We start from the raw sequence: 115,760 nt of genomic DNA on the forward strand, positions 1-115,760 counted from the left end.
TGATGTTGATCATTGAAATGGAAATATTTGTATTAGATTGAGATACTGAGTGAATATGTTTGCATAATACTGCTGTAAATAAACAAAATACAGATCTAAGTAAAAAAGAAAAAACATTACCACAAGATGGAGACCCATGATATACAAATGCAATCCGAGCAATGCACCAACATGCAAAGCACTCACTGTGAAACCACCGTGTTATTTTTCTGATGGTGGAACATTATCCCAAACAAGGACAAAAAACAACACATCCCTGTTGTACTCTCCTACATCATTGTATAAATGTTGATGTTGCTAATCCGCCCCTAGAGGCCCCAATTTCCACCCCTTTTGCAGGAAGGTGTGACAGTCTGTTCCGATTTATGTATGTGCATGAACTCACCCGGTCAAAAGCAGCACATTCCCACGTATTGTCGTCCATCCTTTTCCTCACTCAAGGTACTTGTGTAGATGCATTAACCCACCCCCTAATAGTGCTTTAAATATTTTGAGGTATGTAGCCTTTGCTCGGTGTAGGCAGTATGGGTGTAGCCAACAGGAGAGATTAGGGTGGCTGTCAAGTTGAGGCTAGCTAGCAGGTCGACAGCAGAAATAACACAGAGGAAAAGATGCATGAACACAAAAACAAACATAGAAACCCACTGAACATCAGTGTCATCGTTGTTAAACATTGCTTCTACGCCTGTTAAGTTACGCTACGCTAAGCTACGTCAGGTTACGTTACTTTAGGTTAGCTACGTTACGTCACGTCATGTTACGCTACGCTATGTTACATGACGTTACGTGAGGAGGCATGCTCAGAAGATGCTAGTTCTCTTTGGATCTACCTACATATGTGAACAAGTTCAACAAATCCAGAGACAGATCTGCTCTCACTGATGATCACCTGTCAGCTGTTCTTCACATATCCACCTCAGACATTCAACCAGAATTCAATGCACTTGTTCAAGCCAAAGACAAGGTTTAAATGTATGTTAAAATAATAAAATTATATTTTTGAATTAGTTTCTTCTTATTGTAACATGGATTCTTACCAGTAGCAGCTCAAAACCATATAATTCACAGTTTTGTTATAATGTAATAAAATTCATATTCAACGTGTTGTGGCCTACATGATCCACAACACGTGTGGGTGGTGAGCCTCTCCGGAGAGGAGAACGACACCGGTGCTAAAACCCGAAACAGCAACGGGGAAGGAGTCTTTCCGTGAGATCCTTAATAAAATTCCCTATGATGCGGAACATGGAGGGAATAGTGTGTAACAGAAGAAGAAAAAACTATTTGCTAGCTACCTTGATATAATAAAGAGCTGTAAAGAGGATATTGCGTCTGTCATCCTGCCTCAGGTAGATGTATAAACAACTTTCACAAGGAATCCCAAAGAGATTTCCATTGTTGGGGCAACGGAAAGGTGCTCTTAAGAGTTACTTTTCAAAAATCTAAAATAATCAGAATATATATATATATTTATTTATTATTATTGGGTTTTTTTTACCCGGCCCTAAACAGGAGAGTGTGTTGCTCAACACTGACCTGTTCCCAGGAGCGTCAGCAGTCGACTCTGCTCCTGAAGGACCTCATGGATCTGCTCAATTTGCCGCTGAACCAGCTCATGTGGACGCTCTGGAGCCTGCCAACAGACAATACAACATGTTACAGAGGCACAATAATCTGACGTTCCACTGCTATCTAGTGGCAAGACGAACAACTGAAAACTAAAAGTGGACATGCTTGGTTGCATGGCACAGTTGTTTGTAGAATAAATCATATTCCCTATTTCTAGTTCACTCCCTCATCGTTGACCCCGAGATTTCCTTCTCACCAAACAACTATTTGCAATGTAAAGATATCGTAGTAAGGAGTAATGTCTACGTGAGCAGAGAATGAGGGCACTTTCCCTCTGTGTGTGTTGTAATTTGAGTTTCTCTGTGCATTGTTTGTGTAGCCTGGCAGGTGTGCATGCTTTTAAGTACATGTTAGAGCGTGCCCTGCTATAGCTTGCTCGCGGAGGCCAGGGTCCAACTTCTGGTTCCCCCTCAGGTCATCGCTGTTAGCTCTGGGAACACTGTTTTGCCGTCGTCAGCACCGTTAGCTGCGAGACAGCGGCTCAACCGTCGCTATGTTGAGAGCCGTGCGGAGGCAACAGCTGTGCTACAAATTTCTAATTTAGCGCCTTAAACTCACAGGCGAAACGAAAACGTGTGCTCTGGCTGGGTTGCGTTCTAGTTCACTGAAGACAAAGTTAAAAAATATTTCTTCTGCAAATTATTTCGATTCTGAAGAAACTGACACCGCAACCCAGCGTTTAAAACTATTTTTGTACTGTAAATATAGAACATAGAAAATGGCAACTTAAACTTAAATGTGCTCGGCGCGTCATCAATAGCTGTTTACAATGTGGAAGTATTTTGTAATGGACCTTTCCTTTAATCTGGGAGCTTTTGTGTAATATTGTGACACAGTGTAAATCACACTTACTTGTTGCGCAGTCTGATTTACGTTCTGAAAGGCAGTAGGCTGGTATTGTCCACAGGTGGAAGCATAGTCAGGGCTCGGCAGAGAGGATAGGTCAGGGTGTGGCTTTCCCAGCATTGGTTCGCCCTGAAGGGCCAGCAGGCCCTGGCCGTCCCCTTGGTACTCCACTCCACTGATTCCAGGAGCAGGTGAGACAGGTGCAAGGGTCTGAACTGACCGATTTGAGTCTGTCCTCTGGTACGTTCTCTCCATGGGTATTTCAGCAGACATCGTTCAGCGATACTCACTTGGCTTGCTTTACACTGAGCTTTTCTTCATCGGAATTTCAGCAGCTGCAAGGTATATAACACAAATTAGTGGATTATAAAAATGTAAAAGTTCACGATGAGAATGAAGTAAAAAAAACATATTTTATATTAACAGAGAAAAATGACTTCACCCTGCACTTAAATTAGATGTATTTGCATTGCAGACTCACTACAAAAGTTAAATGAGTAACATCACAGCAATACAACAACTACTGCACCCATGAGGTTTTAACAAAATGCCAATTACTCGGACTGTGAACTGTGTTGTTGAAACGCTAACAAAATAACTCATATTTTATTTTAGTTTAGATGATTATGTATGACATTTTAAAACATTTTTGAAACTGCAGTTTCAGTAACAAGGAATAAGACTTCTCAAAGAGGTGCCGACCAGCGACATCAGATTTTGAATGAAGAGCTTAAATCTGTTTTCCACGAACTAAAATGGCCGCCAGCGATTTCTTCCTCCTGTCCCTTCTGGGGACACCTGTTTCCTACCCAACATGATATATCCCCATCTTCTCGAATATGTGTGCAAAAAAAAAGATATATAGCACGTAATTGATATAAAAGAATGAACAATTAACTACGTTATTACCGGAAGTGAGTTACAATTAGCAAGTTAACATTAGAATGCTAACGCTAACCAAGTATCAGCCATTGAACCCCTGAACAAATGGGTAGCAGCTAGGTAGCTACTAGCTAGGTTAAAGAGTTGAAAAACTCTTAATTGATGAACCCACTGAATTTAACCAAGCTAAAATAAAATAAATAATAAAGACGTCTTTGAGGAAAAAAATTAAAGAAACAAATGCTTTGTGACTTGAATATTTGTGTTAATTAGTGTTGTTGCGAGATGTGCCGACGCTCCGAAGCGTGTGTCGAGTAATGGAGAGGGCGTTTCCTCGAAGCGCGTATCGAGGCTTGCTTCATTTAGGGGAGGAGCCAAAAATGATAACGTCAGAAGCCTCGCTGCCCGGCTGTACCACGTGACTGCTTCGGGAAGTGGTTCAGATTTTGCCGGGAGGTTTGACAGCAATATAAATTCCTCAGGCTCCATTCAAAATGTGGGTTGTTTGTTGAGAGTTTGGATAGTTTGGATAGCGTTTATGTAGTTTGGAGAGTTTAGAGAGAGAGAGAGAGAGAGAGAGAGAGAGAGAGAGAGAGAGAGAGGATAGTTTAGAGAGAGAGAGAGTTAGGAGAGTGAGGAGAGAAGGATGCCCATGCCATTTTCCTAAAGTGACATAATAGCATTACACAACCTGCCATATCATATGATACTAGCATTTTGGGAAAACTTACACACACAGAATATATTAAAAAAATATTTTATTATGCACATATGTGATAATTTATGTACATAAATTATTTGGTCATACATTTTTGTAATTCATAGTCATTCCCAACAGCCATAACAGACACAAAAATGCAATGCATCACATTATGTGGTTCAGATACAGCTGCCTGTGATTATACACTTGGCCAGTAGGTGGTTTCGTGTGCACATGAAGCTTCGAGAAATGAACCCTTTCTCGAACCAATTGGCTGAAGTGGTTCGATGCCTCATGAGGCTTCATCTCACCATCACTAGTGTTAATTATCAATTATCAAATGTATAAATTATGACTACCTACAGTTGCATAAAAAAACTCCACCCAGTTGCATAAAAATCACCACAACACCAGACTACATTCACACATCTATACAGTATGTGTACACTAGTTTAAATTATAATACAGATCAAATCAAGCATTCTGATTGGTTGAGAGTGAGTCACGAGGTGTAGTTTATTCAGCCATAAAGTACTGTACAGCCTGTTTACATTTAGAGCGTTCCATATCAGTGCGCACTTAAAAATAACAGGTAGATTTAAATTGCGCGACCGTTAGTTGTCATTTCAAGCTTGACAGTTACCAAACATGTTCGTGTAAACTTTGATATTGTAACGTCCGCAGTAACGACTCGCATACGTTGGTTTCCTTAACTTGCAGGTGTATTGCTTGAGCGTTCACAGTATTGCAACGGGGCTCTAACAGTAACGTTAGCTTAAACGGAACAGCTAACAAGCTCACGTAGCATCCCCCACAACTGCGGTCAAGTGAGCCCACATCCGCCGAGTGAGCCGCAGTTGCAATTCTAAATGCACCTCTATTCAAGGTGTTACGGTACGGGGGCCAGCTCAATGTCACAATATTTAAACGGCTATAAAAACAGTTCCATAGACTTGTATATAAATATCCCACTGCAGTCTTGTTCAGGGGGACCTCTGCTATGCCCATGTGCATGGCCTCAAAATATTACTGTACAGTTTTTGAGAAAATTGAATTCAAAGTCAGCTTGAATTTCATAATGATATTCATAATTTCACAATATTCAAACAGCTATGAAATCAGATCCATAGACGTGTACATAAATATCCCACTGCAGGCTTGTTCAGAGGGACCTCTGCTATGTCCATGTACATGGCCTCAAAACTGTGAATATCATTATGAAATTCAAGCAGACTTTGAATTCACTTTTCTCCAAAACTGTACAGTAATATTTTGAGGCCATGTACATGGACATAGCATAGGTCATCCTGAACAAGACTGCAGTGGAATATTTATGTACAAGTCTATGGATCTGTTTTTATAGCTGTTTGAATATTGTGACATTGAGCTGGCCCCCGTACCGTAACACCTTGAATAGAGGTGCATTTAGAATTGCAACTGCGGCTCACTCGGCGGATGTGGGCTCACTTGACCGCAGTCCCCCACACTAGCATAACGAACGACAACACACACGTCACTTGAGATGAGGAATCAAATGAGATGAGGAATGAAAAGGGTTGGACCACAAAATCATGATAATTTCTAGTGAGAGATAATTACGTCGGTAATTTCCCTTTACATCGGTGGCTGCGTGTCATCCTCCACCCTGTCCCGTATGTGCGTCCCGGGACTATTTTCTCTGTCGCTGAAATGCGATACACAACGTTTGGTGGCTACAACTATTTTGTGCTGAAAGGGAGCTTACTATTACTATTTATAAAGTCGCAGGTACCCGTATTATGAAAGCAATAAGGTACTCGAGGCAGTACTGTGTCTACAATAATGTACAGTTCAAGGGTTTGCCTAACAACTCCCTTGAACAGTACATTATTGTAGACACAGTACTGCCTTTCGTACCTTATTGCTTAAATGAATAAACCCTAGAGTTCATAATGAATAACGAAACTAACTGAACACTCTCCCCTCGGATGAGTTAGGATTTCAAGAAACAGTGACAGGTGACATTTAGGGTCAGTTGAAACCTAGCTTTAGTTAGTGAGTGAGTCAGTTACCTTCCGTCTTGGGTCGAGCAGAGTTAAGGGATGTTTACTGTTGCTACAGATACCTGGCATCATCATCTCACGTGTCACAATCAAACAGCTGACAGCTAAATGTATGAAATACAGACAGTAATGCTGGCTGTGTGCTTTACATGTGTAGTACGAGCATGTATCAAGATAAACAACTACTTCCTCTACAATTCGGTTCACCGGACACAAATTCCGACTATTGGTTTGACTCTCCCCCTCAAACCAAAGATTACATTCATACACATGTTAATGCCTCGACGTGGTATTATAGCGCACACATTGACTTTTGTGATCCAGCCCACTTCGGGTAAGACTCTTCAAAATAACGCGCGCGAGAAACGCTTAATGCGTTATAGACCGTTAACACTTCACACTGCAGTCTATTATTTCATACTGTACATACAAATCATAAATTCTGTTGGATATCTATTGTGTTACTGATTGCATATTGTGTTACATCTATGTCTAATTTGTCATCTTTTTATACTATGCTCCTTTGCACTAATAAAGGGAGTGGAATAAAGTACCCTTGTTTAGATAATGAACACTGGTCCATTTCTCCTTCTTTGAGTTTTTACACGTGTTTGTGCAAGAACATTATCTTTTTTGTGTGATTTAATTAATTTTGTGTGTGTAATATTTAAAAAAAAATATGAGCAATAAGATACAAAATATGCTCAAGGAATAATTCAGCCAGAAACAAAGGGAGAATGGATAGAAATCATTCAAATATAGTTCAATCGATGGCCCAATGTCTATAAGAAGTACATTTGTAGTATGTCATTTTTTATGGTATGATTTCTTTCCTTTTTCTCTGAAGTGAAAGCCTCAAATCCTGCGTTGGTTTTTGTTACCTGTGGGTTTGAGCCATGTGCTCATACCTTAAACATACCACATGATGGCAGCATAAGCATGCTTTCTAGCCAGTGACATGTTCAGGGAAGTGATTGAGTCTGTGTGAAATTAAATACATACAGTAATGTTGGCTGTGTGCTCTTCATGTGTAGTACAAGGTTTATAAAAATAGCATGTATACAAATAAACAACTACTTCCTCTACAATTCTGTTCACCAGACACAAATTCCGATGACATTTGTGTCCTTTTGGATTTAGTCCAGTTGGCCAGAGATGTACCAAAATTAGCCTGATTCTTCTGGTCTTTTCAGGACATGCAACACATGTATTTTCACATGGCCTTGATGAATTCTGGGAGCAGATAAAGCCTTCTACAATACCACCGTGTTAGCAAGGACACACCACAATACATTAACAAAGACCCCCTTGAAAACAAAATTGTACACCTCACAGGGTTATTTCTGATGACTTCTCCAATATTAGATGTGTAAATTGAACAAGAAGGATTTGGCAGCATGTAGCAGCGACGTTACAGATTGCAACCAACTGAAACTTCACCTGTGTGCCATGCATGTAGGAGGTCTATGGTGGCCGAAAAAAGAAAAAAAAAGCGAAACCATTGGTTCGTCCTTTCTAGGCTACTGTGGGAACATGGCAGCTGGCTCTGTGAAGAGGAACCCCCTCCTGATGTGGTTAAAAACTGTTCATTCTAAGGCAGGGGTGGGCAATTCATTTTCCCAAGGGGCCACATGAGAAAGTAGCACTGTTGTGGAGGGCCGAACCAATAGTCTGTACTTAATTCTACTCACAAAAATACATAAGATGTATGTTAAAGACCAGCACTTGATTAACTTTATACAAAAGCAAGAAGTGCTTTTGATGTTTTCCAGTTCAGTCCAGTCTGTCTTGGGCTTGAAGGAGTGCATTGAAGTCTGGTTGAATGTCTGAGGTGGAGGACAGCTTACAGGTGATCATGAGTGAGAGAGGATCTGTATCTGAATTTGTTGAACTTCATCACTGAGCATGTTTGTTCACATGTGTAGGTAGATCCAAAGAGAACTAACATCTTCTGAGCATGTGACTTGGCGTGATGTGTTGCGATGCGACGTGATGTGACGTATTGTGACATGAAGTATTGTGACATGATGTGACGTAACGTAGCGTAGTGTAGAGGCAACGTTTACCTGATGTATACGTAGCTAAGCTACGCTACAATAAGCTATGCTATGATAAGTTATGCTATGCTAAACTAAGCTATGATATGCTAAGCTAAACTAAGCTTAACTAAGCTACGTTACATCACGTCAGGTAAACGCTGATGTTAGATCTCTTTGGATCTACCTATACATGTGAACAAACATTCTCAGTAATGAAGTTCAACAAATCCAGATCCTCTCTCACTGATCTCACTGATCTCAAATCCACTCCCGTAGCATAGCATAGCTTAGTCTATGCTATGCTAAACTAAGTTACACTAAAATAAGCTACGCAACGCTAAGCTATGCTACACTAAGCTTAACTATGCTACTCTAAGCTTAACTAAGGTATGCTAAGCTTAACAAAGGTACTCTATGATAAGCTAAACTATGCTACTCTAAGCTTAACTAAGGTATGCTAAGCTTAACAAAGGTACTCTATGATAAGCTATGCTAAGCTAAACTATGCTACGTCACGTCAGGTAAACGTTGCCTCTTTGCTATGCTACGTCACGCTACGTTACGTAAGGAAGATGTTAGTTCTCTTTGGATCTACCTACACATGGTAACAAACATTCTCAGTCATGAAGTTCAACAAATCCAGATCCAGATCCTCTCTCACTGATCTCACTGATCTTAAATCCAGACCTCATCTCAATCTCTCACTGATCCTGTCAGCTGTCCTTTGCATATCCACCTCAGACATTCAACCAGACTTCAATGCACTTGTTCAAGCCCGAGACAGACTGGACTGAACTGGAAAACATCAAAAGCACTCATTGCTTTTGTATAAAGTTAATCAATTGCTGATCTTTAACATACATCTTGTGTATTTTTGTGAAGGTTTAAAGGTATGTTAAATAAAATGAAAATTACATTTTGTTCATATTTTCATAGCCTTATTGTAACATGCATTCTTAACAGTAGTAGCTCAAAAATATATAATTTACAGTTTTTTTTATAATGTATAAAATGAATATTGAGCAGAATTAAGTTCAGCCTTCTGGTTCGGCCCTCCACAATGGTGCCAATTTCTCATGTGGCCCCTTGGGAAAATGAATTGCTAAACCGATTCTGACAAAAATGAAACAAAGGGCGTTCTTTTGACAAAAATAAATGGTTCAGAAAATGTGACTTACTTTCATAAAATAAAGCTGGCAGGTGTTTCAGGAAGTAATTTGAAAGCACATTGTTTGAACTTGAACCAACTTCTATTCTAACCAATCACAGGACTCCGTGAAATGATCATCGTCCCGTTAATAACCACAAACCCAACCAACAAACCTGGAAAGAACGAAGGGTGTGTGGGTTCCCGCTGATGTATATTGAGCCAACATGACCCTTTTATTAAAACTGGGATCCAGTCCAGCTGGTGTCATTCTCTAGTATGATATGATGGGGACACTGCATAGCGCTCACATTCCTCATAGAATTGATCCATGCTGTACTGACAATTTAGTGAAGGATGTTTTTTCGTTATTAAAAAGAGTAGTTTTAGTGCTTCGTGGTCTAAACTGAGGCTTTCTCTCATCCTGTTAAGGATTTTTCTTTTTACATTTTTACTCAAATGGACAAACTTAATGAACACTGAATATTCGCACAACAGTTCAGCTTTCGTCAGCTTCATTCCAAAAATAGCAGTCAGATTTGGCTTGGAAAAGGCAGTCAGGTCCCGCAGTCTGCATCATGGAGACGATCCAAAAGGAGCCCAGATCCAAGGTGGCGCTCTGCCATTTTCTAAAGAGACCGATCCTTTCCTTCTCTTGCCTTTTTTTTTCTCCACTCTGTGTCGGTGATGCCAAGCTTTTGAGGGGCCTGGCACCAAACGCACTCTCCTCCTGCTGGTGCGCCGGTGTGTTTGTGTGCCGCACCAACCGAACACATATAGCCCACTGTACCAAACACAAATGCACGCAGATGAACCGCGACGACAGATGAGTCGAGGACTGGAACGCTACTCCAGGCAAAGATCAAAGGAAGGACTGGAGGTCTTCCAAAATCAAAACCACCAAAGAGCAAATACATACAGTTTTGATCAAAAACAAGTCTGCCGTTCACCGGGTCTGCTGCAAATTCAGTGGGGGAATAAATATATATATATATTATAATAAATCTTAAAGCGTACACTTTGCCCTATTCCTCTTGTATGGTTAGATTTAAACAGCCCTCGGGAAACAGAAAAAGACACTGTAGACTTCTGATTTCGGAAGCTTTTAATGTTTTATTCCTCTACAAACTTAACAAAAAGCAAGTCAATAATCAGCATTTATAAGCAACCTGAGCATAATATATAGATATATTTAGCTTACTGCAATTCCAAAAAGTCACTAAAACAAAATCTTGAATTTATGTACATATGTGAAAAAGGAAATTGTGGACTCACACTATATCAGATGCCTTCCTGAATGCATTTTGTGACACTGTCAATTTGATAATGTCAGTATCTCCCACGTGTCTCATGAACTGCAGCGTAGACGCCGATAATGGCCGCCCGTCTTCTGGGCTCTTTAGCTGTTCTTGAATGTATCAGTGCCTCAAAATGTGCAGATACAGAAATACTTTTTGTAATTAACTGTAGTGTTAACTAGTGATGCAATGATGTTTTTTGGTCGAGGAACACAGATTTTCTTGTGTTTTCTTCCACTACATTTCATTGGATAACATAACTTTTGATTTATCTAACATATGAGATGGCCCTGTAAGTGTCAGGGAGCGTACTTTGTGTGTAGCCTCAAATAAAGTGACGCACGGCAGTTGCGAATATTTTGAGGCACTGATACATTCAAGAACAGCTAAAGAGCCCAGAAGACGGGCGGCCATTATCGGCGTCTACGCTGCAGTTCATGAGACACGTGGGAGATACTGACATTATCAAATTGACAGGTGCAAATAAGCCAGTTCAAACAATTTAACTGATGTTCCTAAATTTATAAATTATAAAAAAATCAAAAATCCTACATATATCGGAAACACCACGCTTTTTGATTCTGGAAGCACTTTGAAATCCCTCCGTCGTTGCATCCTTGCAGACGCCAATGGCGATCTAGGCCTTGGTTTTGATTCCTATTGGACAGGAGACTCCTGTCCCTCCCAGACCGCAGTATCCACCGGGGTTCTTACTCAGGTACTGCTGGTGGTAGTCCTCGGCGTAGTAGAAAGGCCTGGCTTCGGCTATTTCGGTTGTGATCGCACCAAAACCGTTCTCGGTTAGCACCTGAAAGAAGCAACAACAACGAATCAACATTTGTAGATTCACAGGGACGTAAACTGCGTTAAACAAATAGGAGTGGTGGTTGTAGAAGCAATGGAAAGACAGACAAGATGGACAGATAAGATGGAAATGTCAGTGACAATACAACAAGAATAGTGTATGATGGGAAATTAAGTTCTATTCAATCTCCTCAATGTTGAAAACCTAAAAAGCTGTTGCCTTTCTGTGACCTGTCCCTACATTTCAGATTAAAAATGGTGTTTTTAATAAATTTGTTTATGTTCATATCCTCCCCCCCTCCCCCCCCCCTCTCCCCCTCCTTTTCCTGGATCCTGTTGTTTCCTTCTCCTCCTCCTCCAATTTCTCTCTTCAAGGCCTCACACTGCAAAGTACTTACTGTCATCTTGGGAATAAAAAAGAGGAAATGTGTTCATGACAAGCTACAAAAAAAACAGACAATGCACGCGCACACATTCAGTCGTGGATGACACCTTCTCCTCCTCGTGATAAAATAACTCCACCAGATGGCATGTGGCTGAATCAAAAGACAAAGAGAAAGCATGAAAAGACACACACACACACACACACACACACACACACACACACACACACACACACACACACACACACACACACACACACACACACACACACACACACACACACACACACACACACAAAACTTAAATTCTGGACGGTTGGGGTGTTGCTTTGTTTTTTGGAATGTGTGCAGGCATGTTTACAACACAGCTTGATCATACCACGGGTGGCGGGAGAGCTTAATTTGGCTCAACATTTACATGTTTTGTGTTTTATCTGCAAAGCTGCTGTTCTTCCGCCCGACGCGACAGCTAGCGAGAACCAAATCCTCTGACGCGGCTGCGCCAGGTTTATGGTAATTGTAATGCTGGTGAACCTAAATAATAATAATACAACTGAACCGTGCTTCGTGCACTTTAAGAACTTTTGCGGCTCAAACTGGGATCCGAGCATTGGTGGGGAAGACGCGATGAGTCAAAAAAAGGTTGTTTCTATGTTTATTTGGTTAGAATTATAGGTGAATTCTTCGTTTAATGGCTAAATATTCAGGTTAAATATTTAATAACTGTGCCTTTCACTTAATTTTGCGTATTCATCGGTATTACAATCACATAATCACAATAATTCACCGCCTAATTATATGTTCCATTTCTTGTGATTATGAAGCCGTTCCCACTCGCTAATTAACAGAAATGGTTTATATTCTGCAAAAAAAAAATCAGAAGAAACGGATGTACAACTGAAGCAACATTATCTTGATACGAACGCTGGGATCTGCGTGGCTTTATGGTTATTGCCAGCTGTTAAAAATGAGAAATAGTGTTATGTGAAATGATCTCACCTTAGAATCGGGTTTTCACAATGACTTAGCATTCAACTGACAGCACGCGTTGGAACCAACAAATAAAGGTCTTACTTTGAATTCCAACATCAAATTAAAAAGACATTTTCTTATCACCGCAGGTATCCAGCACACCTAATCGCATTGTTTACATCAGCCAACATTCCTCCAGCCAGTAAATGATAAATGGACTTGACTCAAGGCTTCAACACTACATCATCATTCACCCATTCATACACTGATGGCAGGCGCTACCATGCAAGGTGCCTCCTGTCCCACCAGGACTCTAACTAACCATGCACACCTTGGGCACAACCTTCGGGAGCGATCTGGGGTTAACTGTTTTGCCCAAGGAATATGGACTGGAAGGGAATCAAACTGCCCATCTTCCGCTCTGAGCCCAGTACGGTTTTCACCATAGAACCAGAGGTCAAGTAGGCCCTGGGGAGCTGGCCTAGACCTGAAGGGAGCCCCTCATCTGGGCTGGACAAGCCTCGACAAGTATCTCGGTTTAAATTAATCTTGTAAAAGCATTAAAAAATACAACATTTTGACCTAATTTCAGTCACGGTCAGTTTTACTGTCATGTTTCCATCCAAATGTTTCGCAAAGGTTAACCAAATTTCAAGAAATAGGCAAAATAAAATACGAATGAATGCTCGTTCCATCCACGACTGGAACGGAACGATTAGAAGTGGGTTCAGGTGGCGCTAATTCAGCAGAAAACCACGACAGTGTTGCAGAGAAAAAGAGGGCGTGCCAAGATGACGGAGTCAAAGGAGCGCCAGCCAGACCTCCAATGGTTAAAAACTATGTGGAGACATTGTGCTTTTTTCGATACATACATTGTTCAACCTCAGCCAAGCAAACTATTTCAAGATTGCACTTTTTGGAATTTTCTGTTTCCAATCGGCACATTGTTACATCCACCATTTTGTCCGCTGCAACCAAGGGAATATTTGCGGACATAATTTCTATCTATCTATCTTTTCCTTACAACAGTGTTCGGGCTGCTTATTCGGAACAGTTGACAGACTGTTGACATCCGAGTCAAATCCTGAATTTATTTCAGAAATGTTATGACTTTATTCTCAATGTGTTCCTAATATCCATTTGATGGATTGTTATCTTTACAGTGTGTACTCATTTTACTCTTTTTCTTACAGCTGTGTTGTGATTGTCAAGTTATCCAATTTTTCTAGCTCGTCGTGTGAGCTTGTGGTTTGTATTTAACCGCTTCCACGTTCACACTCTCTGACTTCATGTATACATTTACTGGATTATTTATTGTGTTGTACTTTAGAACAGGGGTTGGAAATGAACTTTTTTGTACCGACCACTGAATAGATTACCATTGTTTGTTCTGGCTGGTGAGTAAAGCTTGAGCAAATCTAGCACTCACTTGCATATTGTACCAGCATTTAGCTTTTGTTGATCCCCAATCCCGCTTTAGGATTTCCTTAGGGGCCCTTATGTTGATAATACATTTTTAGGGTTGATCTGTCCATCCACCATTTTGGTATCGGATGGATTGCCATGAAATGTTTCCCAGATGGTGAATCCTACTGACTTTTAGCATTGTCCTTGTGTGCATGTGGAATTAGCATTTAGGTCAAAGTAAGGCTTGTGTTTAAGGAGAGCCTCATGATATATTTGGTCTAACTCTTGTTTGTGGTATGTTTATCTTTATCGAATCTGTTATCACTCTAACGTATTGTTGTGGTCATACATTGCTCTTTTCAGTATTTCACAAATCCTTCCAGAGCAAACCTCAAAAGGTCAGCTCCTGTTTTCAACCGTTACTGGAAGTGTGTTTATCGCCACATACATTTATCTTTTATCACATCTGAGAAAAGATTAAGTTCATACAATTATACAAATCTATAAATTCAGCGCAAAACAGGCAAGCGGCATGTAAATGTTTTTGCAGATAGTTTTAAAGTTAAATGCTACAAATCCTGTTTGAGAGGATTAAACTCCCGGGGGAAATACTGGAAAGTTCTCTGTTTATTTTTAGTACAGAGAGACAATCAGACGGTGCTGGGTAATTTCACACATTGGTGCCCCTAATAGTCACTGAGAGGTAATTGTTTGAAAACCTTTCTAACTTCATTGACGTCAGAGCTCGGAGGTTGATAAAGAGGACGTCAGCAAACAACCCCGGAGGGTCTGCGATGCTGCTATAACAGAAAACACCAAAGAGACAAAAGATCTAACGTTGGCGGGTTTAGCTTTTAATGGACAGCGTTCGCTCCCTGCTGTTTGAGTTATCACTTCCTGTGACACCACAATTTAATTTGAGTGAGTGGGGTGGAGGTACGACACAGCAGTTGGTCAGAACGGGACTCTCCTCTCTGTTGCAGCTGCACTTTATGATTACATCTACATACAGTAAGCAGATATATTCATACAGAACCTTTCAAACACAAAGGGTGAATGAAGAATGAAAAAAAAAAACTTTCACAGGTAAAAAGAGAAAAAATGTATTCAAATAGAACCAAATCAAATACAAGTAGTAATGCACAATGACATTGAGTTACACTAATGAGCAGAAATAAATGGATGCACTATTTTTATATTGCATATATCTAAAGATCCAGCCGGCCTACGTCACATGAATTATAAAAGCAACAAAAGCAACATTTTGTTGACTGATTTTCTACTTTAAAGGCAAAAGCAACGCCGGCTGTTTTTTTCAAGTGGGAGTCGATGATGGTTGCGGCGATGACTTGACTTCTGCAATGAGTTTTTCTCAGCACAAACATGAATACTTTGAGCCAATAAATTGTACATCAATGAATTTAAAACCCATTTTTTGAACCCATCCATCCTTATGAGCCTATCCACACCAACTTTAAAACGTGTGTATTTTCACAGTCCAGGTGTTTTTTGTAGCTGTTTCGATTTCAGCGAATTTAAGGTGGTCAATAAAAAGAAGACTACCGAAAAAATAATGACTTTTGCTCTCGTGATCAACAGATTCGGACGTCTTCAAAGGAGGCAAATTACATAAATGTCGTTAGACATGGATATTGATCCATTGGTCAATTTTGTCTTGCAACTTTGTGCCCTTTTTGGCAAACAAAGTAGAGATTATAACGACAACGGATATAAAGAGAACATCTGGGGAAGTACAGCAGTTGAACTTGCTTGTGACGGTGAGCGGCTGACAAAAGAGGGGAAAACATACATTGTTGTCAAAAGAACATATAGAGAACATTTTTCCCCAAGTTTGATAGCCAACATTATGCGATGGACATTATACGTGTCAGAATGTACATGCAGTCGTTGTAAAAGGTGACTATAAACACAATGGCGTTACATCAATTATATCTGTTGTATATGCACACGGTCAATTGATTAGTGAGAGACAGCGCAAACCTTACATTTTTGGTGGAATGCACGAAATGTGGACATTTGTGTCGGTCTGAAGTGTGAAAGGTTTGAACGAATATTCTGTATTTTTCATCATTTAGTTTTTCCCATTTCGTCCTTGAAGTGTAAAGGCCCAAAGTCCGGAATCATGGTTCTCTGATGATACTCTTTGAGGTCTCTGCAGGTCTTCACAGAAAAATGTGTTTTTAACATTTCCACCATTGATGTGAATGTTCACAACTCAGATCCTCCATTGGGAGTAGCGTACACTGTAGTGAGCTATTCACAAAAACATTTACATAATACTAAACTCAAAGATCAATGTCAGGGAGGTGAATTATGCGGCGATGGTGATTTGACAAATTTAAAATCAATGTTTTGATGTGTTTTGACGCACACTTTTTCAGAGTCACCTTTCAAGTCTACACGGGTGAGTACTTAATACTAAAAAGATTGTGGTGGACTATTCCTCTTAGACAATGAACATCAGCGCAAAATATTGGCTATATTTGGCTTTAAGCGTGAAATGATGGACACTGACATCAATCCGACACCACCTGCGTTACCCCAAAATGGCTCCATTTTCCATGATATGTCTAATGGCATCCTCAACCTTTCTCCCTTGTGTTTCAGTGTGTGTGTTGGGGCAGCTCCTGCCGCTGTGTTAGCAGCCTGCTATAGATGCATAATTCACATCCATTAATTTGCATGTCAGAGAAGTAGATTTCTCATTTGAAATGCAAATACCTTGACTGCTCTGGTAAAGCACGGGAAAACGTGAGTAGTGCTGATAAGCCCCCGAGAGGCAGGAACTAAAAAAAAAAGGTGAAGCTGGCATGTTAAAAGTGCTGAAGAGGGATTTCATAGACAAAGAGGAAAAGAGAAAGAAAGGGAAGAAAAAGCATCTGTTTTGTGTTTAGAAGAAGATATACGAGTGTTCATGAAAAGAAAATGAAGCCGGAGAGGTGCATCAAGAGGGAAAGAGATGCCAGAACAATGAGTACACGCTGCTTCAGCACCCACCGAGCGAGCACACATTATTACATAAAGCAAGCATGCAAGTACACACACACACACACACACACATGCACTGTTACCACTTCCACCTGCCATTTTAGACGCAGTGCACACCCTAATGATGGGTAGGAGGCAAGAGAAGAAAAGGGAGGCTCCTTTCATGCTGCAGACAAACGCCAGCCGCCTGCAAGGTAATTTTCTGCAGTGCTGTTGTACTTTACACACACACACACACACACACATACACACACACATACACACACACATATACACACCAAATTCCCCAATCACTCCGTGTGAACAATACAATCAAGCTGGGGCGGCGCAGAGAACATAGTCAATACCCTGACACCAAATTAACCGGACTATTCTCTCTCTTTATCACCACTCCCGGCCTCACATTTCTCTCTCTCCTTCCATCTGCACATCAATTTTACACCCTTCCATCTTTTATGTTTCGATGTGTGAAATGTGGCTTGGGAGAAGAAGAAGAAGAAGAAGAAGAAGAAGAAGAAGAAGAAGAAGAAGAAGAAGAAGAAGAAGAAGAAGAAGAAGAAGAACAAGAAGAAGAACAAGAAGAAGAAGAAGAAGAAGAAGAAGGCATTATTTGGCTCGGGGGATCAGAGTGGATCCTGATTAAAAATTCTGCAAGTGTCTGGGACGGCGTGTCCTGGGAAAGTCTCTCTGCGCCGTGACGCATTTTACATGTTCAGTTTGTTCGGAGTGAGGAGAGCGTGGTGGTCGGTGGCCGCGGGGACAAAGAGAAAGAGAGCCACCTACAAAGACTTCATCAGCAGGAGGGAGGGGGACTCCGCCCAAGATGTTTTTTGGGGAGCAAAGATGCATTAATATTTTAAAGGTGCCGCTGTGCGAATGCGCGCAAAGTCAGTGCGTGGAGGTGAACCCTGCATCCGCTCTCGTCAGTGAGGGGGAAAAGAAACACTGAATTATTGAAATGGTCTTTTTTTGGCAAGAAAATGTAGAGGCTTTGTGTAAAACATCAGATATAGAGGGCTTGATCGAATGTAGAACTATAAGCATAAAAAAAACAAAAAAAGATACGAACAAAATGTAGAAGTCAGTGTATGCATATATGCGTGTGCTTGTGTATGTGCACGTCAGTTTTGCAACTAAAGCGTTTTTTTTTTGTGGAGGACAGATTTAAGGCCCAGATGGTTTGGCATGGAGTGTGTTTGCTGTAGGCCAACTGCTCACACACACACACACACACGCACACACACACACACACACACACACACACACACACACACACACAGATGGGAGAGAGTGGGGGATGCAATCTGGTGAGAAAAAATGAGAGGAAACAAAATCTCCAATGACTGATAGAAGGATGGAGTGATTACATGAAGGGAATCTATCGAAGACCATTATAGATAAAACCATTACAGATAAGAGCTTTGTTCATGAAACCTCAGAAAATTCAATAAATACACACAAAAAAGTATATATTTAGAGCCTTTCTGACTGCTAAAAATGGAAATGTTGCACACAGGATGACACAAGTATCTCACCATGTCAACACATTAAAAATGGTTATCCTCTGAGAAGCATGAATGGGCTCAAGAAATGTCTGTTACAGTATTATATTATCTTTTGTGCACTTGTGAAAGCCAATGCAGAAGTGCCTTAAGCCTAGTTTATGGTTCTGCGTACGCCGTCGACGTGACGCCGTCGTTGAGCATTCGAAGTTTTGCGTCGAGGGACCGCGTTGCTCTGCAATTACCGCCATGCCGCCAGGGGGGTGTGCCTGTGTGGCAGTGTGGTTTCAGGGGTTATAGCCGAATTCCGGTCACAGTAAACAATGGCGACCAAGTTGGAGCGGCTGCATTAAAGTTGGAGCTCATCAATATTGAAGAGCAAATGCTTATATTGCAAATGTTGAAGCGCAGGCGACAGAGAAGACGTTTGCGGAGGTGGTCTGTACGACCACTAAACCGGTCGAGGCTGGGAAAAAGCAACTGCCGGAAATTACGTTCTGAGCGGACCAATCACAGCGCTTGCGGTCCGCGTCAACGCGACGCGTAGTTAGGATTTTTTGGAGGTGCGTGTCAGGCTACGGCGTAGGGGTCTGCGTCAACGGCGTAGCTACGGCGTAGGTACGCCGTCGACCTGACGGAGAACCATAAATTAGGCTTTAAACTTGCATTCTTTCTTATGACCATTAGGGGGCGATCCCTCTGTTTGCAAAAAGAGGTCAGATTGTATAGAAGTCTATGAGAAAATTATCCTACTTCTCACTTGATTTACTACCTCAGTAAACATTGTAAACATGAGTTTATGGTCTTAATCTCTAGTTTCAAGTCTTCTTCAATACAGCATGATGTTCATTTAGTAAATTATGGTTCCATTTAGATTCAAATAGACCATAAAGCAGGGTATGCTTTAGGGCGTGGCTACTTTGTGGTTAACAGGCTGCTACCAGGTCTGGGGGTTGTCTGTGCTTTCGTCTTACAACTTGAATTCTTTAACATTGTGTTTTCAGTTCACGAAAGTGAACTGTAACAGTTTGTTTGCCTACAAATGTCTTGGTCACCGTTCCATTGTACTTCGCTCCACCATTTAGCTCTGATGTCACAAGAAAACACAAGATGTTGACGGCCAGAGGCTCCAAAGCGATGGTACACACACCAATGGGTGACGTCAAAGTGACGATATCACCTTCTTATTGTCCACTCTGTTGTGTTCAAACAGGGGAGCAAATTTTTCCTCTTGCATCATGCGTGCATCGTTGGACCATTTTTGTTAAGTAGGTCTTGTACTAGATATAGATTAGCTGAAAGCTATCTTGCAAATGGACCGACCGTCGCTTTGTGTTTGTGTTCACCTCAGCAGTCCATTTCACAGGAACTAAATCCATACGTCAAGGAAGATCTAGACATACATTTGTGATATCTTGCTTGTGCTAGTAAAGGTCAATCCTCCAGGGAGCATGAATGTGGTCAGTAAAATGTTAAACTGTTTGGATTTTTGACATATCTTGTGTCTACTTGTGTCTCTGCCTTAGTCCTAATTTTCGTTCCGCATTGTGTTTTGTCGTATCGCTGCTTTGTTTCTCAACGATATCCTCTTTGGACAGAGCACAGCTAACGTGACACGAGACATTTCATCACAGTTCAACTCTACACAAGAGGGAACAAAAGCAAACTTGCACACGTCAGCTACTTCTCCAGTTTATGTCCACTAAATGGGCTTTCTGGGCCCTGAAACATCCTGCACATTTAACAAGCTGCATGATATTAACATTAAGATACTTCTGGGAAACACGCTGCTGGTCTTTCAAGCCTTGGGAAATAAGTGCAAAGATACTTAGACATAAAGGCTGTTAAACTTTAAAACTGTGTTTAAGAAGAGAATTTTAAGCCCCTCATGTCTGAATAAGCACCCTGGTCACGTTTAGGTCAACGTCACAACTACAATCCTGTTCGGTCAGACACGGAACATTTAAGGATCACTTCCAACCCGACACAAGTCTGAATTGAATGCCATCAGATTAACATAAAGACTACAGCAGCAGATGCAGAGAGAGACAAAGATGTATGCTTTCTAAGATCACGGTATTAAATGCAATATGTCAATCGGCGGGCGGCGTTTGCAGCAGCGTTTTGCACCCCTATTGAGCGGAGATATGAAGGCGCGGTTTGTGGCTTTGAGATGGGTAATGGATAAAACAGAGGACGTTCCTTTTGTTATCTATGCTTATTTTGTCCTGCACAACTACAGTGACGTTCACAAAGAAACTGGAAACAAACAAAAGCATACATGCTCCTCTCGAAAGGGATTTCCAGCCACCCGATAGCTACGAGTGAGAACAGACAAAAACCAAGAGGAAACGAGCGAGAGACATGTGCTGAACACATTTCTTGACCCAAAATGTAGCCAAACTTTGATATGTAACTCTTAATTTTTTTATGTTTGTGCGAGAGAGAACCTTGTAACGTTTGGAAAAAGAAAAAGAAAAACTACATTTGTCTCTATTTGAGTGTCTTTGTGGGAAAGATAGAGAAAGATGTTGAGTATCAAACAAGACCTTCTATTATAAGAAGACTAGAGAAGGGCTTTCCTCAAGTACAATTGTGATATTAGTAACAGCACTGATTTGGATATAGTATTGTAAAAGTAAGCAATGCTTGCACCCAACACATCAGCTCGTGTTTCCATTAGATCACAAACACAGAGTTCGATGTGTTCAGTGAGTAAAACCAAACAAAAGACGAGTAAAACAAAGACGCACTTTGAGAGACAAATCCTGCTAAAAGACACAAGGCTTGAGACAGAAAAGCAGCAATGAAAAGAGGGACAAATTGGAAAGAGAAAAAGGGGACGCTCATAAAGAGCAGACTACACTAGAATAGAAAAGAATAGAGTAACAACCTCTCCGTCAGTTTCCATGGCAACAAGCCCTGTTGGTGGGATAGTGGTGCAGAAGTCTCAGCAGGAGAGAGTTCAACAGAGGGAGTGTGTGAACATCTGTTGTGTGTGTGTGTGTGTGTGTGTGTGTGTGTGTGTGTGTGTGGACGTTAAAAGCATATGGACATCCTGTACATGGCGAATGCTACATGCACAGACACATCCATTATACATCGGTGTTCATCTGCTGACGCCAAAAACATCTGTGCGAGTGTTTCTGAGACACAGTGAAAGAAAGAGGGATGGGCAGCAGAGAGGGGGATGCTGGGAAATGGAGTCAGAGAAAAACAAAAGGAGTGACAAGGAATTGATGGTGAGTTAAAGGCCGATCGGTGAATAGGTGTGCGTACCTTCTGGTATTGATCTTTGGAGGCCAACACTTCCTCCAGCTGCTGCTTTGTGTTGGGGTAGATGGCGGAGCGGTATTCCGTCCCAGCATCATTCCCCTGTCGCATCCCTGAACACACACACATACACAGACACACACAAAGAGGAATATCAAGACTTTCGCATTTCAGCTGACGTTGAGTTGCCTTCATCCTCCTCCGTTCTCGGCTGAGGCGACGTCGTCTGAAAACAACAGCTGACAGCATTTTCCCAAAATATAACTTGTCTGTCTTGGCAGAACTGAAAGCAGATTTCTTTTGTTTTTTATGTTGTTGTTTATTTTTTTACTGTGAACTGATCATTTCATCACGTAATCCTTTCACCGCTTCAACGCCAGCCTTGTCAACCACGACGTCTGGTTTCGCTCAAAGGTTTCAATCACTCTGTCAATCCCTCACTTTGGTCAAAAGGGAAAACTTTTTGTGACACAGGATGAATCCTCATGACTTCAGTGACCCCCTGATTTTTTATCTTGTTGCAACCCACGGGTCAGAATCTTACATCCGAGTTCTCGGCAGGATACTTCTGTCACATTAGCACGCTAACGAGTTGTAACGTTCTAAATTAGCGTGTGACGTAAAAGCATCTGAAGCGAGTCCAGCTCAGTGTTGCCGCTTGCGGAGCACTTCTAGTAACGCTTTTCACGCGTTTAGCATACAGCATTTTAACAAGTTAAATTGCAAACAAACAGCTGCTAACATGGTAACATATGGATGCTTTTAAAGGAGCCTTTAGCGCGATAACATTTTCGTTGAGCGAGAGAGCTACAGTTTCCCCACAGGGATCGAAAAACATTATTTTTAGGCACATTTTCATACTGTTCATCTCTAAAAACAAACTCTTTATTCTCCTCAAAAGGGTTCAGTCACGAGAGCGTCTGTGGCTGGGAGGTCGTACCTTGAGTCGGGTTGTGGCTTTCCCAGAAAACTTTGAGCAGGCTGGCGAAGCTGATCTGCTCCGGATGGAAGACGACTCTCACCACCTCGGCGTGGCCTGTCATACCTGCAGAGCACAACTTGTGTGAGTTCATGAGACACGCAGAGGTCAAACCTAGGGTTCAACAAATAGATCTCTTCACTCGGATCACTGGGGGGTCCTACCAATTCATAGCTTCTGAACATCTTTCAACTGTGGGATGTTTTCATGCAGAAAGTAAAAGGTGCAATATGTAGAATTTGTACTGCCCCATTGTATGAAAATGGCTATGAAACCTCTCTTTAGGTTAAATATGAAGGAGATTGGTTGTGAAGCATCATCTTTGGTACATCTGATCGACAATGGGATATTTGGGTTAAACATAATAGCATTGGGGTAGTTGTTTAGTAGTTATATATGATACATTGGGGTAATTGTTTGAGTTGTGGAGAAGCGGTAGCACACTATAAGGGCCCTACTCCTTTTTGGACATGTAATCTGTATTAATGTTATCGAGAGTTTGCTCTATATATTGTTATTCTTGTTTTGTCTCTTTTTGACTTATTTATTTCATGAATCTAAACCAATCTTGCGGTTGACATAAAACACTCAACTCAAGATCAACTTACTTGCTTCTTCCGGCCTTTAACCGGTCATGCAGGCTCTGACTGAGGAGGACTCAGATAGAGCCTGTTAAATTGTCATTAAACTGTAAATGTTTAAACTTTTGATTTGCACTTGGGACTTCAAAGTTAAAGATGTCCTAAAACAGACCTGAAGCCCTACTGGTCGAAATATCCAGAACAAGCAAGTAAGTGAACCTTGAGTTCTGTCAACTGCAGGAGGGTCCAAACGTCACAATCGATCTTGAAATACTTGTACATACAGGAAAAGACCACAGCAGTACAAAGCTGATTAGAATGTTCCACCCAACAAGCGATCGCTCCTGCAGACAGACAGACGGCAGCTGGTGTCGGTAATGCACTGTGACCCATTACGCTGCACCTCATCTTCCTCCTGCCTCTCATTCTACTTCCACTCCCATCTCTCTCTGTCTCTTATTACTTTTTTAATATCAGGAGTTATGGATTGCTACGGTAGATATTGGCGAACAGAGACAACGCAGGCGGTCGATATTAAATTAATGCCTCACCAGGACGATCTCGCAGGAATATATCCATTTCGGAATAGACGGGAAATAAAGCAGTGGCTTGAATCGGATCAGATAGTTGTTGTCCACACTATGCATGTTTTAACTGTAAAGATAATTGTCCCACATTCTCATTATATCCCTACTTCAACATGAGTCTTGACTTTAGAGCATTTCAGCACACAGCTATAAATCACAAGTATCCATCCTTAATTTTACTTTCTGCTGAATGACACTGCTGGTCCAGAAGTTATAAAAACTCTTCCCTGCAGGCCTTACATTGTATTTATAAAAGATTTTGTTGTTTGGTAGCTATTAGCAGCCAGAAGTTAACATAAACTATTCTGACTGTAGAGGAAGATAGCTTTGAGAGAGGAACATTTTAAATTTAGAAAAATAATGAATGAATGAGTGGGAGCGTTGTTTTTGTTTTTTTATCTAGTAAATACAGGTAAATTTAATGAGCACATTTCAAACCTCACACTAATCCGAGTGTAAATATTTAACCAAACATGAATATTTCCGTTCTCTCCTGAAGATGGAAAGGTGTGAGGAGCACTTCATTTCGCCAAGTGTTATCATGCACCGCTCCGCCAAGATACTGTGCTGATCACAGAAACACACGCCTGCTTCTCTTCCGCAGAATAAAGTCTAGAGAATCATGGAGGCAGGGAGTATGATGAAAAACAAATGTGTATTACAACAATTCCCACTCAAAGAATATTCATGTGTTAGAAATATACACATTATAAAATGCATGCAGTTTACAGATGTATTGTGAAATGTAGTCCGACAGACTGTTGGTCTTATTATGAAGTAGACGGAACTATGAAAGTTAGAGCGGGGGTTGGAAAGTGCACAACACACTCAACCATGACTCCAAAACTCAGCCGAACAATTGACCTGTGAGTTTTGTGAACTGCTCCCGCTCGGCTAAAAATACTGCCTGACAGATAAGTCACGCACTCAACCGGTGTTCTCGAGCGACTCCGATGGATTTACGTGCTATTTTAACCAGATTTTACGAATCGGCAGGCGAGAGAAATGCAAGAGAAGCGGCTCACCGGATGCTTCCTGGATGTGATTGGTTTCCTATATTGGGCTGCAACTAACAAGTCATTTTATGACCACCATCTTAAAAATATTTGTCAATTATTAAGTTCATCACTTAGCCTTTAAATACATCTATAAATGGCACAATTGTTTTAGTCACAGGTTACAATTGTTAGCTTCAATAGTGAACCTATACCGTACGGTAACGCCCAGAAATAAAGTAATTTTTTCGTTCCGTTAAGGTTTTTGTGGGTCACTATATCACTGATACATTTTACCTACTCAGTTAAAATGTCGGATAGTAACTAAGTGTGGTGCCCTATATAGCTAATAACAATTGATTTCGGACACAGCCTTTGTTTATCGTTATCTTCGCTGTACTAACACGTGCGGCGACATCTTTTCAGCTCTGCGTTGATGTAGCCGTCTGACAGCTGTTTGCTTATGTTTGAGTTTCCACAAGAATAAAAATGAAGTCCCCAAAGAAAAAGAGCCAAGTGGGCGAGGCATGGTCTGGGGATGGATTCACTCTGCACTGGCTGGCTGGAGGAAATCACTGTTCGGGCTGGACATGCATCACACAGAAATATACACACACACACACACACACACACACACACACACACACACACACACACACACACACACACACACACACACACACACACACACACACAATCAGCTCAGAGTGGTCAGGCTTCAGTAGCAGCCTTATCCATGCCCCAGTATAATAGGGCCTGGGGGAAATGGTTCACTACTCTGTTTATGTCGGTCTTGTTTTCCACAGTCCATTGATTCTCAGTAGACAACGCGCTGCCCAGTGCACTGTGTGTGTGTGTGTGTGTGTGTGTGTGTGTGTGTAAGCTACCTGTGCAGGTTTCCTTGTAGGTGGGGTTAGGTGTATATCCTCCCGCGTAGCCCACTTGGGTGGAATAAACCCCTTTTTGTTTCCAAAACTTCCTCTCGGCTCCCCAGAAGCAGCCCATGCCTACGAGAGAAACTTTTTTGTCAGACAGCGGAACTTCAACATCCCAATCCGTTTCAGCGGACAACAAGACAGACAAGACCTCTCGCTTCAGAGCTGCAACGGTCAGTTGACCAATCAGCACCTCTTTTGGTTCCTTTTATTATTTTGTCATATATGATAGCAAATTGAAAATCTTAAGGTTTGCATGGCCTATGAGAAATATTTCCTTGACTAAAACCGGGGTTTCCCAAACTGTAGGCCTTATCTATAAATAATGAGAGGAGCCTAATTGTGCGTAAATGAATGTTCCCGACCATCAACGACGCCATTCCGCATCGCCGTAAACCATCTAGAAGAGGTAAGCCGGCCATTTTGTTTGATGCACGGGTTATTGAAAACATATGCACATGTTAAATACTTCATAACTGAGGCCAAATTCATGCATTCAGCTGGCATCAACGGACTAAACAACAGAACAATACAAACAATCAGGCTCCATCATATGGCTTGAAGGTGTGTTGCTCAAATAAATGTTAAATAAAAGACTATAGAAGGAATTCTGGCCGTAATGAAAACTCCTGTGGTCTTTGGGAATAACTGGAAAAGATGGAATCAATAAAACAATAATAATAACAATAATAATCCAAAATGAAATAAATCTGCAGCTTAGCCTGTAGTAACAGGTATATTAACACTGTCTAATATGCTAAATAAACCATTAAGTACATTTTAGGTCATACAGTGCCAGGATGACCAAAACTGCCTGCATTTTTTATTTCTTTTTGACAAGAAGACACTCACCAAATACAACCATCTCGGTCCCCTCCGGAAAAGGTGGAACAGTCCTGCTGCCGCTCACATGGTGTTTGCCTGCATGAGAAACATACAGAGACATAATGACAACAATAAAATGGCTTTGCACATGTCAAACATAAGCACCTGAGCCTCACTCCAAAGAGAACGATAGAGGGAGAACATGAGAGACGTGTCTTTTTGATTACGCCGTACTCAACCTGCAAGGGATTGCTCATCAATTTCTGCAATGCAATCGCAATAAGACACGAGTAACACAGTGGCGTCCGCGGATCCTTTGCTTCAGCAAAAGAAGAAGAAGAAGAACACCTCATTAAGTGTTACTTAGACTACTGAGAGTTCAGAAAGTACTCATTATGCAGGCTCCATTCTGTTTTTTTACCACTAATGAATGCATGGAAGAGCATTTTTAATGTTGCTGCTAACTTTTCAGTGGACGTGTCTTTTGGTTACAATGTATTCTGAAGTGATTTCCCCTGTCCTTTAAAAAGAAAAAGAAAAAAGCTCGCCGTATGTACAATACATATTTTAAATGAAAACCTAAATTTTTCATAACACTCTACCACCACCATAATACAGTGCTGAATTCAACTGAGACACACACATGCACGCACACGCACACGCACACGCACACACACACACACACACACACACACAGTGACCCACTTAAACAGTGCCGAGCAGCTCTGCAGAACTTCATAGCAGCTGCATTCACTCCAATCAACACACAGCCAGAGGTGCACCAGGACCCATTTGAGGTCACCCAGCCACCTGGCTGAGCTAACGCGCATTAGCGTTAGCATGCCGGAGGCTGCGCGTAAGTACGTGTGTGTGTGTGTGTGTGTGTGTGTGTGTGTGTGTATACAGATGGCTTTCTGTAAAATGCTGTGGGGGGAGGGAGATGGATTAAAATAAATGGGATGGAGTAGAATGAGAATGAACCCAACATCTGGATCGCCCCTCCTCCTCCTCACACACTCCCCCTTATCCACACACACACACGCGCACACACGCACACTGTTCATGCATGGAAGCATAATTGTTGTGTGGAGCAGCATGCCTATAGACAAAAGCAGCCAGATGGATACTGCCAACCAATCAGCAGTCCTCCAAACAAACAAACAAACACACACACACACACACATCAAAGCACGATTTGTGAGCAGACTTGCACCAGCAGCCTTTCATCCAGATGTCAGTCCGACTGTCTGACAGACTGACAGACAGACTGACAGACATCTTCAGAGACACATTCTCCTCTCCCTCTGTATTGTGAGGAGGAGGAAGGATTTGTCCATCCTGATTGGTTGGTTGGGTGCAGCAGCTCCTCACTTCGATTCCCTTTACGGTCCCTGCTGTGAATTTAGCTTCCCGTCACAAAGTATTCCTGTTGTAGGTTCCATCAGCTTGTGCACAACATTTGCTTCGGATCCAAACGCAAGAAAAAAGAAAAAAATGCCATAATCATCCAGTCAATTTATATTAAATGAGCCTAAACTTAAAATAAAACGAATTGAAACATGTTTGATAGATATAGACGTAATAATATAAAGAGATGATGACGTGCAGTATACATTAAAGACAGAACTGAATTATTGTAAGTTAGACGTTACAGTCAAAGAGAGGAAATACATATAATAACAATAAATCACATACGCTGAAAGCAACATGAAAGCAATAGCATTGCTTTATGAACTATGCCGTTTTCATTTTTGATGCTTGTTGACCGTATATTGTCTGTGTCTTATTTGATGGGTTTATCTGAATGGTTTTCCTTGATTGGCTGAACATAACTTCAATATGATCACACACAGCGCGTCGCCCTTCATTGCCTGTTCGGTAGAGTAAAAGTCTGCGAGACACATTATATCTTCCAATGCTGATAGCGGTGAACAATCAAAAAGAGTCAACTGGTCGCCTTTTAAAGCTCCGGAGGAATCGGCCCCAACTCCAAAGGAGCATCAGCCGTCAAGAACTTGTCCATCTCTGTTATGATGTTGGTTTGTTTGGTGTCCTGTCTTATTGTGAAGTCCTTGTCTTGTGTGTCCTCTGTGTTTCTGCACTTCCTGTCCCCGTGATTGTCTGTCCGCCCTGTTCCCTGATTGTGTATTCCTTTCACCTGTGCTGCCCTCATTGTTTCCACCTGTTCCTCGTTACCCTCCTCTTGTATTTAAACCCTGTTTGTCGCCTGTCCCCTGGTCGGATTGTACTGGTTTTTCCCCTGTCTGTTCGTGAGTAGTTCGGTCTTGTTCCTGTCTTTTGGATTCCTGGTTATGTTTTTGTTCGTTCCACGTCCCGTTTTGAAGCCTGTCCTAAGTTTTGTTTTACGGAATAAATTTACTTTCAACTGTTGCAATGGCGTTTGGGTCCTCTCCTTACCCCACACCTGACACATCTCCACGATTTCAAAATGAAAATGTGAGATCCTACTACTTTATAAGGGTAAAGATACTCTTCCTCCTCATCCCCCTCCTCCTCTCACATTATCTTCTGTGTGTGTTAGTAATGGCTGCCTTTGGGGAGCAGCGAAGGCATGTTCATTACTGGCTACAGACACGTGCACTTACACTCACATGGACAAGCACACGCACACACTACTCATTAGTATTCTGTCTGGACATATTGTCTTTTCCCACTGACATTTACATTTAAATTGTTTATTTCGCTGTGTGTGTGTGTGCGTGTGTGTGTGTGTGTGTGTGCGTGTGTATATATAATGCATACATACACACGCACGCGCACATTGAGCGTGATTACAAATAAAACAAAAGCTGGAGGCAGAGGATGCAGATGTCTGTCTACCATCTTTTTTCTACAGTACCTCTATAATCGCAGACATGCTCCGAGATGTCCACACTTTTCTTCACTAATAAGTCTCCTCGACACCACACACGCACACACCCCAGTACAGTTATTTCTGGAATCATCAAAAAAGACTGTGCGGGGAAAAGGTTCCCGTTATCAAAGTTGTCAACCGGCTCTGTGGCTTTCCTGCACAAGACTTGATGTCTGGCTTTGGTTCAGCAAAGACACCGGAACGCGTGTGAGCTCATTACATTTCTGAGTTTTCTGCACCATGGAATCAGGCTCACGCTGCCATTTGAACTGCTTCTGCAAGCATGTTTGTTTTTTCTTTCTTTGTTTTAACAATGTCTGTGCAGGATTTGCAGGTTTGACTTGAAAACTGCCGACCTGGTGCTGCACAGGGGAAAAAATTGTCATCCTATTTGTGGCTGGCGAGAAAATCTCACCGGGCTTTGATCCAACATGCGAGCACGAGAGTTCTTCCCCAGAGTTAAATGAGAAGATCGATAGCTCTCTCAAATTAGGGTATTTCTGTGGCCGTGTTTAAACTGACTGCCTGACCCGTTAGGACACCTTCTTCATTCTTATTGGTAGATGAAGATGTGTGACCTCGTTAGAGCTCAGGTCAATCTTCAACCTGAGCAGAGGTCTTAGCAGCAGCATCTTACGGAACCATTAATTAATTAATGGAGTGAGAGCCTTGGGAGAATATTAGCTTAGTTTAGCACAAAGCCTGGAAGCAGAGGGAAACGGGTAGCCTGGCTCTGTAAAACATTATTTTATTTTTTGTAATCAACACAAGCAGGAATGTGAAAGTCATGTCTCCTCTCTCTCCATTTTGCCAGACACTGAGCAGAGCGGCAACTAGTGAATACACTGTCACCTAAAAATAACCACACAGGGATTAGACGAGGAATAAATCATTTCCCAACCACAGCAAAAGAAAGTGATATAGAAAATAAATACCTTTTCAAATACATTCATTTATATTCTCCAGTTATCTTAACCTTCACACACACACACACACACACACACACACAGTAAATACAGAGGCATTTTTCTGGAAAGTAATTACTCCGTGCTGCACTCCTTTGAAACGTCTGCTCTCGTCGTTGCCTTTATCTCACTGGATTTGATAACAACACCTTTTGTTGATTAATTGAATAATTTTTGTGTGAGGTCGGATGCAAACAATACGTGTGTGCGTGTGTGAGAGAGAGACTGTTCTGTTCTGCGCAGCATCGTTCAACCTTGAATTAACACAAACATATTAAGGATGTGCATCAAGAAGTACACAAAATATCTTGTTTGCAGGTTGTGTCCGTGAGCAGAATGACGTTTATTTCAACTATATTAAAAGGGTGGTTTCTGACTGGTTTATACTGGCGACTAATTTTCTGTTACTCTGCGGTAGAGAGCAGCGAACGAGGTTAGGAGGCACTTCAGGACACTTCACATCAAACGTTTTTTTTGGGTACAAATGTGTGCGTGTGAGCAGCCAGCCTGCCTCCCAGCCTCTTCCGCGGCCCAAAATCCTGTCACAATGATAAGCCTGATCACAGAACAGGCCTATATCCATGGTGACATCTGCGGTGCGCACACACATGCACACGCGCACGCACACACACACACACACACACACACACACACACAAACACACACACACACACACACACCATTAGTGCTGCTCTATTTCAGCTCAGGCCTACACGCTTGGGTGAAGGCAGGCAGAGCCGCTTCAGAATCAGCTTCATCGCGTCCATCACTTTTTAATGTACCATATAAAAAGATAAAAATAAATAGGTCGCCGTTTAAGTCATTCCTGTATATTGACTATATATATATATATATATATATATGATACACTGTACGCTTACATTAACGTATGAATGCTGGATAAATTATTATGCAGAGAACGTTTTACTACATTTTGCCAATCCAGGATAAAGCAGAAGACAAAGTATCTTCACGTCACCCGGCACACAGAGCTGACTGAGATGCTGAGTCAGGCTCCTGCGTCACAGTCAACTTACTGCGCTTCTTTCTTAACTTGTTGTCCTTCCATTGTGCACTAGAAGCATAATGAAGGAGCGTATATACGGGAGGCGTTCAGGCACGGTATTGAGTGTGGGTCACCTGTGGTTTAGCAGCTCTTGGAGCCAAATACACAATCACAGTAGCGCGTACTATTACGTGGGGACAAAAAGAAGAAAAAAAACGACTTAAATTGTAAAAAAAAAACGCTCCAAAGCGTGTGCTGAGGAAATACGACCTTGTATACATTCAATTTTGATTCATAACCTTTTTTATCTGATTTATTTGGGAAGGCGGTTAACACTGAGAAGAGGGCCTCAAAAGGTGCTAACACGCACTAAAAGGCCCGCCATGTAAACTAAAGCACTTTTTTCTTTTCTGGTCGACAATACGTCACTATTTCTTTTCATAGACAGCAGCTGTTTGCTGCAATATTAATGCTCTGAATATTGTATAGTGCACCTTTAAGTAACTAAAGGTTCAGAAGCCCTGCCCAAAAGCTCCAGGACGCACATAAAGATTGTTTTTTTCCTACATCACGTTATCAATCAATCTGTCTGCAAATGTTTCCAAAGAATAAATCAATTATTTTGTCTGTAAATTGCCAGGAAATGGTCAAAAGAACTCCCTGATTAACATCGACATGGGTCACTATGACAGAGTGATTAAATTCAGACCAGTTTTGTCCTGATCAGGCATCTGACACATTGTTACATTTGTTTGAGGACGTGATTGAATCCAAAAATAAACAAAACATGAATCAGAATATTTATTTTGGGTAAATGAATTGTTATACAACTACTAATCAAATGAAAAACTGAATAAGATGAATCGATAAAAAGATTATAATTTTAGGACTGATAATCTACATAGACCAAATGATACGATGTATGTTCAGTGCTAATCTTTTATTTATCTGAAACAGCTATATATTGAGAAAGTATTATATATATATATCTGCTGCTCTGAGGCTCTAACAAATGCTAACGCTAGCATGCTAACATTCTCACAATAGCCGTTAGTTTGGCAGGCATTCCCACCTCTGCTACCCGTTTCCCTCTTCCTACAGGCTGGACACCAGACCCGGCCTCCCGATGCTGCCCCCCTCCCCACCAGCCTGGAGAGGGGCTTCGGCCTGGACGTCCAGGGCTCCCCCTTTCCCTCCCCCCTGGAGCTCCAGACCTGACAGTGATGAATGAAACACTGCAGCTAATGTCTAGCTAGTGGATATTGGATACGCACGCACACGCACGCACGCGCACACACACACACACACACACACACACACACACACACACACACACACACACACACACACACACACACACACACACACACACACACACACAGAAAAGATTGCCTTAACTGCACTGCAATTAAATCTACAAAGTACCCCTCCCTCCCTCCCTCCTCCACCCGTGTCTCTCTCGCTCTCTCTGATTGCCTGGTTTCTTCCTCTTCCTCCTGCTCCCTCCTTTCTTATCAGCCTCCCTTTTCACGTCTCCCTCCTCCACCCATCTCTCCTTCTCCACTTCTTTCTTCCCGCTACAGCAGAACCTCCCTCCCTCTACGCGAGCCTCTAAATCAGCTACTCTGATTGCCATCATCGTTTTTATTACTGCCCATCATCACGACCATCAGTGTTGATCCTCATTGTCCTGCCGCTGACAGCCTCGGAAAGACGTGTCCTCTTTTCAGGATATATATAAAAAAAATGTTAAGGGTTTTATGTTGGGGAAAAAACTGCTTTTGTGGGCTTCAATGGGCTTCGGACACAATGGCCAAGGCTGTTGTTAAGGAGATGCTTCCACTTGTGTGTGAAATGTGGTGGAAACAATAAACGCCAGCCTTTAAAAATGATGAACGTGCAGAGCTTCCCCCAGGAAGTTGTGTCTGCGTCGCGCAGACGTTAAAATGCGAGTTCTTTCTCTATTTGGGTCCGTTTGGATCTGGTCTTTTTAGACGGGGTCTCCTTTCTGAACATCAATTCCATCGTCTTTAGGTTCTCCACAGGTCCATTCTAGGTCCAGTTCCACATTGTGGCTCCCTGAAGACCTCGGTCTCAAACCGACAACATTGCAATAAGCTTCCTAATTACAAAAATAAAAAAAACATCTTGAGTCAGATCCTGAAGCATCTAGTCAGGAGAAAACAACCTCTCAATAACGGTAAAAGGCATTTTCTGTCAAATAACAGGATTTCAGAATAAATCATTTCCAAGAAGTTTCCTGGAAAGAAAGATAATAATGGCTTTAAGAAACACGAAGACCCAACGATTTTTAAATACATTTACATTTGTGTTTGTGGGAAACCTGGGAAGTGATTTAATAAAAGTGGAACCACAGATCCCCTTTTCCCTGAAGGACCGATGTCGGAGGATGTGAAGATGACGTAGTGCGAAACCCCCGATACGAGGTCTCTATTGTTCCGGGCACCGAGTGCACATGCCGCGGAAACAACATTGAATCATGTCCAGCGAACCTTCTCCACCTTTTAAATGCGTGCTTCCTGTTTTGTTCTCCTTTCGGTCATCGTCTCGAAACCTTTGAAACACTTGATTGACAGGTGTGTGTGCTAGAGTGGTGGTCGGGGTAAATGTGTGTGTGTGTGTGTGTCTGTGATCGATCAGTCAGAGCCATTAGCAGTGTGTGTGTGTGTGTGTGTGTGTAGGAAATGCACTTAGAAGACGGTGGGCTGACTGGACCCTTTCAGACGGGGAAACTGTAATACTGCTTTGCTGTGTACATCTACAGTGTTCATTCAAGTAATGTGTTTTTGCACTCGCACATAATTGCGCTGTACGCCTGGACAACGTCGACGTCGACTCGAAAACGCTCGGGAGATATTCGGCATTTGGCACACAGGTTTAGTTATATCTAATAAGTGATGGGAGAGGGTGTTTATTGCAGCATGTATACAGGCTTTTATTAACTCCGATACACATTTATGATACGGCATATGAGGGCTGCTCTTCATCATGCTGTGTACATTATTATATTTGGGTGACCTGTGTAGAGCACACGTTATTGTTGCTATGTTTAGCAGAAAAAGTACTTTGATCTTTTACTTAAATTAAAGTAGTAATACCGCTGTGTGAACATACTCAGTGAAAGCACATATACTAAAAGTACCAACAACAAAAAAAAGCACTCATTATGAATCGGAGAAAACACAGACGTTGGATTTCTGAGCGACAGCACAGTTCAACTCTCAGCCTCCGTCTCGTTTCTCTTCCCCTCCATCTTTTCTTCTCCGCCGATCTAATAGGTCCCTCATCCGTTATGTCGCTCGCGTTCTCCTCCTTAAACGCCCGTCGTTATGCCCTTCAAGGTTATCGGGCCACCTGCTGATGGAGCCGCGCACGCACACACAGAAACGCACTTTCGTTCGCTGCTTTCCCTCCTGCGTTGTCGTGGTAACTGCCGTGACAACGGCAAGATGGATTGAGGAGCGGCTGAACCTTGATCACGCTGCGCAGCCGCTGAACGCGTTCAAGAGACGTGACGGACGGACCGATGCGGCGTCACCTGGATTCACCCGGTCCCCTGAGTGTCTGATAAACCAGACGAGGACACCAGGAGGACATTCCACCCAGAGGTGATGGGTGGAAGTATTGGGATCCTTTACTGAAGTAAAAGTACAATTACCAAACAAACATCCCAAGACTGCTGTACTATTATAGTGTATATTATAACATTAGAGTATTATCACTCATGCATTAATATAAAAGCAGGATCCATCTGTTGTAGTAATGTACTAATGATTATTTTTGTTACACAGTAATCTGCGGATTATTTTTTGCATTAAATTGATTGCTTGTTTTGTAAAAATTCAGAAAATAGGGAGAACCGTCGTCGCAATTACCCAGAACCACAAGTGACCGCTTCACAATGTTCCTTGTGTCCCACCAACAATAACACTGGCACTAGATAGGGACATGTGGCACTTTTAACGTTACCTGAAGGCCACCGTGAGTCTTCTACAAGCATGGAAAGGGAGGAGTGAGCGGAGGGGTGTATTATTGGACCTCACCACTCCTACACAATGGTTCTTGAGGAATTGAACAGACAATGGAGGAAAGATCGTCCAAAGTCACATCTTTAAATTGCTTATTTTGTCTGAGCGATCAAAACCCACAAGCATTTAATAAACATAAAGATGTATCAAGGGGGGAAATACATGTTTGATATTTATTCCTAAATACGTTCTCAAAATGATAAAGGTCAATTGTTTTCCCATTTCACCACTGGACCATTGATGGTTCATCGCAGTCCACTTTTACTGCAGCTTGACTGAGACTGAAAACATGAACACAGTTATTCTATCTCTCGGCTAAAGCTAAGTGAGCTAACTGTTAGTTGGACTGCTAGAGATGTCCATATGGAGGGAATCAAAACAGCTGACAAAGGGATTTTTTTGGCTTCAACTCGCAGAAACAACCTTACGTTTTTTGTTTTTACTTGAAATCTTGAACTCACGGTCTTACTAACATAAAACCAAAAGCTGCAATAATAATGATTTACACCCTAGTACAAGTATACCTGCCAATTAAAAGACCCGATGCCGGATGTCTGAATGCATCTGCATTAAGCTGTAATGAGGATGACATTGATTCCTTAATTAGGCTTTTGTTTTACGTGTTTCACCCCTCTGAGTGTCTGTGTGGCCCTCCACACACAGGGAGTAGTAAAATGTCAACTAGTGGTATCAATGTCCAGGTAACATCAGAATACAAGTAGCATGTATTAGATTTATCAATGAGATGTCGGAAACCACTGAGAAAGTGATTAATTCCACCGGGTTAAGACACTTTTGATACCATTCAGCTTTCATTATTTCATAATTCTGAAGTTATTACACTGTTAGAGGTAACTGGGGCTTGTAAATGGTCATCTACTCTTTATTTCCATTAATTTTCCATTTAAACTTACTTTCATTACTGAATCTGCCATAAGAAACAGCACCAACAGTGTAGAAATGTCTCCAGTTTGAAGAATATGACAATATGAAGGTGTTTAAAAGTAGAGCTGAAGCATAAAAGAACTGCTGCCCAGTTTCAAAGCATTATTTTTCTTTAAACTCACAGGATTTCAAATAAAATACACACGTCAAACCCATTATTTATGATCCATAAACAATCTCTCATCTACAGTCGAAAGCACCAGAAGAAACAGACCTTGTGGAGAGATTATATTGTCAACTGCTGGTTCCAAGATCAAGAAAAACACTTTAAATTCATCTCCTAAGCAAGCATGGGAGAACTTAATAAAGATAACTTAACGCTCACTAAAGATCTCGTTGTTGTTGGCCTCCAGCGGCTTCACTTTTCCCCTCGCTGCAGTGATGTACAGGTGTACTCTCGGACCCGGTGACATCACTGATGGGTGTGGTTACAGCTGCACTTCTGACACCACCGAGAGCAGCAAAACCCTGTTTTTCAGCCTCTCATGCCGTGTTCACACCAAAAGAGTTGTGAATTTTCGCAACGCTTTTTCGCCTGAGTTTACTCGCTCGACTTTATGTGGTTAATTTGCTGTTTCGTAACCATTCGCTGCGGAAAGGGGGCGGGGCTTATCTCTGTGGCTTTACTCTGTGAAAACATTTACCATTTCCGCCATTCACCATTGAAATAACCACTAGTTCTGCTTTATACTGGTTGAGGAAGTCGCACAAACGTCGGAACATCAAACGCCCCATGTCTGGGTTCATAATATTATCCGTAGGCGCACACAGCAGCAGTTTGATTCAGCAACGGCAAGACGGTGGTGATGCCGGGCAGAGCTTTTCAACTCTGATTGGCTTTCGCAACTCAGCGTTGCAATATTTCAACTCTGGCGAAAAAGCGAATATTTGCAACACCTTTTCGCCTCTATCGCGCCACCCGGCGAAAAAGCGAATTTTCGCCGTCTGTGCATTGATTTAACATGTAATCTACTCACGCGAATATTTCGCAAATCTTTTGGGGTGAAAACGGCATCAATAAGTTATTCTTTCAAGTGGAAATCTGACCATCTAAAATCCAATCACAACTAAGGGCACTGCACCTGCTGATAAAGACCATGGGATATGATTAAACGCTCTGGAAATCTACTAAATGGATCCATTTGTTTGGTCAAACCACTGTTTTGGTGAATGAAAGTTCTGAATCGAAAATCCAAACGCGCCGATTCAACGTCAACCAACTCAACGTCAACCAACTCAACTGGCTAAAGATACTCAACAGGTTAAACACTATGGAAACACCGGCTTTGGTCTTCAAGTTAAAGATGTCTGGCCTGACTTGGCCTACTTCCTAACCCTCCGGGTCAGTTTTCAGAAAAAGAAAATTTGACCAAAAAATACCTTGTTTTAACTCGAATATCAAGATCTTGTGCTTAAATTAAAGAAACCATCTTTCCTAAAGACTTCAACTGTCGTCCAGTTCATTTGGTCAAACACATCCAACAAGCATTCATCCACAAACCTCTTGCTTGGCCTTCCTCTGCTTGGACCCTGTGAGGTCAAACACACGCTCTTGTCCGATTCAGAGACGTTGATTGGCCCTTCAAAATCTTACTTTGTTGCCATTAAAATCACAGGTCGGCTTATCCGATGGTGTGGTCACGCCGTCTCCAAAAACTCGTTGGGGTCTGGAGGCTCCAATGCGGGAATATCGATCAAAAAGACAAAATCGCTCGTTTCGTTTTTTTGGTGCAGGTTTCCATAGCCCTTTCAGAAGCTAAGTTTTCAGACGTTTGAAAGAACTTTTTCTCTCTCGTCTTTTTCCGAGGCGAGGCAGAGATTGTCCCCATCCGCCGCCGCCGCCACCACCACGCCTGGACATTTCTTGATTTCCTCTGGCGCTGCAGCCCTGAGCCAGACAGACAAAGGAGGGGAAGCCCTGCCAAGTCTCTCCACTGCAGGCATGGCTTTTCCGTTCCTCTCTGCTCCCTCGCTCTTTCTTCGTCGCTCACGATTGTGGCAGCGTTCCCGAGAAGCTTTGGCGACGCTCCAGCATGTCTGCCACTCCGTCTGAACCATTCCATCCATCCCAATCGTCATTTTCGTGGCGGACCCCCCTCCCCGCCCTCCTAACCCACATCCTCCTTCCCGTGTCCGACCCCCTCCTATCCGAAAAATACTGAGCACACTTTGAGTAAATCGATCCCAACTAAATTTGAAATACTCAAGCCTTAGACTTCCTACTCCTCCCAACCTTCCGTTGCTCTCCGTCTCTTGAACACTGAACCCCAATAACACAGAGTCAATATCTCCTCCACGCAACCTTTACACTTCCTACTCATTACGTCATCTTTTTCTTTTTAATGTCAGAGGGTGGTGTGTGTGTGTGTGTGTGTGTGTGTGTGTGTGTGTGTGTGTGTGTGTGTGTGTGTCTTGGGTCTTTTGTTCAGTGCCAGTGCAGATCTATTCATCATGTGCCAAGACTCGGCGTCCTCACTTGTAGTGAAGAGGGGGCAGGTTGGTGCCAAATGCCCCAACTGCCAACTTGGTGCTGCCGTTGGTCTGTTAGCAAAAAAAAAAGTCCCTTATCTCACACAGCACACACACTTCTGTTTCAACCATTTACACATTAAAGTGACAATTATGATTTAGAATGATTAAGTAATGCACGGATTATCAAAATACTGATATTCATAAAGCTGCTTACATCTCTTATGTTATGCTTCATATCCTCATTCAACGTCTTCAGTGTTGTGATCTTTATCTTTATAGACTTTCAGTGAAAATTATAAGTATTGTGGCGATATGATTAGGTCTACATGTGTTCGATCCAAATTGAATTGAAATGAAAAACTAATAAAATAAGATGAAGTACAGTTTTCATTTTACATGGGTTGAGAGTTTTCTGATTCAAACACAGATTTCCATTTTTACAACTAGCGGTTCACATCGGACTACTCAGGACGGCTGCATCGAGTTGGTCATGTGAGTGTTAAAGATACTGTGCATTGAGAATATGCATTAGAACCATTTCATTTGGATTTATTTACATTGAACTACGTACTTTGGCTGACATCGGGTGTCCGTATTCTCTTGCATATGAATATAAAGGATCTCTCAGAAACATTTGAGTATATATATATATATATATATATATATATATATATATATATATATATATATATATATGTCTGTTAGTTATCAATAAGGGTTCATAAAGGCTTCTCAATGTAGCCTCAAAAACAGGCAATATGCACTGACAAATGACATGGATATAAGAAGTGCACGGCACAAAAATACCACAAGCGAGTCGGTCAAAACAAGTGTAGCTCTTAGACAGGCTTCAGAGGCAATTATGTGCCCCTGTGGACAACTATCTGCTGAGGGAGACTGTGTGACACGATCAACAGCAATAAATGCAATAAATCATGATGTATTTATAGTCATCTTAAAATGAACCTTTAATAGTGTTAATTGGGTGAATGCATTAGTTACAGAGCAGTATATAAAGTAACTAAATTACCTCCAAAATTGTAACATAAAAAAAGGAAATAATTCTGCTCAAATTCTGAAATGGGACATTTTGCTTCATTAGTATTTTTACCTGACGTATGTTTGGATGGTAATACTTTTGTACTTTTACTTGAATAACATTTTGAATGGAAGACACTGTGGTGTAACTACTTTCCGAGTAATTCTGTGCACCACTGTTTAATAACACTGTAATAGCTGCACAGAGTTTTTAACAAAGCGTGTCAATATCCATGCAGCGTTCAAGATGCGCACGCGCAGTAGCACCAGCAGGTGCTAACCTAACACATGGCTATATTTAAAGTTTATGCTACTTGCCTCAACTACGTCTTTATTAAGGAATTCAGTTCCCATCGCGTAAGGAAGACAACACCGCAAACGGTACACCCGAAACAACCAGGACACCAAAATAAACCGGCAAAACAATGCGTTTTGGTTCGCTACGTGACGTCAGTGTGTGATAAAGTTACACCATTCTCGCTAAAGAAGCTAACGTACAAACAGGACAACTAGCTAGCTTACCGGAGACTTTGATAACGTCGGTCCGGCCCGGGAGCGCCGCCTCTGAAGTCGGCATCTGGGCTTTGGAGCCCATCTCTCCCATGCTACTGTTGACGAAATGACGCCAAACTAGACGGAGCCTGGAGGAGGAGACCATCCGCACCGACACACTCCTGCTGCACACCGAAAGCTAGCTCAGTTAGCTCAGTTAGCTCAGCTGCATGACAGCGGTCTCTTACCTAACGTCAACACAAGGCTTGTGTAACGTCAAGCACGTGTTACACAACGGTGACAATTAACAAAACGACATGGCTAAATGGATCATATTCGTGATGTAAACATTTGTCTCTCAAGAACCAATCGGATTGTTTTTTTTTTATCACAAGCACCGACTCTAAGCAGTAATTACTTCTGTGAAGTTCTTAACTTCTTGCTCCTTTTCTTCTTCTTTAACTCATCTAATTTACATCACGTGCGCGCCGAATTCACCAGACGACTTCGCAATTTGATCAGTTAGTTGAGACGTACACATTGGGTATGTGTGACGTTTCCAATAAGTACAATAACGCTACATTTGGTAGAATTATGAATGGACTTTAGTGCTGTTGCAAAACACTACCAACTGTTGTGCTGCAAAAACATATAATAAACATTTTACAACTGTATTGCAGAAAACACAGTCCTTCTGTTTTGTATATTATATAGAATATTGTATTGTATTGTAATGATTGACTGAATAAAACACACAAAACAAACATCCATCCAGATTATTTTTTACTTCCTTAAAAAAACTCAGGGGAAGAAACAATAAGAAAAACAGTTGTGGATATGGGACAAAGTATGGAAATGATATCAATAGGAGGCCATAGAACCAAAGCTACCTATCTACCTTGTTTTAATGCAGACTATTGACTTTTTTATTTACTATTGACAATAGTAAATAATTAATAAGCTATTTTCCCCGGTGTATCAGAGGTAGTTCGTTTGACCCACAATCTCACAGTAATTTGGGTTTGAGGCCACTGCTCTGGCCTTCAATACCTTTAAGATTAGACAAGCAGAACTTTAACAGACAAAGGATATTGCACAGTTGTACAAAGTGGTGTGAACTGTAAAGACGTGCTGGCGTGTCTTAACTTGTGATTTTGTCATCACATTTGACCCAATCAACACCATGTTCCTCCTATTTCCTTCTTCCTTCTTGTTGTGGTGATGTTATAAGTCCCATACACACCCTTATATCATCCATCGCCATGATTATCAAACAAAGCCTAGGTTATTGGGGAACTCAGTTGACTTACTTATCTTAACGTGCTTATGCACGATGCTGAAATTAATCATGTAGATGTAAACGCGGCAGAAATAAGCTTTAATCAGGGAATTTATATGCACAAATGTTTCCATGTAATACTGTCACACAAATATTAAAATGTCTGGAAAAACTACACTCACTTTCCAGTTGTATTCTTAGTATAGCAAAGCTGGAATTCATGCTTGGCTGAAGAGAACGAGGCTCCGTCAGATGGACGCTGCTGATTATTTCATGGTTTGCGGCTGTAATGGTGCAGTCAAATGAGTGCACGACAGCCCCCCAGCAGCCCACTGGTTTCCAGTATGTGTGTACGCATGGAGGGGAACGGCTAAGGGGGACAGATGACGAGCTGGAGGAAACACTGCTCATGTTGGGGGGGAACATATATGTCAGCATCTGTGACGGTGAGCGTCCTCCATAATTCAGAAGGATTGTGCACAATTTCACATCCTGGTGAAGAGAATAGAGAGTAAAGACAGAGTTTAGTATCTGATATGTGAAGTGGTGGAATGCACATTTACATTCCCTCAAGTACTATCATGAAGCACAATTTGGACATACATGCACGCCACTTGAGTATTTGTATTCTCTGCAACATTAACCACATTTATTTGACACTTTGACGCACTGAAATTAAAGCCAATCTTCCAAGAAAGAAGACAAAAAAATGTATTATCCTATGTTGACCTGTGTTTTATTCAGATCTAGTTGCTCCATATAATATGTTGTTTCCTGAAACCATTTAAATGAAACCACCGCATTAACAACGGTTAAGTACAGAGTCGGATGTTTCAATTGGTTGGCAGAATGGGGCAGATGCTCTCCCTCTTTCTTTTCCTCTCTCCATCCTCAGGAGAGGATGACAAGCAGAGGGAGGACAGAGCTGGCGGCTCCATCTGACTCCCTCTCTTTCAGAGGACCAGCCCCTCCCCTTCCTCCTCTCTCCTCTCTCCCTATGACTGCGCCCAACTTCTCTCCCTCCATCCTTCCAGACGGCTACTGTATCCACCTCCTGACTGCACCCAGCGCACACAAAACCTGATTTCTGATGGCTTGGGATATCGCTTGGCTCCGGTGCTCTTCTGGGTTTGGACTATTTGGTGCTTGAAGAGTTCTTCTGCAGACCAAACAAACAAAAAACAATCGTTTTATTTTTATTTTTTTCCAATTCAGCTGCAGAAGAAGGACGGTCCGACCTCCGCATCCCCCGCATCATCTCTCCGCATCCTCAGCATCCCTGCATGGACCTCCAGAGGAGAGCACCGCGGACCGGGCGGCGCACGCAAAGTACGCCGCTTTAAAAGCGTTCTATCCCCGGACGAACGGAAGCTCCTGTATCGGTGTGTTTGTGGAGGTCTTAGCTACATCAAAAATCGGTAAATGTCCGCTGACGGTTTAAAAAAAAAAAAAAAAAAAAAAAAAGATTAGAAAGCTGCGCCATTAATCCTGCACCCTGCCGCTGAAAAGGTATTGTTGTCCAGTTTTCCACAAAATAGTCTCTCTGCAACGTTTAGTCATTTAAATCCAAGATTTTTTTTTTCAGGCCTTGTGGTTTTTAAACCCCCACCGACTCCTTTCATCTGCGCTAAATCTGCAGCAGCCGCAGTGTGCTGTCGTGCTCTGCGGAACTTATTATTGATATGATTGAAATATGAGCAAAAGGCTGCATGCACACCAATGATACACACCAAATACATAGAATGCATCTGTAATATAATATATACATATATATATGTTTATAACACATTACAGTAGGAGTATTGTGTTAGTTTTGATTGTATAAAACGCTACAGCCTTAATATTTATAACGATGTGATGGGCCCACATAAATATCCATTATGGTATAATTTGAGTTATTGAAAATATTCTGTGTACTCAAGTGTTGTAGATTTTTTTTTAACACAGGCTCTGACACACGCCCGACCCCCACAAAGGCAACCTCCCTCCCCCTCCCTCTTCCCCTCCCCTACTCTCTCCTGCCCTCCCTCCCCTCTGCATTTTAGCCGACATGAGCTATTTGGGTCATTAGCATTTCAGCGGTTAATGAGGCTGCAGATGGGTCCTCTCCTCTGCCGGAGAGCCGTTGAGCAGCACAGATGCCGCTGCTGCTGCTGCTGCTGCTGCTCCATCTGCAGCGACCACATTGAAATAATAGAATAATAAAAAATAAAAATAAAAAGGCTACATGGCGTGATGCTGTTGGTGCTGTGGGCTCATAGGATGAGGAGTAGAAATCGCAGCAGCAGCAGCTTCCTCCCCTGCAGCTGTGTCATTAATGCAGTGGTGTAAGAACGTGCATTACGGCTGCTGCTGCTGGATAATGGAGGGTTACGCTTTAATGCTGCGCAGTGCTGCTCAAAGGAACATCCATACCGGTGTTTATTTGGTTTTTATTTATTTCGTTTTTAATCATGCATATCACTTGCCGCATTATTTCAGATTATTTAATCTGTAGGTGAGAAGTAGACATTATTTTTACTTTTCAGGGTAACCCTCCCCCCTAAAAAAGGGTCGAGAACCGTGGCCTCCAGTCTCTGCAAATTGATTTTCATAACCGGACTGGGAAATTAATGGAACCGGAGGGTCCGTGGTTTGCAGAAACCCATTCATATGCATATTTTTACACATGCATTGCCCTTTTAGGTCACTGTAGTCCGCGTGCATATAGTTTATTCTCTATATATAGTCAATATATTGATATCGGCAATTCCATCGTCTAGATTAGAAGCCGTCCCAGCAATGCAGCTGTTGGAGGTCAGCAGGACATCCCTGACGGTGGACGACATCACTCACACTTATCCACACCTATGCGGATATAGTTGGTGTAATTCTGCCCTGCAGTCAGAATGCATGACGTTAATATCCGGTATGGTTGGTCTGTGTGCACTTTATGAGTGTGCGTCGTCATGGTGAATAATCGGTGTGATATTCATCACTTTAGCAAACGTTCACGCAATTATATAACCGATATAATACACTCAACGCCAGTGAGCGCAGCAGGCTGTATATGAGCCCACAAGAATGGAAATGAGGGAGAGAAAAAAGTGGGATTGAGTGGAATTGGTTGAAAGGAAAAAAAAGAATAAATCAAACAGCAGAAGAAGAAAATTGTAAAAAAAAATTGAATAATACAAAAATAATTTTAAAAAAGCAGAAGAAAATGTATGAAAACGAAACGGAGGATTATGGGTCGTCTCTCCTCGTGTTCACAGCGGACCTTGATTTAAATGTCCATACAATTAAGGCACGCGGTGAATGCCAAGAGAGTGGCCTGAACATCAACATGGACTCACTGAGCAGAGAGAGGTGAGGCGGCCTCTCCAGACACATCGAAGACCCACAAGTCTCAGCTGAAGTAGAGATTTAAAACCCGGGAGCTTTTCCAAAGGCACAACATGGCTTTTTTTAAGAAATATTTTGTAAATGGGAAGAGATTGGTGCAGTACCGCTAATGGTCACTAGATGGTGGTCCAAAAAAGTCCCAGCTCTTAAAAAACATAGCGTTTTTATTTTATTTAACACCACATACATAATTTGAGATTTTACTTTTGGACCTTTTACTTACTTTTACCCTAAACATTTTGAATCGGGGTCCTTTTTCCAAATTTAAGTAAAAAGTCTAAATTCGGATACTGCGGATACTGAGTTTAAACCCAAAAGAAAATTGCAAAATAAATTTCAGTAGAAACAGCATACATATATATATATATATATATATATATATATATATATATATATATATATATATATATATATATATATATATACAGCTGATGTCACATCTAATACGTCCACGAATATAGAACAAAAACCTGCTGTAGTATTTGTTTGTGATGCAGTGATCTTTAAGGTTGTACATTATTCTTATTGCAGTATAGACTGCCTTTTACAATGGGGCAATCCAGTCATCATACATGAATGTGGATGTAGGAACACAAAGCTACTTTTATCCACCAAGAAACTCCAAAATATAACCAAAAAACACTATTTAAAAAAAAAGTATCTCTCATTCCCTGTCAAAGCACACCATGTTGCTTCTCACTTGCATCACCCTCCCTGGATCATCCCCCCAAATCACAAGAAGCCCTCTGTTTGTACTTCAAGAGGGGCCAGACCCTCAGGACGGCCTGACATGCGGGTCGAGTGGACGTCCTCGCTCTGATTCGTTTGCGCTCTGAGATGTGAGACGGTAGATCAGAGGGAACGCTGGAGTACAACAAAAAAGAAACGGTATGAGCGCAGAGAGAGCTTTCAGGGTTGTATAAACATCTTCACCATAAATCAATCGCATAAATTTTATCTTTTTGAAAATATGGGCAAAACTAAATGATTCAAAAAAGTAAGGATTATAGGATTATGTACCAAAAAAAGTACAGGCGTACAAATGGGGCCTTCTACTGAGTGTGTGTGCGGTCTTGATCAGACCTGTAGAATAATGCACGTACAATGTTGAAATAATGCATTCTTCTTCATTGCTTCAGTGCCATGGAGATGATAATTTCAGTAAATTAACATGAATCATTACGCAGACGAACACTCAAAATGAAAATAAAAAAACTAGATCTACAAGCATAATTGGGTTCAGAGGGAATATTCTTTCTGAATCATTCTCCTCTTTAGCTTTTTTTTAGTCATGAGTCCCGACGCCTCCTGAGATTATCTCCATTACCTTCGTCCTAATACAATAACTGTACTTTAATACGTTCTCCTGTGACAGATGTCTCAGCATGTCTGCAGTAATGTGAATGTGGATATAAAACACTCGTATGTGGGCTGAGTTCAGTAAACGGTCTATTCTCAGCTGGAGCAGTGTAGGTGAGTATGAGACATGGAGCCAGCAGCAGAGCAAATATTCAGAGTTATCACTTACTAATAATGCATTTCCCCAAACACATAGTTCTTCTATTGATTGCGGATGTACAGTACCTCTGCTGGGAAAGGAGGCTGCTGTATATTATATAGATATGTCTCTCTATATGTATATGTATGTGTGAATTTTATAAATAAAGTAATGTTGTTCCTGTTTTTCTGTATGACTCAGATGCAATATTTCTTAATTTCTGTAGTATTTTGTATACCTCTGTATATACGTATTTCAGTGTATTTGTACTGTACAAATAAACACAAATTACAAATTAAATTTGAGCCTGAATCTTAATAAATATATATTTGTTTACTGCAAACTCATTTAAACATCTGCAAAATGTATTCTTAACATTGATTGATATTCTTAACAAGACAGTGTGGCCATTTAGTCGATTAACTTTGTCCAATGCTTTGGTTTATGACTAAATAAACTAACGACCTTTACGTCAGCCTCAGCAATGCTTTTCCTTCTCGTGCCACTGAGCAGATGTTAGCATCCATAGATTAACGTCAGGACACGATTTGTCATTTGAGGGAACACTTTATCATTACCTTTCTTACTGGGCTTGATGTAAACAAATTAGACTTAAAATATCGCTTAAGGTCACAATTTGGAAAAGCTTTATTCGAACAAAATTCAAATTTATTTGTCTATTTATTTGTCTATTCCCGAATGAGGTAACACAAAAGAGATTGAGCCTATGGCCCACTGAAAGCCGTGGCGTTTGCAGGATTATGAACTGGCCGTCTGTGGCGACACTCTCTGGGAAGTGAGCTCTGGAAACACACCTGCAATACCATTTATCGCCATGGGCGTCGCCAAGGAAAACTAAACCTACAGCGTCGAGATTGTAGCTTTAAGTTTCTTGACCTACAAACCACTGCGTTACCATCTGAACAAACTTCCCAAAATGAGCGAACACAATGAAGAGGGATTAAAACCTGCACTGGGAAAATGCTTGAAAACTCTCTTTTATTTAACTTCATTAAACAAAATACATTCCATATCAAAGACACAATAAAGGCATTGCCAGAGATACCGGCTTCATAAGTACACAGAGAAAAAACAGCTAATTTCAGACATTGAATAGTCCCTCTCACTGTCAGTTCGGTACCGTTTCAAAGCACCCGCTCGCCTAGAAACTATTTTGTTCAAATCTGACAGAAACTTTTGGCCTTTTATTCAGCGATGCCATCCTGAGAGAAAACGAGAGGAAAAGACAGCGGAGTGGAGGAATGTGTTGTCATGGTGACGGCTCAGGATGGAGTGATCTGGCGGACGCCAAAAATAAAGTGTGAGCGCAGGAAGTGAGTGGGTTTGTGTGTCTTGTCCTCATAACGATGACAGTGGAGGGGGAAGAGCTCCATTGTTGTCGAAAAACTATTAAAAACGCACGTAGCATGTTCCTTTATCACCATGGGCACACACTGTAGTTTATTGACTCAGCCCAACATACACCGTCCGGCTGCCCCAAATACGGATTAATTCGCCGCTGAAAATAGTCCCCAACAGATGCACTATTTCCTCTAGTTTGAAACCATTTTCCTCTTTAGCAGGAACCGATGGGCTTGGAGCTGAGAGCCACAGACCGGAAGCATGAAGGGATGGAGGTCATGTTCAGAGAAATACCTCAGCTCATTCGTTCATCGTCCGAAGCCAGAGTTTACGTTAACAGTTACAACCCATTTCTCATATTAGAACATGTGGCTGATGTTAGAGCGGATTCAGGTCTTTTTTTTCAGATTGAATTGCTTCATCGGACTAAAATTCAAAATAAAACAAAGTGATTCTGTTTTTTCCATGAGACTGCATACATGGAAATGCCGAGAAGTTTTTTGAGACGGCATTTTAACCGCCATATTTACAGAACATATACATTACAGTTGAATAAATAAATATATAGAGGGTGGCTAGTCATTTTTTTTGGAAGAATGTAACAAAAAGATGAATAGCAGTGTGTGTGTGTGTGTGTGTGTGTGTGTGTGTCAGTGTGTGTGTGTCAGTGGAAGGAGAATCCAGACGCCGGCAGGCTGCCACACCACTTGCTGATGAACTTGAGGACGTCCTGACACTCTGAACTGTGGGTTGTCTGCAAGTGGATGAGAGACAAAAAAAAAAATGACAAATCAGATTCAACATATTCTGTAGACGTAACATTTGTAGATAACGATTACAGATTATAGAGTAAAATTATTACTCATGCGTTAATGTGAAAGCAAGAATTTACTGTTGTAGTTACTGTTGAACTATTAACCAATGATTATTATAGATTAATCTGCTGATTATTTCCTCCATTTACCGTTTGCTTTGTTGGAGACATGTCGTCACAATGACCTGCCTAACCGTTTCAGTTGCACTACTGTACATGTAGTTTAATTCATAACAAAACACATCATAAGCGCTTTCTGTGTTTTTTTAAATGAACTAAAGCTGTTAAATAATCAGTCGAGAGTCGCATGAAAATAAAAGTTCAGTACAAGTACCTCACATTTAAGTACAGTACTCGAGTCAGTGTACATTCCACGACGGGACCGGTGTGTCTCACCTTTGTGGCCACCAGGAATTTGTTCCAGTCTTTCTGGTTGGCTACATTCCCCGCGGATGAGAACTCGATCTTATCTCTCAGCACCGGGTAGCCTGGAGGAAGGAACAGCACACAGTGAGGGCCTGTGTGTGTGTGTGTGTGTGTGTGTGTGTGTGTGTGTGTGTGTGTGTGTGTGTGTGTGTGTGTGTGTGTGTGTGTCTCTGTGTGTGTGTGGACGGAGGTATTTAGTACCACGGTGCAGAAAAAAGCGTTATAAAAACAGCTTTGTTCCAGCAGCCATCACGCAGGTGAACAAATTATAATTGTAACAGCACTGATCTGGAGCTTTGAGTACTTTTATCATGTTTGTCTGGTTGTGTGTGTTTGTTGTAATGTATGTCGAGACGGATGCCTCGTTTTCTAGTGTTTTCTACTGCAAACCAAGTCTACCTACGGGTACTAATAAAGTAACCAACCAACCATGTGTCCATGTGTCCGTGTCCGTGTGTGTGTGTGTCCGTGTCCGTGTGTGTGTGTGTGTGTGTGTACAGTCAAACTGGGTACTATAAGACCTCGGGAAGTCTCAATGTCTTGACATATGTTCATTTAGAGAAGACAACAAGATATCTAAGCAGAGTCATGCATGCCCATCTTTGTGTGTTTTTTTTAATAGAATATTTAGCCTATAGGAAGAGTTTCTATGCAACCACTGTTTCACTGTGTCCACAGACACTGACCTGAGACTGCTTTTTTATTCATCAACTCGTCAACAATGCAACATCAAGAAGATAACGCTGCATCATCCCAAGATGACAAGATTAAGTTTGATAGCTTTGCAGTTTTTAATTTAGTATTTCAGTTTAGAACAGATGAGTGTGTGTTTGTGTGTCCGTGTGTGTGTGTGTTACCTGTGAGGACACAGGGCAGAGAGCGGAGGCCGGTGTTTGCGGCCACCAGCGAGGCTTCGTACGAGTTCCTCTCGTCACGCGGCAGAACCTGCTCCAACCGGTTGTCCATGGACACCATCAGCACCCAGTCACGGATCTGCTCCCGCTGGGCGTCCTGTAACACACACACACACACACACGCACACACACACACACACACACACACACACACACACTAATTACATACCTAGTTTTCTTCCGGAGCTGATGATTGAAGTAGCTAAGGAGTGAAGCTGTTGAATGCTGCACTGATGGCAACGGGCGAAGACACAACGTATGAGCTGAAGCAAAGCCAATTTATCCTGGAAAACAGGAGCTAAGTGCGTGTCACTCAAACTATGTACTGAGCAGTTTGCTGCCATTTTGAGATCAAGGCGGATACGACTTTATTGTTATACACAGCGTCCGGCATCATTTATACAGTAGCTGCCCAACCAGGTCATATTTATTGGAATTTACACAACCCTTACATTCATGTTACATGGGCCGCTATTTAGCTGCCACTATTGAATATAATGCCTATTATTCTCTACTTTATATATGTTATTGTTCCTGATTACGCTCCATTGATCGTAACCTTTCCCCAGATCTGATTCCTAACGCAGCACCATTCATCAGTCTGACCACAGCGTGTCCAGTGGGACGTCTCGCCGTGTGTTTGGTGGACGGGTGTCTTACGGTCACACAGAGTTTGGTGGGAACCGGAACCTCAAAGGGGATGTCGGTGTCCAGGAAGTCGGAGTGGTCCACAGCGTCCAGGGTGCCCTCGTCGACCGCCTGGAGACAGAAATCGTCGTGATTAACACGACATCGGATCCACGGTCAAACCGTCTCATAACGTCGGGGAAGCATTTGTCCTCCAGTTGAGCGACCGTGTACTCACATCACACAGATCCAGGAAGTGGTTGAGGAAGATGAAGGCCATGTTCTCCCAGCCGACAGCCTTTCAGATTATAAAAATTAATGTATATAAAGTTAATCTGGTGCACAGGTTCATGCATCAGTCAGAGCAATAGGGAGGGTCTTCTAGAACAAATGTTTCTCGGCGTATATCACGTTTTACCCCAAAATCCCCAACCCTTCCTACACTATCCTGAGAGAAATGAAATGAAGAGGCAGAACACATTTCATATAATTCTCGGGTTGTCAAAATCGATCAGTCAGGTGTTGAATATATATTGTGCCATTCATTTTTTCGGGAATTTGCACGATATCTGGGAATTGGACCAGTGAGTTCATTTATAGGAGCGCATTTTTTAATTTTTTAGTAGGCAAGTAAAAAAAAAAAATACTAATACCACACTGCAAAATACTCTACTAGAAATCAAAAGTCCTGCATTCAAAAGTATGCAAGCATTATGAGCACAATATTCACTGTGTAGTGAAATGTCAGTGTTTTACAATCATATCTGATGTTTCTGGATTCATGTTCCCGCTTTATTCATGTGTATGTTGCACTTTACTGCTGTAGATGATTCATGTCCTTTAGATATTGCCTAGTTTAATCAGCATCACATGTTTAGCGTAGCATTTGAGAACCACGTATCTCTAAAAAAATTTAATAAAAGATCAAATTCTCATGAGCTCAGAGAAACAGCCCCGTATTCAGCTTTGTGACGATGCAAATTCCAGCTGATCCAAGAAAGAGTTTATTTAGTTTAAGAAGTAGGAAGTATGTTTTCAGAAAAAGGAACACTCCATCCTCCAATCAACACACCTGGTGATACATGGTTTTCACTGAACAGGAAGCTGTCAGATGAATGGAGTGAGTAAAAAGTATAATATTTGTCTTGTCGTGGAGTAAAAGTATAAAGTGGCATAAAATGATAATACTCAAGTACAAATTCCTCAACATTGTGCATGAATACAGTACTTGAGTAAATGTACTCTATTACATTCGAACACTCAGACAGGAATGACAAACCAGGTGGGAGGAACATTTTCAGGCTGTGACCAACACTTCAAACTGAACAGAGGCTTTATCAGAAAGTAGAAGAACTAGCGTTCCTCTCTCATCGGTGGACTCACTCTGCAGGCCAGGCCGGCCTCGTAGAAAGCCTTGTCTACAGGAACGAGCTCAGTGTGACGCAGCAGAGACACGGACAGCTTGGCTGGAACACTGAGCTGCAGAGGGAGAGAATAAGCACGAATCCATGTCAAACTGCGCTTAGAGAGTTAAGCTCTATAAAGCATCTTTCAGAGGTTTGGGTTTGTTTTGGAACAATACAACATATTGGAATTGGAATGTAGGCCCCAAATCTATTATGTAATATCAAAAAATAAAAAGCCTTCTGTGGATTCTGTGAGTGTTTCTGTGTTTCGCGTACCAGCTGCGCGACTCCTTTGGAGGCGCACCTTGTGGCGTAGTAGTGAGCGATCAGCAGCATCTGCTCAAAGTTTTCATGAGCTGGAGAGTTGGCCTCGGCCGACCGGGACATGTTCTCACACTGAAATCACACGCGCACACACACACACGCACACAAACAACACAGGCATCACAAACAGTGGAACCATAGTAAAAAGGAAAAGTTGTAAAATATCAGTAAATTCACATCATGGAAATTAGCAGGAAGACAATTTTCTGTTGTCATTTACCAGCTGCAGCAAGAAGTTGCGGAGGTCGGCCCACATCCGGAAAGATTCCAGTCCATCAGTGTCGGGGAGGTTAATCAGGTCCAGGAACAGTCGCTTGTAGATGTTAAAGTTCTGGGAGTAGCAGAGGGGTTGAGTTATTGGTGTGACCTTCCATTAAAGCTTTCTGTTTGTATCATAAGATAAGTATACAGGAAACGAGCGATGGTGAGGTTGTAACTTTAATAAAAAAGTCAAAGTCTGAAAAGGAGGACACCAATTTTTATTTTATTGTATTATACTAATTACAGAAGGCAACACATGTTACTGTCTGCTGAACATGATGTGGCATTCATGAAGGCAGGCTGACATTGATTGAGGCTCAAGGTGTGTTTCCAGAACACCACTGAATCCAGGTGTTAAGATATTCAGGCTGCTCTGGCGGCAAAACAGGAAGCACGAGGAAAAACATACCTAATGAGGTGGCGCTGTGTGTGCGTGTGCGTGTGTGTGTGTGTGTGTGTGTGTGCATGCTGTACCTGAGGGTTGGGTGGCGCTCCATGCTGAACGTAGAGCTGCAGAGCCTTCGGCGCCTCTCCCTCCTTGATGAGGTGTGTAGCGTACAGAGCGACGTACTTTTGGAGGATCTTAAAGTTCTGACAAAACACAACAGGGATGATGAGGAACTCTCACAACCACTGCTGTGTGTGTTTTTATTTTATTGCAAGGACAACTTGACATACATATGGTTACACTACTAATGGAAGGTTTGTTTACAGTGAGCATTGCTCTGTTTTAACTCAATAATACGTCCGTTGGCAGATTTTGCATCCAGTACCTGTTTAGATGCCGTCTCCAGACATTTCTCCCACTGGCCTCTGTCTGCATACATGTCCAGAGCTGCCATGACATCCACGCCCACCAGCTATGGACATACAAATTTAAATAAAGACCAAATTAACAATTTCAAATAATCAAGCTACATTATCTATCTGGCTTTGTTCAAAGAAGTACAGTGTCAAATACTGATTAATTGAAATTATTTTTGCTTGAGCAATCAGAAACAATGGAACAACAAACTCTTGTTCGACAGGGATGAAATGGGCGAAAGAGTCATGTTTTCTGTTTCTTTTAAACATATCTCAGATCAGTTCACTTCCCGTGCTAAAGGAGGTCTATTTAGCATTTTGTCCCAGTCAGGCCCAAACCTTGGGCATTAGACTGATAATATGGCGATATTTCCTCAACAAAAGCGCACTCATTGGATCCAGTGTGTAACAGAGTGTGTAGTCGTACGTACAGAGTCCACTTTGCCTTGGTCCTTCAGGTGCTCTTTGTATTTCTGGTCCACATAGTCCTCGTACCTACCGAAGATATCAGAGAAATGAGAAACAGAGGAGAACTCCAGTATTCTTATGTATATTTGAGAGGTAATGTTTTGTGGTATCCCATTGAAAATACACGCTAGTGTGCTTGTGAAAAACATATGCAATATAGTAAATGTATTTGGTCAAATTCCACCATAGATGCACTGTTTGTGTGTGTGTCTTTAGACCTGGGCTCCAGCTCCTTGGCGACTCTCTTGGCTTTGTTCCATTCCTCGCCCTCAATGAAGACATCGATCGCCTCTTTGATGAGGTTCATGTTCAGGTAAAGCTCAGCAGCCTTGAACACGAGGACACCAACAGGAGAGAAAATGAGCAAAATTGAAAACACTACAACCTGAAACGGACTCACACGAGCACGTATCGTAGCAACGGAGGTCCAAACTAGTTGTCTGGCATGGCGTGCTGTAACTCGCTCACTCACAGCGTTGTACTTCTTCAGCTGCGTGAGACGAGGCCCGACCACATGGATCACCTCCACCGCTCGGTCTCCGCTGAGGAACTTGATGGACAACTCTGCTGCCTGGACACACATACACACAAACACACACTTGTAGGACACAAAAAGTATAGTATGTCTGGTTTTGTCTAGACTTCATACACACAGGTATATCGAAAAGTCTCATTCCAAACGCAAGAAAATGTTCATTCTAACCTGAGGTACTCTGTCTCTCTGCATCTGCTTAATATTATAGGGTTATAAGATGTCAAGACGACTATGAATATAATAAAATGTAAAATGGGCATCATGTATCATCTCTAAAAACTACTACATTAACACTATCATTTGTCAGTAAGTAGTACAATTACCACAAGAAAAGACCTCAAACTATGATTCTGAAGGCAGTTGGGGATAAAAGTATTAATTTCTCAGCACATGTCTTAAAATGTTTTGCAGTACGATGGTAAAAAAATTAAAGTAAAATGACAAGAAGGCGTTATTGTAATATATCTGATCGGGCTGATATTTGTATTCACGATTAATCACTCATTTGTGTTTTTAGATTCATCAACCCATTGTACATTTGTGTCAGTAGCGAAAGACAATTTTAATTTTGAGGTGAATTAATCTTTTGAAGCTCGAGTTAATCCTTTTTTAATTTGTTTTTCTGAAAATGGTGACCAGAGGGCGACTTATTCAAAAAGGTCTTCATTTATCCAATCAACAGTCCAAAAACACAAACATTTGAAATTAAAAACAATAAAAATAACAAAAACAAATGGAAAAGATGGAAAAGATGGAACTGGAGAATGTTTGTAATGTTCCTTTTGTTGAACAACGTTAAAGCGACTGGATAAAAATCGAATGTGCGTATTCAGTCTTTCCACAGGAAGCCACATATTGATTGTGTTGACCCGAACCTCGAACACCACCAGGACTCCAAACGTTCTTTTCTTTCTTTTTCTCGCACTGGTTAATCAAACAAAACAAAAAAACAGCTATTGATCTATGCGTGACCTTCTTTTCAATATTCTGATCTCCATAGCACAATAACAAGGGAATCTATTGATGTCGGTGACACGTGACCTTTTCACCTTCCACCACCCCCATGCTGGCTGCCATAATGCATCTGTTCCATCCTCCAACCGCTCCACTGTTTTGAAAGAAAGCAGCTAATTGGTCAAATTAAAATGCTTTTATGCTTCTGTTGTGGACAATTTCTTTATTTTTTTTATTGTGCTCCTCGTTTTATTGAGGCAACCAAAAATGTAATAATACAAGATACATTTCAATTGAGATGTAGCAACGCCATGTCAGTAGAGACTTATTATTTTCTTTTTTCTATGGGTTTTCTACGAAACTGTAGGAACATTTTCAATATTGTTAAATCTGAGCTGCAGGTAAATAATATTTTTTATATATATATATATATATATATATATATACATATATATATATATATAAATAAAATAAAATAAAAAGTTCAATCAATGAATTATTGAGACAATAAAATGTGAAAGAATTATAAAAAAATGTCCATCACAAATTCTCATTTTCAGAATTACTGTTTTTGTCCGACTAGCAATCCAAAGATATGCAGTTCACTAAATAAAAATTAAAACCAAGGAAATTAAACAATCCCAGTGGAAAAAGGTGGAGAGAGAATGGTTGATAAATAACTTAAACCGATGCTGCACAACATTTATGGCCTGTGACCCCTTAAATTGAAGCCATTTGTCTCTCGATAATATACATTTCTGTCGTATATACGTTTTTTTTATCTTGTGCTGTGAATTATTGGACGACCCCTCAGATGGAAACCGGCGTCTCAAACCATTAACCGACTATCAAATTACTTAGTGATGAATGCTCAGCCCCATATGGCAGTAAAGGGAACTGTATTTGTGCTGAATGGATCTTTTACCTTCAGCCAGCACTTCTCCATCAGGGCAGCGTTGGCGTCGTCCTTCACCTTCAGGTAACACTCCACGGCCCGGGAGTGCTCGCCGGACTGCTCCCACTCCTTGGCCTGTTCCAGCAGACCCTCCACTCCCCTGAACCAACAAACAAACACACACACACACACACGGACTCACAAACCAACGCATCTCATTTGAGGTTCATTTTCACATTAGTGCAACGTCAAATACACAACAAGGCCCTATTAAAACACATCAGGCTCTTGATATACGAGCCAATTAGCAACATAGTCGACATGAAGTAATAATAACGGCCACCGGCGCCTCCATAGAGAGATCTTTGAGATTGTAAAATCTCACTGCCATCATATTTAGACACAGTCTATCAAAGAGGGCAGACTCGCAGAAAACACATCCACAATTCACCCTTTTTTTTTTTTTTAATCACAAAGGATATCTATCCCCGCCTTCATTTCTTGTACGTCGCCGTGCTCTTCATTACGTTTCTTTAAAAAAGGCGTCAATCTACAATTTGATCATGGTTTGCAGATGCCTATGAAGCCTTTCACTTATCTGGAGCCTGAGCTGGAAGCTCTGCAGCAATAATTCAGTGTTTTCTCACTTCAACCCTCACTTCCTCGCCCGTTTCCATTGGTAACTTTTGATGTTTCCTCCCACAAGTCATTAAAGAGGGAGACGCGACGGGAGGAGGACGAGAGCTGCGTGCTGCCGGTCCTCTGGCTAACGAGCTATTCCTTGTTGGTCGTCTCAATGTGGGATAATACATGAGCTGTGGTTTAATAAAGCATCAAACTGACTCTTTGTGCATAGATTATACTGGGGGTGGGGGGCTGTGAAATGTTCATAGTGGGGTTTGTGGTTTCCCTCTGGCTTTTAAGAGGTCTCTTAATAACATAATATGAAAGGTCAACAAAATCTAATAGAAGCTTTTGAATGTCCGTCAAATACCAAACCGCCTACCCATAATTACAAGTTCTGTTAATAAGGCTTTTGGGATCTGCTGTTGCTACTGTTGTAATTACAGACATAGCGACAGTGATTTCTAGCATTGAAAATGATTAGCATTGTTTCTTACAGTTTCAGGTTCATGAGTCAATGACAAGAAATGAAGTCCATTGATTTCTTATATTTTTTGCTCTTAGTCTCACCGGATTCCCTTCTTTGAGTTCTCCTTCTCGTACTCCTCTTGGAGAATGGAGAGCTTGTTGGGGAGATACTCCTTACAGATCCGCATGGCATCGCTCCACAAGTCTGCATCCTGATAAAACCAAATGACAAATATGGAATGAATAAAATAAATCACTGACCAAAGGCTGGATGGTTAAAGTCCACAACAAGTCTTCCAACATTTTGCAACTCTTTTCACATTTTTCTTCTTCTTTTCTGAAGCCAGTTTGGCTCTTCTCGCTTACCTTGTAATATTTAACAGCGAGTTCGGGTCTCTGGGCTCGGAGCAGGAAGGCTTCAGCCTTCTGGAATTCTTTCTGTTCAACGCAGAACTTGGCTTGGCCGACCAGGATCTCAGCAACGGTCTCTGGATCGTGGCCCTCAGCCACCCGCTGCGCATTGGCCCAGTCCTTGTTGTGGACATACCTGGAGCAGTTCACACACACACACACACACACACACACACACACACACACACACACACACACACACGGCCCCAAAAAAGTTACTTGAAGAAGTTAAAATCCTGAGTGTAGAAATGGAGCATGAAAAGTGATGAATTCCCCTCTAAAATGGAGTTAATGTAACAGAAGGTGAAAAAAAAAGTGCAACTAAATGTACTTAATTACATTGCACCACTGATCTGTAAGTAGATTTAAGTCCGTGGCTAATTGGTACAGCTCCTGATCAGCTGACAGTAAGACAGAGACACATGAACTCACATGAGAACGGCTTCTTTGGGTTTTCCTGCTTTGATGAACTCGACCTCGGCCTCCGGAAACTTGCCCTGAAGATGATCAGAAATATCAGAAGTAAGCACTATTTACTGTTCTTGACCTGCAGTCTACACTCTCAGAGACAGGGAGTATGACTTGACTTTATTAATTTGAAGTGGACATCACAGTGGCATTAGAATTCATAGCATACATCTACGCACACAAAAACCCAGATGCACTGTGTTAAGTGTGTATATAGCGAAATGCTAATGCCACAGGAGCGTGTGAGCCGAAATTACATTTACAATGATTAGCAGTCCAATGACTTATAACAAGAGAAGGTCGTTAGACTGCTTTTTTAGGATGTTCTGAAAATGTATCTTACTGAACTTGGTTGAAAGATACCTTCTGATAGGAAGATAAGAATGTATGCAGACGAAAGAGAAATTCACATGTTTGTTTTGCGTTGGGAATGATGGACAGAATCATGGATGGATTCCTGATCAGGCCAATTGGCACTGGCTTTACTGTGAGCGTCAGGGGCCCTAAGGGCCTTCACCGACAAAATGTCACTCCAAGAAGCACATGCAAACCATGAGGAGGAAAGCAATTACCACAAACAAACATAAAGCGACTACAAAGAGACACAAAATTACCACAAAGAAACACAAAGCAACTAAAAAAAAGACTCCAATCGAAAACAAAAGGGAAAAGAAAATGTAAGAAATACAGACAAAAAATAACTACAGGGAGACAGAACACCTACAAAGAGACACAAAATGACCAGGGAGAGATACAAAACCATGGAGAGATGGGTAACGACCACAACAACAAAGAGAGGCTGAACAATTATTAAGTCTGTGTGAGCCATTTGCATGTCTCATCATCCGCCTGTGGACGCAACTATAAAGGCAACAAAGAGTCTCACTGCAGCAGCCAGCCTGTTTTGCAGCAGGAGGTAATAGGCTTTTTGAGATAATGTGGGGTGTGGAGGTGAGAGTTAAAACAAACACTGGTTTTGGTAATGCGTATCATATGGAGGAGCAGTATGGACAGCAGATAGGCTATGCAGCAGGACCGAGGCAGATTTACCTCATCTTCCAGGTATATGGCGTGTTTGAGGTGGATCTCAGGAAGCTTTTCCTTACTGGACAGACGAGCCAAATCAAAGGCAAAGTCAAATGAGCTAGGGAGTAAATAAAGAGCAAGAAATCAAGTCAGGTTTCACAATACCATCACTTTGGATCTTTTTTTAATTTTTTAAGCAGGTCACATAAGTATGGAAGCCCAGTCCTGCCAATGTAATGGAAAACATATATTCTGAAAGTCAGTTGAAATATCTCAAATTAATGAGATAGCATCTTAAAATAATGAGTAAAAGTAATTATATTTCAGATAATAACATTTTTATTTTGCGACACTAAGTAATTATTTTTAGATACCGACTCATTATTTTGAGAAAAAATCTCATTACAATGCCTTACAGCCTCTTTTTTTTTCTTTCATTTTCTCACTTGGCTGGAACAGGCTTCAACTCGTCTGACTCTGAATGCTCAGTAAATTAAAATTAACCACAGTGCAAGTTGCGTCCATGTGTCGTGGTGGAGCTCACAAGTTATTTGAAGCAAACTCGATGGCGTATTCCAGGAGGCCGAACTTGTTGAGCAGCTTGACGGCCGCCTCTCCTCCCAGGCTCCGAGCCCACAGGTAGGCCACCTGCTTCTGGGCTTCGGCCCCTCCATGGCTCTTCGCCACCTGACACACGCACAGATATATGTGGCACATATACATCACTATAGGGGTCCTGCGGCAGTGAGGCTCCCTCACACCCACACCACAGATAAGCCCAGAGAAAAACATTTGATGGAAGCTGTAAAGTTGCGCTGTGCTCCCAAAGCAGCAGCAGCAATAAACACTGTCGACGGGGAAGCACACGCCTGTAATGATGCCGTGCCCGTGAAGTCTAATCGCAATTTACTTTAAGTCCTCCTACTGAGCATTCATAAGCTAAACATACGTATTGAATAAATGGCTCATGACACAACATAATATCGCTATACACAGAGATGAGAACATTTAAAGTGTTTATTAATGTACGGTATTTGTCAGCAGTTATGATTTCTCTATCAAAATTGACCGCCACACAGAAGGACACGTTAAATACAATTTAGACTTAGAATTTGACCATTGACATGACATTCATTAGAATCTTTTTTTATATTATAGCAATATCAAAAAGCCATATTTTTTAAAGCTCTTTATTAAAGCCAGTAAGTGTTATATATGATTATTGCATCTTCCGAATTTACTTTGGTGATTTAAGTACATTAAATTCGTACTTTCAACCTATCAAAATCAAAAGATTGCATAAAACATATTTTATGTCACTGACACGTCTAACCTCACTTTTAATGTTCATGTTTTTTTTACTTAAAAACATAAATTGAGCACCGGGGTCTCTTGTGTTGCGTGTATACAGAGGGACGAGCTACGGATACTGTAAGCATTAGTTGTGTGGAACAAGGTTCTAGGCTTTGAAAGATCCAATTGTGAGTTCAAACATTGCGAGTGCAAAACTCTGCATAGCTTTGGAAATGTAAAGCGACTAACAGCCATCAAGCCAACAAAACAAATGTGGCAGTGCCTACCCTGTATGCATCCTCCCACATGTCGTTGACTCTGTACATGTGGACAGCAGCTTTCCACTCTTCAGCCTCGATGAAGTGGTACTCTGCCTCCGAGAACCTGGGTTCAGCCTCCAACTCCTACAAAAGAACATGCACATCAACATGCATCAGGGACAGTTATACATAGAAAACGGATAAAAGTACATATGTAAGTACTAATCTGATACATAAATGCTGATTAGCCATTTAATTAACCATTTAATATTCTTAAAAAAGACCTACTGACAAAAGCAATAAAACCTAACTAAACAACTTAATGATGAAACTCTATTGGATTTCTTTGAAATCTTCTTTGGTGCAACTATCAGGAGCTTAAAAAAGGACTTGAAGTCTCAGAGCGTATCTGGACACAACGAAAAGGTCTGTGGTGGAAGGTGACTAGATAGATTTACTCATGTACTTAAAGTTACTACGAGGAACTTTCATTTTGTGTGGATTTTGACGGTCCCCGTGTTCCAGAGCAGCAGAGTCTCTCAGGAAACATCTCTTTTTAGTCTTGTTTGCTTATGTAGGGCATCAGCATTACATTGAGACTGTTTCATAACCGGTTAAAAGCTCCTTGTAGTAACTTTCAGTAAAAGGTTTGAGTACTTCCTCCACCACTGCATATGAGGTTGTACAATTACTTAGACATGCATGTGGTCTGAATGTGTGCATGAAAAAAAAAGGAAAGAAAAAGTTTTACTTCATGAACTCCTTCTGAATTCACAGCGGAATTCAGAGTTAGACATTTCTAATCATTAGAATAGTTTAAAGCCCTGCAGGGCAATTCTCACATGAGAATTGGACAACCACAAAACTGTGAACATTTGTCTGCTGTTACATAAGAAATAGAGAACGGTAAAAAAGAAAAAAAAGGTGTCAGAACTGGAGCTTGTGAGAGCTTTTCACATAAGAAACCTCATCCATTTCTGATGAGGGTGCTGAGCAGCGCAATAATGACACCAACCAAGGGAAAAGCAGTGCTTCGGACACTGAGAATAACACCATGGGACGCTCGTTCATTACTGAGCAAGAGGAGAGAAACCACAATTAAAGCTGCAAGTGTGATGAACGGCCCTCGCCCCTTCCCGTGCCCATCGGACATGTTTCCTGCTTGCAGTGCGTGGCGCGGAAAATTATGTATTGCAAAAATGTTCATCTCTCAACTACGTGGTACTAGAGAACCCACACTGGTTATAAATCATGTCGTAATCTCAGAGAACATCAGAGTTTTTTTTACTCGTAAATGTTTGCGTTTTTGTCTCGCAAATGTACAACTTTAAACTCAGAGAATTCTCATACATTTGTATTTATTATGTATTATTTTTACCTAACCTGACCAACACCAGATGGATTGTTACACAGAACCATCTGAGAAGCCGTGAAGCGTGAAAACAGACATGGCAGGTGATTGGATGAACCATCTGTCAATCAAACTATTGCCGAAGCCAGAAAAAAACATCTTTTCCATCGAGAAAAGCTTTCAGTGATGTTATTCTTCCTTCAATGAGGAATTACTCTCCAGTTCTCATCAAACTGATGCTATTTCAGCCTCTACGCTAACTTCTTCAGGAGCCGCTATTGTTGTTTAGAATGAAATGTGATGTGACATGTGATCCCGCAATTCCCACGTGATCTTGTGACATCGCAAGAATATCCAGGTGCCCTGCAAGGTAAAATATTTACCCATTTCCCAAAGTCTGTAATTATATTTTTCTTGTCCCTACAATGACCCGTATTGAGTGAATAACTCCATTACATGACGATGACGTACCTTGGCCAGGTGCAGGTGGGTCTCTGAGAGCAGGTCAGGGTGATGTTTGGCTACCAGGCGAATGACATCATCAAACATCCGGTTCTTCTTGTACATGGTTATGGCGAGGTCAGGCTGCTTCACTGTGGCAAATAGCCTGCGCACACGCACACGCACACACACGCTTTAAATAACGGAACTAATGGAAATAATAAAGAGTCAGTCAGTGTGGCCTGTCCAACGTCAAACACTGTTTCCCTTATTTTTTGTAATTACTTAAAACATGTTCACCTCTCTTTGCCTCGTTCCAGTTCTCCATGCACCCAGCGGCTGATGATGCAACAAATCACTATAAATAAATCTCCATTTACCTCTCAGCCTCCTTGAATTTTCCATCTCTCTCCAGCTCCTGAGCTCTGCTGATGTACAGAGCCATGACTTCCTCCTCTGTCATACACTCCACGGCCAACTGCAGGCAAAATGCACCAAAACATGACCATGGCTTTGTTGTTTCAAAGCTACACTGACATCAGGGGCCAAAACATCCTCTTCAAAGAATTATCTTGTCAGAGTTATCCATATGATCATCGTCATGTGATCTATTTGGGATCAAATATGAATTACTATCCTGTAAAATCGGCTTCTTAGGTCTCTCTTGTGCACACTCGTCTGCGTAGTCAGTGTCCATACTAACCTTATGAGCCTCCTCCCAGCGCCCTGCTGTAGTGTACATGTCTATAGCATCCTTGATGTGACCTCCTTTCACAAACAGTTGCTCTGCCACCTACAGGCCGTGAACACACAAAATGCAGTCAGAACATACCGTATACAAAATGCAGGCTGAATATCATAAGATCTCTGTGTAGGCGTTCATATTTCACATTAGTTTGGCACCTGGAAATAATAATAAAAAAAGTTTAACCTCCTGACGCATCCACAACACATCACTACATTATAATGTCATTCCTGGAGGGTGAACAGAGTACACAAAACATCCATAAAGCTAATTTAAGAGCAGCTATCTGTACTCTGTTAATGGGGAAAATGTAGGAAAGATTGGGCAGAAGGGAAAGGAAAACAATCCACCACGACCAGATTTTTGCCGCGTAAAGGAAAGAGGTATTTTCCATTGAACCTTTTCCAACACGGGCATCAATGAAGCAAATGTATGTGCGGGCTCGCTCTGATAATTACAAAAAAAGTTTAGCCATTGTTTTCTTTTTCGCGATAATTTCTGCGTTGGCATCACAGGTGTGAGCTTCCGCCATTGTTTTAGTTTGCACTGAATTCTACTCCCCTGCAACTTCCACAAGTTGGAAAGCAAAGAGCCTGTAATCTTAATTACTTTCTGTGAATGTGCCCATAGAGCAAACATAGCGAAATGGCCGGCTATTTTCAGAGGCTGACAGTCTGTGGAGGCTGTTTGGCTCAGCTGAGCTCATCAGAATGAGCAGAGCACGCTGCGCTTCGCCGCCGCCGCCATCATCATCATCATCATTATCATCAGGATCGTCGTGTCTCTTCCTTTTCTCTTTTCTTTGTATATATACCAGATTGTGTCTTTCTCCTCTTCTTTTAAACTGTATTTCTGGCAACTACTAAAACAATTCAACGTGTCCCTACTGCCAAAGCCCCGTCGAGCAAACACAGCCCACTCTGTCCATGGAGACCGAGCTAAAGCTGATCCTGGGCCTCTGACTTTATGCTTGAAATGTGTGCAAGGTGGGGTGTGTGTGTGTGTGTGTGTGTGTGTGTGTGTGTACGGAAATGAATTGCTGGTGCCTACTCCATCCCTCTGGTTTCCTCCATCTCACTGTCCGGTGTTGTGTTCAGGGAGCAAAACGAAGCCCCAAAAAGTAGCTCACGCCTCGTCCCTCCTCTCTCACCTCATAGTCCTGCGTGGAGGCGTAGTGCTGAGCTATCTTCACGTAGTATTTCCCGGCTGAAGAATCCTCCTGCAATTCCAGGATGTGGACGGCTTTCTTCCACTGACGAGCCGCGATGGCCGCCTCGATGGCCTTCAGCGAGCAGCTACGGAAAACGTAAATGTTGTGTGAAGCCATACGTTCACTTACCTCAGCTTCTAGAATTGTCTCGCTGTGCGGTTTGTATGTATGTATGTATGTATGTATGTATGTATGTATGTATGTATGTATGTATGTATGTATGTATGTATATATATATATATATTTTATACTATACACCATATTATACTTGATATTCCATTCAATTATATGTTATATTGCTGTGCTATACTACATATTATAAACATTAATTACACTACTACTATTAGTGCTGTACTAAACAATACATTATGTTTTACTATATTACTACACCGTATACCATGTCTCTTATACTATATGTCATAAACCACCATAATGTATAATATTATACTATATTATGTTACCATGTAGATAACATTGATTATTGCACCACATTCTATTCTACCAATACAGACAAACACTGTCATTACTTAATCATACGATATATTAGCCTGGTGTACACTGCTCACTAACTCTGCTCTGCTTAATCGCAGTACTGGGACTTTATGCTGTCATTTTGTCTTCAAATGCTCTTGTATAGTTCATTTTCTTTATTAACTTTTTCCAGGCTGAGATTCGGTCACATCGTGTGCGTCTGTCTATCTGTCCACAGCTCATCTTACATACTGGAGCCATCATCCATATAAAAGGTTTGGTCTCATCTTCACCTCGACTGTGTGCACTTCTCTAGTTTGATTTATATTTATACTTGTTATTTATTTCTGTGACTTTCTATACACACCTGCATTTATTTATGTCCTTGTGCTGCTGCAACAAGGATCAATATATGTTTATCTTATCTGATTGGGTTGCTCCAACAACACAGACAAATTGAATTGTGAAAAGTGAATTAAGTTTGGTTAGGATTTAAGTAAAACCAAATCTTTTAATTAAGAGAGGCACGGATTGAAACTTTTTCTGGCAGGAGAAATTAGCAGCGGAAGAAGTGTATTTTAAACCTTTGCACAGTCAAATTCAGTTACTCAGATGCTTTTTCAACTTCAAAAGAATAACAATCTGGGCGCTGTCTTTATTTGGTATTTTTGGGGAGTATAATCATGTTTAAATACATCTATTATGGTCCTGGTGATCATTTAAAGAACTATTGGCCGTCTCTGATGTGTTTTTTTATTATTTTTTTTAATGTGTCATCTTTCCTTCTCTCCATCTGCCCAAATATGTGTCCCTTCACTCCTCTACACTACATACCCTGCTTCAATGAAATGGTTGATAGCGGCGTCCATCTGTTTCTGCTGGACGAGGTAGTCTCCCCAGGCCTCCTCCAGTTTCACCACCTCAGCAGGGAAGGCGAGGCGTGCCAGCTCCACCGCTACAGGAAGCACAAACTTTGTTAAATATACTGTACATCTACTGTAATGGACACACACACACACACACACAACACCTGTTGGTGTCCAAAATCTTGTCACATGATATTGCTTGGCCCTTTTTGTACTTGAAAAGTATGCTTGTATACTTACAACACATACTGTACTTGTGTGATGTACAACCAGCCACGCCAGCTGCACTGTGAGGCTGTGCTTCCAGCTAAATGCTAACGTCAGCATGCTAACATGCTCACAATGGCAATTTTAACTACTGGCTAACTACTGCATGGCTACTGCCATGTTCACAACCTTAGTTTAGCATGTTAGTGTGCTAACATTTTCTAATAACACAAAGTGCAGCTGATGCTGATGGGAACGTCATTAGTTTTGCAGGTACTTGGTCATAAATCAAATTAGAATTTTCACCTGGTGCTAGCGCAAGAGGAAAAGTCAGAGGGTCATTAGGATTCCTCCACTTGGGACTCATGAATGTCTGTACCAAATAGAGTGGCAATCCATCCAATAGTTATTGAGATATTCAGTCTGGACCAACATTGCCCTCCCTGAAGCTGCTAGCATAACATCACCAAACAAACACGTTTTGGTGGTTGTTCAAAATATAGGCTCAGCATACATATTCATGCATATTTACATGTCATTGATGTCATGATTTACCTTTCCTGAAGGCGCCTCCTTTGCAGTAGCATTCCAAAGCTCTCTGGTTGTTTCGGATCTTCTCATACAGATCTCCTGCCTGGTCAGAAGATAGAGATTTGCTGGGTCAGGGTTGTTGTATGTGGAAACTGTGACACATACTTTTGTGCACTTTTGGTCTGGGCTGCTTTTCAAGAAAAGTGCACAAAGCCAGGTCCATAAAGAAAATGGTTTAGCCAGTTTCCCCCGATCTCAACCCCCATCCAACACCTTTGGAATTAACTGGAACACCGACTGTGAGCCAGACCTGATCACCCAACATCAGTGTCTGACTGAGGTTGCTATAGCAACAACAACAAAACCATGACTTTGGAAAGAGATGTTCGACTATCACATATGGGTGCACTGGCTGGCTGTCCACATACTTAATTCACTTATGACATTTCTTCAACAACAGAATGCACGACATGTGATCTTTGCAAGATATGGAAAATATACAGAATCTCGATCCTCAGACACCTGCAGGGATGAAACCCCACGCCATCAAAACGCAGCAACACATTTTGTTCTAAAGTTTCATTCTCTCCTTCCCACCTGTTACATAAACACAGATGGCTCCAGGAGGAGAGCCGAGTTCTCAGACAAACGGCTTCAGATAGAGACATCAAGAAATAACAGACAGCCGGAGGGAGATGGAGTGTAAAACTGAAAATAAAAAAAAGAAAGAAAGATAAAAAAAATTCCTCTGTTGATACCTCTCCTCTCCTGGCATTTTTTAGGAGAGGAGAGGATGATAAGGTAAAAAGGAGGAGAAAGGATAATACCGGTATAGGATACCAGCTGGGATACATTTCTGCAATAAACAAGGCAGACAGATAGTTAGGAGAGAGAGAGAGTCCACGCACCCTCTCGTAAAACTCTCCCTTGATGAGACTGGCGGCGATGCGGCCGACGGTGTCGCTGTTGTTGGTGATCTCCGGATGGCTGATGGCCAGTCGGGCGGCTTTAGCCGGCAGTCCGGCCTTCAGGTAGAGGTTGATGGCGCCCTGGAAGTCTCCCTCGCTCTCCTTCACCTCTCCGGCCTTCTCGTCCTGACCCGTCTCCATCAGCCACTGGTAATGGTTCCCGCGCAGGCTGTCCAGCTCCGGGTGGCCCTAGGAGAGACATTTTGTGTTGAGGGAGGGGTTCGTTTCTACGTTAGACACGGGTTCAAATCTAGTGCTGAAACACTGCGTCGACTGAGACAGAACTAATTGACAACAATGTCCTCTTTAAGCCATCTAACAAGCAACCATTTTGAATATTGATTGATTTGCTTCTTTTCACTGTTAAAAATAAGATTGTTCATTTATTATCTTTAGCTTTTTGTTAATTGGAAATAAGCCATTTGAAAATGTTGGCTTGGGCTCTGAGAAGATACATTTTCTGATGTAATTAACAGATTAATTTAATCGTTAGTTTGAGCCATATTTAAATCAGTTGCAGTTAAAGGCCCAGTGTGTAGCATTTTGCGGGATCTATCGGCAGAAATGGAATAATAATAAGTACGTTTTAATCACCTGAAAAGAAGAATCGCTGCGTTTTTCCATACCATAGAATGAGCCGTTTATATCTCCATACAAAGTGAGCTTTCACGCTTCACTATGTACCACCGTAGTTCTCCTAATCGCTTCGCACATGGGAGAACTATCAGTTGGTTGCAATCTTCAACCTCGCCGCTAGGTGCCACCAAATCATACACACTACACCTTTAAAAGGTTCCCTGTGTAGTTTCAGACCTCTAGTATCATGTCGGAATTAAAATTAAAATGGTGCACAGATCCAGGAGCACAGAAATTTGACTCACGCCTAATCTTGAACAGAGGTGGAATAAAAGCGTCAACCAGAAACCTTAATTCACTTTGAGCCTCTGCTTCTCGTTGCTTATCTAAAGTGTGACCCAGAAAACACACTGGCTAAATGACTGCACCACAGAAAAGGTAACAGTATATAGTGGATGGATGGATGGATGCCTTCACCCGTGGAAGTTATCGGTATGTTTTGTTGAGCGATGAAATGGCAGAGGGGACAAAACAAAGCAAAGTGTGCCCGTCTCCAGGCCAGGATGTGTAGCTCCGACCAGATTGAGGCCATGTAAAGGATGGGTTGAGGGGCCACCGGAGGTCCTGTGCTCTACGAGTAATGGCTTTTCTCTTTAAGATCTGAGAGGTTGTAGGTGGGGAGGTCAATCATCTTGGAGGTGCTGTGTGTGCGATGCATATATTTGTTCCTATACGAGGTCATTATAATGGGGATGAAACAGGTGGAACAATAGAGGAGAATGGGCTGAATTAGAAAGTGCTCTGAGTTCGCGGACGGCAGACAGTCAGCGGTGTGTTGTTGAAAGCTCAGTTTATGGTCCATGCGGTTCATGCCAGTGTGCCACAACAGAATCTCCCTCAGGTAAAACGCAAAGCATACATTTGTACGCGTGTGATTACCTTTGCTTCAGCCACGGCGATGCAGTCGTCCCACATGTGGAGCTCCTGGTACATCTCTATCGCTTCATCTATGGAATTCTGCGGAAAACGAGATCATGACATTTGAGTGCACAGTCTTGACTAAAGAACACAACTTGCAGAATTTTGTGTTGGGTTTGTTACAAATGCGTCGGCAATTCAATCTACATATTATATACATATTGGAAGTGTGTACGGGTCGTGTCGCCAACCTGCTCCATGTAGTGCATCTGAGCCAGTTTAAAGTTCTTATCAAGCATCGCCACGTGGGCTTGGACTTGGAAAAACGCTGTCCCATCCCCTCCCTGGTCAAAAGACACACACACACACACACACACACACACACACACACTCCTGAGATCAATTTCATTTGTTCAGTTTTATGACATTTCAAAAATATTTTCATACCACCTATATGTGTTGTATACATGGTCAGTTTTGTTGTGTATGAAAACCCACCATTTCCTCTGAGACTTTGTCGGCGATCTGGTTTGTTTGGTGGAGGAAACGCAGGGTCGAGACGTCCCCCAATGCAGCAAAACACCTTATGGAAGAAGAAGGAAAAACACAGAGAGAGAGAGAGAGAGAGAGAGAGAGAGAGAGAGAGAGAGAGAGAGAGAGAGAGAGAGAAATAAAAAACAGAAGGAGGAAGAAGAAACATTCGGTGAAGGTGGAAGGAAATGCCATCCGGTCAAAGCTCTCAATGAACTGAGATAAATTAGAGCTTTTGTCTAATTAGCCTTTAGAAATACGCCGCAGTCGGAGGGGCTGCAAGATGAAAAGGCTCGTTTTAGCATTTGGCCACTTTATTACCAACTCTCTCTGAACAGTTGCATCAGATTAATGAACAAGTCATGAAAGAAAGAAAGAAAAAAAGTAGTTTAAAAACTCCTTCTGTCTGACTCTTTCTCTTCCCTCCCTCCCTCATTAACATCCTTTCCCTCCCTCATTAACATTACACACTCCAGACAAAAACGTTTCTTCCCCCAATTTCATGATTTATGCAAATCGGGCCGATGCCTAACGAACAGCATATGCATTATTAATGACAGAGAATTCCATTTTTTGTATGTTCCTCAAAACAGAGAGAAATATGGAGATATAGAGAGAGGATGCTTATTATTAAAAAAAAAAAAAAAAAAAAAGTTTAATGTCTTTGATGATTAATGAAGTTAGAGAGGGAGTTCAGGAAGGGACACAGTCATCTGCTGTGTGTGTGTGTGTGTGTGTGTGTGTGTGTGTGTGTGTGTGTGTGTGTGTGTGTGTGTGTGTGTGTGTGTGTGTGTGTGTGTGTCAAAAAGCTTTTTCATTCCAGGTGACCAAGGTGCCCTTGTTGTCTCCATTCTCTGCAGTCACAGAGATAAGTCTCACGTACAATGAAGACTGATAAAGAATGTAATCAGCTCAGAGACATGGACATTAGCTTGCAAGGTTGTGTGTGTGTGCGTGTGTGTGTGTGCGCGTGCGTGCGTGCGTGCGTGTGTGCGTGTGTGTGTTCTTGCACAGCTAACTTTGAGAGGACCAATCACTCACTTTGGGACAGGCCTGTTTGAGGGTCTTGGTTTAAAGGAATACAAATTAGGGTAAGGCTTGGGGTCAGGCGTTTAGTTGTGATGGTTATGGTAAGGGTAAGGAGCTAGGGAATGCAAGGAGCTAGGGAATGCAAGGAGCTAGGGAATGCATAAAGTAATTGAGAGTCCTCACAAAGATAAAAGTACAAGGTTAAGGTCGTCTGTGTGTCTCGCTGACCTTTCGGCGATGTGCAGCTGGTGAGCCTCCAGAGTCAGCTTGCTGAGCGTCTTCCACATGGCTTCAGTCTCTGGTGACATCTCCAGAGTCTCAAGAAATGCTGTGGCTCTGTACACACACACACACACACACACACACACACACACACACACACACACACACACACACACACACACACACACACACACACACACACACACACACACACACACACACACACACACACACATAAAGCCGAGTCAGGCCGAGATACAGCAATATTGTATGTTGTATGTTGTGTGTTTGTAGATGTTTATACTCTGACCACAAACGTGAACATATGGTTGTGAGGCTCGGGTTGTTAAAAACACAATATGGCCTTGTAATATTATATCACATTTGTGGTAATACATCCCAGCAATAATAACTCTTATGATATTATCAAGCATGCCACGATAACTATGCTATCGGCTCACTGCACGATATATGGACAAGGCCTCGATAATTTTTACGTTAGCGTACGTTTCTGACCGGCCAGAAGATGTGAAGAAGTCCAAATGGACTCTACATGTTGTTACTTTTTGTTCAGGCTGATAGAAACTGGATTGCCAGTATATATTTCACTTATTGGAAAAATTACTATCTATAGCACTGTGGCAAATGTTTATCATCTATGTAAAATGTCTGTTCACAGAGCTCTACAGTCCATTGTATTTATTGTTTTGGTTGTGGAATTTTATTTTACTTTTTTTCACATTCCAATTACAATGAAAAAATTAAGTTCATTGCTATATGAATATGATATTTTATCATTGAATCAGTAGCATAAAAGGATCTTAAAATGACAACAATATTGTTTACTGAAATTATCTCTGGGAGGATATATCGTCCAACAAAAGTAGTTTATTTAGTAGTTTTATAATTCATTAAATGAATGCAACCTGGAACCGGATGAATTAATCAACTGAAAATGATGAATTCATTTTTTTTTAATCTAAATCAATACTTGGCCCTTCTGAGCTGAGGAGCTACTGTATCTAGCAGGAGAGACAAGCCCAAATCACCAAAGTCCCCTTAAAGGTTGGCTGGCCTCACGTTGTTTGGAGTTCAGAGCTCCAGTGAAGAGTTCAGCAGCTGCTCCTCCAAACTCAGAGAGGTCAGTTGCAACGATCACTTTGGAGGTGTTTGAATCACGACACACTGAGGAGGCCACGCCTCCCGGCCGCCCTGCCAGCTCCGAGGAAACCCTCAAGAAGAGCTGGAGGAAGCTGCTGGATAAAAGGACATCTGGCCTGTTCTGCTCGCTGTGACTCGGCAAGTAGTCGGAAGGCCGGACGGATGTTCAACTCGACAATTATGACAGCGATGGGGTTGCTTTTTGTGTGTAAGTCTAATATCTGTCACAGCAGTCCAATCGTACCTGTCATAGTCCCCGTCGTCGATGGCCGTACCAAACTCAATGAGGCCTTCCTCCAGGGTGTACGTCACCGTGTTCACGCCCTCCGTCACGATCACATCCGTCTTCCCATCCAGTCTTTCTAGGTCCACAATGTCTCCCTGACAAAGCAAAGTGAAGCCAGTTTAAAGAGGGTGAGGGGTGTTGCAGTGGTGGAATGTAACCAAGTGCATTTACTCAAGTACTGCGCTCAAGGATACATTATACGCTTAAAAACATAGATGCACTGTTACAGATTAAAGTACCCAACGGAATATCAAATACTTTAGGTCCGCCTCTTCCAACTACAAGAGCAAAATTCTACGTAAACATGAATGCATCAGTAATAAGAATCAAATGATACAACACAAAACTCAGGAGACATTTGATGTACTCAAGTACTCTGATTGTTTAAGTATATTTTGCTGATCATACATAGAAAATTATACTTAAGTAACATTTTTAATTATCTATCATGCAGTATCCTTAGTCACGACAAAAAAACAACAACAAAAGCTTACTCTGCCTGTTTTATATCATAAATTAGCACACAAAAAGAAAACATTTGAAGTGGAAAATAACTTTTATTATTGTTACTACCATTATATTGGCATGTTGCCTTTATTCAAAGGGAAACTCTGCTGATTCTGCACCTACAGGTCAGTTCATTCATCACAAGGAGGACTACTACCGCTGGCAAAATAACCCTGATGATGTCACAGTGATGTCATTTGGTTTATTTTCACGTGGGCTTGGAGACGACACATCTTTTACGTAACACGTGCTTTACAAAACTGGTGTTATTGTTGTTCTTGGAGAAAGACAGACATTGGAAAAATACCAGGCAGGGAGGGTCGAATGAAAATATGAAAAAGGCCAATATGGCGTTTTGTTGTGACCTGAAGGAGACCCCACAGATACACACTTCCAAAGAGAACAAGGCCTCACCTTGATGGGGAACATGGTGATGCTCTCCGGGCTGTCGATACTGTACCAGATGCAGAGGTTCCCCCTGTTTTGAGCCACCACCACGTCGCTGCCAGGCACCCACTGGACGTAGGAGCAGAAACTCAACAGCGTGGTCTTCGAGCCGGCCTCTATGTCATAGAGATGGAGCTGAGGAGCAATGGGAGAGAGGTGCTGATAGCAAATTTCATTATCGACGATGGAATTGGTTTTCTTGCTGCGAGCATGCTCATTGATGGACATGGTGTATCTTGTTTGTTTAATCAGAGAAGAAGAAAAAAGATAATGCTAAATATAAAAGCATGATGGAAAATCAGTAGGGGCAATATGGAACTTTTTTTTCCAGTATTCCCTTTCCTTGCACGGCAAGCGGGATTCTCACGATGTCTCGAGATCACGCAAGAATTTCCGCGGGTCAATGAAACAAATAATTGCATAAAATGTGACTTAGACCTGGATAACCAATTCAATGTTTTTGTGCTAAAATCAACACTTGAGACGATGAGTGGCTTCTAGCAGCTGCTCGTAGCTCCTGAAGCTAGCGGTCGTGTCGGTGCTCACTCCGGGTCTCGTGATTCTGACAGAAACAACAAAAAAAGGATTGAACAGCCTCTTGCAGCACTAAGCACCGTCACGACAATCCTAATTTGTAATTGGTAGGTGTAGAACGTCTCCCGGCAGACAGCAATCACGTACAAAAACACTTTCAACCGTAGTAAACACAGTGATTATCCTCATTTTCCGATTGTGTTGAAGTTAAAGTTTACACCGCATAGTTGAACTCCTATTGCGTGAGCATAGTTGATTGCCTTCCAGCGGCTCCATGTGAATACTCTCACCGCAATCTATTCTACTGCACTCTTGATGAGTTGAGATTATGGAGATTCTATAAGCTACAGTGGCTCCCTGGGCACCTAATATGTACGTGTGTGTATGACAGACCACCTGCTGTCATAATCAGCTGCCTTAGTATCTCCCCCCTACCACCATTTTTAATAACGTCTATAGTTTTACCCTGGAGCTCAGCTGGCCACGTTTTAATGCAGTGAGGCCTGTTGATTAGCTCACATGAAAGCAAGTTTCAATTAAAGAAACTTTTGTTGTACAACTTGGCTTTCTTACCGTTGAAGAGAGCACAGATCACAGCTCCAGTTGCCTGTCGGAGAGAGCTGTGTAAAGCTATGAGAAGCTGTGAAAAGTAAAGCTGTGAAAATGTTCTAAGTATAGCCTACACGTAAATTGATTTTTTTACATGTCTGAAATATGTTTTGCTGCTGTTCAGCATCTATGCCAGTACTCTGGTCTGTTTCTCTAAACTAAGGGCGTACTGACTGCCATCTACTGATACACCGACTATCAGTGGCGGGCCATGCGTTTTCGACTTCGGCCTTCAGTGAGTTTAGTCCACATCACAAGCGGACTGGGGGAAAAAAGTGTCCCTGGAGTTACTGTCACAGACCGACCCACCCGATACACGGCGCGTTCATACAGTCCACCATGTGTGGACAGCAGACACCCACTCTGCCACACGGCACCCATGAAGCTTCAACCACCAGCGGACTCCCCCGCCGAGCAACGCACAATTACGCAGCGCCTCTCGGTCGGACGCCTCGAGGTTGGAGGCGTCGCTACACATGAAAACACATGAAGCTCTAGCGTAAATTCAGACCGGAGATCACCGTCAGAAGAGCCATAGCACCCAGCTGTTAAACAGCCGCACCTCCCCAATCAAAATTGAAGGTATTCACGTCAATATTCTGACGAGAAACTGTTCAAAGTTAGGATTTCTGTCTCCAAATCAACCACAAAACTTTTGAGTGAAGAGAGAGAGAGTGATTACTGTCTGATTATTATCTTCATGGTTGAAATTACCCTCAAACTTCCAATATTTCTTCTTAAGTTATTTCTTACGTCACTTGTGCACATACATAACTATGTCACAGTCTGTGCCCGTTCTTTTTGGACAAAATCTGAAAAAAAAAATGAATGGTGCAACCAAAAGTTCGTAGCCACTGAGGGATTCCCAATTACCAGAGTGCTCCATGTCATTGCCCCGGGGCTTCGACACCAAACTGTTCTATTACCCCGGGGCAACAACTGACAGCGGCTCTCTGCCGCTCTCATCGTGCACACAGCTTCTCAGCGCTGCCAAATCTGAGACCTTCTCTACACGACGGTTGTTTTTGGTGTTGAAGTGGAAAATGGTGAAACGTGTGTTTCTCCACTCAAACCAGTGGGATAGGACATAAGGAACTGAAAAACAAAGGAACTCTAGGATTAGGCAATGCTGTACTTTATTCAGTGTTATTACACTGTGCTGTGTGATCACACCTCAAATGTTGTTTCGGGGTAAAGCGTCCAGCAGGAAGACCTTTACTGTGAGACCAATTGATGGATGTTCAAACCGCTTGAAATGTATGCTCGACAAAATTCTAATTATATTTGAATGATTGGTAATTGGTCGCCTTATTTCAAACATGCTTATCTTGCTGCGTCCTGTGCACCTTATGTTGTCCACCCTGTTTGCACTTCGTTAATGTTAAAAGTAGCACCATTGGCGCCACATAAATGAATTTCATCCCTTCGGCGTGACAATAAAGTTCTCTTGAGACTTTCGACCCCCCCGTGGCATCCTCATTTATTCTGAAATTGTATTGCCTGGATGAGCAAAAATGGCCCCACAAAAAGCCACAAGACATTATTTGGGTGATGGACGTGGCTTTAACTTTAGACAAGCCACAACCAAGGTGGGGATTTTTCTCCTTGACTCACTACTTCACTAATCAGCATCCTATCTGTCATCTGCCCTGTCTGCCTTAAGAGCCTCTCTCCCATCATTTCCTCTCCCACGACCCCTCAGGGCGCCAAGGGTTTTTTTTATTCTCACCCGCAGCTTCTTGTCCCTGAACAGCAGTTTGCGTCCCGTCTCATTGAGCTCCAGCCAGTCAATCTTGGAGTTTTGGCTGATGGTTCCCAGATTGCAGCCCCCGGCCAAGTCCACTGAGGAGGGAGAAGGAAAGGACAGGTTTTTACTGAGCAGCATCCACACTGCCAGCATGACAGGGTCTCCGGCTAAAATTGGCTTTTTTAATCAAGTTATCACCCAATCATCTTGTAGTAATTATCTATGATTCTATCAGGCAGTGTCTCTACTTTAAAAAAGGTACCCGCCTTGGGAACGAGTTGATATTAGAGGTCCGCTGATACATCAAATGTTTTTAATTAAAATGCAATATGATCCAGGCAGTGTGGTCCACTCAATGGGAATGATTCAGTTCAACGATGATACACTTCAGCTATTGTAGTAGTTTAATATTACGGCGAGTACTCGTGTGTGAAAACTAACTGTGTGGCTCAATGTGTAAAACAGGACATACTGAATGATTTATGGAGGGAGAAATACAACAACGGCAGCATCATCAGCATCTGGAAGCGTTCAAAAGCTGCAGATTGAAGCTGTTCTCCAATCAAAAAGACACTTCACAAAACCAACAGCGCATGTTTATCTGCAAGAGTTGACAGGGTTGAAGATGAAAACTGATGACTCACTATTACTCAGTCAGGTACGGAGAAGTCACTCGCCAAGCTGTTCTTGCCTTGGAACTAAACTAAACTTTTTAGCATCAAAGGATAAGGCTGGAAATATTCAGCATTTCCTATTGTTTCCAAATCCCACAGAGAGACCAAAACCAACAATCAATGGATGCTACAAACACGTACTGTCAGCGTGTCCAAAGCCGGATACTCCTCGGTGCCATAGAGCTTCATTGTTGTGCAAGAACTATTAGAAACACATCAGTGAGCCTCACTGTTCCTTCATTACCATGAACACACACACTGTCCTTTACGTGAGTCAACCTTCCTGCTGCTCAAAAGACTCACCAGAACACCAAATGTGGATTAATCCGCCGGTGAAAATAGTCCCAGACAAATATACTAATTCGTCATGTATGAGTTGATTTAAAAACTATAGTGAGCCTTTAAAAAAAGAAGAAGAAACTATGTATTTGTGGGGGTAAAAGACACAGACAGGGCGACAAACAGACGGACATTTTAGTTTTTGGTCTTTCGATAAGATTTGTAGATAATAAGAACGACAACACTATCATTATCATTTTATGTTAGACACGTGATTTAAAGATGGAAACCCACCAGGATGGCCAGCACTATTGACCTCTAAGATATTGAAGTGTAATGAGTGATCAGTGCAACATATTCAAAATCTACAGAGCATCCGAAGGGACATGGAGGGGAAACAAATCAAAGGTTCTTAAAAAGAAATGTAGGTAATTTAGCAAGATCTTGCTATCATGTTTCATTGAGGATCCTTACAGCGACAGTAACTTGAAAAATAGCCATGTCTGGCACTGAATTTGACGAATGCCATAGTGTAAAAAAAAAAAAGAGTAATGTATTCAAAATTCTAGATAAAAGCATTCATTATGCAGAATGGCATACAGTATTTCACAATAATGTATAGTGCTGTATATTATGCAAATATCGTTACTGATGTGTTCATCGCTTTAATGTTCCAAATGGGGCTAATTTTAATTACTTTATATACAGCTGGGCTTTGTGAATTTACCCCCGCCGATAAATATCTGGTCTTAACCTATTACATCATAATTCTTTTGTCGAAATTCTCCCTACATGCCGACAGCAATCAATAAATCAAATGCACTGACAAACAAAATAAAAAAACATCTGGTGTGTGTGGCGAGTGCAGGACTGTAATAAACCCATCCCATCATTTTATTCGGCGGCCTGCCTGTCTGAGCGCACTCGTCGGTGCACAGAAATGGAAATACTCGAGTAAAGTACCTGAAAATTGCAATGGAGTACCGTACTTGAGTAGATGTACTTTCCACCACTGGAAAGTACACCACAGTGACAAACACACGTTCTTACCAATGCAAATGGTCTTTATATCAATTAGATATGCAAGCTTCTTGTTGCCTTCCACTCCTCTCTGCTTCCTCTCATTCAGTCGGACGCTGCACAGACAAACACACACAAACACACCTTTAGTTTAAAAAAAAAAGAAGCATTGGTCAATGAAACGTGACTGACTTTACACCGACTCAACATGGAAGTATACAATCCAGCATCCGCTCAGTGTAATTGGCTTCAGTTGCTGTTCAAATTCCAGGATGCCTCCTGATCACAATGATGTTGTCACGCCACCGCGTCCAGCCTGAGGCGAGGAGCAGTCAGAGCATGCTGGAATCTGCTGGCATCACCTGCTGTCGGCCATTAGTCAGTCACCCGGGGACTGTCAGTCATGGCACCTTTGACAGGGCTGCATATTTTAACGTGGACGTGTGCTGACGAGCAGGCGAAGGCTGAGCGACTCTTCGGATGCCGGGTATCTGGAATTCATGTGCAGCTCAATACCCCCATCTGATGGGCAGAGCTGGAAATGCTAGGAATGCTCAGGCACTGTGATCCCAGTGTTAGCAGCAAGAGTATTTTTGGGGGTTTGAATAAAGATTAAAACACACTTTCCACATAATTTCTTTCCTATGCTCTTCGAGTTGCAAACAGACACCATCTTGAACTGCTGTCTTATGTTTGACTCATAATTGGACAATACATGTATAGGAAGGGCTACTTTTACAATGGGACACTGCAAAAATGGCATTCATTTCAATTTGGGAGGCAACTATGTACAGCGGCATAATAGTGAACTGTCTGCAATAATAATAATAATAATAATAATAATAATAATAATAATAATAATAATGATGGAGCCAGGGTAGGGAGGTTATATTCAGAGAAATAAATTGTTCATGCTCAGACCAGTAATAACGATCTGAGTATTCTCCTTTTTGTTTTTTTGGAAGCGGACAAACCTGTTCAGGCATTTCTTTCTTGTTTTGTGTAACTGCACCTACCTGATGAGGTGAGGGTTCATAAATTCGGTCCGGACTGATCCCAGGATCTCGTTGTTACTGTATTCCACCAGGCTCAGCTCCCCGGCGTTAAAGATCATGCACACCTGAAACATCAAATGCAGTCCAATAAAACACAGTAGCGCGTGTCCTTGAGTGTCTTTTACACTCAAGGAGAAGAGCCTCCATTATAATCTTCCTTTGTGTGCACTTACTGATTCGTTTTCAAAGAAGAACTTCTCATTTCCCCCTGAACCGGGCCATGGCACCTGGAAGGGAGGCGGCAGAGTTCAAGTGCGAAGGAAACAAGGAATAATGTGCGTACGATACGGCAGGACAGGTGGGGACACAAACTTGAGGAGGTGAATTGATTTTATTCAAGCTGCTCTAAAGCTGTGAAGAAGGACAGTTTTGAATGAAAACACTACTGAATAGGAACAACCTACTCTCCAAATGTAAATTTTCAAGGCTTTTATCACCAGATTCATCTCTATTTTATTAGCGAGAAGATAAAATTGAACATGTGCAAGAGAATAAAAGTGTTTTGATAATGCTTTATAATAAATGATTGTAATAAGCATTAGTTAATTAAGTTAGTTAGGTATTAAGGCCCTTATAAGTCCATGTACAATTCTTGTAAAGAGTATTATGCATTAATAAGACTATACAAGTATAAATAATAACATCATAAACATGTTTATTGTTATATTATAAAGACATTTATAAGCACAGTTCAGACTGCTTAAAAATGTGCATAAAAGCCTTATGAGCTTCTTACAATCATTTATAATAGGATCAGAAACACAAATTGAGTTTCATAACTTAACTACTATGTCATTGCTTTTTTGTTGCTTTATTAAGAATAATACGTACTTAATTATGCACTTGTTAACAGTTAACTATGCTTTTCACAGCTCCCCCAACTGGAATCAGTGCTATGTGTGGTCACGGTTGATCAAATGTGAATAAAGAATGACATTTTAATACAATAATTGTCTTATCGTGTAATGATACATATGGCAATGATGCTATTATTAACACTTGTATAGTCTTATTAATATAATAATGTTAATAAGCTTCTTATAGGGACTCATAAGGGCCTTATTACCTATTAATTCACGCTTATTACAGGGACCTTAACAAAACGTTATTTGTTTGTTTTTTTGGTGTGATTGAGGTGAAGTCCTACCTCACTCAGTTTATTTGTCAGCAGGTCTCCCAGAAGAAGAGTATCGGAGGTGTGAGCCACCAGGTAGCGATCTTTGCCCATGATTTTGACGTCTTCTATCTCATAACCATAATGGGACTTCAGGACCACCCGCGTTCCTGACGAGAGGTTCCTCACTATCACCTAGAGAAGAAAAAGGTGATTAATACAGTAACATAGGGGAGACAAAAATGCAAATCAGGAAAGAAATTAGACTTTTCATTTGTATTTTATGAACGACTTGATGTATTAGCCCAATAAAGCTGTACTGGCCAAGGCCTATATACAAGTGTATTTAGCTAATATGCAGAATCACTCACAACAGGAAAGAAAAATAAAAACTACTGATTGTTTAGTCAATCCTCAAATTTGATACAAATACAATAGGTTTGTAAAATTTAAAAAATCCCTTCACAGGTCCATGAAACGCATCAATTAATTAGAATATCCGAAGACACTGTGATTGTTTTCAAAACCTTCTTTTCTGTTCTCCTCTTTCTTAATTACGAAATTAAGATACTGGACTGTTTCTTTGCATTCTAATTAATTAAATGAGAATTATTGCAATTGCAGAATCAGCTGGCTATTTTCAATTTCAAATCCTATTAATTGGCGAGTGGCACAGACCAAAGTGAGGGTGTGAATTGCCTATTTGGTCCAGAGTCCTACTCATCGTTTGTGGAATGAAAGATACTTCAGCTTTGTTGGTTCAGACAAATATTTCCGTTTTCTTCTTCCTTGTCTCTACCTGGCTCAGGCCAACGTAGATCATCTCAAACTTGTTCTTATAGATGGCTCTCCGCAAGCAGCAGTCAAACAGCTCCACTCCCCCACAAAGTGTTCCCTGTCGAAACACACAGACATACACACACAATAAATCAACATGTAACCGCCGCTGCAAATCTCCACTGAAGACGTAAAGAGCGACAGGCTGTAAAGGTCACACTCTGGGTTCAAACAACATGCGACAGACAAAGCACGCACAGCGCAGAGGCGCGATCCGTCTTTCTTCCAGGCCAAGCTGGTAATGGTGTAGAGGTTGAGTATCTCTTTAGGCTTGGCTTCGTCCCACACGCTTCTCCTGGGAGCCCAGTTAAACACCCGCAACCTGAGGTGAAATGCGAAGACTTATCTGAGTATTTGGGCTGATAGATATCGCACAGGAATGTCTGTATACCGCCTGAGAGAGCGTAATACTGACCGGTCATAGCTGCCGAACACAACCGACTGCCCGCTGGGGCTGGTGGCGGCCACGGTGAACTCCCTCTCTGTCCGGTCGCGGCCGTAGTCAAAGGTCTGCAGAATGTGACCCTCCCTGCCGTAGGCCACCACCTTCTTGTCACAGCCGCCCACCATGATGCTGTTTGAGGCCCAGGCCAGGGCGTAAGGTGGACAGGGGTGAGTCAACAGCTTGCCCTGTGTCAGAGTAGGAGCGTGGGTTTGTTAGTCGGACGTATGGCATAAATGTGTAAGCAACAGTGCGGAGAAACGGAGGGGTGAGGAAAGTCAAGGCGGGTACCTGAGACTCCCCTGAGCCTTCGTCGTCAAAGAAGTAACGCACGACTGTCCCGTCGGCGTGGCCGGACACGATGCCTTTACCAGAAACGCTGACACAACAGAAGAAGAACACGGACTGAGTGCACCGCAGAACAAGACGATACACACGTATGTCATTTGTGGACGTTTTGAGGAACTGGCCAGTCAGCATGCCATTTTTCTTTCCCGCAGCATATGTTTTTTGGGAGTTGCCAACCATCTTATGCTAACTGATCATAATTGTGTATGCTTATACTCACTTGGATGCCAGTGAGACGACACAGGACTCGGTGCTGTAGATGGTTGATGACTTGTTTGTCTGAGTGTTGGCGAGGCGAACCTATGGAAAAGTCAGGAAAAAAGTGTTTAATTTGTACAAAATTGTATTTATCATTTACCTAAAACAGATGTTTAATGCTGATAAAAATCCATTAAAAGTTAGAAGGACACTACTACTACTACTACTACAAGCCCTCTTTCTTTCTGCTATCCTGCTGACACGTCTGTCATACCACCAATCAGAATACACAAAGATTATACAGAATACACAAAGGTAATACAGAAGACACAAAGGTTATACAGACTGCAGCTGAAGAGGAGAACGTGTCGCTGGCTTACCTTTCCGTCCACTAATCCATAAACAACTACATGCTCTTCGGGCCAAAGCAAGCATGCCACAGCGTTCTGCAACACAGGGGATAAAATGTTACATTACAAAGTCGTCAGAGTCACATTTCTGACCAAGAAAAATCAGCTTTTGTGAGACTCGTCACCAGCGATTAAAGTCAGAATTCTAGGTCGGAAAGCCACAACTTCTCAAGCTAAAATATGACATGACACACTGATACGGCAGCCAGAGCAAAGTGTCGGCTCATGTTTACTCACGGTCTGAACAAATTTGTGACAAATGGCTTTCTTGTCCCCCCTAGGATAGAAAGATATGAATTAAAAAATATGTTTATAGATTTTGTATGCAGAGATATCAAAAAAATGAAGATGGATATTGGAGACGAAATCATTCACAGGGGACATTACCAATCTTCCCCAATTCTGTAGACAAAGATGATGTTGTCGGACTGGCCGATGGCGATTTTGGTGGAGTCCGGCGAGAATGCCATGTCTTTGACAACGTAGCTCTCTTTTCCGTACTGACAAAAAGATTTCATTGGATTATTATTGACACACAATGCAGATTAATTCATAATGCACGACAGAAACAAGTCAAACGTGCCGAGTAAAGGAAGCATTTTCTTTATCTTTAGTCATTTTTTCCATTGTTTGTTTGGTTTTCCCCTTGAATTGACCTCTTGACCTCTCCTGTCACGTTACTTTTTTCTCATCATCTGGATTTTCATACAGTCTTCTGTACGTGTCAATAAAATACATTACAATAAAACAATGTTAATGTCCTCGGTGGCGTCACGACAGGAATATAAAACCAGACACTCCTGTTCGAGGAACATCTTGACAGGATACTTGAAGATGCAATGGTCGAGTACCTACAATAAAAAAAATGGCACTGATTGTCTATTCATTTTAAAGGCCTCATCTTCTTTTTTTCTTGTGCCTTGCCTTTGGTGTTGTTTCCTTTTATGTTTGTCCAACCTTAACCATAAGGGGTTTGAACTGTTTATAATACGTGAAGCTGTATGTATTAGACAACATCAGACTGACGGCCCTTCTGACCCACCTTGGAGTCATGGGGTTTGGTGGAGAATTTGTCCCTCCTCTCTCCCTGCTCGTCATAGAGTAGCACCACTCTATCGACCGTGCAAACGGCAAACTTAGTGTTATTCGGTGCCCAGGCCATGCACGTCACTTTGGCAGCAGCCTCCTGCGAAAGGAAGGCAGAGAAAACAGACAGTCACACGTGATCGCTAGATGTATTGGGCTGGTTTTAGCAGGAGGGTGGGTCGTGCCAGACTCCATAGAAGATCCACCTGTTTTAACTTTTAACACTGATGTAGTTTGTTCAAGGGCTGACACGTGACTTTAGAGTGCGCCCGACTCATTAAGACGCCATCTCCGGTTGATTTGGGGCACATTAGCCGTAGCTTACGTGTTTAACCTGACTTTCGGTAGTCGTTAGTGAGCAAAGTCAGATAAGTTAAGTTCACTGTGCAAAAAAAAAAATCTGTATTTCGCGTTTAGCACCAATTAGACACAGATCGGTAAAATCACTTGAATGCCGAATTGACGGGAGAAGCAGTGTGTTCCGTTACAGCTTCGTTTCTGTCGTGGTGTAAGATCGCGAAGGGTAACAGTCACACTCTCCATCTGGCGCTGCTCTCCAGCATCATTAGCTAGCATTGGCTAACTCGCCACTGAACTTACCTGGGGTGTCAATAGGGTTTTGAGATACTTTAGTTGCATTTTTCCCGAATTCTTTAGGAAGCTCGTTCAGGGAAGAACGGTGTTGGTGTTGAAATAAAGTGAGATATTTAGATGGTGGGCATTTTGTTGACCAGCTCCGAGATAGCAGCTAGCATGGAGGACATCTTTGTAGTAAACATAACTGTGATCTCCTTAGTTACCGCTGGGGCGGGGGCTTGTGGTGCGTTTATGACTGTGGGGAATATCACGTGTTCTAAAATAGTTTCGTATTATTAGTTTATTTTAATGATTAGGTTATTTACTATCATAGAACGGAGATCAATGCATGTCTGTCAATTCACTGTGTCAGAAATATCTGAAATAAGTGTTACTTTTCATAGGCTCAGTGTTTCCAAAGCCATGTCACCGTCACAATTATGCAGCTAGCTAACTATATAACACCAGACACAGAAGTATAATTGTACGTATGTAAAGTCATGGCTTTTCAAGAATCAGTAAGCTAGTAAGGTTCTCATTAAACGTCCCTGTGGCCACGATTTCGACTCGACGTAGACAAAAAGATGTGGAGATGCCGGGGATTGAACCCGGGGCCTCATACATGCAAAGCATGCGCTCTACCACTGAGCTACATCCCCTCACATAAAGTAGACAGTCAAAAGTAATATATTTATAGCTACATATACAACTACGCAATAATATAAGATAAAATAAAATAGAAAAAAGTTATTTTTTTCCACAATAAGGAAGCACACATCCCTGGGGGGCGCCAGTCCTTATGGTCCGGGTGCTGGAGGTGATTTTCCCAGCCTCACCTGCTGCGCCCTGTCTGTCAGGAAGCTTGTGGGTGCTGTCAGGGTGAGCTGGAAGAGTTTAGGTTGAAGTACCTCCGAGATGATACTGTTGAATGTCGAGCTGAAGTCCACAAACAGAACCGTTGCATATGTCCCTGGGGAGTCAAGGTGTTGCATATGGTGCAGTCCCATGTTAACTGCAGCATCCACCGACCTATTTGCACGGTTGGCAAACTGTGATGTCCTTCAGATGGGTCAACACCAATCTTTCAAAGGATTTCATGACCACAGACGTCAGGGCGGTGGGCCTGTAGTCATTTAATCCTGTGATGGAGGATTTCTTGGGGACCGGGATGATCGTGGAGCGCTTGAAGCAGGAGGGGACTTCACACAGCTCCAGTGATCGGTTGAAGATCTGTGTGAAGATCGGGGCCAGCTGGTCAGCACAGACTTTCAGGCAGGAGGGGGACACACCGTCTGGGCCCGGAGCCTTCCTGATCTTCTATCTGTGAAAGAGCCGACTCAAATCCTCTTCGTAGATCCTCAGTGCCGGTGGGGGGGTCGGTTGGGAGGTGAGAAGGAGGCAGAGAGTGTAGGTGGTTGTTTGATGATGGGCAGTTGAGCAAGTTGGCTTTTCAAACCTGCAATAGAAGACATTCAGGTCATCAGGTCATCAGCCAGATGGTGATCGTCCTCAGTGGTGGGGATGCTCTCCTGTAGTTGGTGAGTACTTCCAGGCCTCTCCAAACTGACAAGGGGTCGTTGACTGAAAACTTTTTTCCAGCTATTCAGTGTAGCTCTTCTTACCTTGATCTCCCTCGTCAGTGTGTTTCTGGCCTGGTTGTACAGAATCCTGTCCCCCACCTCTGTAAGCCTCCTCTGTTGTTGTTGTTGTATGTGCAGAAGGTTTTAGTGTATGATTTCACAGTGTCATTGAGCTCATCCATGGTCTGTAGCAGCAGCCTCAAAAACACTCCGATCAGTGGAGGCAGGACTGTAGCTCCAGCTTGGCCTCATTAGTCCATCTCTTCACAGTCTTCACCACAGGCTTTGCAGATTTTAATTTCTGTCTGATAGGACGGGAGAAGACGAACCGGGCAACGATCAGAGAGTCTCAAAGCTGCTTGAGGGACTGAGCGATAAGCATCCTTTAGTGCAGTGGTCCAGTGTGTTTTTGTCTCTGGTGCTACACTACACATAATGTGCTGTCTGTATTTCGGCAGTTCTTTGCTGGGGTTTGCTCCGTTAAAGTCCCCAAGAAGAATGAGCAGGGAGTCTGGGTGTTTGTGCTCCATGTTGTTGATCTGCTCAGCCGGGTGTTGGAGTGCCTCACTCACACAGGCCTGAGGTGGGATGTAAACACCAGCCAGAATGAATGAGGAAAACTCCCGCGGTGAATAAAATGGTTTGCAGTCTATTAAAAGTGTTTCTAAGAGAGGGCTGCATGATTCCTTTAACACTATGACATATGTGCACCAACCTTCGTTAATAAGTACGAAAACGCAGTATGAAGGCTGCCATCTGTGACAACATCTTGATCTAATAACCATAACTTCAACTTTAAGTCCCACTGTATCTGCAAAAATGTGGCAGCGTGTAGTTTGATGCAAATTGCGGCAATGTAATGTTTGATGGTGTAACTGTTTGAGGTGAAGCTATTATTAATATAAGCTTTGTGTGTTAATCTAACAAATCATATTTTAGACACATGTTGTGTGTAAGACCATTAATTAGTCAATCCAAATGGCATGTTCCTTTGGGATATAGGTAAATACATTTTGCCAAGCATTGAATATATGGTAAGAAAATTATTTAAATATGATCTACTCTTATGCAAGTCGGATCAAAGATATTTAATGAACACTTTTCATCCCAACACCTGAGCATTACTATGTCATATTGAAATAAACACAAACATAACCAAATTAAGCTTTAACCTAGCAGAATCTCCCAAAACAATCTACTTCATCTGCTTATCTTGATTTCGCAATTGAGATAAAACTGGACCCCCTGCATATCTAGCCACGTAGGCATATTTAACTTCCTGCCAGCTTCCAGGACCTACAGCAGGCTTGAGCTCTCTGCCCCTCTTCTCCGAAGGCCTCCGAGGGCCTCTTCATCTGCTCTTACTTCGTCTTTTTCTATGTCCCTTTTTTGCTGACTTGGCTGTGAGATTCCTATGCCCAAAAATGATATTAACTTCCTCCTGCGAAGCATACAGGCTTCTGCGTTGATAAGAAATCCACATAAATTGCAGGTTATCCAACACTATCTATCTATCTATCTATCTATCTATCGATCTATCGATTTATCGATCTATTGATCGATCTTTATTTATTTTTGCACAATTCAAACAAAAAAAATAAACAAACATAACAGAGTTAAATTAATATCACAGTGCAGGAAGAGGCCAAAAGCCAACTGGGTTTATTTGAAGCCTCCACCTATATAATATTTTACAAAATTACTAACATAAAATTAAATATGCATAAGACAGACAACAAAAGAAAAGAAAAAAGAAAAATAATGTTATTGTGTCGAGTGTGTGTGTGTGTGTGTGTGTGTGTGCATGTGTGTGCATGGGAAAGTAAACATGGCTTGTGTTTGTTCAGGGATGTTGGATTATACCCTTGCATCCAAAGCAATGGTATTGCTACAAGTCCCCATGAGTGAAACAACTATACATGTAGATTATAACAGCTAATAAAAAGTTGGTAAAAGTCACTCCATAATTTGGTTCCCCTAAATCTAATAGAAAATTGACCTCTGATAGTCATTCATTTAGGAGGATGAAGATGTGAAGATTGACGAGATGAGTACGAGTGAATCTTTCGATCTATCGATCGATCCGTTCGGCTTTTATTTTGAAATTTCACGGCGGAAATGCAGTGCGTGCTACGTCAAACCTGCTGGTCTCAGAAGCAGGCCGACTTCCACACTGCTGGCGGCGCGTGTGGAACACTTTTTACCGACCGTCCCGTCCGACTAACCGGCAAATTATCTCACTAAACTCGCTTTTTTTTGCAAATTGTTCCCTCATTTTCAGCAAATTCAAGAATACGCCGACATACGCCTGCTTTGGCGCTCAAATTTGGTCTTAATCGGTAGTTTTTTTGGAGTCTCCTCTTGCCTCCTCGCGCGGCGTGAGTTTCACGTGGAGACCTGGTGGCTCATCACTACTAAAAACATCCAATCAATTTCCCGGTTACACTGGTTAGCATTAGCTCTCTGAGAGAAACATGTCAAAGATGGCAACCTTGATTCTAGAGGACGGGACCACGTTCAAAGGGCTCCTTTTTGGCGCAGATGTGTCAGTTTCGGGAGAAGTTGGTACGTCCTTTTTTAAGCTAATTTATAACTTCAGCGTATCAACGTTACTGCAGCTTCAGCTAGCTCATAGCCACCTGCGTTGATGCGCGCACATGCATAGCTGACTTCAGATCAGATGTTGGGTTCTGTGTTTGTGCCACGAGTCGAGGGCTGCTGGTCGGAGTGCAAAGCGCCAAACCCCCTTCCCAACGAGCTCCACATTACTTTCCCCGCTCCTAGGAACGTGTCGCCATAGCCAAACTCATTCAACATCTGCCTGTTGCACGTTGGGCTAGATACAGTTGTGAACTAGTCATGCACACGCGACTTGACATGTCCCCTTTTGTAAAATGTATTTACTCCCAGTCACAGTTTAAATGTCTGCGTCTTTGCGGCATCTCTACCGGTGGTTTAGTGTGTGTGTGTGTGTGTGTGTGTGTGTGTGTGTGTGTGTGTGTGTGTGTGTGTGTGTGTGTGTGTGTGTGTGTGTGATGATTCATAATGACTTACTAAAATAGTTAGATCGTGAATGTTGACAAAGGGCCGAACTATTGCATTATTGTGGATATACTATTTACATTTATATACTGGAATTTTAATTCCTGTCAATTTAGAAAATCTTTTCCCACAATACTTTCTTTTTACAAACTAAAGAAAGCAATGTTGAAGTCAAGCTTGATGTTGCCTTACACATAACATAATGATCCCAGTCACTTCCACACAGTGGGATTGGTGCATCCCTATTTATTAATGATCATAAACCTGAATCAATTCAATTCAGTTTATTTTATATAGCCCAACATCACAAATACAAGTTTGCCTCAGAGGGCTTTACAATCTGTACATATAACATCCCTGTCCCGGGACCTCCCATCGGATCAGGAAAAACTCCCCCAATAAAGATAGTAAAAACCCTTTCACAGGGAAAAAAGGGGAAGAAACCTGAGGGAGAGCAACAGAGGAGGATCCCTCTCCCCGGATGGACAGAAGCAATAGATGTCATGTGGCCAGAATGAATAACGTAACAGAGTTACAGCACATTCAAGACAATCAAGACTCTTCAGCAAACACATTAACATATGCCTTTTACTTCTGTTTGTTTTTAGGATTTACTCTAACACATTCTGGTGTCAGTGATTTATTAATCCATTTTGTGTTCCATATTTAAGCGCCACTCGGAACTAACCGCATGTTTTGTGTGTCCAGTGTTTCAGACGGGTATGGTGGGCTACCCCGAGGCTCTTACTGACCCGTCCTACCGCTGCCAGCTGCTGACCCTCACTTACCCTCTGGTGGGCAACTATGGCGTCCCGCAGGACGCAGAGGGAGAGTTTGGACTCAGCCAGGTGGGCAACAATAAGTCGCTCGGGTGTTGCATGGGAAGGAAAATGGGATCTAACTTTTTGTCTGTGATCATACTGTTGTTTTTCCTCATACCAAAGCCACATAGTGACATTTTTTCTTGTACTCGTGTTGGCTTGCTCAGTGGTTTGAGTCGTCAAAGATCCACGCTGCAGCTCTGATTATCGGAGAGCTGTCGGAGAGTCCCAGTCACTGGAGTTCAGTCAAGTCACTGGACCAGTGGCTCAAAGAGCAAGGGATCCCTGGAGTACAAGGTCAGGAAATCAACATCTAAATGGACTAATGCTATTAAATTAATGCATAATTAAATGCATGATGTGAGTGAAAACACTCGGAAATGATTTAAATATAAAAATAGAAGACCTCAACTACAAATCTGTCGTTTCCACGTTCTCCAGGCATCGACACTCGCCGTCTGACCAAAAAGATCCGAGAGAAGGGGACCATGTTGGGGAAGCTGGTTGTGGACGGGACTCCTGAGGACAGTATTCCCTTTGATAACCCAGACGAGAGGAACCTGGTTCAGGAAGTCTCCATGAAGGTAACAAACCCAGATGCTAAAAAACGTTTAACTTATCAAGAGCCTTATAGCTAAATACTAAATTTTCTGTTTCTGTCTTCATATTACCATCAAGTTCAAGAAAACGATCACACAGGCTTGACGCAAAGAAATCAAAAGGATTAATTAGATTGTTCTTGTCTTAACACATGCAAATAATACAGCAAACAGCCCTGGTCCTGATCCCAGACCTGTGTATCTGATTACTTCTCTTTTGTTCGCGTCCAGGAGCCCAGAGTATTCAACCCCAGTGGTAGTTTGCGAATCACAGTGGTGGACTGCGGCATCAAATACAACCAGATCCGCTGCCTGGCTCAGAGGGGCGCCTGTGTCACCGTCGTACCCTGGGACCACCCGCTGGACAGCACAGGTCAGTCGTTTGGACTTCAGTGCCACATGAATGGGTTCACAGGGGCATAAAACTCGACATTATGTTGCAAGATACCAGCATAATTATGGCAGGTTTTTACCAGAACTTTTGTAGAGCTTCTAACCAACATTTTTTAGAGATAAAGGAATTTATAGCTCCTTTTAGACACTGCAAAATTAAAATTGAGTTACGCTCGCATGTTGGCAATGGAAGTGGCGTATTTAAAATATTGACTAAGTACCACTGGACTGATCAAAAAGGATTGTGTTTATACATGCTACCTTTTCCACCAAATGCATGTATATATCTGGCTACTCGATATCCGACCACTTGGTAATCATTCTACCCACTCACTATTAGCACACTGACCTGGAGAGTCAGTTTATTTAGGTTTCATCTGTGATCTTTGGTATTTAAGGCCCATGCATAGCTTGACAATGAGCCTGGCAAAAGCCCCCCCCCATCCCCCCTGACCCCATCCCCCCTGACCCCCTCCAAAAGGTCCCCCTCCCCCAGCTCAGCAGGGGCCCATGCCTCACAACCACCCATCCCAGTACTGTTACACACCCGTGCACATCTTTTTCTCTATTAACATGACACTTGAATAATATACTTGTTTTAATGTACTGTTTGTTTACTATCTTGTATTGTTCATTTGTATATTGTCTATCATTGCACTCTGTTAACTGTTACGCATCAATCTTCTAGCAAAATGTCGTATCTGTGTAACATGCTTGGCAACAAATAGTTTCTAATTCTGGCAACGTATTGCCTAACGCCGTCAACACACGCACACCTCATCATTGTTTACAAACAGTGTGATGTAATCGTCCAACCCTCAGTGGTAACGCAGGTGTTATTTATTTATTTTTTCTTCCTAGATTTTGATGGTTTGTTCATCAGTAACGGACCCGGGGACCCCGAATTCTGTCAGACCACCATCAACAACGTGAGGAAGGTGGTCAGCGAGGAACAGCCTAAGCCGCTTTTCGGCATTTGCCTCGGACACCAGCTGCTCTCTTTAGTCATTGGAGCGAAGACCTTCAAGATGAAGTTAGTACCTCATATTCCTCAGTCTACTGCAGTTGTGCACCTCCTCAGTTTCATCAAACAAATTTCAAACAAGATTTTCAATTTTGGACCATTAACGCCACAATGTCTGTGTGGGGGAAAAACAGTTTCATTCTTATCTCCATTACAATTTTGCTTCGATTTATGAGTCAATCCGTTGATAAATGGATTGGTTCAATGAGCAATAAGCATCAAATTTGAGTTAATTTAGAGCATGCGACTGAAACGCACTCAATCCTGGAGCTCAGTCAGTCTCTTGCCAAGCTTATAGAAGATTTCTGGAGCAGGACAGAGACAGAAATGCGCCCTCAGTGACCTGAACCAGGGAACCTCATCAAAAACCTGTTTACACTATCTGCAGTTTTCTTTGGAGAGTTGTGATTTTAACTGCAGATTTTTGCTGTTCTCAGCAGTCTGGCCTCTCCTGACTGGTCTTGTTATGAGAAAAAGCTAAGCAGACAAGCCGGCCCGCTCCCCACTGTAGAACTCAACAGCAACATCTGTGAGACTCCCCCGACGGGCAGATTTATCAGGCTCGCTGCGAAGGTCACAGCGGGCAGCAGATTTTCCCATCGGCCCCCTGGAATGTTGTTGGCATCTCGAATGACAAGGGTATTGTGGGATAGCCGTGATATTGAGTTTATAGATGGTTCACAGGGCTTCCTTGTAAGAAGCAGGTAGCGTATATCTCTTCACCTGGACCTGAAAGTCCCAAGGCCCTGTTTTAAATGTACCAAAATGTACATTTAGGTCAGCTAAACGCATTGAAATGTGCTTTTTGTTGTTGCAGAAATGTACTTTATGCACGTCATCACCCAGTAAAATATCTTATCCTTGAAATTTAATATTTTGATGACTTTGATTTCTAGGACATGGCTTTTGAAAACAAAAGGTTTTAGTTCACTGGATTCAACCAGGAAACAACTTTCCTGGTTAAACGAGTGAACTCAAATCTTTTGTTTTAAAAAATGGTTTGATAGAATGACGAAATCGCATCTCCTACTTTTTTATTTTTGGGACATTTGAACTGTTGAAAGCAATATAACTCCCACCATGCTTTAGGATGGTGCCAAAATATTGGTTTGTGGTTTTCAAAAGGAAAACCAAACAAAAATTTATCATTTAACCAATATTTGCTTGATTGCATTTTAATTTAATTTGAGCTTTTTGATGGCTGGTATGTTGTTCTGAAAATAAGATTAACATTTGACTACTTAAATTAAAATGTGAAGCTTTTGTAGCCTCTGGAATGTCATACAATTACTGAATATCTGCATTAAAACCTAGAATAAAAAAACAAATACCGCTACTACCACAAATATAGTCATTTGAATCTCTTCAGGTTAAGGTCTTTTCCATATGCAACTAGTGGCGTCAATCGTATCCTTTGTATTAAAGGTGGACAACACCAACCAGATCAGACACTAGGCTGCATTATCTAACTAACATGTCCGTCTGCTCCTCAAAATGAAAATGAGTCCAACCCCACGGTTTGATTCGTATTCCTCTTGTCTCTTAGGTACGGTAACCGTGGCCACAACCAGCCGTGCATCCATAAGGGAACGGATCGATGCTTCATCACCAGTCAAAACCACGGCTTCGCCGTCGACCCCAGCACCCTGCCGAAAGACTGGGACGTCCTCTTCACCAACGCCAATGATCAGACCAATGAGGGCATCGTGCACAACACTAAACCCCTGTTCAGGTAACGGCCCAGTGACCTGATGGTGATGCGATAATGAATAGAAATGCCTCGTATGTGAATGAATAAACAATATGTATCAGCCTTCTGTGACGCTTTTTTATATTTTTCCCCCTTCAGTGTTCAGTTCCACCCAGAGCACATGGCCGGTCCCACTGACCTGGTCGGCCTGTTCGATGTCTTCCTCGACACCGTGAAAGACCACAAGGAGGGCAAGGCCACCACTTCTGGTAACAACAGTTTCAGTGTTTTTAAAGTACCTCGTAGAGACCTTTTTTAATTCTCTCACTTCTCCTTGTAAATCACATTATCTCTCAGGCCAAATGATGGGTTTTTCGTTGGCATCATTATGATCACCTATTAGTCGTGGTGTCACAATTACAATTTTAAATAGAAAAAAGTAAAAGATGACACAGGATAGCTTACCGATAGCTTCTTTCCGAGACGCCGTGGTTCACTGCGTGAGATGGAGGTGACGGAGAAACAATCCTCCTGCTCCCCTGGAGTCTCCGATGTGGCAACATATTTCATCGTTTAACAGAAAAACTTTAGGGCTATGCTACAGTATTGGGTTGTTACAGTGTTTAGTTATCGCGGTCAACTATTTTCTCCTTTACTGTGCGGAATTAAGTGCATTACAGTAATTCTATGAATTGGAGCAACAATATCCAAACGTTTGTGTGTGTGTGTGAGATTTATTTTTTATTTTTTTCAGTGAAGCAACGTCTCATGGACCACCTCACCTACCCGGGTAACCTGACTCCTGAGGAGGTTTTAAGACCCAGGAAGGTCCTCATCCTGGGCTCTGGCGGTCTATCCATCGGCCAGGCCGGGGAGTTCGACTACTCCGGTTCCCAGGTCTGTCAGGAATGCCTTCTGATGAGAGCTGTGCGAATATTCTGATGTTGTTGACGTAAAAGTGATGCTATTTTGGCATGCAGGGTCAATTTATGAGTTTATGAGGCTGGCAGGCTTATGATTCCATCTGATGTCGTTTTGTCTCGTTTTCCAGGCTATTAAAGCTCTCAAGGAAGAGAATATCCAGACTGTGTTGATCAACCCAAACATCGCCACTGTCCAGACCTCCAAGGGCCTGGCTGACAAAGTCTACTTCCTGCCCATCACGGCGGAGTATGTCACTCAGGTACGGATGAACTCATTTTTTTTAATGTTTTGCATTTTTTCAGATAAGTTCAATGCAAATCATATTTAGGTGAGCTAGCTTACGTGCTAATAACATTATGAAGGTTGCAATTTTGTATTGAGCTCCACACTAAGAGGACTGTTCCCTCCTGAGACACTGAATGTAACGGATCAACTCTTTTGACTGTAATTGACTTAATGTGGTAACTGAAGAGGGAATGTGTGGAAATAGCCCATGAAGAATATGATGTGTTGAAATCATTTTTGTAGTATTTTTGTAATAGTAGTCAGTACAACAATAAAGTTCTTAAATTACTTTTACTTTGATTCTAGATTTTCTGACAGCAATTGCTTCCATGTGGTATCAATGCTCCATTTCGTCCCATTTTCCCCGCTATCAGGTGATAAAGAATGAGCGTCCAGACGGCGTGCTGCTGACCTTCGGCGGTCAGACGGCTCTAAACTGCGGCGTGGAGCTCACCAAGCTGGGCGTCCTGGAGAAGTACAAAGTTCGGGTTTTGGGAACACCTGTGGCATCCATCGAGATGACCGAAGACCGGAAGATCTTTGTGGAGAAGATGGAAGAGATCAATGAACATGTTGCACCCAGTGAAGCAGCGCTGTCTGTTGAGCAGGTGAGGAGACGGTCTGTCCGTTCCTTCAAGACGCGCCTTACAGTTCTTACATCTCAATGCATCTCAATGCATCTTCTCAATTTATGTCTTTTTTAAAGGCAGTGGCAGCTGCAGAACGCCTCGGCTACCCGGTCCTGGTGCGCGCCGCTTTTGCTCTTGGTGGTCTGGGCTCGGGCTTTGCCAACAACAGAGAGGAACTCATCTCTCTGGTGACATCAGCCTTCGCCCACACTGTCCAGGTGCTCGTGGACAAATCCCTGAAAGGCTGGAAGGAGATCGAGTACGAGGTGGTCCGGGATGCCTATGACAACTGTATAACTGTGAGTACAGAAGAGACAAATTATGTTTTGGTAGAGGCTTTGTACAGTTGATGCCCAGGTTGCTAGCATTCGCAGGCACAGGTTTATCGCTAAATCAGATATATGACTTGGTTTTAGGGCCGTACCGACTAATTTGAAGCTTCATTTAGAACTTTGACCTTTTCATTTTAGATGCTTCGCAGTTATTTGTTTATATTCATTCTCTGTAAACCTTGTATTTCTGCACAGCTTCTAAAGATCAGGCTACACTAATATTATTAGGATTATTATTATATCTAGGACATCTTAAAGTCCCCAAATCCTACTTTCTTTTTTTATAAATTAAAGTAAGACATTTACAGGACCCTACGATAAAAGTAACAAAAAATACACCGTATTTAAAAGATACTGTAATAATTCTGACCTTTTAAATAGCAGTTTTGTACATTAATGTCACTATATTGCATTTTATGATACTTGTCAGTAAATTTGAGACTCCGTTCCCTCTTCTTGTTCAGGTGTGTAATATGGAGAATATTGACCCCCTGGGCATCCATACTGGAGAATCCATCGTGGTGGCGCCCAGTCAGACGCTTAACGACCACGAATACAACATGCTGAGGAACACGGCCATCAAAGTCATCCGGCACCTCGGCATCGTAGGAGAGTGCAACATCCAGTACGCTCTTAACCCAGAGTCTGAACAGGTACACATGCACACAACATTTAAAAAAGAAGTGTTCATACGTATACCAATACACACATGCTAGTTGGTCAGAAGTACAAACACACACACACACACACACACGAATATTCTATTATAACTTCTGTGTTATGATGTTTTTGCAGTACTACATCATCGAGGTGAATGCCCGTCTGTCACGAAGCTCGGCCCTGGCCAGTAAGGCGACGGGTTATCCTCTGGCTTATGTCGCGGCTAAACTGGGCCTGGGGATCCCACTGCCACAGCTCAAGTACGTGTCTAATATTCCAATACATCCGCAATATGTAATGACACAGCAATCCTCTCAGACTAGGGATGATGATTGAGCTCTGCATAAGTGTGTGTTGAAAGCAAAAACAAAATGGCGCTTTCCTGTGTAGAAATTTGTGTTTTATATTTGGCAGAAAATGTGTTTATTCTCAAATTCAGATATGGTGTTGACAGTGTAAAACATGGAAGGATAGCCCTGCTCTTAGCCTCTGTGAATGGGACGTTAACTCATTATTTACAGTTTTTGTAAATTTCTGGATTATATTTAAATCCCTCCATAACTTTTGGGAATTTTGTAATACAGCAATACTACATCTGTATTTTCTGTAGGAACTCTGTTACCAACTCAACAACAGCGAACTTTGAGCCTAGTTTGGACTACTGTGTGGTGAAGGTGCCTCGCTGGGATCTCAGCAAGTTCCTCAGGGTTTCCACCGAGATTGGCAGCTCCATGAAGAGTGTTGGTAAGAGAACAGGAATCTTGTTATCACTTTGAACACGTTTCTGCCTTGATGAATTGTACGCTTTGGGGCTGGAAAGAGGAAACTCAGTTTAACGAGATCTTAAGCTCAGCCTGCTGTTTGTGAAACCGCATGAGCACAGAACAACAGTGACGATGAGTAGATCTTCATCAGCACTTTGTCTCCACAGGTGAGGTGATGGCTATCGGCCGCAGCTTTGAAGAGGCCTTCCAGAAAGCTCTGAGGATGGTGGACGAGAACTGTGTTGGCTTTGACCACACCATCAAGCCTGTTTCTGAGAAGGTACAAAAACAGCAGTTTGTGCTTATATTTCCGTTGTGTTGTTGTGTTGTTGTGTTGCCGATGCCTATAGTTCTTACGTCATTCAACCCGGGGAGAGTTGCTCAGTGTCCATTATTCACATGCTATCGAATCGACCACTCAATCATCACTCACGTGTCACGACAGTAGTGGGGCAAGAAACATTGTTAGAGGGACCTTTTTTATGTAGATGGTGAATGTATTCAATTGAAGTGAATAAAACCTCACAGCGTGCCACATTGACCGAGAGAGCTGAGTCAGAGCCGTGCCAGCGGTGCCTACAGTTACCAGGATGCATTGCGCACTAGCTTCTGGCGCCCGTGGTCTCCGCCAGCCATATCCTCTTGCAGCTTCTATTGCCTCTATGTCTCCATGTCTCTCTGCTGCTTTTATTTGGGCATATGTACTCCGGTTAGAACAAATACGGCAGATGTCCATCACACCCTCTGCACTCAGATTTTGTGATGCCTTTTACGCTGTTGTCGCTAGTCTACAATACAAACGAAGAGAACAAGGACCTTTTTTGAGCAGCATCTGGAGAGAAATACAAGTGGAATTAGTCTTTAGTTCTTCTTAACACCAACTACATCACGATCATGTCAAATGACAGCGCTGGGTACAGAAAGAACAACTGATTTTGCAACGTTCTCTGCCACTATAGCAGCAACTGAGGTGTTTATTGCTTCAATCGACTGCCTTTACCATTTTCACTTAACCTGCACTCTAAAATGCCCGCTTTGCTCACCAGGAATTGCAGATTCCTACAGACAAGCGCATCTTTGTTTTGGCGTCGGCGTTCAGAGCCGGCTACACGGTGGACCATCTGTATGACCTCACCAAGATCGACCGCTGGTTCCTGCACAAGATGAAGAACATCGCCGACTACGAGCAGCTGCTGGAGACGTACCACCAGGTAAATTTGATGAGCGGTGACCGGTGTGGGGGAAAATATCACCCAGTTCCGTCTTCTCTTGATTCGTTTGTATTTATTGGTCTTCCTCCCAGGATGAGAGCGCCATGCCTCCAGAGGTGATGCGAAAGGCCAAGCAGCTGGGCTTCTCAGACAAACAGATCGCACAAGCTGTACAGAGGTGAGTGGGAAAGTCTAGACGGTGCTCAAGGTGCTCATTGTTCTTAGGCAAGTTGCTACAATCAGTCTGCACCACATTCATTTTGAGACCAGACTGAAAAAAGAAAAAAATCTCAGTTAAATATATTTTATATAGTTAAATATATTGAATTATTATTCTTATTTATGCCACAGTTCATGGTCTAGCTGTAATCTCTTCTTCAAGGTTCAAGTATTTATATTTGCCATTTGTGCATAGACCAACAGTCCAGACACATTGGAATTTTTTGTGCAGGGCTCTGAGTCAACAGTTTTGGAAATAAAAACACACTATAATCAGAAAGAGAAAAAAAAGAAAACACTATACTGTACATACGGTGGTATATGTACAAATGGTGGTAGTATGTACTAGAAAGGTATTAGATACAGTTTACAAAAAAGAAGGTTAAATAACAGTAATAAATAGGCTAGTCCTGAGTGCTGTTCCTGGATTGTGAAAAGAGCCAAAAGGGGAGAGTTATATATTGCACATTTTGAGAGGTGCAAGAAAGTTATGAGGGGTTATTGCACAGTTAGAATATTGCACTTTTATCAGAAGGTATATGACACATGATTTCACAGACAAAATATATCTATTTATTGTCCTTATTTCCTCTTGATCAACATATTCTGAATGTGTTTTTTCCCCCCGTCTTACAGCACAGAGCTTGTCGTAAGAAAGCTGCGTCACGATTGGTCCATCCTACCTGTAGTGAAGCAGATTGACACAGTGGCGGCCGAATGGCCGGCCTTCACAAACTACCTGTACCTGACCTACCACGGCACAGAGGACGATCTGGCCTTCAAAGATCAGCACGTCATGGTGATCGGCTCCGGCGTGTACCGCATCGGCAGCAGCGTGGAGTTTGACTGGTGTGCGGTCGGGTGCATCACAGAGCTCAGGAAGGTGAGTCACAGTTGAGTTGCACGTAAAAGAGTGAAATGGACGTGAGGGGTTGTTTTTTAGGCCTTCTAAAAAAAAATATGTAATCAATTTAAGATTACGCTATATTAAGAATCTTTTCACTGCTTTATCACAGACAGCACTTTCCGGCGGGAAACATCCAAACTATCCCTCTCAGACACACAGCTCTTTCCATCCAGAGATCTGGAAAGACAGACAGATGCAGCATAACAGAGACTCTTCTCTGACGTGGAGGAAGCTCTATAGCTCTCGGCACTGAAAATAATTGCTAGCTGATGACGTTGAAAACTGGAGCCCATATCTAGGGCAAATATTGCTATAAAAACTGTATAATTCACTTCTTCATTTACTCATAACTAGTAACATATAGACTGATATTTACACATCTAAACACATAACTCACATTATACTCTTTTCTTATAACACCAACATTATTAAAATAGCCCTAGTGGTTGCAGAGACCTTTTTTAGTTTGGGTATGCAATTTTCGAGCAGAGGCCTTTAAAATAGGTGGGTTTTCAAAAGGTTAATCAATCCTGTTTTAGGGATTTTAACCTGGTACGGTCACTTACTTATTTTAAATTGAACCGTTCAGCTTTACATTTTTTTACTTTATTTTCTGAAATTTTTTTATTCTTAACTATTTCATGTTGCTTGCAACCAATTAACATGAATGAATATTGTTTAATAACATTTGGTTGTCTCATTTATTGCAGATGGGCTATAAGACCATAATGGTGAACTACAACCCAGAGACGGTCAGTACAGACTATGACATGTGTGACCGCCTCTACTTTGATGAGATCTCCTTTGAGGTAAGATGTTCCCACTAAATGAAAAACTAATCCCAGAAATTCGTTTTTTAATTGTGATAGAACTATTTAAAGACACAATTTTATAAGTTACACTTCATATATTTAACCGTACTAAAAATACATTGTGCACATTATGAGTTATATACATGTTTAATAAGTGTCATGGACATATCTCAGGTGGTGATGGATATCTATGAGCGGGAAAACCCGGAGGGAGTGATCCTCTCCATGGGAGGCCAGCTGCCCAACAACATCGCCATGTCGCTGCACCGTCAGCAGTGCCGCATCTTGGGAACCTCACCCGAGTTCATCGACTGTGCCGAGAACAGGTTCAAGTTCTCCCGAATGCTGGACACCATCGGAATCAGCCAGCCGCTGTGGAAAGAGCTCTCCGACACTAAGGTACGACGGACCGGTTTGTGCTTGGAACGTGTTTTAATATCTTTACTTTGTATTGTTCGGGGTATTTTTCTGCATACCGTATACATAAAGTCTATTTCCCTGTCTTTTTTTTTTCTTCTTTTCTTCAGTCTGCTATAAAGTTTTGTGAGACCGTGGGTTATCCCTGCCTGGTCCGTCCTTCCTACGTTCTCAGCGGAGCGGCCATGAACGTCGCCTACGGTGACGGCGACCTCGAGAAATACCTGACCGACGCTGTAGCTGTGTCCAAGGAATACCCTGTCGTGATCTCCAAGTTCATACAGGAGGCCAAGGTTAGACCAGAAGAGATTAAATAGTAGTTGACGTTGAGCTCTCAGATTATCTGTGAGAAGTCAGTTCTTTAAGGGCTCTGTGTCATTTACGCAATTTTCAGGAGATAGACGTAGACGCGGTCGCCTGTGACGGGGTCGTGATGGCCATCGCGGTGTCTGAACACGTGGAGAACGCCGGCGTTCACTCTGGTGACGCCACGCTGGTGACGCCACCACAGGATCTCAATCAGAAGACGATGGAGAGGATCAAGATGATCGTCCACGCCATCGGCCAGGAGCTGCAGGTCACTGGACCGTTCAACTTGCAGCTGATCGCCAAGGTGAGAGTCCTTCCTGGAGGTTGCGCCACATCGACATGAACCAGACACAAAAACGTCTTTTTGGTTTGTGCAGAGTTGATGACGAGCCTCGTTTATCATGATGTAGCAGACACTCATTTAGTAGGAAAACAACAATGATCTCATGCTGGACTTTTCCCCCCCAGGATGACCAACTGAAGGTGATCGAGTGCAACGTCCGAGTCTCCCGCTCCTTCCCCTTCGTATCAAAGACACTGGGCGTGGACCTTGTTGCCCTGGCAACACAGGCAATTGTGGGGGAGGACGTGGAGCCTTTGGGCCTCATGAGAGGGAAAGGGATCGTAGGAGTGAAGGTAACTAAGTCACTTGTTGTGGCTGCAGATCACCTTCTATGTTTTTACCCGTCAACTGTCATTTCCCCTTTGCTGCGTGTCATCTCTTTCCTCCTCACCATGCGTCACATTATCCTCCAGGTTCCCCAGTTTTCGTTCTCTCGCCTGGCCGGAGCCGACGTGGTGCTCGGGGTGGAGATGACCAGCACCGGAGAGGTGGCCTGTTTTGGGGAGAACTGGTACGAGGCTTACCTCAAAGCCATGCTCTCCACGGGCTTCAAGATCCCCAAAAAGAACATCCTGCTCTCCATCGGCAGCTATAAGGTACTAGCATCGATGTGCATGTTGTGTTCATCTGAGCCATCTGGCAGTTGACATTATGCACCTTAGTAGAAGAAAATATAAACAGTCTTGAATTGCAATTAACAGTGCTTAAGGCCATGTCGCCACCGAGAGATCAATTGTAACCCTTTGTTTTCTATCATGATTGTATTTGCTTGATTAAAAAGACTTTGTCTTGTGAAATCTGAAAAAGAACAATTTGTACTCAAATAAACCAAGAAATGGTCAAAACTAAAGAACTGAGGCAGAGTCCACATGTAAACATTTTTTTTTATAAACGTTTTTTTTCTTCCGCTCTTTTTAGAAAAACAAAAATCCTGTCAACACCAGCTTTGTTAAAATACTCTCTAAAACCCAATTTAGAGACTGTTGAGGCTTACAAAGTGACGAGACTGTATTCAGTTAAAGTCGAATGACCAGTTGACTTTTCCGTCAGTGTTTACTATGTTTTGTGTGCTTACAGAACAAGAGTGAGCTGCTGCCCACCGTGCAGGCGCTGGAGTCTATGGGTTATGACCTCTACGCCAGTCTGGGTACTGCAGACTTCTACACAGAACACGGAGTCAAGGTAACTGAACTGGGCTGTTTCATATTTTGATTGATTGCATTACTTAACTGCAGAAAGATATACTATTCAGTCAAGGAATCAAGATTCATTGGATCAACAGATGTATAATAATTGTATACTAAAATAACTTTATTCTAATAATTGTAATTGTCTGTAACTGAGAGTTGAAAGTCAAACAAAATGCATCCTACTAGTGGTACAAAAATAAATAATATATTTATTTAAAGCAAAGGCCGTCCTCTACCCGATGTGTGAATATTCTAATGTTACCGATAAGTTAAGCAATTCTATCCTGCCCAAATGAAATGAATCCTTTTGGTTTCAGGTGAAAGCAGTGGACTGGCCTTTTGAGGAGGACGCCACCGAGTGTCCCAACAAAGAGAAGCAGCGCAGCATCATGGACTACTTGGAGGAGAACCACTTCGATCTGGTCATCAATCTCTCCATGAGGAACAGTGGCGGCCGCAGGCTCTCCTCCTTTGTCAGCAAGGGCTACAGGACGAGGCGCATGGCCATCGACTACTCTGTCCCGCTCATCATCGACATCAAGTGCACCAAGCTCTTTGTCCAGGTCCGATATATTGTTGTTGGTATTCTTTTAAGAGCGATATTAAGCTTTTCGTTGGACGTTAACATGAGCGTTGATGTGTTTTCAGGCTCTTCATCAGGTCGGTCCGTCTCCACCTGTGAAAACGCACATCGACAGCATGACATCCCAGACGCTGGTCCGTCTGCCTGGTGAGTCCCAGCGAGACGATTTGATTTGATTAATTTGTGTTGCTCTATTCTGACTACCTTGGTGCTTTGAGAAGGAACACAATAACACATTTTTCTTTTTTAATTGTCTTCCAGAAAACCATTACAAAAAAAGATAACCCTTCACATAACGGTCTTTTAAAATGATGATGAATAATGAGCTTATGTTAATATTGTTTTGAACAATAAACAGTAACCTGGTAGTAACACCAGGAGATAAACAAATGTTCATATTTTATAAGTAAAAATTCATTGAAAAGAAACTGTTGATTGACATTTAATTATTTGCTCCAGTTTGTATCTTAAGTTTCTTCTTCTTCTTCTTCTTCTTCTTCTTCTTCTTCTTCTTCTTCTTCTTATCATTATTATAATCACTTTGTGTGTTTATTCGCACTTTAATATCCTGGATGGGTCTAATTTCTGTTTTGTGCATTTAAACATCATTTCCTGGTTCCAGAAACCTTGATTCTGTTGGAATGATGTATCCAGTAATATAAATAACCAGGTTACCCCTAATATGATCAAAACCAGTATAATATTCATGAATAGAATATTTTGGGCACATGCCATTGTACATAGTCTTTGTTAAGAAATATATGTTTTTAAAGTTAAAATCTTTCATTTGTGATTGATTCTTAGGTCTGATCGACGTGCATGTTCACCTGCGGGAGCCTGGCGCCACACACAAGGAGGACTTCTCCTCCGGGACAGCAGCTGCTCTGGCAGGAGGAGTCACCATGGTGTGTGCGATGCCCAATACTTCCCCCGCCATCACTGACGCCAGCACCCTGGCCCTGTTTCAGAAGGTACGCCAAGCTTCGCTCTCTCGTTTTGTCTCCGCCAGTTAAGTCATGACTCATTCGTCCGGTCCAAACTGTGAGAGGATGAGTGGAGTCGGGTGTCGACACTCTGGTCGCAGCGGGTCAGTGCAGACATCTGATCGGGGCCCGTTGAATGTTTAATGCAATGTCAGAGATTTCTTGGCGTTCGTGAAAATGAGAGGCCGTCTCTGATGTATTCTCCAAGTATTTAATCGGCGTGAACGGCCATAGAAATGAGATAAATAAATCCTGTGTAACATTATATCATCAGCTGGCCAAAGCGGGCTGCAGGTGTGACTACGCCCTGTATTTGGGCGCCGCCTCAGACAACGCCGCCGTCCTGCCGACCATCGCTAGCCAGGCTGTCGCCCTGAAGATGTACCTGAACGACACATACTCCACCCTCAAGATGGACAACGTATCTCTCTGGATGGAGGTAGGTCTAAGCCAACTACCTCAACATGAATATACCTTTATTTTTAAACTCTTTATTCCTTTAACAAACTATTGTAGTTGAACCACTTTTTATCCAAATGTGTCTTAAACTGGTTTTCTGTTATTGTTTTATAGTGGGATTAAAACTGTAAGGAAGGGAAATAAGTGACAAGATTTTAGCTTGCCTTGTTATATTTTAGTATATATGTTTTGTTTTATTGTTCACCCAAAGATGTATCATGGGAAGGTTCACCTTTTAGTATTTTTCAGTTCTGTTTGTTCTGTTGAAATGAAGTAATTTGCCACTGCGGCAAAGATTTTCCAATGTTTTTAATTTATTAGACATTTAAATTTGACTCCCATTAAACCCCGTTACACACTAAACCATGTGTCTGGTTCTGTATGAAGCACTTTGAGAAGTGGCCCAAGCAGATGCCCATCGTTGCTCACGCTGAGAAGCAGACGGTGGCCGCCATCCTCATGGTGGCCCAGCTCTACCAGCGGCCGGTCCACATCTGCCACGTGGCCTCCAAGGAAGAGGTAAAATACTGTTTTCCTTTTTATTATGTATCCGATTTTTCATTTCGATACAAAATGTCAAGAATATGGTTGAACTTTAAGTCGTAGTTGAATATGAATCAAACTCCTAGCGTTGGTGCATTTACCAAAATTGAAGCTTTATTCTTGAAGAGCACAATTTAAAAGATGTTGTTTTTGTTCTCTATGCCTGGCCCTAATAATCTTCCGTAGGATATGTAGCTGCTACGTTACCATTGTCTTAACATTTATGTGCCAAGCATACACACTAACAATAAGACAATCAACGCTTTATGCACATAGTCAGTTATATAAACTTGACTATATGATTCGTTCTATACCTTTTTTAAGGATGTACATTTTAGGTTCTTGGTAGCCGTTAACACCTATAATATGACATTTTTCTGCTCCACAGCCCCGATGTCCTCATGACGTATTATTAAGCTCCTCTTCCTCTTTTTCAGATCCTGATCATCAGAGCAGCGAAGCAGAGGGGCATCCAGGTCACATGCGAGGTGGCCCCTCATCACCTCTTCCTTTGCGAGGAAAACGTGGTGGAGATTGGCGGCGGACGGGCGCAGGTTCGGCCCATGCTGGGAACACGCGAGGACATGGAGGCTCTCTGGGAACACATGGACATCATCGACTGCTTTGCCACGGACCACGGTCAGTGACAGCACAGCAGTATTATTCATTATTTACACCTGAGGAGGAGAGCTAACGTTTTCCTCGTGAACATGATTTGTGTCGTCAGCTCCCCACTCGGTTGAGGAGAAGAGCGGGGATAGTCCTCCTCCGGGTTACCCCGGCCTGGAGACGATGCTGCCGCTGCTGCTGACCGCCGTCAGCGACGGCCGTCTTACTCTGGATGACATCATCAGGCGTCTTCATGACAATCCACGCAGGATCTTCAACCTCCCTGTACAGGACAACACCTATGTGGAGGTACGCACACATTGAGAGAGCTTTTTCTTGTGTGGTTTTATGATTCTTGTGTTTTGCTCTGTATTGGAGACAAAAACGGACACAGGAATCTATGCTTCATCCGTAATCTGGCAAATCATGCTAACACTTGTATTTTGTTAATTACTTTAATCACTTGTCTGGGCCTCTCAGGTGGACTTGGAGCAGGAGTGGGTTATTCCTCAGGCCATGCAGTTCACTAAGTCGAAGTGGACGCCTTTCCAGGGTCTGAAGGTGAAGGGTAAAGTCCGCCGCGTGGTTCTTCGAGGAGAGGTGGCCTACATTGACGGCCAGGTCAGCGCGCACAAACACACACACACACACACGCACGCTATTTTGTTGTCGGCTTATTGTGTTCACAAGCCAAAAGGGCTGTATTAAACTCTAAGCTTATAATTGTGAATGTTCATCATTTGAGTGTATATTTTTACGGTTTGCTACATTTGTGTCTGAAGATAAGAATTATACAAACTTCAAATGCAAAGCTTTGAACTGCATACGGTTAAGTGCTTTTCTTTCTTCTGGATTTGGGACTTTTGGTCTTTGTGGCTCATTACAGAGCCCGTGTTTACTGGAGTTCAGCGTATGTTGTGTACACAGAAGTTGGGAAATTGGAAAATATTGATAATAGGTGCAGAATGACTTATGTAATCATATTTGTCCGTGTAACCTACCTTGATCAAGGTTAAGGGCACACATGTAATGAAACCAAGGAATTTGCATGTTTATACAATCAATTAGAACAAATGCAAAACAAAGATGTATAACAGTCAAAGAATGTATTTATCGAATCATTTTGACAAATATAAAACTGAGGTACTAGCACTAGTATGAATTAGTATTTTTTGGGGGGTAAATGTAATATACATTTTATTTTTCTCGTATTTTCAGTGTACAGATTGAGAATTGTACAAAATAGTAAATGTAAGAAGGTAGGTGTAATGAGCTGATTCTTCAGATGAAATTAAATAAACTTTCACGTAATTTATGTAACATTTTTGTATTTTCTTGTCATTTGATTGGCTGGTAGGTCTCGATGTTTTTAAAGCCGCCGTTCTTCCTCTCCCTCCCTGTCAGGTGTTGGTGCCTCCGGGTTATGGTGAAGACGTGAAGGCGTGGCCCGCTGCTTTGATTCAACCCTCTGAACCTGTCAAAGAAAGTCCGAGGGTATTTAAAGTGGATTAAATAATAATACATAAAAGAAGATGATAGTTATACAGACTGAAGAATCCAAAGTAATAGGTGTATGCTAACCATGAGCACGTCGTGATATATCTCTTCATCACCGCCACTGCTTCACAGGTGGATACTGTCTGAATTTATTCAAAGTTTGTGTATTTACTGTGGTTTTAGACTCCAGAGCATTCGCGTCCTACTCCTCCCCGGGAGGTTCTGGTCCGAACCCGAGCACCCAGCCCCCGCCGATTGGTAGGCGAGAGCCGCTACCTGCTGCCTCCTCGCACCCACCGCTCCTCCGATCCTGGATTTATCCCAGGTACTACAACTCCCACAATGCCGGGTGAACAAGCAGTAAAAACAAAGCGTGTGGTTGAAAAATATTAGCCTTCTATGCACTGCATTTTACTTTCCTCATGTATTTAACTGATCGGTGCATCGTGTCCCCGCTCTCTCTGCAGAGATGATGATGCTACCAGCCGCCGCCGGAGACGGTTACAGCCACCCTCCTCCTCTGTCCAGGCTGCTGTCCCCTCAGTCGGGACCAGGACAGCTACCTGCTGGACAGGTGTCCCACTTCCAGACCTCTCCTCTGCTGCACCCGCTGGTGGGCCAGCACATCCTGTCTGTCAGACAGTTCAGCAAAGAGCAGGTACACCACACACACACACTCAAAATACATTATATAACTTTTGAGACTCGTGCAACTTTTTTTTTTTAATGCCTTTATTTCGTTTTCACAATTTGCGTACATTTTGTTTGTTTCAGATCTCGCACCTTTTTAATGTTGCCCACACTTTGCGTATGATGGTTCAGAAGGAACGGAGCCTGGACCTCCTGAAGGTAGGTCCTCTTCACAATGGTGTTCATCTCCATTGCTCATAACGAACAACAAATGAGCGAGTAATGCACATTAATACCAATGTCATCTGCGTTTCTTGATAAATGTGTCAAGGCAGTTCATTCCTGTTCAGCCCTGTTTTTGACCTCGGGACCTTTCAGAGAGTTTGTCGATCTCAAGCCCGGCACCAAATCTAGCTCCTCTCTCCTTACTGTCCAGGGTAAAGTGATGGCGTCCATGTTCTACGAGGTCAGCACTCGCACCAGTAGCTCCTTCGCCGCGGCCATGCAGCGGCTCGGCGGCTCGGTCGTCCACTTCAGCGAATCCACCTCGTCGACACAAAAGGGAGAATCTCTGGCCGACTCTGTGCAGACCATGAGCTGCTACGCCGACGTCCTGGTGCTCCGACACCCAACGCCTGGAGCCGTGGAGGTGGGTTTCAGCATAAAGTACCATTTAACGTGGCTTTGCCACTTTCTGCTGTGTCTAGAACAAGTAATATGACTTTAAGTGCTCGATATTTCAAAATGTTTGAATGTATAGTTCGTTCTGATGGGGAGGGAAACAATACAACTCATGTACGACTACCAGCCCATTTTTACGTAAATTAGTTCTCTGTAACAAAATAAATAAAATGCTTAGATCGTTCTTCTGCTCGTTAGTTTCATGACCATCTTTAAGATCCTATTTGTATACGTATTCATGAACGCTCATCTGGTTCTATCATTGATGGGTCTACGAGATATGAACCCTGGTAGATCCACAGACTGAACCAAAAACTCCCTCTGGATCCGAAGACGGCAAAAATACCTTTTATGTGAAATGTTGCATTTTGTGAAATTTTTAAAACCACTTTGTTCAGAATTTGTAAAAACCTTTGGTCCCATTGTGGTAGTTTAAAACATTTCTATACATTTATATAATATAAGAAAGATTTTCTTATTACAGTATATGTGTATGTGTTCAGATTGTTTTAAACCGGTGTCACGGGTTTAAAAAAATAAACTGTTAGCAAGGCATCAACCACTGTTATTTGTTTTAATTATAAAATGTTTTTATTTATGAAGACATTTACTGGGTGGAACATGTTGCAGTACCCAACTTATCAGTGCTCTCTGGTGGACAAACTACGCAATGATACATATCATTTGCATTTCTGTACTGCGTTTATAAATACTTTATACGTACTATTATATTATGTTTTCTATCCTCGCATACTTCCAATTATATGTTCATTGCTGTGACTTTCTGTGACTCCAGAGTGCGGCTCGTCATTGCCGTAAGCCTGTGATCAATGCTGGAGACGGCGTCGGGGAGCATCCAACCCAGGCGCTGCTGGACGTCTTCACCATCCGAGAGGAGCTGGGGACGGTCAACGGCATGACGGTGAGGAGTTGGCTGACAATTTTTCAACTTTTAGTTTTTAGTTTACAACCACTTTGAACCCATATTTTTATATCGGTTTCTTAAATCTGTCATTTCCTATCAGATAACTATGGTCGGGGATCTGAAACACGGCCGCACGGTTCATTCCCTCGCCAAGCTGCTGACCCAGTACCGCATCACCCTGCGCTACGTGGCTCCCAAGGACCTCCACATGCCGGCAGAGATCATCAGCTACGTGGCCTCAAAGGGCATCAGACAGGTGGGGACTCGGCTGTGAAACCGTATTACAAGCCACTTTTTAGACGCTATAATCTGATAGATTATTTTCGACAAATCATTTCTCAAAGTTTCTTAATCTGTATGCTTTTTTTTAGATTGTCAAACTCAGATAATAACTCAAAGATGTTGTATTTTCTCCTGTTTGCAGGAGGAGTTTGAAAGTATCGAGGAAGCTCTGCCAGAGACCGACGTCCTCTACATGACGAGGATCCAGAAGGAGAGGTTCGCATCCGAGGAGGAGTACAAGAATGTAAGTCAACTTGTGTTTCATTTCATCAACTGCTTGTACTTTTTCTCTTCAGATTAAGGTAGAAAGAAATGTCTTCAAAATGTCATACAATAAAACCTCTTTTTTGAATTGGTCAATTATAAATATATTTGTTTTGATGGGCCAAAACGTTGTTATAAGTCAGAGCAGGAGACTTCTCACGCTTTCACCGAGTCATCTTATGTGTCTGTGTCTTTTTGTTTCTCAGTGTTTTGGCCAGTTCATCCTCACGCCTCACATCATGACTGTAGCCAAGAAGAAGATGGTGGTGATGCATCCGCTGCCAAGAGTCAATGAAATCAGGTAAGACCCAATCGGAACCGTGAGGCCTTCTCGTACAATTACCTGAAACCTCCTGGTCCGTCGCAAGAAATGGGAACATTTTCTACATTCATTGTTTTAAGATATGTTTGGGAACATTTTCAACTTTATTTTAGGACAATATTGAGGTAGATAGTCACCACGATGTCCTTTTTGTAGCTGTTCTGGAGCTTTCGATCGCATATCAATCTTCCTCAGCAGATAGCATTCATCCAGTTTTCTGGGCACTTGAAGGGCCTCGTCCATGTTGGCTTAAAAGTTGAGACTGAATGCTCATGAAACAATCTCACCACAGGGTCCATTTAGTTGTGTCAACTTAGATTCAGAGCTGCAGGGTTTCTTACTCTTGTAAAAGGATTAATATTCACCCTGAAACCGGAGAAACGTGGCTGCAACTAATCATTTTCATTACAGCGGTTCATTTCTCGATCATTTGTTTTGTCTATATAATGTCTGAAAATGATAAAACATGCCCGCCAGAAGCTCTCGGAGCATGGTGACGTCTTCAAATTGTTTGTTTGTCTGACCACCATCAAAGGCTTTCCGTTTACTAAGATATAAAACAGAGGAAAGCAAAGTATTTAGACATTTGAGAAGCTGGCACTCTGGGATTTCTCATCTCCTAACTTCACCTTTTTAGTTTTCTTTGGCGGCATCTATGGCAATAAGCAGTAGTTGCAGGTGTTTTTATTTTTTTTGGGATACCACTTCATAATACTGCAAACTCAAGGACTTTAATGAGCAGGCCATATGCTCAAACGCTGTCTGGTTACATAACTCGGCAACAGACGGAGACTTAACAGACGTTTATTTTAATTACGTTTTTTTTACTTCAAATAATTTGTTCTCAAATAGAGGCGGATACATTTTCTGTCAATCTGTTTATCGATTAATCCATGCAGCTGAAGTCGTTTGACGAAGGGCTTCCTGGGAGATTGGGAATATGATTTCCATCTGATAAAGTGATATTTAATCTGATTTGATTTGTTCTTTGAAAGCAACTGATCTCAGGCAAAATCCATTTGAAATGCACTTTAATGATTATTGACTGCTACTGCAGTAGTGTAGTAGATAGTGCAGTACTTGAGTCTTGCTGAAACTTATCCGTGTCTCCTTTTTGTGCTTTTCTCTCAGTGTGGAGGTGGACACAGACCCAAGGGCAGCGTATTTCCGTCAAGCAGAGAACGGCATGTACATCCGAATGGCCCTGCTGGCCACTTTACTGGGCAGATAAATCCACTATTTGTGCCTACCGTTTTTTAGAGTGATACGTTTTAGACACGATACCAGCATTGTCTCTACTGAAATCTGTGCATTTATTTTTTCCTGTCTCTGAAAGGGCGCTGGTTGAATGAAATACGGCAATAAGAATTGAACTTAGTTTTTAAGTTTCTGAACTTTTTCAATTTTCCAAAAAACTGCTTCTTCACTAGAAATACTCAACGCTGTATTTGGAATAGGGTGAATTTCTTTTGTTTGTTTGTGATGGCGAACAGACCATCAGTATTTGTGAGCCAAAGTGATCTTAAGGAGAAGACTCCTTGGAGGAAAGACCTTTAAATCATAATGTCGATGGTAGTATGATGTGTGGTATTGATTAATTAAATGTGTTGGTAGCTGGGTAAAATGTTGCCAACTGTAGGTAAATTTAAAGGGACCAGTTACAATATTAAAAGGGAGGGAACGGTGTAAGGGATTGCTCTGTTTGGACTAATTATGCAGCTGGTTAAGTTACTATCTACCAAAACGTGTAGCATTAACTGAAAATAGATACACACAAGTATTCTCTCCAAACTTGGTCTTTGGTGGTTTTGAAGGGATTTCTTGCACTGCTGCAGTTCATGAGTAATATTTTATCCTCTGTGAACATTGGCATTGACGTGTGGATGAATTACTTTGTATTATGTGGAGAAATAAATGGTAATAAACAATTTTCTCTTTTGCATTTTATGTTGTCATTAATATCACATGAAGCAGCAGAACATTACATGTGGCACAAAGCTGGCATAAATGTAATAACGGCAATGACTCTTGTTGTTTTGTTTTTAGTGGCAGGTTTTAAGTCCTGGTTGTACAGGTGGAACGCAAAAAACGAGTTGTGTAACGTTACCTTTCTCCTGTAGTAAGTTTATTATTTACATCATGGTCTTTGAGTTTAAGGCTATTTAATCAAAAACAGAATTAATAAAAACGATGTTGATGGAGCCCCAAGCAGCATTGCCTCCGCAAAGCTGTTGACCGTTGGACCTTTTTTGCATAAATGTAATGCAAAATATTGCATACTGCGTAATACAAACGCAATAAAACACTTTGAATGCTAATGTGCAGAGATGTAAAGGATGGGAGAGAAATGGTCGAAGCAAGAGGTGATTTAAAAGTGGCTAAATGCTGCATTCAAGAACTATTGTAAAATGAATTCAATCTAATTCACAATTGTGCGTCTATGACTCAGCTATGGATATCGAAACAATAGCTCAAATGAATCGAATCTGCATCCTGTAAAATTCTAGAGCTGCTGACATGTTTATGAATACGCCCCTTGATTCCCTGCTCTTTCATTTTATTGTCTGACACCCTATGAAAATGATGTGTTTCTTTTTTCATTATTTGATCTTGATTGTGCAGAGGCTAATTTCCGCTTGAAAGTGCTGAAATATGCAGCTTTTGGTTAACAATTCATGTGAAGCAGTTACTACAACATCCTCGATCTATTTGTATTATTCGGCTGCAGCATATCGGCGCGGAGATCGTTAATTGGAGTAATAAGTAATCTGATTTCATCATTAGCTTTTCAATGCTGGAAAAGTGGATTTTGTAGGAAACCATTGAAAGCATCACCCCCTTCCCTGGAACGAGGAATCAGCCAATCACAGCGCAGCTGCCCGCGTGAGAAAAGAACCATACAACGAAGAGGCGACCCGGCGGCCACAGCGGCGTATCACTCCTCTGCACCGGGCTTTAGCCTTCGCGAGAGAGCTGAGACATCACACCGGATGCCTCTATGGTTCAGTTAGCCGTACAGCGAGATACAGTGTTCAGTTTGCACAAGGTAAGACGTGCCGGCAGTACTTAACCAGCTAGCATGAGGTTAGCTAACCGCGGGTAGCTGTCATGCTCACGTAGGCCGAACTCTATTCAAAAATCTGCCAATTTAAGGGTTGAGTTGATTCTCAACAAAGGCAGCGCAGCGCGAGAAGCTACATCGTTTCTCGGTATCTTTTAAAACCACAGGAAGCACTTTACTGTTTGGACATTTGTCAAAACACCACATGGACTGTGTTTTATTAGCTAAGTGTTGTACCAACACAGTTGTGAACGACTGCTAATGAGGATTTGCGTTGCTTGTGATGTTAAAAAAAAAAAAAAAAAAAAATGCTGCATGCACTCGTTAGCGTCGGCTAATGCATAAAAACCCTGCAGCTACAATGTGACAATGTTCTCGTTGCACAGACACATGAGGAGGAAACATTATATTGATATAATGCAGTATGGTGCATCTTTGTCTCCACGCAACAGCGATGTCGGGTGGCTACTTCTAGCTAGCAGGTAGCCCGATATAACGGACCATCTGGCATGTAGTGCATGTCTTCATGAAGTCATTGATAAACTACTTTCAGTGACGTCTCAGGCATTGTCTTCACGTTTAGTGTAGCTAACAGCTAGCTAGCTACCTGTCAGCACCGGGGCCCACATGTCACTTTATTCTGAAGAGGAGGAGGATGAGGATGAGGTAAACCTGACAGGAGCGTTCATGAGGAATACGTGTCGTTGAATTAAACGGTACAAATGTTTCCCTGTGACGACTGGGTGTAACATAGAAAGTAGTTCTCCATGTGCAGGGAGATTAGCGAGGGATTAGGGCTCCACAAGGACAAACAGACGACCATCACGCGGCGTTCCTCCTTCCGTCACACCAGACACGTTATCCCAAAAAACAGCAGCCCGTAATGACTTCATCAATCTGTCTGGGTAGTTGTGCTTTTTCCTTTGGTTAGTATGTTTGTACTTTACTTGAGTGTTTCATTTTTCTGCTACTTCTGAGAGGAGAAATATTGTACTTTTTACTTCACTACATATTAGCTGATCACTGGAGTTACTGTGCAGATTTAAGATGTAATAATACAAGCTACGATCATGTTGCATTGCATCAATCAAGACTTTAAGGATCCCAAAGGGCAAGTTCACAAACTACCCACCAGAATATAAAGTAATGTTTGTCAGATGTGTAGAAATTAATTCAAATTAGCACCACATTTACCATATGTGATGTACCGATTGATGCATAAACAATATATTTTATCCTGAAAATGTAGTACTTTTAAGGAAATGTAAATGCTCATACTTTAGTTATTTGACTCTCAAGTAAAACTTTTAAATTCTGGAACTGAGTTATCTTACTTTTAAGTCAAATATATTGAGGAAAACCACAGCATTGTCCCAATGTTATGGCCGACATGTGGCTCCTCTACTGCAGGTCATGTGTGTACATTGAAGAAGCTCGAACTAATGACCTAATTATGGATTCAGCTCTGTCTTGGCGCTCTTTCTCCCGGCCTGCGCTGCCTCCAAGTCCTGTCAGTCGGATCATTTAGGTTATAAATGGTGCTGTCACCCTGCTCTCAGTCAGAAGTTGGGTTTCCCTGTTTCTCACCAGAAACTATCAAATGAGATGGTCAGAGGTCTAAGTTACTCCTCCGCTTTAAGAGATCTGGTATCTTTCCTGACATGACATCAAATGAACGCCCGAATTAAGTGAATATTTTTGCAACATCGATTCATTTTACTTTCAGCACGGCGTGTTTTAAAAGTGATCTAACTCAGGTGTCCGAATCAGCTGTTATTCCCACACACTTTGACCATTCAATGCAAGGAGGGTTGTGTGTATTTGACTTTAATCATAAACCGATGCAGCAGTAGTTGGAGTCATGGTTGGGGGGGTGGGGAGAGGTTAGAGTCCGCTGGTGATGGAGGCGGGATATGTACACACAGACAGTGAAGTCTGCCTGGGGCGCTCATCTCAATCTCCACCATGCTGCGGTAGACATCCCTCGATGTAAATTAGACTTGTTTACAATAACCAATCCAGTGATTTGTCGAACCTCCTGAATGGAGGGCAGCCTTTGCAGTTTTGTAAAGTTGACCGCTGTTCCCCTTTTTGTAAGACCTATTGAAGGCAGGTTTTATCCACAGAAACCTCTAAGTAATAGTCATGTATATGCAATGCTCATATGTGCATCATACCAGACAGTTGGCTTGTAAT

At 42.1% G+C, this 115,760-nt stretch overlaps 3 protein-coding genes across 5 annotated transcripts; 1 reads left to right on the plus strand and 2 right to left on the minus strand.

Moving 5' to 3' along the window:
- Nucleotides 1-10,378: 10,378 nt before the first annotated feature.
- On the minus strand, nt 10,379-40,870 carry msraa (methionine sulfoxide reductase Aa). Its single transcript, XM_079214691.1, has 6 exons — nt 40,708-40,870; nt 26,863-26,931; nt 25,963-26,082; nt 22,874-22,978; nt 21,940-22,046; nt 10,379-11,391 (listed from the first exon to the last, which is right to left on the minus strand). Exons 1-6 carry the CDS (start codon nt 40,841-40,843, stop codon nt 11,221-11,223), a joined length of 708 nt encoding a protein of 235 aa, XP_079070817.1. The 5' UTR covers nt 40,844-40,870; the 3' UTR covers nt 10,379-11,220.
- Nucleotides 40,871-48,864: 7,994 nt separating this feature from the next.
- On the minus strand, nt 48,865-84,637 carry ift172 (intraflagellar transport 172; the record flags this gene model as incomplete). Its single annotated transcript, XM_079215035.1, has 48 exons — nt 48,865-48,954; nt 49,411-49,502; nt 50,298-50,451; nt 51,015-51,113; nt 51,220-51,279; nt 52,365-52,460; nt 52,664-52,783; nt 52,932-53,042; nt 53,447-53,563; nt 53,746-53,832; nt 54,208-54,271; nt 54,463-54,572; nt 54,717-54,815; nt 56,659-56,788; nt 57,823-57,932; nt 58,087-58,267; nt 58,564-58,628; nt 59,650-59,743; nt 60,170-60,312; nt 61,206-61,322; nt 63,001-63,136; nt 63,351-63,448; nt 63,674-63,763; nt 64,866-65,010; nt 66,231-66,351; nt 67,025-67,103; nt 67,909-68,157; nt 69,484-69,561; nt 69,714-69,806; nt 69,961-70,045; nt 71,251-71,358; nt 72,650-72,786; nt 73,613-73,780; nt 76,518-76,630; nt 78,539-78,624; nt 79,525-79,628; nt 79,737-79,790; nt 80,711-80,872; nt 81,477-81,572; nt 81,713-81,836; nt 81,930-82,144; nt 82,248-82,335; nt 82,525-82,604; nt 82,883-82,948; nt 83,150-83,189; nt 83,300-83,412; nt 83,955-84,098; nt 84,599-84,637. The coding sequence occupies 48 exons, from the start codon at nt 84,635-84,637 to the stop codon at nt 48,865-48,867; spliced, it is 5,250 nt and encodes a 1,749-aa protein (XP_079071161.1).
- A 3,991-nt stretch (nt 84,638-88,628) lies between these two features.
- Nucleotides 88,629-112,413, plus strand: cad (carbamoyl-phosphate synthetase 2, aspartate transcarbamylase, and dihydroorotase; the record flags this gene model as incomplete). 3 transcript variants are annotated; one of them, XM_079215532.1, is made up of 44 exons in its annotated part: nt 88,629-88,719; nt 89,905-90,044; nt 90,185-90,314; nt 90,459-90,601; nt 90,848-90,989; nt 91,871-92,042; nt 93,580-93,765; nt 93,883-93,992; nt 94,478-94,620; nt 94,775-94,906; nt 95,307-95,540; nt 95,639-95,860; nt 96,358-96,546; nt 96,689-96,813; nt 97,164-97,297; nt 97,485-97,597; nt 98,364-98,528; nt 98,621-98,706; nt 99,384-99,630; nt 100,365-100,463; nt 100,641-100,865; nt 100,994-101,176; nt 101,278-101,496; nt 101,661-101,828; nt 101,949-102,131; nt 102,613-102,717; nt 103,043-103,288; nt 103,374-103,455; nt 104,113-104,279; nt 104,566-104,730; nt 105,138-105,269; nt 105,731-105,932; nt 106,021-106,211; nt 106,383-106,523; nt 107,307-107,405; nt 107,583-107,724; nt 107,867-108,057; nt 108,174-108,248; nt 108,466-108,678; nt 109,507-109,632; nt 109,736-109,891; nt 110,060-110,161; nt 110,388-110,482; nt 111,635-112,413. In XM_079215532.1, the coding sequence occupies 44 exons, from the start codon at nt 88,629-88,631 to the stop codon at nt 111,732-111,734; spliced, it is 6,711 nt and encodes a 2,236-aa protein (XP_079071658.1). In that variant the 3' UTR covers nt 111,735-112,413. The 3 variants fall into 3 exon arrangements, with proteins under 3 accessions (XP_079071658.1, XP_079071656.1, XP_079071657.1); XM_079215530.1 differs by having other exon boundaries at nt 107,307-107,396; nt 107,583-107,772; XM_079215531.1 differs by having other exon boundaries at nt 107,307-107,396.
- Nucleotides 112,414-115,760: the final 3,347 nt, after the last annotated feature.

The sequence above is a fragment of the Taurulus bubalis genome, assembly GCF_910589615.1.
Source record: "Taurulus bubalis genome assembly, chromosome: 3".
Taxonomy (NCBI): domain Eukaryota; kingdom Metazoa; phylum Chordata; class Actinopteri; order Perciformes; family Cottidae; genus Taurulus; species Taurulus bubalis.

Coding starts and splice junctions, on each gene's coding strand:
- msraa (XM_079214691.1), bottom strand. CDS start 40,843: ATGGTCTCCTCCTCCAGGCTCCGTCTAGTTTGGCGTCATTTCGTCAAC. Junction 26,932..40,707: donor CGACGTTATCAAAGTCTCCG/GTAAGCTAGCTA, acceptor TTTCTCATGCAG/GCAAACACCATGTGAGCGGC. Junction 22,979..25,962: donor CTACAAGGAAACCTGCACAG/GTAGCTTACACA, acceptor TGTGCTCTGCAG/GTATGACAGGCCACGCCGAG.